At 41.2% G+C, this 116,581-nt stretch overlaps 1 protein-coding gene across 5 annotated transcripts; it reads left to right on the top strand.

Moving 5' to 3' along the window:
- Positions 1-30,637: 30,637 nt before the first annotated feature.
- Positions 30,638-115,832, top strand: FNBP1L (formin binding protein 1 like). Of its 5 annotated transcripts, XM_060232244.1 has the most exons (17): positions 30,638-30,965; positions 56,888-57,003; positions 79,769-79,822; positions 82,341-82,488; positions 82,816-82,878; positions 86,148-86,252; positions 87,005-87,133; positions 90,796-90,942; positions 93,155-93,358; positions 94,988-95,146; positions 100,669-100,683; positions 106,883-106,992; positions 107,299-107,431; positions 110,457-110,551; positions 111,057-111,205; positions 111,600-111,758; positions 113,580-115,832. In XM_060232244.1, exons 1-17 carry the CDS (start codon positions 30,942-30,944, stop codon positions 113,585-113,587), a joined length of 1,818 nt encoding a protein of 605 aa, XP_060088227.1. In that variant the 5' UTR covers positions 30,638-30,941; the 3' UTR covers positions 113,588-115,832. The 5 variants fall into 5 exon arrangements, with proteins under 5 accessions (XP_060088227.1, XP_060088226.1, XP_060088230.1 ...); XM_060232243.1 differs by lacking the exon at positions 113,580-115,832 and having other exon boundaries at positions 111,600-112,234; XM_060232247.1 differs by lacking the exons at positions 94,988-95,146; positions 100,669-100,683.
- The last annotated feature ends 749 nt before the right edge of the window (positions 115,833-116,581 follow it).

Genomic DNA, 116,581 nt, shown 5'->3' with positions numbered 1-116,581 from the left:
GTCTCTGTGTTCTTAAATGTTGCATGCTTGTGTGTGTATAAAGCATGTTTCTCTTAACTGTGCCACCTCACCAAGTTAAAATCCAGCTTTCTATGAAACCAATGCCTTGGGGAATGCTGGTAAAGGATGCCTCTGAACAAGTACAAAGAACAGAGCTTTCCAATTATTTCAGCTCATCTTGTGTGTAAGCATGTGAGCATGTCTAAGTGTAAGTGAAAAGAGCAAGAGTTCAGTAGCACCTTAAATTCTAACAACATTTGTGGCAGGATATGAGCTTTCATGAGTCACTGCTCAGGTGTGATATGCAAAGGGGTAGTAGGAGTGGAGAAAAAAAATGGTAATGAAACAGGAAGCCTAGGTCTCTATTAAGTCCGGCTGGATGCATTGTCTTGAGCTTCATTATCAGTTGCAATTCAGTCTCTTTCTAATCTCCCTTGAAATTCCTTTGTAAGAGAACTGCTGTTCTTAGGTCAGCAACTAAATGTCCTGGAAGTTTAAAATGTCCCCGCCACTGGTTTTTGAATGTTGTGGTTTCTGATGTCAGACTTGCGTCTATTAATTCTTTGTCAAAGGGTCTGTTGGCCCAGTGTAGAGGGTGGAAGGGCATAGCTGACAGGTGGTGGGATAAATCACATTAGAGGATGAGAAAGAGCATGAACCTGAGATAATATGGCTGATGTTGTGGGTCCATTGATAGTGTTGCTAGGATCTATATGAGAACAAAGTTGGCATCTTGATTTGTTGCAGGCCTTGGTACCAGAGTCCATGTAACTGTTAAGTAATTTATCTTTGTGGGTGAGAAGTTGTTTTAGGTTAGGAGGCTATCTGTAAGCAATAAAAGGTTCCCCTCCTCAATGTCCATGTGAGGGAAGTGTCATTATCCAGCATGGGCTGTAAGTCATTAATAATGTGATAGGTCAGGGGTGACCAACAGTAGCTCTCCAGATGTTTTTTTTGCCTACATCTCCCATCAGCCCCAGCCAGCATGGCCAATGGCTGAGGCTGATGGGAGTTGTAGGCAAAAAACATCTGGAGAGCTACCGTTGGCCACCCCTGTGGTAGGTGACCATCTGTGGTTTTCCACTGTCATTTTCTTTGGGCTTGTCTTATAGCAAGCTGTCCTTGTGTATCATTCTGGCCTTTCCAATAATCTTTCTCACCATATCAAGAAGATATTGTAGTTGCAGAAATGCCTGCTGTAGATCTGTGCAACTCTTGTGTCACAACAGATCTGAATCATAGGTGTGTCCATTACAGATTTAGTAGTAGAATGATGTCCCAAGCTATTCCTTCCTAGCTATTTCATATGGAGGATGACAGGGAGTCACTCCACAACTAAAGAAGAGCTTAGTCCAAAACCAGATGCATCTACTAGTGAATTTCTCAAGTAAGTTAAAGTGCCTCTTCCACTCTGTGAATAAGGATGTTTTCATGGGCTTTGCCCTATACAGTATCTGCTTAATCTATCCCTTGAAGCATCTTTGCTGTAAATATAGTAGGATTTTTCATGCAAGGCCCGCAGTAATTTACTACCAAATTACAACTGAAGGAGGTAGCATAATTCTCATCAGTTTTCCACTGTTTATTTATTTATTATTTATTTATTACTTTAAATTTCTATCCCGCCCTCTCTGCAAGCGGACTCAGGGCGGCTAACAACATTTTTACAATTTAACCAATAAAAACTACAATTTAAAATTATTTAAAACACTTAAACATTAAAACATTCCATTGCATTTTTGGTGCTGTATCACTATGATATAATTTAACATAAATATAAATGTAAATGGTGATCATGGAACTCTGTAATGGTGTAGAGTGGCAGCTCTCTCCCAAATTAGGTTAGATCTCAAAGGCCTGTCGAAACAGTTTGGTCTTACAGGCCCTGCAGAAAGTGGAAAGATCCTGCAGGGCCCTTATGGCCTCTGGGAGAGTATTCCACAATTCTGGCGCTGCCACCGAGAAGACCCTAGCTCGTGTCTGCTGCAATCTAGCCTCCCTTGGTCCAGGGATGGACAACAGATTTTTTGTCCCTGAATGCAGTTCTCTCCGGGGAACGTGTGGGGAAAGGTGGTCCCCCAGATAGACAGGCCCCTGACCATAGAGGGCTTTAAAGGTCAATACCAACACCTTGAAACGGACTCGGAACACAATAGGTAGCCAGTGCAGCTCTCTCAGCACTGGCCGAATGTGCTCCCACCGGGGGAGCCCCATTAGCAGCCGCGCTGCAGCGTTCTGCACTAGCTGTAGTTTCCGGGTCAGCACCAAGGGTAGCCCCATGTAGAGAGCGTTACAGTGATCTATTCTTGAGGTGACCGTAGCGTGGATCACCAGTGCTAACTTGTTGCGCTCCAGGATGGGGGCTAACTGCCGCACCCGCCGAAGATGGGATTCGTAAGATAAGTGGTATGAACAATTTATTCCCTTTTCAATTTTATTATTGTCCATACTCTTTTCCAACAAGACAATATGAGATAGCTGTTCTCATCAGGGGGCATGTCAAAGATGGAAGGACTATAGATTAATCTTCACTGGAGTAGCTATCCAAATACTGGGCTGTATTTGCACAACCAGCTAATGTGGGATTCACTGTTAATGGTGTGATAATTCTGCTATAGAAGAAGAAGAAGATGATATTGGATTTCTATCCCGCCCTCCACTCCGAAGAGTCTCAGAGCGGCTCACAATCTCCTTTACCTTCCTCCCCCACAACAGACACCCTGTGAGGTGGGTGGGGCTGGAGAGGGCTCTCACAGCAGCTGCCCTTTCAAGGACAACCTCTGCCAGAGCTATGGCTGACCCAAGGCCATCTCAGCAGGTGCAAGTGGAGGAGTGGGGAATCAAACCCGGTTCTCCCAGATAAGAGTCCGCACACTTAACCACTACACCAAACTGGCTCTATAGCGAGACAATAACTCAAAGCCTAGTATGATGCCAGTAACTAGAGATAAAAATACTAAAGTTTTGCAGGGAGTGGCATGTGCACTAGGTAACATTAATTCACAAGTACATAAGGAAATGAAAACCTCAGGATGCATAAAACATGGATTCTGATGTCTCTACACTAAAGCACAGAGTATGGGAAACAAGCAGGAGGAACTGGGAGTCCTAATACAGGGAGGGAACCTAATAGGCATTACTGAAACTTGGTGGGATGACACAATTGGAATATTGGACTGAGGGGTATGACTTATTTAAAAGGGACAGACAAATATGGAGGGGTGGAGACATAGCATGATATGTGAAGGAAGGAGGTATATACTTGTGAGGAAATTCGTGAATCTGAGCATGGCAGTTCAGTTGAAAGTCTCTGCTGAAAGGAGTAAGTTCAGTTCAGTAAGAAATAACTGAAAGGAGTAAGAAATAACTGATATTATGGTGGAGGACTTAGATGAGATACCCCAACAACAGACTGCAAAGTTCTCAAAGAGAAAGGACACAGTGGTCATGGCAAATTTCAGTTACCCAGACATCTGTTGGAAGTCCAACTCTGCTAAAAATGTAAGGTCAAATAAATTCCTGGCTTGTCTTGCTGACAACTTCCTTTTCCAGAAAGTGAAGAAGGAAACAAAGGGATCTGCTATCTTGGACTTGATTCTCACCAGCAGGGAAGATGAGGTGGAAGTAGTGGGCACCCTGGAGTGACCATGGGATTTTGGAATTTACAGTCTTGGGGAAGGGAAAAGCTGTATATAGTTAGACATATAGGTTGGACTTCAGGAAAGTAAATTTTGACAAACTTAAAGAGTTGTACTGGGTAAATTCCCATGGTCAGAAATATTTTAAGGAAAGGGGAAATCAAAAGGGGTGGGAATTCCTTAAAAGCGAAATATTGAAAGCACAATCACAAACGATTCCTATGAAAAGGAAAAACGAGAGGAACCTAAAGAAGCCAAGGTTGCTCCATAAACAGCTCTCTAAAGACCTGAGAAATAAAGACTCATTTAGGAAATGGAAGGAGAGTCTTATAACCAAGGATGAATATAAACAAAAAAACAGTACTTGTAGAGAAAGAGTTAGGAAGGCTAAAGCTCAGTATGAGCTTAAGCTAGTGACAGATGCTGAAAAAAAGGGTTCTTTTCTTTTGTACAAAGTAAGAAAAAGCAAGGTCATGGTAGGACCATTGTGGGGACAGAAAAGTGAAATTGTAACAGGTGATGAAGAAAGGGTAGAACTGCTCAATTCCTACTTTTCCTCAGTCTTCTCTTGAGAGGGAAATAGTGCTCAACATGGCAAAAACAGAACACATTATGAGGGAAGGGAGCTGCAGTCTAGGATCAGAATAAACACCTAGTTTCTTTAAATGAAACTAAGTAATTGGAGCCAGATGAACTGCATCCAAGGATACTAAAAGAACTTGCGGATGTAATTTCTGAGCCTTTTTTGAAAATTCTTTGAGAACAGGTGAAGTGCCAGAAGACTGGAGGCGGGCAAATGTTGACCCCATCTTCAATAAGGGGGGAAAAGGGGGTCCGGGTAACTACAGATAGGGTTTCCAGGTCCCATTAAAAAAATATCTGGGGACTTTGGGGGTGGAGCCAGGAGACTTTGGGGGTGGAGCCAGGAGACACTGGGGTGGAGCTAGGGGGAGGGGGGCAAACGGCGCCGGGGAGCGTGGCTGCTCCTCTGAGATGGGCTCACATTGGGCCCCTCTCGGAGGAGCAGCTGCAGGGGGGGGGCAGCGGCGCAGCGCGCTCCGCTCCCCCTCTGGGTTGGAATCGGGGGCTGCTGCAGGAGAGAGACGCGCCGGCCTACCGCAGCCTGCTGGCCCAGTGCCTTGTGGGGCTGCCCGCGCCGCCGCCGAGCACGTGTCCTGCTTCCGTCCCTTGCAGGTTTCCAGCCCCCGCGAGGTGGTCGGGAGGGTGGTGGGGCGGATGTGCGCGCAGGGCAAGAAGAACGTGCTGGCCTCCGGCTACGCCCTGCTGGCTGAGAGCCGAAGCCAGAATCACCAACCAGCATCACCTTGAAGGCGACGTCGTAGAACTCGCCGCTGCCACTCAGGGAGGGCCGGCTGGGCAGCGGCGCCACCACCCCGTTGGCCGCCCCGGCTTCTGCCCCTCCGCGCCCGCCGGCCGCGCCCCTCGCCTTGGCGTCGCGCTGCTGCGGGACATGCTGCGGCGCTCGGGAGGGGCGGCTGGAGCTGCGTCACGTGCGAGCAGGGGGGCCGGGCCGGTGAGGGCACCAAGCCCCCCTCAACACTTGCGGGACATGCTGGCTCAGGGCGCCGCCAGTGCCGCCGCCAGTACCGGCCTCGCCCACCTGACGCAGCTCCAGCCGCCCCTCCTGAGCGCCGCCGCCATCCCAACCTGCTGCTCGCCGGCCTTCTCTTCCCTTCCCGCTGCCCGCTACAGCCGCCTCGCCTCGCCGGCCGGCCCCTTAGCACCTCTCTCAGCCACTGGCAACACCGCACCCGCCCTGAGCCGCCCAGCCAGCCCCCAAACCCGGCCAGAGAGAGCGGCGGCTGCACGTGCGAGCAGGGGGGCCGGGCCGGTGAGGGCACCAAGCCCCCCTCAACACTCCGCCCCCGTTGCTTCCCCTTTGGGAAACGGCCGCTGGCTGAGAGCAGAGCCCCCTTGCCCGGCTTGCCTGCCCTCAGCAGCCTTTGGCCCAACAGCGCCACGGAGGAGCAGCTGCGGGGGGAGGGGGCGGCGTCGCCCGCTCCGGGATGGGGTGGCTCGCCATGTTCGTGGCACCATTTCCCCCCTCCCCCCGCTTCTGTTTTTGGGGGGAGCGGGGGAAGAGGGTGGAAATCCTGGCGTCCCCCGCCAGAGTGGGAGGGTTGGGAAGCCTAACTACAGACCTGTCAGCTTGATGTCTATACCTGGAAAAGTTTTAGAACAAATAATCAGTCAGTCAGTCATTGAACATTTAGAAAAGATGGCTGTGATTTCTAAAAGCCAGCAAGGGTTTCTCAAGAACCAGTCATGTCAGACAAATTTGAACTTTTTTGAGAAAGTTACTATCTTGCTGGATCAGGGGAGTGCTGTAGACAAAGTTTATCTTGATCTCAGTAAGGCTTTTGATAAAGTTCCACATACTATTCTTGTTCATAAGTTGGTAAAATGTGGTTTGGATCCTGTTACGTGGATCTGTAACTGCAACTGTTAGGTCACACCTAAAGAGTGCTTGGAAATGGTTCCTCATCCTCTTGGAGAGGTGTGACAATTGGAATGTCTCAAGGATCTGTCCTGGGGCCTGTTTTGTTTAACATCTTTATGAATGATTTGGACGAAGGAATATATGGAATGCTTATTAAATTTGCAGATGATACTAAATTGGGAGGTGTTGCAAATAGAGTAGAAGACAGAAACAGGATACAGGATGATCTTCCCAGGCTGGGAAACTGGGCTAAAACAAATAAAATGAATTTTAACCTGGATAAATGTATAGTTCTGCTGCATTTAGGTAGGAAAAATGAAATGCATCAATATAGGATGGGGGAGATTTGCCTTGGCAGTAGTATGTGTGAAAAGAATCTAAAGGTCTTAGTGGACCATACACTGAACATGAGCAATGTGATGCAGCAGCTAAAAAGGCAGCCTCAGTTTTGGACTGTATCAACAGAAGTATAGTGTCCAGATCATGTGAAGTGATGGTATTGCTTTGCTCTGGTTAGAGTATTGTGTTTAGTTTTGAGCACCACAATTTAAGGAGGATATAGACAAGCTGTAAGGTGTCCAGAGGAAGGCAATGAAGATGGTGAGGGGTCTGGAGACCAAGTCCTGTGAGGAAAGGTTAAGGAGCTAGGTATGTTCAGACTGGAGATGACTGAGAGGTGATATGATCACCATTTCCGTGTATTTGAAAGGTTATCATATGAAGGATGGTGCAGAATTGTTTTTGTGGCCCCAGAAAGTCATGCCAGAACCAAAAGGTTGAAATTTAATCAAAAGAGTTTTCGGCTAAACATTAGGAAGAACTTCCTGACAGTTAGAGCGGTCCCTCAGTGAAACAGGCTTCCTCGAGATGTGGTGGGTTCTCTTTCCTTAGAGGTTTTTAAACAGAGGCTAGATGGCCATCTGACATCAATGCTGATTCTGTCAATTAGACAGATCATGAGAAGGAAGGTAGGAAGGGTTGCATCAGTGCTTAGTTCTTGTGGCCCCTTCTTACACATCCAGGAAAATGCTGATTGATTGGAGTCAGTCAGAAATTTTTCTCCAGGCCAGATTGGCATGGGATCCTGAACCTCATATAATAGAAAAAAAGCTACCCTGCCAGCTTTAAGTGCTTCTTTACTCTTCTTCTAAGAAACCCCTCCATTTTTGCTCTGTGCATTACTGCAGGATGTATCTAAGATGCTACGGGAAGGTCTTGCTTTTAATTTCCATAGTAACTGCCTTGGGAATGTCTTTGGAACAGTTAGAAACAGTGCTACATAAATACAGGAGTACAATAATGATCTACTTTGTGGGTATGTGTAAACATAAAACTGCTATAGCACTGACCTAAATGAATTACTACTGTTGAAAAGGGAGGAGTCAGCTAATCTTTTAAAGATCATACTTTTTATTTATTGACAAAGCTTTTTCCAGCATACAGAAACACGTTATAAAACCCATATGCTGTCTTAAGGGCAAAATTGCTGGTTCAGAAAAGCAGAGAACTTCCCTGCACTTCAGAAAAGAGATAGTGTGTTTGACATATAGGCCTAAGCTTCCCAACTCCGCCCCCCGCCCTGGCAGGGGACCCCAGATTTGCAGCCTCATCCCCTGCTCTCCAAAAATCCGGAAGTGGGGGTGTGTGTGGAGAACATATGTGTAGGCATCATGTTGCTGTAGAGCTCCTGATCCGTTTGTAAAATGTGTGCCCCTTTAAGGCTGGGCAGGAAACAGGAAGGGCTTCATTGGAAAGGGTCAGTAACAGTTTCATGGAGAATGGCCCCTCCCTTTCTTTTGCTTTCGTTTTCACAGCAAGTAGAGTTCTGCAGGAAGAAGATCTAGTAAGTATTTGTGTGTGTGAGAGAGGGAGGGGGCAGGGGATTCCCTGGTTTGGAGGCCCTCCCCCCCTTTAGAAAGCGTGGGGGGGAGGGAAATGTCTACTGGGCACGCTATTATTCCCTATGGAGAACGATTCCCATAGGGAATAATAGGGAATTGATCCATGGGTATTGGGGGCTCTGGGGGGGGATATTTCTTGAGGTAGAGGCACCAAATTTTTAGTATAGCATCTAGTGCCTCTCCCCAAAATACCTCCCCAAGTTTCAAAACGATTGGACCAGAGGGTCCAATTCTATGAGCCCCAAAAGATGGTGCCCCTATCCTTCATAATTTCCTTTAGAAGGAAGGCGTTTTAAAAAGTGTGCTGTCCCTTTAAATGTGATGGCCAGAACTCCCTTGGAGTTCAATTATGCTTGTCACATTCTTGTTCCTGGCTCCACCCCCAAAGTCTCCTGGCTTCGCCCCCAAAGTCCCCAGATTTTTCTTTAATTGGACTTGGCAACCCTATATAGGCCTGTCTCTGGCTACAAGACAAGCTGACTAAAGGGAGCCTCCACATCCAAACGTAGTAAATTTCTGAATACTAGTGCCAGGAGGCAACATCAGTCGAAGGCTGTGGCGTCTATAAATCCTGTTGTTGGCCCTCCAGGATGCTGGACTAGAAGAATCACTGGCCTGATCCATCAGGGCTCTTCTTAAGTTCCTAATAGCTCTCCTCTCCACCTTGAAAAACAAGTCCCATATAAATGGACCATGATTTATTAGTCAACTGTAAGCAGTCAAAGCCATAATCAAGATGAATTGCACACAAACAAACAAGATGTCTACTCTGTTTGAATAATGTGTTTGTTTTTCAACATACAAGATATGTTTAGAAGAATTTCAGTGGCTTCCACTCCCCAGCATTCTTAAATGTTCCTTTAAATGCATGTAGTATACAATGTCCATTTAGTGACCACTATGTGTATCTGTAACATCAGCAAGAAACTGTGTGAAACAAAAACCACACATACAGTGCTTTGGTTCATGTACTTTCTTCCTGGCTGAGATATGACTTTGGAAAATTGCCTGCTATAAAAGACAATGATCCAGGATAAAAGGCCACTGACGAACAATGATCACAGTTCTACCATACAGATTATGAAAACAATGACTATAATTGCACACATGGATACTAAATTAGCTGCAAGTGCTTCATCCACATTTTTTCCAGGAAAATCTTTAAATGCCTGTTGTTGTGTTTGCATGAAACATATTCAGTTTTCCCACTGATCATACCCGTGATTCTCAACATGGTGCCTGTAGGCACTATAGCACCTGCGGATGTTTCCCTGTCTGTTTCTTTCTCAGAGGATCTCATCCCGAAAGCAAAGAGTCAGTCCTGGCTTTTTTTTACTTCCTTAGGGCAGGAGGTGATTCAGAGGAGGGTGGGAAGCATCATCTTTGTGCCTGTAGGGATTCAGGAACCACCCATTTTGAAGCAACTGCTCCCATCCTAGCAGGTTGTTTGGCTTGGAACTGCAGAACATTTTGTGACACCACCTATTTTGCAATTTACTTCACCCTACATGACAACTATTTTGTGTGTGCCCCTGTTCTTAGCAGCCACTTTGCAGTAGTGCCCACCACCCTTTCTCAGAATTCCAGAAGTACCCACAGATTCCACAAAGCTGGGGACATCTGAATCATATAAACTGACAACAACCTGTACAAAAATGCTTTGGAGCATTTTCTGAAAATCCGAATGCACCTGGTTTCTTCTGAACACCAAACATCTACTGTGCTTGCTATGTATAGTCATTTTAAATTCATTCAGAATGGCTTATCAAACAAATGGTCTAGGAGGGTGTCATGATCCTCAGCCTAGTGAGGCCTACAGGCTCCAGGGAAGCCTGTGTTAGAGTAGCTGCAGGAGCTACATTTCCTGTGATCCTTTCTGTCCTTCTGATTTGGTGGGCAGCAGCTTTGGAGGGAAAACTTGCCTAGTGGAGACCAAAGGTGTAGGACCTAGGAGAAAGAAATAAAAGGCCAAGCTAGAGGTGGGGGGAAGTGGAAGGCTGGGCTGGAGGAAGGTTGCAGCCATGAGAGCTCCCTCATCCAAAGAGCGGTGAGTCAGTTGGAATTAGAGGAAGGGGATGTATGGTTAGTTGCGTCGGGGCTTTTTATTTTGCTTTGTAACACCTTTACTGTTTTCATGTTCACTATTGCACTCCACTTGGTTGTTCTTGAGCATTTACAATAAACTTATTGTTGTTACAATCCACTTGGTTGTTCTTGAGCATTTACAATAAACTTATTGTTGTTATACCACCTGAGTCTGCACACCTCTTCAGTCACAGGTAAAAGGTGCTTGCTGAGGAGGACGGGTTGGGTGGGTGTTCTGGGCCCTCCCACACAGAACCAATAGAAGGCCCTCCCTGGCCCCTTGCTTGTGACACAAGGCCTGAGGAACTGTCAGTTCCCTGGACTGCAGACTACACAAAGCAGGATATGTGTAAGAAATAATTTTAAATGGCTGAGACCGCTGCATGCATTGTAAGAAATATTCTAATCCATTAACAGCAGCAATGTGATGAGAGCCAGGCCCTAGTTATATAAGTTTGAACTGTTGAAAATTATTACTGATTTAATTGTGCTATGAGAAGCCCAGTGGGGAGGCTTTGAATGAAGCTTGAGTGCTTCTCTAGCAGAGTAGGCACTTCTCTCCCAACATCTCCATATTCTTTTGCAACATTGGAAGTAAATTTCAAGATGGTAATCGCTCTACAGTTGGGTTCCCTTGGTGGAAGTGAGTAGGCTTGCCAATCCCCAGGTCCCAGCGGGGGTTCGTCTGCTTTCCCAGGCTCCTTCCCGCCCCCAGTCAACTGGCTGGCGGGGGGAAGCCCTGCCCCCAGAGGACCATGTGCCTTTCTACCTCCGGAGGCTTCAGTCTCCGATTAAAGACTTCCTCTTGGGATGGTATATCTGTGTTACTTTGAAGAAGTTGGCAGCAACTCGTGAGTAGAGATGCCAGTACCTCGCTTCAGAGTTGCCAGAAACGGTGCAGGGGGGAGGAAAACGTCTGCTGAGCACTTCATTATTCCCTAAGTGGAGATTGATTCTCATAGGGTATAATGGGGAATTGATCTGGAGGTTTCGGGGGCTCTGGGGGAGCTGTTTTTTGAGGTAGAGGCACCAAATTTTCAACATAGTATCTAGTGCCTCTCCCCAAAGTCCCCCCCCAAATTTCAAAATGATTGGACCAGGCAGTCCAATTCTATGAGCCCCAAAAGAAGGTGCCCCTATCCTTCATTATTTCCTATGGAAGGAAGACATTTAAAAAGGTGTGCTGTCCCTTTAAATGTAGTGGCCAGAACTCCCTTGGAGTTCAATTATGCTTGTCACACCCTTGTTCATGGCTCTGCCCCCAATGTATCCTAGCTCCACCCCAAAGTCTCCTGGCTCCACCCCCAAAGTCCCCAGATATTTCTTGAATTGGACTTGGCAACCCTAGAAGTGAGTCAGCCCTCCTGTTGGATAGGCAGTGAGAGTTCTGCGATGAGGCTGTCATAGCTGAGTAATTACTAATGATATCTCTAAGTAATGAAGTAAAAACAGCTCTAAGAAATATTTTAACCACCTGGAGGGAGGGAGCTGGTATTTCCCCCCACATGACAGGGCTGGAGAGTTCATTCCAGCATTGCTTATGAAGAATGGGTCATCTGACTCCAGTCAGGCGATGGACCTAGTGTCTTCCATGGCGACGCTAGGACTCTCTCAATTTGTTGCAACCCCCACTCACCAGGCGGGGCACATGTTGGACCTGATCTTTGCGGCCGGGGTTATAGTGGGCGATATAACCGCGGAGGCGGTGCCATGGTCGGATCACCTCACCCTTAGGGCCTGTGTAGATATGCCTCCCCAAACCTGTTTAGGCGATGAGCCTATTATGGCTCGCCCGCGGAGCCAAATGGACCCGGAACGGTTCCAAATGGTACTGCGGGATCCCTGGCCCTCTGGCGATTCTCTCAATGGCCTGGTTGAGACCTGGAATAGCCGGCTCTCTAGGGCCATAGAAGAGATTGCACCTCGACACCCTCTACGACCTCGGATTAAGCTGGCTCCGTGGTATACCCCGGAGTTACGCCAGCTGAAACAAGGTCTCAGACAGCTAGAGAGGCAATGGCGGCGTACCCGCAATGAAGCGACTAGAACATCTTATAGGAAGTTTATGAAGTCCTATGAGATGGCAATCAAGACCGCAAAGAAAACATACTTTGCGGCTAAGATTGCATCTGCAAATTCGCGCCTGGCTCAATTATTTAGGATATTTTGGAACTTCATTACATTGCCACAGGGCAATTCAAATGTTAAGGAATTGGAGATAGGCTGTGAGGCTTTTGCGAAATTTTTTGCAGATAAGGTTCAGTCGCTCCGCCGCGACTGCCCTGCCAATTTAGATACAGTAAGTAAACTCGAGGCCCAATGCGTGTCTTCTGATTTGATCCTGGATTGCTTTGACCCGCTCAGCTTGGAGGAAGTCGACAGAATTCTTGGCACTGCACGACCCACAACCTGCGATCTGGACCCATGCCCCTCTTGGCTAATTAAGGCTTGCCAGGAGGAGCTAAGATGTCCTATACGGGACATCATAAATAGATCTCTTTCAGAGGGCTTCTTTCCAACACCCCTGAAAGAGGCAGTGGTCCGCCCTCTCCTGAAAAAGGCTACATCAGACCCGGCCGAATTGGCACATTACCGACCGGTCTCAAACTTGCCCTTTTGGGGCAAAATTATTGAGAGGGCTGTGGTGCTGCAGTTACAGGACTTTCTGGATGACGCTTCCACCTTAGACCCATGCCAGTCCGGCTTCCACCCGGGCCATGGGATGGAGACAGTCTTGGTCGCCCTCATGGATGACCTTAGGCGACAACTGGATCGAGGCGGCTTAGCAGTACTGCTGCTGCTAGACCTATCAGCTGCGTTCAATATGGTCGATCATCGGCTGCTGACCCGCCGTCTCGCCGACGCAGGAATTCGGGGGCTAGCCTTACAGTGGCTCTCCTCCTTCCTTGAAGGTCGGGGACAAAGGGTGGCAATTGGAGGGGAGCTGTCTCAGAGACACCCACTTCATTGTGGGGTGCCTCAGGGGGCAGTTCTCTCCCCGATGTTGTTCAACATCTATATGCGCCCCCTTGCCCAGATTGCCCGGAGGTATGGGCTCGGCTGTCATCAGTACGCTGATGACACCCAGCTCTATCTATTGATGGACGGCCGGACTGGCGATGTCCCTATAAATCTGGACCAGGCGTTACAAGCCGTGGCTGGCTGGCTCAGGCTGAGTGGGCTGAAGCTGAATCCAGCGAAGACTGAGGTCCTTTGCATAGGCCGCGGCGGGCCAGGAGGGGAGATCTCCCTACCGGCCTTTGACGGTGCGCCACTGATTCCAGTGCGCAGGGTCAGGAGCTTGGGAGTCCTACTGGAGTCTTCCTTGTCAATGGAAGCCCAGATAGCTGCCACAGCTAAATCCGCCTTTTTCCACCTTAGGAGGGAGAGGCAGTTGGCTCCCTTCCTGGAGCGTAGCGACCTGGCAACTGTGATCCACGCAACGGTCACCTCGAGGCTAGACTACTGTAACGCCGTCTACATGGGGCTGCCCTTATACCGAACGCGAAAACTGCAGTTAGTGCAGAACGCGGCGGCCAGGCTGTTAGTGGGACTACCTCGGTGGGAACACGTGCAGCCTGGGCTACGGGAGCTGCACTGGCTGCCGGTTGTGTACCGTGTTCGTTATAAGGTGCTGGTTATTACCTTTAAAGCCCTTTATGGCCGAGGACCTGCCTACCTTAGGGACCGCCTCTCCCCATATGTTCCCCAGAGAGCACTGAGATCTAGTTCTTAAAATCTTTTAAAAATCCCTGGTCCAAGAGAGGCTAGATTGAAAACAACGAGATAGCAAGCCTTCTCAGTAATGGCCCCCCGATGGTGGAATAAACTTCCAGAGGTGGTGCGAGCCCTGCGGGACCTGAACCAGTTCCGCAGGGCTTGCAAAACCACCCTCTTTCAGCTCACTTTCAAGATAGAACCCGGCTAAACTGACTTCTAGCCATCTAACCATCTTATATATGACTGTGAATTGTAGCACCTTAATTACTAATTATTAATTATTAACATATAACAGCTGTTTTATCTAATTTTATCCTAACTTATAATGGTAATTTAATTGTATTTTAATTTGTTTTATTGTATTGTATTGATTGTATTTTATTGAAAACATGGTTGTTCCATGTCTGTGAGCCGCCCTGAGCCTGCCTTTGGCGGGGGAGGGCGGGATACAAAAATAAATTTACCTTACCTGACTCATTCAGCAAAGGAGAAGCACCTGCAATTCTGCATGATTTTGCTGAACAACAGCATCCAAAATTATAGGTCGTGTGTGTGTGTATTTAAAATCCCCTTCAACACAAGCAAAATCAACCATCACTCAGTGGCAGAGTTCCATTTAGGAAGTCCAAAACATAATTCAGGGCCCCAAAATTATTTAATTTACAAATTTGTCATGTAGGGTTGCCAAGTCTAACTCAGAAAATATCTGGGGACTTTGGAGGTAGAGTCAGGAGACTTTCACATTTCCTAAAATAAATAAAAATACAGCAGAGCAGTTTCCCTGAATACAGTCATTTTCTCATCCTCCAGCAGCTGCATGCCCCCCCTCACACCCACACACAAAGCAGCCAAAACAAACAGTTTGCAAGCACACCCTTTTGTGATCTTACTGGGGCAATTTACTCATGGAGTTGTTGAATGTAACTATCTGCTGTATATTCAACCAAGTTCTTCAGACAAACACAGGAAAACCGAAGGTTCTAGTGTACTATTTACTCTCTATTTTACTGTGCAAACAACTTCCGAAAGGAATATAAAACAAAGAGGGACTCGGCTAGTTTTCCTTTCTTACCCACAGCGTCACAGCTCACTGATTGCAGCCACCGTTGTTCTGCCAGCTCACCCTGCCTCCATTCAGCCTGGCTGCAAAGGCACTCACACCTTCCCAAAAGCAAGCAGTTTCCAAGCTTCTTCTAGCCTTCCGAGGTGGAGAGGCACATGGTGGCTATTGGGGCAGGGCTTCCCCCCACCAACCAAATGACTGGGGGCAGGAAGGAGCCCGCAAAACCCAGGAATTCCCTGCTGGGACCTGTGGATTGGCAAGCCTACTGTCATAACCCCTGCTTCCCTGAATCCATCCAACAATGCCTATTTTGTTAATAATGGAAGAAAACAATGTATTTTATTTTTGAAAAATCATAAATTGGCCATATGATATCTAGACTGTGTCTTGGTTGTTGTAAATTGCACATGTTGCTTCATCTGCCCTTTTGGTGCAGGAGGTGCTTCAGAAGAGCCCAAGAGGTATTATTGCCTTTTCATCAGCAGGGAATACTCACTCAGAAACAGCTGCCTCCATTGTGAAAGGACTCTAGGGCCAGAACCTTTCTCAACATCTCGTGACTGGCCTGCTTCATGGCATGGCCACCATGTTGTTGTGGCACTCATAGCTCTCAAAATTCCAAGAGTTCCTACAAGTTCAAGAAACTTGGGAATAGTGGGATTTGTAAGCACTGGGCTGAATGGAAAAAGAGTCTGACCTGGCAACAGATACCTCTTTATACTGCTATCAGAACTACAGGAGAGAAAGCAGTATCTATGAAAAGAGCTACAGTTGTTTACAGTGACCAGTGGAGGCAACAAAAGGTGTACTTTTAAAAATCTTCACAAAACTGAAATTACTCATTGAAACTGAGCATGATGTTACTTATATGTTTTCTCTAATATAATTATATAACACACATATGTGCATACCTATATATTATATAATTATATATATATATATATATAGATACCTATAGATTAATGATATAATTCACAAGTACTCAGTTACTCCAGTATACGTGGTTTTGGTGGCTAAGCTACCTGACGGCTAGTTCCAAGCGACCATCTTACCTTCATTTCATAAAGGACACGGGGCAAGTACAGTTCCAAAGATATGACTTCCAAATGTGCCTTAAGCCTGAAATCTCCACTTTATTAATTTATTCAAAATTATCACTGATCACTAAGCTCAGGCTGAGTGTCAAAATTTGTAAAACAGACAATATACTGAATTTAAAATTGGGCTAAAATAACCATTACTTGTCTGCTCACACAATAAAGTCCTGCCCCTTTTGTGAGGTTTTTGGAAAAAGGTGATTTAAGCATGTCTGTTGAGGCAGCCAGGCTGTGCTGTGTGTGAACAAATGGTAAGCTCTGGTGTAAATGATCAGATGCATCAACAAAATAATAAATATACCAGCAAACAATCAACTGGCAAATACATTGCTTCAGATCAAAAGAACTGTCAGTGGAAGGAAAGTAACCGCTTGTGCTGTTCTGCAAATGCTTGCACAAGAGCTTGTGCAAACATTTGCAGAATATTATAATAGGTTCTCTATAAGTACTTACACTTTCACTTGGGGCAAAAGGCTATGCAAGCCTCTTTGCAGTCTTCTGAGCATGTAGAACACTTTCAGATTTGTTTCACTTTTGTCTTGTAGCGTTCTAAGGAACAAAAACTCATTTTTTTTCCAGAAAAAAATGAACAAATGCAGTATTAGTACTTTTTACAGAATGAAACTCACTTCATTACTTTGGAAACATAAAATGCAGTGTGAATACATTGGCTTGGCATAAAAGTATCATGTTTGATATATTAAAAGTACAGCTTATTCAGAAAATAATACCAAACTGAATTTAATTTTAAATGTTTTTTTGTTACAAATGGAACTTCAAGGTCCTGAAGTGTAAAGAACACCTGGACTATAAAGAACCTCTGTTGCTAGTTTATGAGAGCAAGCAAAAAAACCCCAAACCCAATAAAAACCAAAGAAATCATCATAACAAAACTAAGAACATTATTTTATCTCCTCTAATTCTCCTACTCCTCCACAGTACAAACAATTGAGAGGACAGAAAACAGATTTACCAACTGTACTGACAAGATGAAGCCCGCAAGTATTTGAATTGTATTCCAGCATTTGCTTATCTTCAGTGTACAAGAATTGCGATGATTTGATACGTTTCTTAGTCTTATGTTACATGGATTAAATATATCAACACCTTGTCATAAACATGCTATTTATTACTGTAAAAGAAAATATTCTATAATCATTTTTTTTCAATTTTTACAGGAAAAAAAAAAAGCTTTGGAAAAAATGAGGGGAAACTGTTCCCCCACCCCATTTCCCCAGTTTTTTCACTGGCCTTCCCATCTCTTATGAGCAGACAATGCTTCTCATGTGACAAAAGGGCACCTTTTCATCCAACCAATAATACATCTTATGTACAAAATAAACAGGGCAGGTTCAAGACATTTTGCCACCCCAGAGACTTTCCTCTTGTACTCTCTAGGGTTGTCAGTGCCCAGGTGAAGCTTCCAAAGATTGAACTGTTATGATATCACATCCCTGCTGAGCTGGCTTCACTCCCTAAACTCCCCTTCCCCAGGCACTGCCCCCAAGAATTTCTCAAGTTGGAGTTTGCACCCTAAGCCATCCCAGCTGCCAGTATACTATATGTGCCTGGAGAGCTCTAAATGTAACAAAAACCCTTAGGAGAAATCATAGTTTTGGGATTGGGTGTCATCGATATGCTGATGACTGAGGTCTGTATCTCCTTATTCAAACCTCCACTAGATGCAGTAAATGTCTTGAGCCACTGCCTGGCTGCTGTAGTTAGATGGCTATGTGTGAATAAACTGAAACTGAATCTTGACAAGATGGAAGCAATGCTGGTTGAGAAGGTCTTGAAGGTCCTTGTACTCGCCACTTTTGATGGGGTTCAGCTAATCCTTGCTGACTTGATGGGTTATACTGAACTCAGCATTACTGCTAGAGGACCTGCCCTGAGTCTGCTTCAGCAGGGAGGGTGGGATATAAATCTAATAAATAAATAAATAAATAAATAAATAAATAATTAATGCAGCTGCAAAAACACTTTCCTCCAACTTAGTTTAGCCTGGAAAATGTCCACCTATCTTGATTCTGCTGATCTGGCCACCTGGATCCATCCCACAGAACACTGAGACTAGACTGTTGCAGTACACTTAACATGGGTCTGCCCTTGAAATCAGCTCAAAAACTCCAGTTGGTACAGAATGCCACTGTTCAGTTAAGAGACAGGTGGAGCATGTATATAACACTGGTATGATATGACTACATCCATATATCCATACATTATATGGATATATCCATATTACATTGATATTGACTCCATTGGCTGCCCATCAGTTACAGGGTTCCATTCATGGCTGTGGATCTTCATACTAGCAGGATCACCTCTCCTCCTATGTTCCACCATGACAGCTTCACTTACCTGATCAGGGACTTCTGCAGGTATCACCCTGCAGAAGCAAATAGACAAGGTCAAAAACTGCTGGCTCACCTGCATTCTCTATTGTAGCCCCCTGTTGAGAATGAGAAGCAGATGGGCAAGAGATGCTGTGACAGATAAGGTGAAGGAAGGGTACCCTGGTGTCCCTGTGATGGAGACAATGTGGGAAAGGTGCTCTTCTCCAGAGAGAGAGCAGCATTTACAACCAAAAGGGAAGATGTACCACCTGCCATGGCTAGTCAGCATGTTAAAGTTGGCACCACAAGAGAGAGATGGTCTGATCTTGCCCAGGGTGGTGACAGCTATCAGAGAAAGAAGGACAAGAAAAACTTTCTATCCCAGCTTCCTGACTAGACTGTGAGCTGGCTGGGGACGTCTGGGGAGAAAATACCCAGGCACTGGCAGGTTAAGCAGTCCTGCCACAGGGTGGCAACTGCCTCACCACATGGTGACAGTAGCAATTTTTGCCACACCATCTTGTGGAATGGCCTGCCTGAGGTAAGAAGGCTCCAATGTTCAGGAAGGCATTGTTCAGGAATTGTTGAGGAAGTCATTTCTGTAAAGGTAATAGGGGCATATTGTAATGGAATGGTTCAGAATGGCATTTATAAAATGATGGGAGTGTGGACTATACCACTGGATATAGGACAAATTGTCTGTTTGCTTTCACTGCATTGTTTTCTACTGAGGTAATACTATATTTCTAAATTGTATCTAATGATGTAGTACCATTTTTCTGCATTGTGTCTGCATTCTGCTTCATGTCTAATATGCTATGCTTCTTCCATATTTCTGCAATACTAGTCCTAGTACACTGAGCAGATTTCCACCTTGAGTCTCCATGAGAAAGGGAAACAGTACACACAGTTAAATATATAAATGCTGGTGTAGGTACTAAATCCCATTCTTCATACTTAAGAGCTGATGCAGTAAAATCGTAGCACTGAATGAGTTTTGCTGCCTGTAATTTGAAAACACAGCTACTGATTTTCCATATTAATGAAATGGACTATTTAATCATGCAAAGCAGAAGACTGTACCAAGGGCTATTAATCTCTCTATATGAAACCATACATTCTTTGAACTTTTTGAGTTTTGTGACTCGTGGTTTTGACTTAATTGTGATATCCAACCAAAGAGTCAAGTTATTTTTTGGGAGAGGAAGCAGAAAAGACATACAGCTGGTCACTGTGCTGGTTTCTTTGTTTGATGTAGCCATCACAAGCTTTACAGCAGCAGCAATGAATGAGACATTCAACCATATTGACCAAAAGGAACATTTCCATAACCCACCAATTACAATACTGTCCATCGATTGATGTTTCTGTTCATACCAGGACAAAAAAAGATGAGCAATGATTTGGCTGGTCTCAGATCTATTCTTCCTTGACAATTGGATATTCTGTGGAAATTTGCATCTGTGCATAATTGAGGTACACTGTGTAAATGCGGACCCACTGCTGACCACTAGGTGGCTGTCAGGTTTAGGATAATAATTCATTGCCAATGCTTTGGAAAGGGGTTCCCAAACTGAAATTGGGCTTTAGAATCTCCTGACAAGTAAACTTTCCAGCAATATAATATTAAATATATCATGGTTCACTGATTAACTGCAGAACTCAGATATTTTCAGTAATTACTATATAAAACATAATAGTAAAGAGTCCAGTAGCACCTTCAAGAATAACAAATTTTATTGTAGCATAAGCTTTTGAGAAACACAGCTCTCTTCATCAGAGAGCAACAGATTGACATGGTTAACTACTCTGGATCTATATAAAGCATACTTTTGAAGATATCCATTAACCTCAGCAGCACTGATTTTCACAAATTAAACAGAGAAGAAGATGATTATATTGGATTTATACCCTGCCCTCTACTATGAACAGAGTCTCAGAGCAGCTTACAATCTTCTTTACCTTCCTCCCCCACAACAGAAACCCTGTGAGGTAGGTGGGGCTGAGAGAACTCTCACAGAAGCTGCCCTTTCAAGGACAGCTCTGCAAGAGCTATGGCTGACCCAAGGCCATTCCAGCAGCTGCAAGTGGAGGAGTGGGGAATCAAACCCGGTTCTCCCAGATAAGAGTCTTATCCACTTATCCACTGAAACACTACATCAAACTGGCAAGTTATTACAATTAAAACACTTTGTACCTTTCTTACAGTGCAATCCTATGTATGTCTACTCAGAAGAAAGTCCCACTGTGTTCACTGGCATTTACTCCAGGGTAACTGTGCTTAGGATTGCAGACTTATAAATGCAAGGCATCTCACTTACCTTGTGCCTGATCACTGTGCTTGCACCAGAGAAATAGTAACCATATTCTAGAGAAAGAACTGAGCAACATGCTTCATTTATAAACAAAGGGTGAAATCTATTGTTTAGCTATGTTGGCATGTTTTGCTCTGAAAGTAACACTAATTTAAATTGTTTATTAGACTTGTGGCTGTTATAGGCAAGTTTTCAAAAGTAATATTTTTTTTCATTATGAGAGGTCCTGCAACATATTGACATATATGGCTGATATTCAAAAGATCATACACACCACACTGTTCAGTATGCATGCAGGGGAGTTTCATATCCCCTTTCAGCTGCCAAAGTTCAGAAGTCCTTCTAGAATAACATTCAATGAGGAATTAGGGGCTGCCCTGAGTTTGGCATACTATACCTCTGTGGATTCTGATTTCTCCATCTGATATGCATGTTCATGATGATCAAATGATATTTTCATGTTGGTGCACAATTAGATACATATGCTGTTTCTTGGGTGACCCTGCAAAACATGGACATGGTTTACAGTTAAAGCTAGAAGGTTACCCAATCAAAGCTCAAAAATCTGGTTACACGGATGACTAGTTGCATTCCTTTTTATTAATAGGCATTTCCCAGAATTGTGGCTCAGCAACAGCAACTGGTGATTTCCATCCTCACAGTGAGCTTATGCCTTATATCTGCACACTAAGCAAATCCATGCTGCTCTCTGATTTGAAGCTGTAAGCAAATCATAGCAAAAAAGAAGTGCTCTGAATGGGCTAGATCTCTAGGCTAATTCTTCTGTTAATGAAACGGAATTTGTAATTGCTGTGAATTGCCCCTTCCTGCTGCATATTCCCCGCCCCCATCTAACCCTCAAGCCCTGAGGGTCCCCTGTCCCCCTGGAGCAACTTTTTGGACAGGCCTATGGGCTGCAGTAGGGGACAGGGAGGCAGGGAAGTTTTGGTCTGCTGATAGAAGTGCCTTTCCTTAGAGGAAAATTTAGTCTCGATCCAACTCAGTATGTTAATCCAGTGTTGTGACTGACATCCCAGCCCTTGAACTTTTTATCCATCTGCACAGATGAAATACAGCAATTATCAAGCATAACAGCTGATGCCCAACTCCATGTGAAACTGATTTTAAAAGTATAGTTTATAAAAGGATTGATGCATTTCAAAGAGATGCATGTGTCTGTGTCTACCTTTTACTGTTTGAAAATCTAGGAGTACAACCAGGTATAAGAAAAGGATGCAGAATTACATCTTCAGTGTAATTAAACCTTCAGTGTTTGTTATAGTGGTTTAAATACAAAGATGATTTGAACTAGCCAATCCAAGTTAAGAGTTGTAATATACCAACAGAGCTGGCCTGAAGTGGCTGTAGACACCCCCAGCATTCATACTTCTAGTTCAGCAATATTTTTTATTTGTATTTCTTTTAGTTTATAAATTTGCCCTTTCTCACAGGGGCTCAAGGTGGATTACAAGTATGATAGAACTATTCAGTCAATCAGCACCTATATAACAAAGTATGATAACGTTTGAGTCTAAAAGATTTCTAGTAAAACAACACAATGCAGTGGGGCTGGGCCTGAAGAACTGGAAGAAAAATTTACATTATCCCTAACAGAAGTTCACCTACCAAACTGATCCATTGTATCTCAGTTCTACTCCCTCTACAACAATGCCCTCAGTTTCTTTAATCTCAGACAATTACATCTTATCTACAGGAAGCATCCTCAAATTCTGCCATAAGGGATTAAAGATTCTTGTGCCATGAGTCATGCAGATTTCTGTGAAGTGTTTTCTTTCCCAACTGTTCCCCCTCCCCTGCTACCATAAAGTTACACTACAGTGTTGCATGCCCCATTTAACTTGCTGAATTTGTTTTTAGCACTGAGAAAGGAGAATGAGTGTAATTTCCCACTCCCCATTTTCCCAGTTAACAAGAAGTTAGGTGAGTGGTGTTCACACAATTTCCTCTTCTCTGATTGTACGGCAAATAGCTAAAATCATCAGCGTCACATGAACTGTGAGCAATGTTCCATTGTAAACACACAGTTGCCAAATAATGCCAGGTTATAAAAGGAGCAATCAGCGTGTATCCTGGTGATAACCAGCTCCTGAAACCTCGCCAGCATCAAATGTGCCAAAACTTTCCAACTTTGCTTTGTGAGAAGTTAGAACAGCCAATTTGTTCAGCCCTGGAAGAAAACTGGTCAAGTAGAAAAGTGAGGGGAGGATAAAGCAGCACATAGAGGGGACCAACATGGAATGCCACAACCTTTTCCAGCAAGCCAGAACAGCAGAGGTGGAAAACAATACTTCTCTCATCTGTCTAGCAGCAAGAAGCTGTGTAATCAAAGGCCCTCTTGTGTTAAGGATGCTTTGAAGAACAAAAAAAGACTAAATGTGCCATCCTAAGCACAGTTATTTCCTTCTAAATTATTTGAACATAATGTGCTTATAAGGGTATAATGCTGCATAGGGGTGTGCTATAAATATACTTAAATTCGACATAACTAGCATGTTCTTTTTTTTTTTGTTAAGGCCCATCTAAGCAGTTCAAACTCAAGCCACAGTTGTGCTAGATTTAAAAAAAAAATCTGCTGACATATATCATATTTTGGTACTGAAACTGTTTTTGCTTTCTGGAAAATCCTTGTCTCTTTTTGCACTGTATTTTTTTTTTCCTGGGAGCTTGTGACATGTGGTGTACCCACATAATCATCAACGTCCAAGAATTTAGTTTTTCCAGTGTATAGTTCTCTGAAGGTAAGCTGTGTTTGTTTTTTAAAAGGCCTTCCTGCCAAGCTAGTAATGATTTTGCTTCACATTCCTTAGTTTATGAGATCTGCAGCAGTGGTACAGAAATGCCACTTTTGGGGAGGCAAGGAGTATGTGGAATCCCACACACAACTCAGAGTTTTTCACAATTTGTTCTCGACTCTTGACTTTTCAAAACTAACCCTCCGTTGTAAGCATTGTTTATCCAGTTTTAGTAGCCCTTAAACACATTATTGTGTTAATTAAAATTTGATGCACATTTATAAATAACTCTTAGGTTATTTACAGTGGGTAACATCGACCAAGGGAGGGAGCTTGGATGAATTAGCATCACTCAGAATTAAATTCAGATTATGTAAATCATAGAGTTCTTTAGCTCACTATGCTAATGAAGTATCAACATATTTCTGTGGATGATCCCAGTACTCTAATGTGCCTCCAAATTCTTGGTTGTTTCTATAACACTGAATTAACTGCAAGGGAAAATGAAAAATGGGTGTCAGATCACTGGATAGCTGAATTTTTACATTTCTGCTGTTCAGTTAATTAGATATTGTTACTTCGGATTGGATTTGAGACAGTTTGCTAGACACTATTAACCTAAAATCAGATAAAGTATAAAAATTATAGCCACATCGATGTCTTCAACTTTGAAGAGTGTGAAAACACTTCTGAACTTGACCAAGAGAAAGGTATGAAAAGGTCCAAAATAGGAAGGGACCAGTTAGTTGGAATATGATTTTAATGTCTTTTATTCATGTAACAGAGGGGCAGAAGTTCCTGGGTCGTGGGTCCCCTGAAAGGTAATCAAGAAAATTGTTTTTCAAATTCAGAGAGATTTACTTCGCAATCCTATGCAGAATTACTCCAATCTATGTGACTGGATTAACAGTGCAGGCCTAAACTGAGTTATACCTTTCAAAGTCCACTGATGTCAATGGGTTTAGAAGGCTGTAACTCTGTTTAGGATTCTACCGTCAGACTCTTTCCATGCAGAAACGTTGCTCTGGTTTGCCATCCAAACACGAGCAGGGGGTGTTTTGGAACGTATACATGACATTGTCCCCTAATTGTCCACTACCAAGTTTTTTGCTGCTTTGCTCTGATTTTTCCTAAACCTGGTTTGATACAATCTTTTTAGAGATATCACTGTCAAAGCACTTTTGCATGGCTTACAAAATTAAACATAAAATGCAATTTATAAAAGATAAGTGCATCCCAACATTACAAATTTAAATCAGGTAATGAGCCAGAAGGATGTCCCAAACTGGGGATGCTTATGCCAGCCCAGCCCACCCAGGGTCACAGACTGCATGTTACAGGCTAAGAGGCAAGAGCCCTTTGGCTCCTTCCAGACTTTAAATTACGTCCAAAAGTGGAGGTTGGGGGGGATGCTCAGCCCAGGTCTTATTCAGCTAATGTTGGTGGTTCCAGTTTCTAGCCTCAGAGGCTTAACTGAAAGGAATAAATGTTTTGATTGAGGCACAATGAACAACATGACATAAAATTAATCAAAACGCACAATGAAAAGGAATGCCTGAGACTTGCATCCAGACTGGAAGTATTCAAGGCAATAGATGGACAGTGGAGAGATAAACTGGATAGTCTGCACACAGTGACTAAACATGTTTGCAAATAAAGGCAGGTGATGATGGTAATAGCAGCATACTCTGAGTTCCCAGGGTGGGAGAAAAACAGGATAAAATATTCTAGATATTTTGTGTGTTCCTTACTGGTTCAGCATGTTTGGCTAGGCTATGTAGAACCCCAGGAATAAATATATCAAGCTCTGCTCCCCACTCCGCCCCATATACTAATGTTTTATAGTGGCTAAAGTGTTGGATTTGGGAGACTCAGGTTCAAATCCTCACTCTGCCATGGAAGTTTGTCAGGTGACCTTGGGCCAGTCACAAATTGTCATCTAACTTACCTCACAGGACTGTTGTGAGGAAAAAATGAAGGAAAGAACAATGTAAGCTGATGCGGGGCCTCTAATTAGGGAGAAGGTTATGTATAAATAAATAAATAAATACCTATTACACCTATAACATTCATTAGTATGGAATCAGGCTAAGTCTGTCTTTATCTGAACACAAAAGGTTACTTTTCTTGTATTCATGTTTTGCAGACATTAATCACCCATCAACAACAGTTGCTCCTCAGCATAGTATAGCCAACCTACTAACACCATCTTTAAGCCTTCAAAGGAATGAGCAAAATCCAGCAATAAGCAACACTTCGCAAAATTACCTAGAGCTCTTCAGCCAGCTTCAATATACCGTAATTACTATGCAATAAGTGTTTTGTGTGCTGCAACCTTGAAGGCAGAAAGGTAATTCTCAAGTCCAAGAGGTCACTGCTGCTGTTTTAGCTGGCTGACTAATAATCTCTTCTGTTCTAAAGACTCCTGGGTAGTATTGATCTGGATTGGAAGCTGAGTGTTTTCGAGCATGAATCATCCTCCTCTTCCCATGTGTGTGTGTGTGAGAGAGAAAGAGAGAGTAGAGTTGCCAACCTGCAGTTGTGGGCAGGGGATTCTCTGGTTTGGATGCCCTCCCCCCACTTCAGAAAGCGGGGGGAGGGGGGAGGGAAATGTCTACTGGGCACTCCATTATATCCTATGGAGATCGATTCCCATAGGGTATAATGGATAATTGATCTGTGGCTCTTTTTTGAGGTAGAGGCACCAATTTTTCAGCCTAACATTCAGTGGCTCTCCTCAAAACACCCTCCAAGTTTCAAAAAGTTTGGACCAGGGGGTCCAAAAGAAGGTGCCCCTATCCTTCATTATTTCCAAATGGAGGGAAGGCATTTAAAAGGCATGTGGTCCTTTTAAATGTGGCCAGGCTTGATTAGCGTTGCCAACTCCAGGTTTGAAAATTCCCGGATATTTTGTCGTGGAGTCTGAGGAGGGCATAGTTTAGGGTTGCCAATCCCCAGTTGGGGGCACAGGATCCCCCCACTTCAGGTTTGTAAGAAAGCAGTGGCGGGGGGGACAGAAATGTCTGCTGGGCACTCTATTATACCCTATGGAGATTGGTTCCCAGAGGATATAATGGAAAAGGAATCCATGGGTATTTTGGGCTCGGGGTGGAGCTGTTTTTTTTAGGTATCTGCACCAAATCTTCAGCATAACATCTGGTACTTCTCCTCAAACCCCGCCCCCCCCCCCCAAGTTTCAAAAAAGATTGGACCAGGGGTCCAATTGTCTGAACCTCAAAAGAAGGTGTCCCTTTCCTCCAATATTTCCAAATGGAGGAAAGAACTTGAAAGGTGCACAGTCCCTTTACATATGATGGCTAGAACTCTCTTTGGAGTTCAGTTGTGCTTGTCACACCTTTGCTCCTGGCTCCACCCCCAAAGTCCCCAGATATTTCTTGAGTCGGACCTGGCAACCCTAGCAGGGTTTTGGGGATGGGAGGGGCCTCAGCCAAATATAATGCCACAGAGTCCACCCTCCAAAGCAGTCATTTTCTCCAGGGGGACAGATCTCTGTTGTCTTGAGTTCAATTGTAATTCTGGGAGATCTTCAGGTCCAAACTTGGATGTTGGCAACTTTAGGCCTGGAAGCAGCCTCTGAGTGACTTGATACCACCTTGCATGGATCAACTAGATCTGGCTGTTGGCTACTGATCTACAGAAGCCACCCTATGAAAGCCAGTTGGGTGCAACAGGTAGAACTTCAGAACACAGTCTGAGAGACTGGTTTGAAACTCCATCTTGCTGTGGAAGCTCATTGGGTAATATTGGACCAGGCAGCCACATACTTTCAGCCAAACCTACCTTACAGAGTTGTTGTGTGGACAAAATGGAGAGGAGAATACTGTAAATTGCTTTGGTCCCCACTTTGGAGAAAAGTGGGACATAAATGAAATAAATAAATTGTAATCAAATTGAATTTATTTATAATGGTCATAGATTATCAAACAATTAATACAAGTAAATAAATTATAAATATAGTTGAAGATGAGAGGCAGATAAAAGGTAGATTGGTGAATGACTGAGAAGGAGAGAATGAAGCAAGGAGAAGAAGAATTGCAGATTTATATCCTGCCCTTCTCCCTGAATCAGAGAATCAGAGCGACTTACAATCTCCTATATCTTCTCCTCCCACAACAGACACCCTGTGAGGTGGGTGGGGCTGAGAGGGCTCTCACAGCAGCTGCCCTTTCAAGGACAATCTCTGCAAGAGCTATGACTAACCCAAGGCCATTCCAGCAGGTGCAAGTGGAGTGGGGAATCAAACCCGGTTCTCCCAGATAAGAATCCACGCACTTAACCACTACACCAAACTGGCTCTCTATGGGGACTGCCAGGAGGGAAAGAAAAAATAGTGTGGTATGGAAAATGAAGTGCCACCCCACAAATCCTTACCATGGAGGTTGGCAACCCTAGGAGAGATGGAAATATGAAAAAGGGAGAGACTATGGGGGCTTTCAGGAAAGGGAGAGGAAATAGTGGGAGGAGAAAATTAGATTCCTCCTACAAGTTCCTGCAGGCTCCCACTTGTGCTCCCATTGATTTTCCCTTGCTTTTGCTGCAGTGTTTCCCAAAGTTGATAAGATGCAATGTTTTTGGAAAGAGCACTGACAAAGCTCCTTGGCATGCCATGAAGATATGAAGACGAACATTTTTGAAGATCCCAGACAGATTAGCTGCATTTCCTTGTTTTACTCCTCCATGATCACCATTTTCCTCAAGCAACCAGAGGGCTTTAAAAAACCCCTCATAATTGCTAGATCACTATAATTATCTTTTACCATAATCTACTAATGCAGGGCTGGTGCATGGGAGTAGGCAGTCGCCTAGGGCACCACCTGGCCTAGGGGGCTTCACTGGGCACCCCCTCTCCGGCACATGACTCTGGCTCCTGACCACTGTCACCTTGTCCTCTCCCATCACCAAGCTGCTCTCAGCAAAGCAAAGCCACCCCCCTGTCCCCGATGTGCGACTTGGCCTCCCACCTCATCCTATCCCACCACCCTCCCTCCTGGCATGGCTGGCAAGCACTTATTATCACAATTTTTTTTATAACTTATCACATTTTTTGAAAAATTAAAATTAAAAATCAGTAAATTAGAAATGTGAAAAGTTTCAAGTTTGGCACTCTTCATTTTCCCTATATATTTTTAATAATGGGGGGGGGGAACTAGTGGGTGATTTGCCTAGGGCGCCACAAAGCCTGGCACTGGCCCTGTACTAATGATCTATTGCCATAACCGACTCACTCCCCTGAATTCCCAGCTTTCATTAAAACACACACACACACAAATCTCTAGCCTTTGTTGTTGTTGAGATACAATAGGTGCATCTTTCCACTTGTTATCTCCATAATGAAAACGGCTAGAGACTTCCTTTTTGTAAAATGAAGGCTGGGAATTCAGGTTGTGGTGAGACACCATGATAGATTATTACAGCAGTCTAGCAGTGACCACTGACCATTTTAAAACAAACACCTTGCAGTATCATGGGGGAAATGGAAGCCGCAGGGGAAACTGCTCTGGTTCCATTGTTTGCTGCAAATGAGTGGACTGTGGAAACAGCATGGGTGATATAGGTTGCCTGCCTTGCCAAATGCTTATATTCTCTGTTGGCACCTCCAGATTTCTGGAGGTTGGAAAACATGCCCCACTTTTTTTTAGAGGCATAGGAGTTCAAAACCACCTTGAAGTGCCTTCTGGAATAGGCCTCTACATTTTGGAGTCAATGTTGGGGGACTATTTCTGACTATGAAATTGAAACCATTACAGTCTCACTATTTTCTAATCATCACATCAGAGAGTTTCACTGCTTACAGTATGTTTTCATTTCAGCTTTCTTGATGCATTCACCAATTCACTAGTGCAAAATTGGTTATTGTGCTTTTTAATTTGCATTAATAATTTTTGCTGGAAAGAAACTAATGTGAAGAGTTTTCACCAAGTATAACTAAACAAAAACACTCTCTTTAAATCATGATTTGTGCGTACCTGTTTGACTACAACACTACAAGATTTTGCTCTTTATTTTTTAAAAAACTTTTGGACTTGATGGTAAGCTTCTCCAAGCAGGTACCAGATTTCAATAAACTGAGCAACTTGAAATGATGATTTGAAATATTATGTTTGAGGAACATAATATATAATAACTAGATATAATACATAAATCAAAATCATTTATTTATTTATGCCTATATATCCCACCTTTCTCCCAATCAAGCCTCAATCAAAAGCATATGCCATACATAGCAATACTATCAGCCACTAATACCAGGAAGATAAGTACCAAAGTATTTCAAAGGATGTCTTTTCAGGGGACAGGAAATCAAAGCTAGTGAGGTTAAGGTTGTCACCTTGGCTTGGATCCTAAGCAGCCTGAGTGGAGTTGCACTATCTCCCCTTCTTACTGCAGCCTTTTCTGTTCCTGCTAAAATCATGCTCCCTTAGGTCAGTGAACCCAAAGGAACATTTGGGGTGGCAGGAACAGGCAAAAATTATCATTTCCTCCTCTTTCACAAAAAAAAGGCATTTTGTCAGAGGAGCTACTGAATCCTGACACCATCTCATGCTGGAAACACTCTGCAGCTGTGAAATCTCTGGAAGTCTCATGACAAAAAATGACAACTTTTTCTTTGGGAAAAAAGTCCAACATTGTGACATGGCTTTAAGCATGTGCAAAGTGCCTTTCCTGTACAAAGAAAAAAACAGGAATGTTTTCGTCCTGTTTTGGAATTTGGGTAGGAGGATGAACCAGTGGTTGCTGACTGTTGTTTAAGGCATCCTCCCACGACTACAAAAAGAGTAAACATTCCCCCTCAGATGAGACACCCATCCTTTGAGTCCACTCCATTCACAGGAGAAAGAATTTTGCCGAACTGCCCACCCTACACACACCAGAAAACCACCTTAGAAGAACGGGTTGTATCACTCAAGACGGTACGAGAGCGTGAAATCACATTTTTAGATGCTTTCCTACCTTTAAAAAACAAAAAACTACAGAACAGATAGCAGGAAGCGGGCTGGGCGAGACTCTTTGTAAGCGAGATGCTAGGTTTGTTTTGAACCTGGAAGGCTTATGATGATGACTATCCCGACTACTCCACTGGAAGACGAGATTTCTCGCCCGAAGCAGCTCAGCGTACTCCACCACCACGTCTCAGTGCCTGCGCAGGTCACGGCGGCGGGAAGCAGCAGTCTGCCTGCGAGGATTCCCAAAGGAGTGGGCTCGCTTCCCCTCCTCATCCCGCGGCCTCCCCGAGGAGGAGCGGCCAAGCCCGCCTCCCTCCCAGCTTCCACCGCGGCTCTCCTCCCCTCTTTCCTTTCCCAATTCCCAGCTTCGAGTAAGGCGGAGCTGAGGAGGCGACGGTTGTTTGGCGTCGCCGCCGCCTCTCTGTGTCCCTCTCTCAGGCGCTAAGGGCAGGGGGCTCGGGTCTCCGTCTGAGGGGGCAGCAAGGTCGCGCAGTTGGCGGCCGTCGTCTTCGGCGGCAGCCGCAGCAGCAACAGCCTCGGGAGGAGTGCCCACAAGCGCCACAAAGGAGCGGCTGGCGGTGGAGTCTGCGCTGCCTGAGGAGTCGCCATGAGCTGGGGCACGGAGCTGTGGGTGAGTCCCTTGCTCGCTCCTCATTGTGTCTGGGATTCATTTATCCCTCCCGCCTCGCGTCGGCAAAGAGTAGGAGGTTTAGGGCGGCTTCTGGGTGGGTGGGACGGCGCTCCCTAAGGGTGTGCAGGGAGATCTTTCCCTCTGATTCCCCCTACAGCGTGCTACGCCAGGGTGGCTGGGTGGATTGGGGAAGGCATTTCGGCTGCGTTGGGGAGGGGGGCGAATTGGCCGTGGAGCGTGAGACGGCTGAGTCGGTGGTCGTGGCATCTCCTGTGCAAAGGGAAGGCGGGGCTTCGAATTCGGATTGTTCTTCCAGGATTTGGTTTAGCCAGGAGTCCTTTTCTTCTAAAGCAACGACCTTTGCTCCGCTCCATCACAGCCCCGTTGTAGATTGTCGCCCTTTTTCAGGAGCCTCCGGCTTTTTCTCCAGAGTAATAGAACAGCCGAGACCACAGCATCGCATTCCTCATTGACTGACTGGATTTTTAATGTGTAGGGTCTGTCTTCTGTTTCTTTAAACAATGAAACAATGATGGGCCGCACACCAGGAATAATCGCTTTGTTTACCGTAAAATCAATGAAGTTTCTTTCTTTTTTTATTTAAAGGAGGAAATAAAGATCTTCCAGGTTTGGTGTGAGTCAGCTGTGGTGTGACTGGCATCCTTGTTTCAGACAATGATGTGTACTAGGAAAGGGTTTCCAGTGTGTTAGTCAAAAGGGGTTGGGTGATCTGTTTTTATTTGGTAAATATGTGATGAGGACTGCTAGCCTGAAATCACCATTTCTCTCACATTTAATTGAACATGAGGGCTTAAGTGGGAGGAATTATTGACTTCAGTCTTGTGGGTAGAATCTAATTTGAATCAACAGGAAGCCTGAATATTAACATTCTAAGGTACTGTTGCTCAGTAATGAAATATTTTCCTTTTGTGTTCAGTGTTGTAATGCTTTCTGCTAAATATCTGGGTAAAAAGCTAAGAAATTGGCAAGTAGTTTGTCTCTCCATGCACGTTATGCTTACTTTCTAAAAAAACCCTCGATTACTAGGGCTTGCTGATGGTAACAATGGTCTGAAAGCTAATGATATGGCATTGTGCCTATGGCACTAGCTACCATTGATATGCCCTGCTAGTGATGACTTCTTTTGAGTCAATAAATGGAGTGTGTAAAGAAGTAAGAAATTAGAGCATAATATAGTCACAATGCCTTGTCATGCATTATCATGGCTCACGTGTAACCATTTTTGTTTGACAAAGATGGAGAGCTGTATTAAGTAAATGAAATGTGTGTGTGTATATACATATATACCCTGCCAGTAAGCTTGTCATTTAGTGCATCTGCTTGTTATGTGTGGTCCTAGCTTAGCTGGAGTTGTGACATTGGCTCCAGTAGGTTTGGGGGGGTGGGGGTCTGTGGAATAGTGTATCATGATGGTATGGTGTTCACAAATTATTGTGAAACACAAAATGTAGTATTACATGTATTATTAATTGAATCACCTTGGCCAAAGTAGACATTGCTGATTTTGTACAACATAATTTTTACATGAGATGGTAAAGATTTTCCCCCTTTTCCTCCATCCTGACGCTTCTTTTTTAGATTTTGTATTTCAGTCTGTTGATCTGCAAATATAGCTTTATTTCATGTGAATAGAATTTGCCTCAGTAACAATCCTTTTATAGCCATTCTGTAAAGCCATCTTTCTCTGGGATGAGGGAATTCCTTAGGAGTCCTATGTTAACTTTTGCCAGTACTGTAATTTATTAAGAGGCATTGTTTCACTTCTGAATAAAGGGAAATGTGTTTGCGTTAAGTACCAGATGTTTCTAGCATTTCTTACACAAGAATATATTAATAAAACGCATAGTAGTTTGCTTTTCTGGACTTACAATCGGCTTTATTTAAAATTGAATTTCTAAATGTATGCTGCATTAAATTCAACTTTTATTAGAATTCTAAATGTTTGTGTTTAGATTTTTCCCAAATGATGCTTGCTGCTTTTCCTAGTGACTTGGTATTGATCTCAGGCTGTCATCAGTACAGGCTATCAGACTGTACTGATGTGGTGTGATTTGTATGTGCATTATTGTCCTCTCTTTTTGTTTTTGTCCTACACCCTAAGAGTTTCCACACATGCTGTGTACCATTTTTGTGCCTTTTACCTGTCTTGTCACTGGGATTTAAGATGAATTTATCCAGTAACAATTACACATTATTTTTAAAGTACATGGGGAATTGCAGGTTGCTGGCAAAGGAAGACATGCCCTTGGTTTCACTCTGTGTAGTAAAGCAATCCAGTATGTGGCATCAGTATAACTGATAAATAAATCATACACATCGGTGCACGCGTGGTATCTGTGTACTCTTACTTTTTCTCATAATAGCTGCAAATGCACGTGTGTTTTCTTGCAGATTTTTTTTGGCTGTCATAAAGGTCTAGCAAGAATAGAGAAAACCTTCTACCCTGAATACAGGCTAAACATTTCCAGCTGTGTTGCCACATCTATAGGATACTGAGTACCTTTGAGATAGTATATTGTAACAGTTTTTTTCCCCAAAGAGAGAGCATAGATGTTTTTTGTTTTTGTTTTTCCTGGTGATGATTGACTTTTAGAAATGTCTTCTCATTTTTAGGTATAACACAGTTTACCAACTTCGCTTATGTGTAATAAAATTTGATATGTCTGTACCAAAGTACAACTTGGCTTCTTTGATATTTCCTTTAAGATTTCCTTTAAGATCCAGAGACTTTCTTTGGTAGGACAGATTCTATAATAGGACAAATATTAAAAAGGAACAGAAAACTCCTAGAAGTTATTGAAGAGTTCAGTTTTTAAAAAACAAATTGGGTAATTGTACTAGGATTCATGTTTACAGAATAGAGGTTGTTCTTTGAACAGTTATTCTCCCATTAAGCTTTTGGTCACAAGATTGATGTTAGAATGCCATGTTTCCTACAATGTAAAATAGCATGTTGGGCCAATTAAGATATTGAAAGCTCTGATACGGAATAATAACAGTGTAATTTCACCCATTAGTAGCATTTTTCCTTTCTTGGTCCTCATTCATATGAGCAATTTAACCTGCAAGTCTAAGTGAGTCTACTCAGAAGTCCAGTTTTATTCAGTGGGGCTAACTTCTAGGAAAGTGTTAATAGAGTCGTAGCCTCTGCCGTAGACACCTGTATTTCATAAATATTAGTTTTGTCTCCTCTGAGGAAACTAGAAGGGAGAGGGAATAAAATGATTAGCTAATCAACTACGTTGTTTGTTTGTTTTAAATTAAAAAGATCAGTAGTCTAGCATAGGATATACATCACCTTTTGGTAAAATTCCTTTTTGTGTTTTGGCAGCCTTATTGCACACAGGGTCTCCTTGTCAGTGTCAGCTGGCAGGTTATAGTTGCTTAACCATGTGGTGAGCTGCATATACTGGTTAAAGGAGACTCCATATGGAGTCACTGCCACATAAAGGCTTGAACTCTTTGCATGGCTTTAAAATGGATGAAGTGGCCCTTAGCATGGTTTTTAGAAAACTAGATGCTGTTTATAATCTTGTTAGGTGACATCTGTAAACTGGTTAGTGTAGCTTATTGCTACAGAAAATGTTATCTCTGGGGCCCATTAGTGTGTCTGCACCTTAGATTATAAACCGTATCATTAAACTATATTATTATAAACTATAAACTATACCATTGCATTCCTCTTTGCATTTCTCTGGTCTGGTAACAGACATAATATTGCACTACAAATCACCACACCTCAAAGAAAAGAATGCTATTAGTTTCCTCTGTGCTTGAAAGGAGACAGATGGAGTGTAACAGCAGGATCTCAGTTAATTACTCTTAGCACGCCACAGTTAAGAAGGATACATTTACACATCTGTCTCCAATTTTAATGTATTTATTTGCTTTACTACCCCCCCCCCCCTGTGGAATTAAATCCAAACCAATGGTGACCATATAGAATTAGCTTGTTATTCCTGCGTGCATCTATTAAAAGATCGTCATTATTTTGTATGCTAATTTGCTGTTCAGTCTCTACCTATAGGTATGGACTGGTAACTTCCATTTCAATGTATCTGAGGAAGTGTGCATACTTTGAATAAAACTTTCTTGATCTTAAAGATTCCACTGGATTCAAACTTTGTTCTACTGCTTCAGACCAACATGACTGGCCACCTGGATCTTACTTAATGATGAAATAGAAATGAAAAGCCCACAAAAAAGTTACCACTCTTCCCACCTGTGTGTATCAAATGGCACCTGGAGTGACAGGTTTGGCAAGTTACTTGTCTGGAAGGAATTATTCCCTCCAGATGAGCTGGCAAATGGCTAACTGTATATCTGTGTTACTCTGGAATCAAAATGTTTGTCCAGGCATGAAAATACAATATAAAAACATTCAAAGGTCTTATTAGGCTAATTATTGCTCCAGCTGTATTTTGGTTTACCTAATAGCATTAGTCAGTATCTTTCCAACAGTTGTCCAAATTTATGGGAGCATGACACTTTCAATCCTGTTTTCAGAAAAAGTGTATCGTTGGTATTGAGATCTTTTTCTCCATTAGTTAAATCTTCCAGGTTGGCAGAAATAATTTAAATAATATTTAACTAAGATTTTCAGTTTTCTGCTGAAAGTAAATACTCTTCCAATATCTTTGAGAATCTGCAAGTTTTTATACTATTTTGCCAGGTGGTAATGCTGTAGAGCTTTAATAGTAAAAGGATTAATTAAATAAAGCAAATATGATTTCATTTGTGGTTTGATCTCTTAAGATAGTGGTCTTTTTAATGTCTATCCCAATGATCAAAGTCAAAAAAGACCTCAAAGTACAAGTATGTCAAAATGATATCTAGAACATCTAAAATGAGTGATAGGGTGAAGGGAACAGCAGCAGAATTCTGTTTCTATTCCTTAATTTAAAAAATAAAAATCCCAAAAAGCTGTTTTCAGGCACATTGAAGACTGAATCCAGAGCCTCTTTCATCACATGTGTGAAATGGTTAGAAATGGTGTGAACAGCTTAAAAAGTCTGGGGATATAATGAGTGAGAGATAATGGAGGAAAAGCTAAATTAGATAATAGAGATGAGTACATAGATAACTGGGATCCAGAGAACACTAGGGTTGCCACCTAGCCTGGCTTAACATATTCTTTCCCTTAAATAGAGACTCACTGGGATGTTATTTACTTCCATGCCACAAAAAGGTTCAGCTTTACTTTTCCACACATTGAGCCTGTATTAAAAGAGCATTTTTCTATACCTATTAGCAACTGTAAGAGGGCCACACATAGATGTGACTCTCTCTTACCATTGTATTCAGCACCGTAGTCAGCTTATGATGAAGATGGGAGTGGCATGCTGCTAATAAAGTATTAATTTTTATTTTGTTGCTCTATAGTCACATAGAAGAGCATTCAGTGGCATCTTGGCAGAAAATGTATTCATTCTTGTGAGTAATTATGACTTTTTGCCTAGCTGATGGCAGGAAAAGAAGGGGAAATAGTATTTTGTAACACCAGAAACAGGATTAATTAAATGCTCACCCTTGATAGCGACTTACATTGCTGAATAAAATCAATTTCCCTAAAACACAAATTCTTGGCTGATCTTTGTGACTTGAGTTCAGATCAGAATTGGTGTGCCTTAAGTCAGTTTCCACTGTACCCATTCCTACACAAAACAAATTGGTTTATAACATTTCCAACCATCAAAAGTGGCATTAACTTTTTATAATGAGTCCAATAAAGTAAATTAGTATTACAAATGCACCAACATTTCATGATTCTGTAATGTAGTTTTCTTGTAGGGGTGTACCACAGAAATCAAGATGCATTTTTGCTTTACTATTTAAATAACCTTTTGTAGGCTAAATTCCTTATACAGTGGACATTAAACAGTGTATTGGAAATTGTTTTTTCCCTGCCATTTAGTATGTGGTATTTGTTCTTTTAATATTGCTTCTTATCATATATTTGCAGATGAGGGAGGGACTGTTGAAATTCATGTGGCATATACTGCTACCTAACAAACATGGTTAGTGAATATTTTTCCACTCAAAGATTTATTTATTTAGGAAATGTTCACGCTACCTTTCTGAAAAGCTGCCTGGAATGGCTTACAAAATAAACAATAATGCATACACATTAAAATGGTTAAAATCCAGCATTAAAACCCACACAGAGCATAAACACGTAGATCATTTTGTTGGTTAAGATGAACAACAGTTTTCAGAGTAAACACACACAATAAAGGTAGGGCTGAAAGATCACCCTCTTAATTAAAAGCCTGGTATACAGAAATGTTTTGGCCTGGGGCCTAGAAGAGAGTAATGTAGCTGGAAGACAAGGGTGGGAGTGGGGTGCATTCTATAGGTGGGATGTCACTTTGGAAAAAGACCTTTCTCTAGTTGCTGCTCACCTCAGCTCTGAAGGCAGGGGCATGGAGAGCAGAGCTTGTGAAGCACATCTCAAATAGAAATTAATTCCTGGAAAGACAGAAGTAATGCTGATTGGTAAGTCAGAGGTGTTGAAGGACATTATGTTCCCCACTTTCAGTGGGGTTCAGCTGACTCAGTTAAGAGCCTCTGGGTTATACTAAATCCAGCATTGTTGCTGGTGACGCAAGTTAATGCGGCTGCAAAATAAGGCTTTCTTCCAACTCAGCCTTGCTCAAAAAATGGCCCCTTAGCTTGATACATCTGTTCTGGTCACCTGAATTCATGCCACAGTGACATCATGGCTAGACCACTGTAATACACTTTAGATTGGTCTTCCTACAAAATCAGTTCAGAAACTCCAGCTGGTGCAGAATGGTGTGGCTTGGCTGTTATTGGGAGCTAGGTGGCACATGCACATTACTCCCATTCTGTGGTCACTCCATGGGCTGCCCATCTGTTACTGGGTTCAATTTAAACTATTGGCTATCACATACAAACCCCTTCATGGCCTTGGACCCTCATATCTCTTCCTCCGTGCTCTACCACATCAGCTTCTCATCTGAGCAGGACCTTCTGCAGGTGCCAACCTGCAAATGAGCAAAATCTACAGTTGCCCATACACACACTTTTGTTGTTGCCCTCGCATTGTGGAGAAGAGGTCCAGAAGGCTCCCACTCTTCTAATTATCTGCAAACTATGTAAAACTGAATTATTCAAGAGGACTTTTCTATGCTGAGAAAATGGTAAGTGTACAAATGATTCACCAAGTTGCTTGGATAAATTATTAGGAACTGTGGTCTGTGCCACTGTGTATAGTTTGCTGTAAGTTGGAACCTACTGTGTAATTCTGCGTCATTTAATCTATGGTGCTAACAGTTTGATTTGCTTCAATTCTGTTTTTATATTTATGACTAGTTCTACAATTTAAATCCTGTTTGATTGTTTATTGAATGATGCATCCCATAGATTATATTGGGGCACTCTGTGTAATATGATCGGAGTCCCAGTGAGCAAGGCAGACTATAAATGATGGGTGAGCTAGACAACATGACAGGAGATAGGCCTTAAGAGACTCTGACCCTAAGCCACTTAGGGCAGGGGTGTCAAACATGCAGCCTGGGGCTGAATTAGGCCCCCAGAGGGCTCCTATGAGGCCTCCGAGAAACTGGTTGTCATCTGCTCCCTTCTCTCTATCTCTTGCTTCCTTCTGCATAACAGCTTGCTTTGCAAGGCTTGCTGAATTGCACAGGAATACAGAGCAAAACCTCTATTTTCTCCATTAGCTGAGGCTCCTCCCTTGGGGAGGAAAGAGGGGAGGCAAAGTTTGCTTTGCCAGGCTCTCAATAGCCCAGCAGAGCTACTGAGCAAAGCCTCTCTTCCTTCTCTTGGTTGAGGTTCCTCCCCCTCCTGGTTCCCTTGGGAAGGAAGGAAAGAGTTGGAGCTTTCTTTGCCCGTTCCTTGGATCCCATGGCAGAAATACAAAGAAAGCACCTTTAAGACCAACAAGTGCTAATATTTTAAACAGGTTTTATTTTACTTTTTTTGTAAAAAAAAAAATCTTTAATTGTGATATGTTCTTTATAAAGTTTATATCCCTGCTACCTAATTTAAAATAGGAACACACATGACCCGGCCTGACATGGCCTAGCCCAACAAGATCTCATTTATGTTAGATCCAGCCCTCATAACAAATGAGTTTGGCACCCCTGATTTAGGGCTTTAGAGGTTAAGAACCAGCATCTTGAATTGTGCTTGGAAAGAAATGGGTAGTCAGTGCAGCTCTTTCAGCACTCCTTTTTTTAAAAAAAATAATGTTTTCCAGTGTTCCCTGAAGTTCTCAGCATTTCTGTTGGAGGAATTGGGGTAGTGGGAGAGTCTTTAGGAAAAAATGCCCCCTAGATTTTTTTGGGGGGGGGGGTTGGGGCTTCACATCTATAATGGAGAATCCAGAGACATTCCAAGACTAGATTGCTGTGGGAATGGTATCCACAGACAGATACTATACTGTGCTGAATGTGCTTGTGTTGCCAAGTTGACAAGAAACATGAGTATTTTGCAGGGAAAGTGTGTAGATAGAACCCACAAGTGCAAGGGATAGTTGAAACCAAGCTACAGGCAGCCTGGTAGCTCAGTTGCTTGGTTTTGTTAATACATGTGATTTGAACATCCTCGGTCCTTCCTGGGGTGAAGTGGGAACTTGCATATTATCTCCTCAGAGTGACTATATACCCCTAATATGGGTTCAGATAATATGGAAGCATGCTGGTAAATGTTCAGTGGGTTGGTCATGCTGATAAGAATTGCTCCCAAATGACATTTAACATAGCTACACAATTGATTAAAAAATAAACGTAGCTTGCCAATACAAGAACACAAATAGTGTTCCAGTCAAGAGTTTATTGAACAACATAATAAAAAGCTCCACTGTGGCTCTGAGACACAGAGTTGCACTTAGACACTCAGAGGTGCTTCATGTTCTCCATTGAACAGAGATTCTACCGTTGCATAAATTTCTGTGTATGTGCACTGTACAGAGCATTCCACAAATATTGAAGACTGTGAAGGACCTGTTATGTGTGTGTGTCTGGCTGTAAGTCTCTGAGCTCCTATAGCGTTTTCTATTGTTCTCTTCAGTACTGGAACACTATTTATGTCCTCGTACTGGCAAGCTAAGTTTATTTCTAATCAATTGAACTGATGTGTTAAATGTAAACAATTCATGCTTTAGTGGATGCTGAGTGCGATTGGCTATACTCTAGTTAATATCACAGCAGTTCTTTAAATGTTAAATAGAAATTTGATTTCAGCATTAGATATGCTGACTTAACACCATAGTAAGAATCAAACCAGCTGTTCAAAATACATGACAGTGATGAGGGTTTTCTGGGAACATTTGAATGGGAAATCTAGAAAATGTTCGTATTAAAATTTAAATAAATAACGTAAGTAATATTAGAAAAAGAAGGCAAATATACCATTTAGAAGCACTGAGGTTGCCCATGCTTCATGTGCCACATTTAGCACATCAAACATGATTTGCTGCACAACAGCCCTGATAACCACAGATAAACAGACGATACTTACATATATAGAGCAGAAAATATTCCACAGAATTCTGTTCATGACTGCTACATGATCAGTACAATTCTGTGCAACATGGATCAAGCACCGTCTTTTTGAATAGTAGATTGTTTGTAGAAGATTGTTAAGATTGTCTTCCTGAGAACTGTTGTTATGGTCTTGGAAATAATTTTTACTCTCATACAACATGGAGCGAGAAATTTGACTGGAGAATCCTGTGCATGAATGCTAGCAGTTATGTTCTTGGTAGGAGTGGATTCTTGCTCATCCAACCACTATGGTTGGAGATGCAGAATCTAAGAGCTCTATTGAAATGTGGGACATAGATTTTAAAATAAGGAAAATAACTTCATCTTGTTTCTAATTCAAAACATAATCTTTATGGCTCTTTGAAGATTTATTTAGTCTCTGTTGTGGAGATTAATATCCACAGCAGCGTTCTCTCCCCTGCCAAGCTCTTCCTAATAGCACGGTTGCAGGAACCTTTGGGACTGCTTCCCATATACCGTACTTTTAAAGAAAAGGTATGTGTAGTGGTTGATGCCTGTAGCTGGAAAAGCACCTTAGAAGGGCCTGCAGGGTTTGTGACCTGCCATGCAGAATGCAATCTACTATTTATGTATATTGTGTTCCATCTGGTATTTGACAGCTCTATGTTTTCACAGTTGGGTCACAACATATTACTCATGATGTAAGATATAGTATATAATGGTCATATGTCTGCCCAGTTTCTGATGTAGGAAACTCCTGGGATGGGATCAGAATAGTAATGGCTGGAGTTAGACCAGCTGCATACATTTTTAGCTATACAACAAGATTTAAAAATAATTGAGACTGTTAAAATGAAGGTGGGGAGCCAATTTATTGATAGTTTATCTCCTTGCTAAATCTTTTAAAAATCAAGAAGAGTTATAGGAAGAAGCTGTTTCAAACCAAATTTTGTAAGACTGTTAGAACCCAGCTAAAGAGAGTGGTGAAATTCTTTGTTCTGAGGCTGGTTTAATCAGCACCCTGGAACTGGAATATGTTGGAATGGTCAGAGTTTCAATTTGCGTGAAATGCAGGTGGTTGAAAATGTCATCTAGCATCTCTGCTGAAACATCTGCATTTGGTCATCTGCCTCAAGTAATTCTGAAATTTATTTATCGTATGGCAGACTTACATACAGGAAACATAATAATATAAAATATGTAACCAATATAATGGGTATACAGACTGACTGGGCAGTCTCCTTAAATACTAATATCTAAATTTTCAATCCACTCCATCGCAGCTGGGGAGAGTTCACAGAGCTCCATCACATCTCCCTGGAAAGCACAACATTCACGTTCCTGTGACAGATGGAAAATAGTTTAGTGGGCTGGGTTGCACTGCAGTTGCATACGGATCCTGGTATTTTGCCCCATTTAAACAACAGGTCTGTACAACTGCCAAAGCCTGTTCATATCCTATTAGCCGTGTTTCATACTTTATGTGACAAGTCAAATCCTGTGGGCCTCTCATTGGTGTTTATCAGGTTATGGATATTGGGTGGAACTAATTTCATCCATATTCACAACCATTCATTCCCTAGATTGAAATTTTGTGATTGCAGGATTTGTGCAGATCCTATTGCTGGGTGTCAGAATCTTAGTCTTAATAGGTCTGCATCAGCCATATCTTTGAGGATAGACAACTCTCTGTTTTCAGTTATCTGTCTGTATTCACAAAGAAGAGCATCTTGTCTTCAGGGATACAGGAGAGCAATGTGACGCAATGTGAATAACCTTAGGTCAGAACGGGTTTAGTACATCTACTGGCAGTTCTCATTGTTGCATTGAGTTTGTGGACATAGAAGCTATTGAGCCACACTGAAGTGCCATATTCTGCAGTACTATACACCAGCCCTGAAGCTGAGCATCTTAAGTGTTGTAGCAGATGCACTCCCAAATTGTATGACATGATTTTTGGAGTATGTTGTTTCACATGCATATTTTTGCCACTACATTGTAAGATGGTGTTTATAGCTCAAGGTTCTGTCCAGGGTAATACCAAGGTACTTAGGTTTATGGTTGTGTGTAAACTGGGTACCATTAAGATAAACATTCAGTTCACAGTTGGCATGATTGTTATTGAGATGGATACAGGAGTGTTCTATTTTCCCTGGACTTGGGATAAGCTGCCATTTACAGTAGTTAATCAGCCAGAATTTTGAGGTCCCTCATCAGTATTTCCTCAGTCCTTTCCGTTGATTTGTGCCTTTGTGTGATTGTGTGTCATCGGCATAAGCAGACTTCTTAGGTATTGTCTTGTGAACATCAGAGTTGTATAGAATGAAAAGAACTGGAGTGAGGACCAAGCTCTGGGGTAGACTGTTATTCAATTTCTTCTGCTTCCTGATGTCTGACCCATAATTATTTGGAAAGTTCTATAGCTCAGCATGTTATTTATGAGTTGCAATAATATTCTGCAGAGGAAAATTTGTAAAAACTTGTACAGTAGACCATCCCTCCACATTGTCATAAGCAGCAGCCAGATCAACGAAAACTGCTGATGTCTTAAGACATTTCTGATACCCTGCCTCAATGAAAGTTGTTACAATGAGAACCTGAACCTCACAACTATGATGGAATCTAAATATTGCTTGCTCTGCAGAGGCATGTTTCTTAATTGTGTCACTGATTCTATTCAGGATTAGCCTCTTGAGGAGTTTATAATAGGAGCTTAGAAGGGAAAGAGGTCTGTAACTTTCTGCAAGAAGTTTTGGTTTTCCAGGTTTCAGAATAGCAACTATGTTCACTTTCTTGAATTCCCCTGGGAGTCTTCCTGTTCACATGATGTCATTGAGAAACTTTGTGAGCCACTTATTGAATGTGCTGCTGTTGATCAGGAACTCATTATGGATGCAGTCAAAGCCTGGTGACTTCCCATTCTTGATGTCATTAATGCCTTTGAAATCTCAGCACTGAAATCCCCTGACAGCTCATAGTCTTCAGGGCAGGTGCATTTCAAAATCTGGAGTTCTCATTTTATCTTGACTATAAAATGTCAGTCCTTCAGAACTCTGGATAGGGATACCAGTTGGGCAGCTACCTGGTTTGATGTTACCTCCATATTTCCTCAGAGCACAGGCAGACTTGCACCAAGTTTTTTCAACAGGCTCCAGGATTTTCTACTGCAATGCCTGAAATCCCAATTTGCAGTTGCTCTGATCCATTTTTGTGTATGTGCAGCGTAGAGCTCATGGAGTAGTTCATCTACTTCTGTGCCTTTGCTGTGGAGGAAGTTTTGATACAGTCTTTCGCTTTGATGGCTCCGGCCTGGAATATATTCCTTATGATATCCTTAAGGAATGTGCTTTTTGGTTCTGAAATAGTATTATTTCAGACGGTCTGACACAGTAGTACACTGTATCCCAAGCTTGCAGATGTTCTTGTCCTGGTTACTGCTTTACATTAATGTTGCGCAAGCCATCTAAAAGAACATAATTTTTGTAAGAGTAATGTGGCCCCGTTATAATCACCTCAACCCCTTAAAGTTCATGCAAATGGTTTTTCCTTTGTGGAATAGTTCAGTGTTCTGGCAGCTATTGTACTGTACATGTTACAGGTGGATTGGGCCTTATTACCAGGCAATTAAGAGTCTTTCCCTCTAGTAGTTGTTCTAGTTTTTCAGTTCTAATTGACAAACAGTAGATTATCATGCATAAATAAGTTTTGAATTCCACGTGCTTTCTAGGTTTCAGCTCTTCCATCTACTCACCATTTCCATATTCATGCTTAATTTCCTGTTGAGGGGTGCTTATTGGAACTTAAAATAAACAATGGACTGAGCTGTCTGAATCAGCTTGCCTTTAGAGGTTTGTAATATAATATGTAAATGTACAATGCAGACCAGTATAGAGCAGTAAAATGATTAATTTGTAGCATCAGATGGGGAATTTGTTACAGTCCTATGGTTGTATAAAATACCTTCAACCTTAAGCTTTTGTTAATTCATTGCAATATTGCAGTGGTTCTAAATGTTACTGAAGTGGGAGGACCCATTTCTAAACTGTTTGGGATCCCCTTGCAAAGTTAACTCTTTAGCACTCATTTTCTCCTCAGTGTAAAATGCAAGAATCTTATCTCAATTAAACTGGTGTGCACATGTATGTGTGTATATATAATTTTTAGTTTTGATAAACATATAGCATTATTATTGAACAACATTATTAGAGAATCTTATTTGATTTAATAAATATCCAGAAAATAATAAGGTGTTTTGGGGGGTATTTATTCAGTTTGGCTTATGCCAAATGCTCACTCCTACTCATGGCCCATCTGGAAGGAGTCATAACCCATTTTGGATCCAGAGCCACAGTTTAAGAACCAACCTTATATATAATATATATTTGGTTCTGGGTGTTAAGAAAAACAAAATCTTCATATACATGTATATCCCAGACCACAAAGAACCAGCACCTTGAATTGTGCTTTGAAACACACAGAAAGAAAGCCTATGAAGATGTTTCACTTTGGCATAGTGTGTTCATGGCAACCTACCCCAGTCAAAAAGTGGCCATTTTAAAATTTCTGTGATACTTTTGAGGGCAGTCTGTATACAGCAGTGGTCTGTCACAGTAGTTCAGCCAAGGTACATGGATTAGTGTGGCAAGATTATCAGAGTTTTGAGAGAATAGCCAGCTAACACACCAGATGAATATGGAAGAATGTAGTCCTAGCAACCACGGTAGCCTCCCTCACAGCAAGGCTGGATCCTGAATTCCTTACCAGATGCAGCAGGGATAAGTATACCCTACCCAGCATGAACAAATCGATCCCTCAACCAGCCTGACTTCTGAGTTCCAGCATTCTTCTTTTCATACACTGGGTTATAGAGTCCAAACCCAGCATTTTGGTGGCATCTAGAGTGCATACAACATAAGTATTTAAACTAACCACAGTTCCTTTTGTGAAGCACATTGCTTGATCCCTGAGTTACAAATGACCAACAATAAATTACCATATATATCGATATCTGGTACCTACAGGTATTATTCTTCTCAGACAAGGCAAAATATCAATGAATAAACAAAATGAGTATCTGTCCAAAAATACGGTTGTAGCAAGATTTGGTAGTGTGGGTTTTCTGGGAAATTTTAAATCAGAAAGTTTTCAGAAAAATTTCAGGTTCAAAATTTGAATAAATACCAGTAAATTAAAAACTGTTAGCAAAATTTAGATAATGTTAGTAAAAGAAGGCAAATATACTCTATGCGAGCCTGGACTGTGTTCAACGCTGGTGCTTTTTGTTGTTTCACCTCCTACATTTAACATGTCTAAAATTATTTGCAACACAACAGCCCCAATAACTGTACACAGACTGAATTTACATATGTGGGGTGGGAAATTTTCTGCAGGACAGTACAGAATTGGATTTTTTATATATATATACATTTTTTAAAAAAAATTCCACTCCACATCTCTGATTTGGTTAGAATCTAGTTTCAAATCTGTGCAGATGGCAGCATTATGGAAACCTTGTATAAGTAGAGTGTGTAGCCTTGTTACAATTAGGAAATGCTGCGTTAAATATTTTGAAGTAGGGAGTAAAAGCACAGACCTTTAAAAAACGGTTATGGCAGTCTATAAAATATTATGAAAGTGTAATCAAAAAGGTGTAAATGCTAGAAGTATTTTTAATTTACAAACTAACAGGGCCTGTTGAAAATAAAGCAAGTGGAGAGGAAATTTAAATAAAGTAATTTGTCTTTGAGATGAAGTGGTGCTTGTATGATGGGGTGTGGAGCTTTCAACCCTGTCTGTGATTCACTTCCACAGTTTTTCTGTTTTAAGCAATATAGGGCAGGATTATATCTAGGGACGTTTCTGGTGTGGCAGACCTCCAATTTGCAAAAATGAAGACTTCAGGCAGCTGGAAATGATAGTGTTCAGGGCAGTGACATATGCAGTATATTTCTCTTTTCACATCTCCCCTCTCAGCCTTCTTGGACAAAGAGTGTGTGGGAGAAAGTTTTGGAAATGCATGGTCCCCAAAGCTGCAACCCTGGAGCTGGTTTGGGGAAGGAGAAAAAAGAGGCATTGCCTCCCTTTTATTTGTGAAATCTGGGTTCAGTGTTGGGCATGGGGAACACTTGCATGTCTTTAGTGCCTGCATTGACAAACCAGTTCCTGGTGTTCTGTGTTTTTTGATGTGCTCAGAAGCTAAGTATGACAGCTTGCTGTGACAAAGAAAATGTTGGCTGTTAGAGATACGTGGTCAGTGCTCTAGTCTAAACAGAGGCAAGTGCAATCTGAAATAGGTTTTAACTTCTGAGCCTCCACTAGGGTCAGCCTGAAAAGATGCTGGAGAAAAGAGAGAAAACAACAACCCAGGTATTAAAATTCTGGAGGGGAGGTAGAATAAGTGGAATTGTTGCAAAGGTAACAGCTGCATTTCCAGTTCCTTAGATTTAAGAGACTTGGTTTGCCTAATTGTTTGAATGGTTTCTGTAAGTTAACTATTAGTGATGCATTTCTTCTGTTGAGGATGCTGTCTTAGTGCTCTTGATATTGACTGAAGATATTTTACATATTTTTTTTCAGCTCTTGCTTGCCATTTAGAAACACTTGCATCATCATTTTTGCAGTAGGCTGAAACTTTACTTTAATGCCACTTTGTTCTTAAAATAACATTGGACTATTTATATACCTCAGAAATTAGTATTCTTCCCTTTATATCTGTCAGTTGCCGCTTCTTTACAATTTTACTTAGAAAAATTAATATGAGATCAAAACTCTGCTTATATAGTCTGTCATCCTTTGATTTTTAAAACTGTGGGTCAAGAATGTATTTCATATAAGGGATATGATTTATTCCATAATACATATTAAAATCACAATTTCTAAATTTTACTCTTTGTTTGGAATAACTTTCAGTTTAGGTTTTCTTCTCAGAGATTGGTAGTGGGCCTTGGACATACACCTTCCTGCTCTTCTCCCACTGTGGGAAGAAAGGATAATTCAGTGTTTGAATGGAGGGATCTTTTGTGTTTTATCATGGAAAGGAATAATACCTGTTTCTCGTCTTGGATTGCTTTGAAATATCTGAACTGACCCAGGAATAAATATTTTTACAATATAACTCCAAATGTCTGCTTAACCGTGGCTAAAAAATTCTATTTGATCTTGGCTAAAAAAATAACTCTAGGACCTAACTTCAGCATGTTTGACCTGGTTTCCAGTGTCATGGTGGTTGCCTAGTAACAGTGGCAAATGCTGGCAAAGCTGTGGTTTAGCTGTTCCCTGAACAGTACTAATGTTATGGGTTCTGTCTGAAGAATCAAGACGAAAGCCAATTGTCAACTGACTTTCTATAAGGGAAACTTTTACATGAGTTCTTGACATAGCATACTTTTGGGTGCTTAAAAGGTACAAGTTTATGCAGGCAAACCCTGGCAGGAGTCCACCTGAACAGATGATCTTATGTAACTATCTGAACTTTAAGATGATTCATATCATGGTTGTTTATACTACTGGATCACCTGCAAAAGTACATAAGGTATCCGTTTTTGTGTTTTCATTGTAGAAAAGCAGGTTTGAGTAATGACAGCTGTTGTGATGCACACTTTACTAGTTGTGTTGGCAGGTATTGGATACATTGTTAGGTATGAATTTTAGGAAATAGTGAGAATTGTGTTCAGGCCATAATTTTCTGTATGTCATTGAGGCTTTTGCCTATTAGAAGCACCTTTGTAAATCCATATTTTATTAGGGTAAGGTGTAAAATATTTAAAGAAGTTTAATGCACAGGATGAATGCCAAGTCCAAATAATGTGTTATTGTTTACAAATGTAAGTTAGCCAGCCATGGGACTGTGCCCTCAGCAATGAGGTTACTTTCTTATTTTGGTGATCATCATCTGAAATTGCAATAAAATACATTCTCAAAATGCCAAAAGCCTATATTGCTCAGATGTTCCAGATTTGAGTTTCTAGAAAAATATGAAGACTTGGTTGAGATATAACAATAATTGTGATTTGCCATTATGGGAACAAGCATTGGCAGTTCTTAGGCTCCCTTTCTTCAACTAGAACTTCTGAAGCCAATTTCTATAATGACAAAATATAGTCTGCCCTTAAAGTTGAATGCAGTTGAAGCTAAAATTCGTTTACAACACAACCACAGGTGCAAAGCTGATACCTATTGGCTTTTTGAATTTGAACAATAGGCTTCTGTACAATAAATATCAGTCATCAATATGCGGTAATCATATCAATACACAAACACACACGTCTGTTGATATGACTACTGCATACTGATGGTTGATGTTTGTGTGTGTTTCCTTTGCTTGGTCAAGTTTTTTTCAGTATAGTAGAGAGTAGGTAGTCAACACATTTTTCAGTAGCTCACTTCTTTAAAATCATACTTCAAAGCTGTCAACTTTACCTTTTGATCATATCCCCACCTTTAGTACAGTATTGAATGTCCTTGCATCATTTCCCCCACCTTTGTTTGTGGCAGTCAGTGATGTTAACATGTGCAAAAGGAACATGGTATATAATCTCAGGATTACTAACTTTAAGGAATCATATGTGTTGGTTCCATGCATAAATTGATAAGCACTCTGAATTTTGTAACAAAAAACAAAAGCCTGTAATTCCCAGTAATCATTATGTTACTGCAGAAATGTATACGATTAATGTGCTGTGTTTTGAACACTTAGTGATTCATTATAGATATTTGCAGAGTAAGAAGCTCTCTTCCAGTGCTGAAGCTTTGAACTGCATTTTGCTTGGAAACTAGATAAGGGATGTCAAACATGCAATTCAGGGGCTGAATCAGGCCCCTGAAGGGCTTCTGTCAGGCCCCCAAGGAACTGGCTGTCACCTGCTTCCTTCTCCCTCTCTCTTGCTTTCTCTCCCTCTCTCTTGCTTTCTCTCCCTCTCTCTGCATAACAGTTTGCTTTGCCAGGCTTGCTTAATTGCACAGGAGCTACAGAGCAAAACCTCTATTTTCTCCATTGGCTGAGGCTCCTCCCTTGGGGAGGAAAGGGGAAGGAATAACTTGCTTGGCCAGCCTCTCTCAATTGCACAGTGGAGCTACTGAGCCACACCTCTCTTCCTTCTATTGGCTGAGGCTCCCCCCAGTCCCCTGGGGAAGGGAAGAGCCAGAGTTTCCTTTGCCCAGTTCCCAGGATCCCATAGGAGAAATATAAAGAAAGCATCTTTTGTGTTTCTCTGTGTTCTTTATAAAATTTGTATCTCTGCTACCTAATCTTAAATAGGTACACACATGGACCGGCCCAACATGGTTCGGCCCAGCCCGACATGGCCCGGCCCCTCAAGGTCTCATTTATGTCAGATCTGGCCCTCATAACAAATGAGTTCGACATCCCTGAACTAGATGGTTTAATAGCTAATAGAACTATTCATTGAGTGACCTATGTTATTTTTAGGGCACTTTCTGTTAGCTGGAGAGGTGCTGCTTTGTAACACATTCAGTAGTAGACAAGCAAAGCTAATTATAGCAGTGTTTCTTGCAGTCTTGTTTGGAAAGTCAGCAAAGAACATCAGTCTTCAACCAGTACTAATGAAGTGCTGTCAAGTCACAGTTGACTTGTGGTAACCCTGTAGGGTTAACAGAGGTGGTTTGCTACTGCCTTCCTCAGCACAGTGACCCTTGGATTCCTTGGTGGTCTCCCATGCAAAACCAACCAGGACACCTGCACTTAGCATTTTAGATCTGGCAAGATCTCACAGGTGAAAAAAACACTGCTTCTGTTTGCATTTAGCTTAGTTTCCAATATGGTCATGTTGTGATTACATATAGCTCCCTTGAAAATTTTGGTGGAAGAGCAGCAAATAAAATTATACATTTAGAATATTTAATTGCTTGAGGAGGGAGGAAAGAGCCACAGCTTGGGTTCTAGCTAGCTAGATAATTCTCTACCTGCGGAGAATATCCCTCTCTCAATATAATGAAGGCTGTCTTCTCTGTAGTTTTCTTTATTCATCTATTTTCCTAGGGACAGTTACTTTTTCTCATGACTGCTTGGGTACTTTAAAGGATTTCAGACCTATTAAGCATGGGATAAATGAATAATCCACAGTTCTTAAATTTCCAGTCCAGTTGTTTGCTTGACATGAATAAGGAAAAATCTCTAATATAGTGACAGAACAAAACATTTTGCTTACACTTTCCCAACTGGCATTTCTGATTAAAGAATCTATGTTAGAAGTATTTGGAATACTTCCTCCCATTAGCAGCACCTGAGATTAAATCTTGATTTAACCCTTATCCATCCCAAAATTGCTTCCAAGCACTGGTTCATGATTTTCAGAGCCTCTGAGATCCAATAGAAGTGTGAGATAGAGCTCAGTATCATCTGCATATTGATGACAGCCCAGCCAAAATCTCTAGACAGTCCCTCAGATATTTCATGGTAGATGTAAAAAAACATGGAGGATAAGCTAGAACCCTGTGGGACCCAGAGGCCAAGGAGCTGAGGATTCTGCTAGCACCACCTTCTAAAACCTATCTTCCATGTACAACCAAAACCACTACAGAACCATGCCCCCTGGTCCAAGCCTGAAAACCATGATCAATGGTATTGAAAGCCACTGAAAGGCCCAGGAGAATCAACAGGGCTGACTATCCCCATCCATCTCCTGGCTACAATAACCAGGCTTGACACCAGATTGGAAAGACTCAGACAATCCATTTCATTCGAGAATATTTGGAGTTGTCTCGCTAGTATTTGTTCATTCACCTTGCTCAAAAATGGTACATTTGAAATTGGACAATAGTTCTCTGTGGGCCCAGAGTAGATTTCTTTAGGAGTGGATGCACCCCACCTCTCACACTTCTAGTGGATCTCAGAGGCTCTAGAAATCATGAACCAGTGCTTGGAGACAATTTTGGGATGAATGAGTTAACAAATCAAGATTTAATCACAGCTGCTGCTAGTGGGAGGAGAGATTCCAAATTCTTCTAACACAGATGCTTTAATCAGAGAAGGCAAGGGCAGATACCCTATCTCTCCAGACACAGTCTGCTAGTGCCCCCCAGCAGAATAAAGCAACCAGGAGGGGCAGAAGTCATACTAATAGGTAGGTGGTATGCTTCAGAGTTTCAAGAATCCTGTCTGCTTCCTGACTCTAGCTGAAAAGTATCCCATACAACTTGATAAGCCAGAACCTTTGCATCATCCGATCCCTTTACTGCTAATGTAGAGACCCAAACTGGGAAGGATCCGCATAGTGTCAAACTGGTCACAGCAGGCTGCGACCAGTTTCTACAGGCCAGATTTCAACAGGCCCTCGACTACCTGGAAGAGTTATACTGGCTTGCAATGGGCAGAGAAGGGTTGTTTCTTCACCACCACCACCATGGAGTAGGCTTTAAGCTCTAGCTAGCCTTCCCAACCCTCCTGCTCTGGCGGGAGACTCCAGGTTTTCCAGTCTCTTCCCCCGCTCCCCCCAAAAATGGCAGCGGGGGGAGGGGAGGGGAGGGAAACGGCACCTTCTGCAGATTCAGAAACGAATCTGACTCTGCAGAAGGAAGTTCTGAGGAAGAGGTGTGCGTGCGTGTGTGAAGCGGCACGCACAGGTTTCTGTCGCATGCACAGTGGCTGAGGCTCCGTTCAAGAGCGCGCGCCATGCCGTTGAGGCGCAGGCTGAGAGAAGGCGGGTCGGCCGGCTCGCGGCTGCCTGGCCTCAGTCTGTGGCGGCGCCGGCGCCTGCAGGACGTTCCAGAGCCCCCAGGGCTATGACCTGCCTCCCTGGCTTCCTCAGCGGTGGCTCTCCCTGCGCCGCCCTCCGCTCCCTAAGTTTCCCCTCCTCCACCGGGCTCCCCGCGCCTTCCTCGGCGCAGTCGTCGCCCTCGCCACGGCACCTCAGCGCGGAATCAGTCGTCACAGGCTGGACTTGTGAGTCAGTGAACTGAAGGAAGAGGCAGAGTTCCAGAGCCTTCATTCTGTCCAGAGAGGATTTTTTTGGCGGGTACACTGAGCTGATAACAGCTGCAGTTCTGGGGGAAGCAAGCTCTTCTTCCAAGTGACTACTTATGTGCCCAGGAAATGAGTCCTTAAAAAAAAACCCCTTCATTGCTTGCACCTCAGCAACTGGTGTACAAGGGGTTGCTCCTGTATCAGAACATAGAAGATTTTTTTGACATTGCAGCAAATGCTGGTGCCATTTATCTTGTAGGATTTGCCTACTACCTTTTTCAAGAGGGCTTAGCTTCAGTGCAGTGCCTTCCAGAAATAGGGTTGCCAGCTCCAGGTTGCAAAATACTTGGAGATTTTGGGGGTGGAACTTCCCAAAGTGGCCATTTGCTCCAGGTGAACTGATCTGTGTTGCCTGGAGATCAATTGTAAACTCAGAAGATCCCCAGTTGGAGGTGAGAGAGAGAAAAAAACCCTAGGTTTCCGTGACCAACCAGTCTCAAAAATCTCACAAAGTACATTGTGGGGGTGATTTTCTGATTGTCCTTCCCTACCCAGATTTTTTTGTTGATACTTAATTTGATTGTGTGACTATTTTTATAGGTTTTAGAGTTAAAATTTACCTCATATCCCAGAATTTTTTTTAAAAAATGCTTTTGTATAGAGTGATATGTATATGAATTTGCTCTGGCCCCTTCCTCTCCCTCCCTTAGTTTGTAAACCTGGAGCTATTTCCCCTTTGTTGGTAGATTCCATGGATCTGGGAACAAGGGGGTAGTAGATGTTCTTCCTTCTGTGGTCTGGGATAGATTCCAAAACATTCTGTAGGGGGAATTTTTTGGATCAAACTTGAGATGTATTTTTTTTTTTAACAAATGTTGACCTTACCTACAGTATTTTTTGCACCATAAGACTCACTTTCCCCCCCCAAAAAAGTGGAGGGAAAAGTGTGTGCGTCTTAAGGAGCGAATACTGCAAAAAATTCACACAAATGCCTCTAAATTCACACAAACGGCTCTAAAAACTAGGTGCGTCTTATGTTCAGGTGCGTCTTATGGAGCGAAAAATACCTTGATTCTTTGTTGATATTGCCCTCGACTGTACAAGCTTCTGTTTTTATGATTTTTAAAATTAATTTTACTATTAAAAATTTACTCCACATCCCAGAATAATTTGACCTTTCCCTCTCCCCACCCTTCGTTGTGGAGTGATATGTATGTGGTATGTTCTAAATAAATGTTATACATTAAAAAACTTACAAATAATGTAAATACATGAAGATATATTCAGTCTTCAAAATATAATCACTTGTGAATGGAATTCCATAGAAAAGGTATCCTAACTCATATACAAAGGTACCCCTCAATATAAAAAAAATGGAGCCCAAAATGGTATTCAAACAATCCAGAAGGGAGTCCATGGTTCATATCAACTTGAATAAACAGTTTTCAATCTTCAATGGGTGCCTCTGTATTAGGGTTGCCAATCCCCAGGGGCAGGGGATCCCCCGGTTTGGAGACCCTCCCCCCCGCTTCAGGGTCATCAGAAAGCGGGGGGGAGGGGAGGGAAATATCTGCTGGGAACTCTATTATTCCCTATGGAGATTTATTCCCATAGAAAATCATGGAGAATTGATCTGCGGGTATCTGGGGCTCCGGGGGGCTGTTTTTTTGGGGTAAAGGCACCAAATTTTCAGTATAGCATCTAATGCCTCTCTCCAAAATACCCTCCAAGTTTCAAAAAGATTGGACCAGGGGGTCCAATTCTATGAGCTCGAAAGGAAGGTGCCCCTATCCTTCATGATTTCCTATGGAAGGAAGGAATTGAAAAGGTGTGCCGTCCCTTTAAATGTGATGGCCAGAACTCCCTTTGGAGTTCAATGATGCTTGTCACAGCCTTGATCTTGGCTCCACCCCCAAAGTCTCCTGGCTCCACCCCCAAAGTCCCCAGATATTTCTTGAATTGGACTTGGCAACCCTAGCTCTAGCCCATGTCTTGTTGGATTTTTAATGCCATGAAATCTTGCCTCTATGTGACAAAATGAAGAGAGACTTAACTGCTGAAAGGTTCTTCTGTTTTCTTAGTGATATATGGGGAAAACATTTTTATTTGGCAGTACTATAGTTAGGCTTCCCAATCCCCAGGGGATTTAAAAGATGTGTGGTCCCTTTAAATGTGATGGCCGGAACTCCCTTGAAGTTCAATTATGTTTGTCACATCCTTGCTCCTGTCTCCGCCTCCAATGTCTCCTGGCTCCACCCCCAAAGTCCCCAGATATTTCTTGAATTGGACTTGGCAACCCTAACTATAGTGTGCCAGAATTCTTGGACAGCATTGATTTGGTGCCAGGTCAGAGGAATAAGAAATTTGACCTGGGCTAGCAGAGGCATTTTTCTGCTACTCACTGCAGGAAGGTGTTTTGTCACTGGTTTACTTCTAGAGTACTTTTTGGGAATTTGATTGGCTGCAAGTGTAATATTGCCAAAATAATTAGAAAAAAGGACAAAATGAAGGCAAAGTTTCTGATAACATTTTAACACAGGCTTGCAAGAACTTGTTTGGGGCATCTCATCTTCCCCTCTGCTACTATTTCCCCTTTCCTGGCCTGAAAACCTCCTTAGTTCTCCCTTTTCCCTGCTTCTTTCTCTCCGCCCAATCCACTTATCTATCCCCCCCTTCAGCGATATTATTTTCTTCATTTATATCCCACCTTTCTCCACAATGGGGACCAAAAGCGACTATCATTCCCCTCCATTTTAACTTCATTCTCCTCCATTTTAACTTCATGATGACCCTGTGAGGTAGGTTAGGCTGAGAGAGTGTGGCTTGTCCAAGGTGACCCAGTGATCCTCCACAGCACAATGGGGACTTGAATCTGGATCACCCAGACTATAGCCAGAAACTGAGACCACTACCATGCTGACTTATGTGTCATGACTGCTGTTGAACAGTGACAAGCAGCTAGGCCTAGGTGAGACATGCAGATCCTGTGGTAGCAAGTTGCCAGTGAGTCCTGTTGGACCTAGATCCAATGAATCCTCCATCAAAGAAACAGTCCTGGAAAGGGCTCTGACATCTCTCCCTGCCTTTTACTGCAGAAACTAAGGCTAAATGCTGAGAGTAATGTTGTAGTTGCTTAGTAACATCTACTGAGATTCCAGAGTGCATTTGCTTCTTAAAGCTGTAGGTGCTGCTTTTACATTGGATTTTTTAACCCTCCAAGGTGTTTTTTAAAAAAAAAAAAAATTCAGATTTTCCTGCAAACCTGGGGGCTTTCCTCAGATTTATAGAAAGATTTGACTGGTCTTTTCATGGCCCCAGTTGCCAGATGTAACTATCTGCAGAGAGGGCAACATTGAGAATAACACAGCATAGCATGTGCAGTGCTTGGATCCAACAGTGGATGGTACTTCACCAAAAAAAATGTGGCTATAATTTCCAAATTAAACTTTCACATATGTTGGGAGTGTATATGTAGACAAATATATACATTTGTCTCTCTCTTTGTCTCCACCCCATGCTAGAGGTTTTTTTTAACATTATTGCAGAGTAGTAGAGTATTACTGTGCCTGAGCAGGTTTTTGTGCATCAATATGTCAACTCTGTCAGTACTGGACATTCATGTTTCTTCTGGATAATTGAACTTGATATTGAAGAGCTGAGCAATTCATGTTATTAAGGCTTCTTCCATGATAATGCTGGTTCTGTGTTGCCATGTATGTTGTATATGGAGGAGACAATATAAAGTTGGGTTGTAAGGATAAAACTAGGTTTACCTTTGCTACCTCATGTTATTTACTCTTTTGCTGTTTCTTGCATTAGTAGCTTTTAACCATGGTTAAATGCAAATTAATTTGAGGGGGAAAATGTAGAATGAATGGCAGCTTGAGACCTTTTTAAAAACAATATCATACAGTTAAATACTAGGTTCTTGAATGTTACAGCTGCAGCCAGATAACTCTCTTAAAATGTGATAAATGCAAATTTCTTTCTGCCAGAAGTGCAGGTTTTCAGTTATAAGTGTTAAATTTCCATCTGGGGAACAAGATTCTGGTTGCAAGCATATGTAGCCTCTAGGCATTCAATCTTCCTCCTTGTCTTTCCTTTTTCCTGAGCCTTGATTTGCTTCTTAAAACACCAAGAGTTTTGTAATATAGAAATGAAGGTGGTGGTGGGGATCATAAAACACCTATGAATGGGTGTGGAGGAAATGGATAAATTAATGAAACTGGTAGGCAAAAGTAAGTGCTGCTTCAGTCAATGTAAAACGAATTTACAGAAATCACTGACCCAAGACCTAATGCCAGTTAAGCTTATTTTTAAAGAAGGTTAAATATATTTTTGGAGGGTGGAACCTCCATGTTGAAACTGGGATTGTCTTTTTGTGCATTTTATATTGTGCCCAATTGGTTATGTGCTTTATAAATAACAACTATTGCCACTATTGTTTGTCTTGATATAATGCAGGTTTTTTCTTTTTTCTTTTTTTAAAGGATCAATTTGATAATTTAGATAAGCACACACAGTGGGGCATCGACTTCTTGGAAAAATATGCAAAATTTGTCAAAGAAAGGATAGAAATTGAACAGAATTATGCAAAGCAACTGAGGTAAGTTTTTGTTGCTAATTTATCTTTGTTCATTATCTCGTACCTCAGCCAATCTAGTTAAATGTAATTTCCATAGAGCTTAGTGGGTCTTTTCCAAGAAAGTTTGCTGAGGGTTGTTGTAAACACGTTTGATTGGTTTAGCTAAAACCAGTTCTTCTTTATGGTAATCGTTTACTTTTGCTATAAAGATGCTTCTGACTGACCTGGTAATATCCCCCATGTTAGCTGGTGCAGTACAGGCAGAGACATGTTCTTCATTGACAATACACAAAAAAGGGCTTGTGCAACAGCAAGTATCATGACATACTGTGCAAGCCAAACAAGGCAGATTTGGACACCCTTGAGCCACTTTGCTTCTTCATCTTCAGGACCTGTTGTGGCTTGCTCAGTCTTTTGCCACACTGAGGGATGCTTGAAAACCTTCAGAATTAAAATTTAGCTGCAGCGTTTTTCCCATATGGCTGTAAAGCTGTGTGTACAAAAATGGAATTAGGTTATCTTTGAAGTGTCCACTGTAATCATTAGCCCAGATGAAGAGGCAAGTGTTTTTTCATGGGATAGTGGTGGCAACTTCAAATAAATCTTCATATATCAGAATTTTGTTTTCCTGTTCTTGTTTATTTAGTTATGTATTCAGAAAATGAGGTCTTCAGATACCTTGCAAAATAAAACATGATAAAATGATTTTAAAAAACACATAGTCATTAACATTAACAAAAACCCACTGCAAATCCTCCTTGGAACACTGTTAAAGAAAGGGAAATATGTTTCATATAGTATCTAAGCATATTGAGGTCTACAGGGGTGTTGAACTCATTTGTTACAAGGACCAGATTTGACATAAATGGGACTTTGTGAGGCTGGGCCATGCACGTCATTAAATGTAATGCTATGTAAGGTAAATTTAAGGTAAATTTATTTTTATATCCCGCCCTCCCCCGCCGAAGGGGGATATAAACTTTATAAAGAATATATACAAACCACAATTAAAGATTTTTTTAAAAAAATTACAAACATGCTTTAAAACCTTGCAGTGTTTTGTTTAAAATGCACAAGTGGGGAATAGTGGGATTTGGCGCAATTTTTAAAATAAAACATCAAGAAAAAACACAAGGATCACAGCAGAAAGTAAAAATATAAACCAAAAATATAAAATGCTCTGAGCCTAGGAAAACATGAATTGACTGGGCATCGCAAGCTTCTCCCCCTGCCCCCGGGTCTACTCAGATTGGCAGTGGCTCTCCCGTTTAATTTCCCCTTTGGCTGTAAATTCCTAGGTTAGAGTACTCACCAGGCACCAGTTCTCAGGTCCATTCAGCAGAGACAAACTGGCTTAAAGCGTCAGCCCCATTATTTGCAAAGAGATAACTCCAGGAAACAACAGCTTCAGTTGGCCATATGAACCCTGGAAAGTGAAACTACTTGTGCTCCATTCCATTGAAATACATTACAGCACAGACAAAGTTGCAAAGAAAATGTGGAATGGATTTTCCATTAAGGTCTCTGCACTCAGATAGACTACTGGACCCAGAGACCTTAATGGAAAATCCATTCCACATTTTCTTTGCAGCTTTGCAAGCCTAGAACAGCTTCCTGCTGAAGCGGACAAAGACAAACGCAGGAGCAGGGAACTTCAGCAGCCTCCGAGCTTCAAAGGATTGAATAAGAATATGCTTCCTGGGCTTTAAATGAGCTGTAAAGAAAGGTCTGCTGCAACTCTGAGAAGACCCCATCATGCATATTTATCTTCCCTGTCCCCAAACCAGATATAGATTCCAATTTCTGCTATTCTTGTGATTCTTAATGTGTTGTGCTTTCATTTTGTCTGAGTTGTGTTCATTTATTCTTTGGCATAGAAGTTGACCTGTTTGCCCTATGTAGGGAACTGAAGGGCATTGCTAGCATTTAATGGCATATATAATATTAGAAGATGAGTATGTGAATAAGCCTGATATGATGTAGTTGATGTTGTTGGGTCCAGTGATTGTGTTGTCTGGGTGTATGTGGCAGCAAAGTTGGCAGCTGGATTTACTGCAAGCTCTGGTACCTGCATCCATGTTCATATTAGGCTTATTCTCTACATAGGGCAAACAGGTCAAATTCTATGCCAAAGGATAAATTGACACAAATTTGACATCATGAATCACAGGACTGAGAAGCCTGTAGGAGAACCCTTCAACCATCCAGCACATTCAATCAGTGATCTTAGAGTAGCTGTTTTATTGCAAAGGACCTGCAAGAATTGACCAGAAAGCAAAATTGCTGAGTGGCAAGTTATTACAACATTCGGAACAATCGAATCCCCAGAATTTAACAATTATATTGGTTTCTTATCTCACTACATACACTAAGCTCATTCATTCCTTAGATATGTATTCTCACCAATCCCTCAGAAGTTTTATTTTATCTGTTATTTGCAATAATAGATTGGAATAGTAGATTGTTATGTAACATAATGAATAGTAGAAATTAGAATATATTTATCTGATCTGGAAACAGGGGTGATAAATCTGCACAGCCAATTACCCCACTTCGATGAAGAAGATGCTGTAAAGTTGCCTCAATGCTTGAGAGAAGACAGATGGCAGGTCTCAGTTGATTACTCTTAGCATTCTACAATTAAGGGTGCATCAGTCTCTAATTTTGACATATTCGTTTCCTTCAGTTTTTGCCCCAGAATTGAACTCAAACAAATGGTTATATAAACTAGGCTTATTCCTGCTTTATCCTTGACTCTGTTAAACATTGTCATTATACTGCATGATAATTTACTGATCCTCTACCTACTTGGCTCTGATGGTGCGCTGGTGGCTCCGGTCATTTTCAGGAGACCTTGGGTCACCACGCTGAGCCCAGCTTGCCGGGGGGGGGAATGAAAAATATAATTAAATAAAGTAAATATGTATTGATTAGTAATTTCTAACTTTGTTTCTGTTTCTGTTTTGACTCTAATTGGCCCTTCCTGGCAACTACCCCCCCCCCTTTCCTATATGTAATCATTCAGAAAATTCTGTTTCTGCTTCACTGTATCTGAAGAAGTGTGTTTGCACTTGAAATCTTATACCTTGAATAAACGTTCGTTGGTCTTAAAGGGGCCACTGGATTCAAAACTTTTTTTTACTTTTTTTCCATTAGAGATGAGCATTTTCTTCAACATTAGCACTTCTGTGTTAGATGCAGGGATTTTTTTGAGCAGGAATGTACAGGAACACAGTTCTGACTGGCTTGGCATCAGATGATGTGGCCTAATATGCAAATAAAATCCTTCTGGGCTTTTTTTGTAGAAAAATATAATTAAATATATTTATATTTTATATTAAATATATGGTTAGATCTAAACTTATGTTAAGCTACCTAGCACATGTTTGATGTTTGCAGGATAACGACAATACAAAGAAAGATTTTTTTAATTTGCTTAACTTCTTGCAAAGGAAGTGAAGAGTTAAATTTCCATCATACAGATTTCCAGTAAAGCTCAGATGTCCCATAACATGATATACCAGGACCTCTAAAGGGAGCTACTTGGATTGAAGTCTGATATGTTATTTGTTTGATGATATAATTTTTAGTTCTCACACAGTCAAGTGGGGATGTTGTTACCTAAAAGACTATATTTAGAAACTTGACAAACTATCTGGATGCTTTCTACTAGTCTGAATTCTAAATAGGATCCAAATGGTTGACACATGGTCTTTTATTTTTCCTCATCTGTTTGCCTTCAATTGAAATTGAAAACATAAGATGTTGATTACTCCAGTGTAGATGTGGCGGTTTCTCCTTCTAGCAACTGTGCAGATGAATGCTTAGTATTCTGCAAAGATTTCATGCTGAAAATTCTGCCACTCCATTGTTACCTGCAAAAGCTTTTAATGGAAATGGAATGTTCTTGGTTTTTGGTTAACAGCTTAGTTAATTTAAGCATGTTGGTGGCCCACTGGTTTCAATTGAAGAATTAAACATGCTTAAATCTATTTAACTTAAGTAAATAGGACTTCAAAGTGCTTGATGTTGGCTGGATTGTGTGTGGGGGTTTTTAAAAAAAATACGCCACTATCTATTACAGTTGCTTCACTTGCATCAGATTCTCAAGAACAAGACATGTCAGACTAACTTTCTCTCTCTTTCACTCCCCACCCCCCTCTCTCTTTAGAGAAAATTACTACCTTGCTGGATAAGGGGAATGCTATAGACATTGTTTATCTTGATTTCAATAAGGCTTTGATAAGGTTCCACATACTTTTCTTTTTGACTAGTTGGTAAAATGTGGTTTGGATCCTATTTCTGTTAGGTGGATCTGTAACTGGTTGAAAAATCACATCCAAAGAGTGCTAGTGAATGGTTCCTCATCCTCTTGCAGAGGAGTGACAAGTGAAGTGCCTCAAGGATCAGTCCTGGGACCTGCTTTGTTTAATATCTTTATAAATTATTTGGATAAAGGGATAGAGGGAATGCTTATAAAAATTGGGAGGGGTAGCGAATAGAAGACAGAGTCAGGATATAGGATGATCTTGACAGGCTGGAAAATTGGGCTAAAATAAAATTAAATTTAAAGTAGATAAATGTAAAGTTCTGCATTTAAGTAGGAAAAGTCAAATGCATAATTATAGGATGGGGGACACTTGTCTTAGCAGCAGTATATGCAGAAAGGTTCTAGAAGTCTTAGTGGACCATATTGTGAACATGAGTCAGCAGTGTGATGCAGTAGCTTAAAAGGTAAATGCAATTTTGCACTGTACCAACAGAAGCATAGTGTCCAGATCACCCAAAGTGATGGTATCATTTTACTCTGCTCTGGTTAGATCTCACCTAGAGTATTGTATTCAGTTTTGGGCACTACAATTTAAGAAGGCTGTAGACAAGCTGAAAGGTGTCCAGAGGAAGGCAACGAAGATGGTAAGGGGACTAGAGACCAAGTCCTATGAGGAAAGGTTGAAGGAGCTGGGTATGTTTTGCCTGGAGACGAGACAACTGAGAGGTGATATGATAACCATCCTCAAGTGCTTGAAGGGCTGTCATGTAGAGGATGGTGTAGAGCTGTGTTGTTGCCCCAGAAGGTCGAACCAGAACCAATGAGCTGAAATTAAATCAAAAGAGTTTTCGGCTAAACCTTAGGAAGAACTTCCTGACAGAACAGTTCCTCATTGGAACAGGCTTCCTCGGGAGGTGGTGGGCTCTCCTTCCTTTGAGGTTTTTAAATAGAGGCTAGATGGCCATATGACAGCAATGCTGATGCTGTGGACTTGAGCAGGAAGAGTTGCATCAGTGCTTAGTTCTTGTGGCCCCTTCTTACATGCCCAGGGAAAAGCTGTTTGCCACGTTAGGGTCAGGAGCAATTTTTTTCCAGGTCAGTTTTGCCAGGGACCCTGGAGGTGGGTTGGGGTTTTTTTGGCCATCTTCTGGGCATGGAGCAGGTGTCACTGGGTGTGTGTGGGGAGATATTTGTGAATTTCCGCATTGTGCAGCGGGTTGGACTAGATGACTCTGGAGGTCCCTTCCAACTCTATGATTCTGTAATCTCTGGGGTGTTTTTGTTTGTTTTTTTGCAATTATCAATCAGTGATATGGGGTGAGGAAATGCAGAATGCTGAGTCATCACAGGGTTTGGTCTAATAGACATTAAAGAGGGGTGAGATAAATGTTCTGTTTCCATTTTCGTTGGCTGCTGCATCTTGCCCTCAGGTGATCATTATCTCACTTAACAATACACTTTTCATTTAAATACTGGTCAAGTCAGGTTTGGAAGAGTAAATATTTGCTTCTGAATTTTTTCTCCTCTTCCAAGGTGTTACTTGTTGGTGCTCATGCTTGACCTTAAAATTACAACTGAGCCTTGCTGTATACTGTAAACAAAGAACCCCCCCCCCCTCTTTTTTTTAAAGGAGACTCATTTTGTGTATGTTTTGGGTGGCAGTAGATAATTGTGTTGGAGAAAACTATTATTATAACTCTTTAAGTCAAATTTTTGATCTTCATAAACTAAAAACCTTTGGGTGAGAGACATGATTCTCCTTCTGAGGCAGAAGACATCTCCATGGGTTATTCCATCATTCCATCAGGAAGGCAGGAAAAACTTTTCCGCTTCCTGTTGGCGCCTTCAGAATGACTCACTCCAGTCTATTCTATTTTATTCTTGGTTCTGAAGAGGAACGGGGACTGGAGGTCCATTCTGGATCTCAAGTTCCTCAACAGATTCATCAAACTTTGGCATTTTCACATGGAGACGCTGAGATCCATCTCAGAAACAATCCAGCCAGTCAACTATATGACATCAATAGATCTGAGGGACACCTATCTGCATATTCCAATTCATCCAAATCACCGGAGATTCCTTTGTTTTGCAGTGGGCAACAGACACTACAGAGCCCTCCCATTTGGTCTCTCCACAGCCCCCAGGGTTTTTCCCAAGATCAGCCAATCATTCCATTTGGGACACGGAAACTATCGTACGTTGCCTTCAGGACCATGGTTTCATGTTAAACCTTTCCAAGAGTTCCCTTATCCCAAAGCAGAGGATTAAACACCTGGGAGTAATCATAGACTCGACCAGCAGCTCACTGTTTCTCCCTTTGTTCAAAGCTAAGAGGGTGCAAGAGGCTGCAGCATCAGTGATACAGAGATGTCATTCCTCTCTGTCATCCCTAGCCAAACTGATGAGACTCCTAATTTCTTGTCTGGATACGGTTTAGTGGGCCCGGCTTCATTCCAGAGACCTACAGAAATTTCTTCGTCCATACCAAACAGCCATCATGGAACTCAGGGAAATGTTTCTGTTGGTTCCTGCAAAGGTCAAGCACAGTCTTCACTGGTGGACATCTTTGGGCAATCTGCAACAGGACAAGGTGTTTTATGCTCCTTTATTCAGGGAAATTTTCACTTATACCAGTCTACAGGGTTGGGGGGTGATCCTCAATGAAGTTCCAGCTCAAGGTCTCTGGTCTCCACAAGAACAGAAACTTCCAATCAGTGTTTTAGAACTCAGAGCTATCAGGCATCCTCTGAATGCCTTCCATCCCAACATCACTTCTCACCATGTCCTGATATGGACAGACATTTTTGCAAAGGCATACTTAAACAAGCAGGGGGGTGGTCAAAGTCCCACCGTCTTCATCAGGAAGCCATGAAGATCCTGTTATGGTCTCAGAAGAATCTCCTTTTGATGCATGCAGAGCACATCAAGGGGGAGATCAACACCCAGGCAGACTGGCTCAGTAGGGAAGGTATCAGCGAGGGGGAATGGTCCCTCCATCAAGACCTGTTTCAGCTCATTTGCAAACATCTCGGTCATCCCCTAGTGGATCTCTTCACAACGTATCAGAACCACCAGCTGCCTCAGTTCTTCACAAGATTTACTACCATCCAGTGGCAGAAGCAACCGATGCTCTGACATTTCCATGGCCCAGGGTCTCCTGTTCACATTTCCACCCATTCCTCTGATTTCAAAGACCATATGCCAGGTACGGGAACTGAAAGTTAAGATAATCCTGGTGGTTCCCCAGTGTCGTTTTTTGACGCTGATGGAGCTGGCGGTCCTACCTCCTTTTCGCCTTCCGGTGAAGCCAGACATGCTTCAGCAGGGCCCAGTTTGGCATCCGCATCCAGATTCGCTGTGTTTGACTGCTTGGAAATTGAGCGGCAGAACCTTTCCCAACTAGGGTACACTCCTGAGATCTTAGACACCATACTGGCTTCCAGATGTCAATCCACCATTCACATTTACAATACCACCTGGAAAGTGTTCGTATGCTGGTGTAGATGCAACAAGATCTCTCCACTGAATCCATTGGTGGCCTCGATTCTCTCCTTTTTACAGGATGGACTCTATCCGGGTTTAAAACCAGCCACCCTTCGCAGACAATTAGCAGCACTTTCCACAGTCATTCCAGCCATCGGTGGGTACAGATTGTCCAAACAACCACATGTCCAGTTATTTCTTCAAGGTGCTACTTTCAAGGCTTCCCTTCAGGTCCACCATTTTTCTACATGGAGGCTTAACACAGTGCTATCTGCCCTCACCAGATCTCCATTCAAGCCACTTCATGCGAAGCCACTTTTCCTAGTGGCTGTAACATCTGCCTGCAGAGTGTCAGAACTCAACGCTTTATCGGTCAACTCCTTGTGCATCTTCCACAAGGACAAGGTGGTTCTGAGGACCGATCCAACTTTTTTGCCTAAGGTGTCTTCCCTTTTTCATCGTACTCAGGAAATCTATCTTCCTACATTCTGCCCTCATCTAAAACATCCCCAAGAGGTGATATGGCATACTCTTGAAGTGCGGTGAGCGTTGAAGATTTACATTCTGTGCACAGAGTTGATCCACAAGGCTGACTGCATGTTTATTAATATCTCTCCACCCAAGGTGAGTGTTAAAATGTCCACAGCTTCCATCAGTTCAGCTATCAAGATGTGTATCGTGGAGGTCTATAGGTCTTCAGGGCTTGAGGTTCCACAGGGCATCATAGCACATCCCCTTCGCAGTGCCTCTACCAACATCGCATTTTTCAACCAGGCTTCAGCGGGAGAAGTATGTAAAGCAGCTACATAGTCATCAGTTTCCACCGTGATTCGTCACTACAAGCTGAACACATTAGCTTCATCTGATGCAGCTTTTGGAAGAAAAGTTTTACAGCACATTGTGACCCTCTAATGATGATGATATCCCACTCATTCATTTAAAGGACACTGCTCCGGGAGGTCCCAAGGAGATGTCTTCTGCCTCAGAGGGAGAACAACCATTGGTACTTACCGTGAGGGGTCCATCTCCTCTGAGGTCAGGAAGACATCTCATGCCTCCCATCATCATCAAACTAGTCACTTATTTAATTCGGTTGCTGTCTCTTCTTCCTTTCTGTTCTTCTCTGGTGCTTGTGAAAGTTAGAAGTTTTTTCCTGTTATGATGTTCTCTGTTAGTGTTCTTTCAGTTAGACAGTTCATAATGGCATCTCACCGCTTTCGGAGTCCCAGATCTGGAGTGGGTCATTCCGAAGGCACCAACAGGAAGTGGAAAAAAGTTTTTCCTGCCTCCCTGATGTAACGATGGAATAACCCAAGGAGATGGCTTCTTGACTTCAGAGGAGAAGGACCCCTCACGGTAAGTACCAATGGTCATTCTCAACTGTTTGAAATGCTTACATATTCCAGGTACTGTCTGGGAAAGAGTCTGTAGTGTTTAAATCAGTAGTGCTTTTGTGAGTTCTGTACACTCTTAGAGCTTAGCTACAGGCCTTGAATTTATGTTTCTGTTTAAATGACTCTCTAAATCAGGGGTGTTGAACTCATTTGTTATGAGGGCAGGATTTGACATAAATGAGACCTTGTCAGGGCAGACATGCGTGTCATAAAATGTAATGCCGGGGAGCAGAGATATAAACTTTATAAAGAACACAGACAAACACAAAGTTTTTTTAAAAAAAAAACCCTTGAAATGTTTTGTTTATTTAACAGTCTCTGATAACTGACACCTCTTGCTCTGAATTATTGCATCAAAATCTGGAAAGTGTCTGTGCTGTAGTAATCTTGAGTATGCTGTGCCAGGGCGCCATTTGGGCCCTCCCACCCACCCTGGCTTTGGGCAATCTAAATATCCTGGGAGTGGAAGCAGCACAGCACACAAGTTTCAGTTCAGTTTATTTCAATTTATAGTTTCAGTTCAGTTTTTTCAAGTGCAGGGACACTGGCCAGCTTCTGTACTTGTATGCAGAGGAATTGCACGCGCTGGTCCTGTTCTCGCTGCCATGCTTTCACGCACAGCCTCGGAGTTGCTGCAGCAGTGGCGCAGCAAGTAGCAGGCAGCCAAGGTGAGAGGCGGGGGTCATGGTCTATGCTTTGAGCCTAAGACCCAGGGAAAAGCATGAAATGGCTGGGCATTGCAAGCTTTTGTACATAAGCTGTTTCATGTGTTGGTCAGCCAGTGGAGAAAATAGAGGCTTTGGTTCTGTAGCTCCTTTGTGATTGAGCAAGCCTGGCAAAGCAAGCTGTGATGCAGAAAGAAAGAAAGAGAGAGAGAGGGAGAGGGAGAGAGAAAGAATGAAGCAGATGACAGTGTGTTGCTCTCAGACCTGATAACAGCCCTCCGGGGACCTGATTTGGCCCTTTGGCTAAATATTTGACACCCCTGTTCTAATTTGCACATCTTAATATAATCTCAACTTGGTTAATGTGAAAAAATAGACAGTATGAAATCAAATGTCCTGTTTGATTGCTATGACTGTTCATTGCAGATGTGGAAAATGTAGACATGTTCTTGGTTGCTTCTGAAGAAGCTCTCTGAGATGCCCAGTTTCGTTTCTATTTGATATCCACGTAGAGTAAGATCAGTAGAATCAGATCAGCAGTAAACATTTGTTTCTTGATGCAACAGAATATGTTGCTAGATAAATCCTGGCCTTGAAAGCTATATCGTACAGGTTTGAGAATTAGACATTTATTTTTCCCTCTCTTTGAAAAGGACTGCCCCCTTATTCCTCTATCACACTGTTTCCCATTTGCAGGATTGGGAAGCCTCACTACTGGGTCACAAGAAAAGCCAAAGCTAGCCCCGCCCTCAGCAAAGCATGACCTCTGCTGCTTCCTTCCTTCCAACATCTCTCTGTTGTGCAGAGAAAAGCTAGTCTTGAAGACTGACACAGGCTGCAAAGCCTGAGCTCCATTTGGCTTCCTTCCCCCATCTCTGTGTTGTACAGAGAAAAGCTAGCCTTGAAGATTGACACAGGCTGCAAAGCCTGAGCTCTGTTTGGCTTCCTTCCTTCCCCTGTCTCTGTGTTGTGCAGAGAGGAACTGGGCTGCCTCTCCTTCCTTCTCCCCATCTCCCAGTGTTTGAGATAAAAGCTGCGTCCACTGGCACTTTAGATCCATGAAGTGTTCTTCAAGGTATGAGCTTTCATGTGCCTTGCAGTATGTTCTTTTGGGGAGATTTCCCTGGGAGGCGTGGGTGGCAAAGAAGGGGTGTGTGTTTTTTTCAGCCAGGAGGGGTGGGGAGTAGGCATTCCAGTGGCTATTTTTTTTTTTTAACGAAACGACCCTTGGGCAGAACTGTTGTTGGCTGGGGTCATCTGATGGTGAGTAAGGCTTTCCCCCCCTTTGTCCCCCTTCTTTCTTTTTCCCTCTGCAAGGGATGCTCTGTCTGTATTCTTGGTGCTAAGGATGGGGGGAAGCAGCAGTGGGAGGGCTTCTAGTGCCCTGGCCCCACTGGTGGACATTTTGGACTGGATGGTCCACTGGCCTGTTCCAACATGGCTTCTCTTTCTTTCTTTCTTTCTTTCTTTCTTTCTTTCTTTCTTTCTTTCTTTCTTTCTTTCTTTCTTTCTTTCTTTCTTTCTTTCTTTCTTTCTTTCTTTCTTTCTTTCTTTCTTTCTTTCTTTCTTTCTCTCTCTCTCTCTCTCTCTCGCTCTCTCTCTAACTGGGCCATGGGAAAGAAAAGTTTGGGAAACCCTGCTCTATCATCTTCATAAATGTCCATTTACAATGAGATACACCTTTTAGACTACTGATATTCAGCTTCTTCAGCTGGGAGAAGGTTGCCTGCTTTACTAAGCTGATGGAATCCATTCCCTCTGATAAATAATTTGAGGTGTCTGCAGTATGGCAGTAGCAGTCTAGAAATCTTGTGCTGCTGCTTAGTTTTCAGGTACACCTCCCATCAGGAAATCAGAGGTTACTCCAGAGTCATCTACCGTAACCTCTCATTTCTTGAAGAGGTGCACCTGTTGTGTTGAAAGTAGTGTGCACTTTTTTTTTAGCCAAAGTTGTTGTCTCTGAGCAAAGGCTCAAGGACTAGTGCTGGCTTGCCAAAGGCAGCGCATTAATTGCATATACGTGTTGTTCATCCAGTCATGTTGGAGTTTGAAAATTAATGTGGTTGTTTATTCTGTAAGAACGAATTTTGTAACATTCTAGGAGACTCAGAATCTGAAGTGACTTATCTTATTGATTTGAAATCAAAGGGTTTTTAAAGCCAATTAATATTATTCTCTGCTTCTTTGTAGCCTGAGTTGCTAGCAGGATGAAAGTGATGCAGATTACTGTTTCCTGCAGTTTTCATTTTGCAGATGTACTGTGCTCATACAGCACTGTGAGAAACTAGAATGCTAAGTCTTGTAACAAAATGTCTTACAACACCCCCCCCCCCCCCGAATTGCTGATGTGTGGGGAACTGAGGACATGATAAAATTTACCTCACTGTTTCTTGTTGTCTATACACATGTATGTTAGGCATGTGTTTGCATGAGTAGGCTGACTTCCAACCCTGCTGTTTATTTCACACTAAAATAGCAAGCATAGAAAAGCTCAACCAAGCTAATCTTATCTGCTATCTTTTGCTTTTGACCTAAAAGGAACTGCTAATTCTATTTTTAAATAACCAGCAAGTTTTAACACCTGTGTTGAAATTTGGACTCAAATCAACGATTTGTGAGTAAGAGACATTGCTGTTAAGCAAATTTTGGAAGGCAAACTTTAAGCTGGGTATGTTGGAAAAAGGGGGGGTTATTCAACAGAATATGAGATACACTCAAGCAGTCAGAATATTATTGAACTTGCAAGTAGCACTGGACTAGAACATTAACAATGATCTGTAAATATCCCAAATGCCTACTACACTCTAGTGCAACATGGAAACTCAAGAGAGAGAATTGAGGAGGGTGTTTGCAGAAGCAGAGTAGAAAGCAGCAGCCTATAGTTTCCTATATCACCAGGATTCGAGACCAGAGATTTGATCTCTCGGTGAAAGGACATCCCAAACTTTTAGTCCATTGATCCCCAATATGGTGTATTTTCTGGTGCCTACTCCCATCTACTCAAAGCAAATAGCTACCGTATTTTTCGCTCCATAAGACGCACCTGAGCATAAGACGCACCTAGTTTTTAGAGCTGTTTGTGTGAATTTAGAGGCATTTGTGTGAATTTTTTGCAGTATTCGCTCCTTAAGACGCACATACTTTCCCCTCCACTTTTTTGGGGGGGAAAAGTGAGTCTTATGGTGCAAAAAATACGGTAATTTTTTGGAGCAGTAGGTGCTTTGGAAGAGAGCAGGATGACTTTTCTTTCTGCAGGGAGCACTCGTAAACAGCTGTTTTCACCATGGCAGGACACCTGGCTGGGAGCCTCCCAGTGCTTAATGATTGAACCCAGTCACCATGGTAGACATTTGGTGGTGGTGCCCACTCAATGTCCTCAAAATTCCAAGAGTGCCCACAGACTCAACAAATCAGTCAACAGTCCAAAGGGAATGTCAGAGCTACCCCAGGGTTTGGGGCCACTGAGAGAGGTGATCATTCTGGATCTTTTTTCTTTGGCTCCATCAAACAAGTCCAACTAAGGATCCAGTGAAGTGGGGAGGGAATGAAGGCAGGCAGGTAGCATCTGTCAGGAATGAGAAGGTTCTGTAGTAGCACACGGGAGTGATAACCAGCAAAAACCCACCTATGGGGTAGCTACTAATTCCAATTATAGAACTTGAAGAAGAATGGCATGCAAAAGATTTGATTTTCCCAGGCTTGGAGTGGGGAGGAGAGTACAAATGAGTTTAGATGGAAGCTACCTAATTTCATGGAGGCAAGGTGAAGAGAGTTCACATGACATTGGGAAACTTGCAACTAAAGATAGGAGGGCAAATCTTGGGGTAGGGAGAAGGCATGCTAAATATGGTTCTAGTAACATAACCCAGAGTTTGAGCAGTGGAAGTAATCTGAAGAAAATGTCCGTAGTTAGAGGCTGCAGTCACTGAATTTTTGTTGTGTTATGGAGGAATGTTCCAAGGACAAGGAATCATGGCTTCAAGATCACCTTGGTTGAGCTGAAATCTTTTTAATAATACTCTAAACACATTTGGCACTTGAATGAATCGATATCTCTTTGAGTTACATTGTGCCTCTTAGTATCTGTCTGAACTTTTTTATTTTGGCTAGGCACATCTGCTTCTGCTTCTCTTGCCTCTGTTATTCTTTAAATGGTCAAAATGGGCCCTGTGTTGTAATTGGCAGGTACTAACTGGTCACAAAAGCTAAAAGGAGAAAAAGACCAACAAAATGGAGAGATAGGGGACCACAAATATAATCTCAGAATTGTAAATCCATTTACACCCAAATGCTGATTGTGTCAATTTATTTGCACTTTTTTCTCTTCTTCATTTTGTTGTTTCTAGAATTGTGTGTGAAGACTTTCCATCTGACATTTCACTCTTTCTAGGAACTTAGCCAGATATTGCCATGTTACAAAGATGAGGGAGCTAGGTAAACCATTCACATACTAATCTGCAGTTATGACCCTCTGTTATTGCCCATCCCAGTTGTAAGAATGTATATGCTTCTTAGCTTTCCTGTTAAATAGGTTTCCTTTCTTATCTGTACCACAGCAGAAAATCTCTTCAAAAGACTCTTGCACAGTTGCTTGGTTACAGCATTGTTGCTATATCTGAATAATGATGAGATAGATTTTAAAACATTTTGACTTGTTTAAAGAGAGTGAATGGACGTGTAGATTAAAGATAGCAAATGTACTATAGGAAGGTGTGGTTATGATGCTGAAGCAGGATATTTTTGCTTTTTTATTTTTAATGATTGGTATTTGTACTATAATGTATTTGGCATTCTTGCTTTCTGATACATTTTAGAAATGGGACTTTATCTAGATCTGTCTCACCTGTAGGAGAGGTGTGATAAGAAACATTAATTATTTTCCCTCATACATCTAATTCTGCCTGTGCCTATCCCCCGGTATGCAAATAATGATGCCTATGAATGGGGAGCACTAGTTCACAAATCATACAAAATATAAATAGGCTGGAACTAGGGACATTAATGGATCATAGTATCTGATTCAGCATGGATACTTGGATCTAGAGACTGTGAGCCAGTATCATGCTCTCGGTCTTGTTTATCTCACAGGGCTGCTGTGAGGATAAAATGGAGGAGAGGAGAATAATGTAATCTGCTTTGGAATCCCATTGTAAAGAAAGCTAGGGTATAAATTAAGTAAATAATTATATCTAAAGATTGAAGGACAGGTAAAAGATTGGTGGGTTGAACAGAGAGAAAGAAACGATAAGGTGAAGATAAGGGGGTTGCCAGGTGGAAGGCAAAAGGAAATAATATGGGGATATAGGAGAATGTGAGGTGCCCTCTGCAAGTTCTTTTGGGTTTCCTACCATACAACTGGGCCACAGGTTTTCTGAACAGAGGTTGCTGGGGGAGGGAATAGTGAAGATGAGGGCGCAGATAAAGGTGGGCTGACTGATGGATGGGAAGGAGAGAAGGAAGCAGGAAAGAGGGGAGGCTGTGAGGGCTTTCAAGGGGAGGAACGAGGAAATAGTGGAGAAGAGTTAAATGAGATGTCCTTGTAGGTCCCATGTTTGTAAAATAATATTTACTTGTTTAATTATTTGTCTTTTAACTGATTAATGGGTAGAGATCACTCCTGTCAGAAGTGAAATTGGGCCCTGCCCTCAGCCAAGGTGTACATTTCTGAATACTCAGGAGGCTCCCTAGTTATGTAGAAAAAGATTAGCTTGTAAAAAAGATTCCTACACACACACACCCAAATCAGTGAACAGACAGTTTATTCACAGCCTAAGCCAGCTTTTAAAGCAGTAAAATCATACAAAATTAAAACTGAATGACCATAAAATCTTACACAAAAGGCATAAAATACTGATGTAAAACTACAAATAGAACAGAACATGGCAGTTACAGCAAACAGATTGGCAAAGGTGTTTAGCCATTTCCTGACTGAATTATTAGTTTTCCTTATTCTTGTGGCAAGTTAGCCAAATTTTGCTAATTTGTATGTAACCTCAGGGTTCTTACCGTCAAGAAGATTCTTAAGGAGTTGCAGTTTTTGACTACTGGTAAAAGGTATGTCCGTGGAAAATGGAAGTACTTTGCGATGATCATTATAAGCCTCACAGTCAAATATGACATCGACCATCATTGCAGCAGGAACATAATCGTTCCTGGAATGGCACTTCTTTGTATCTCCACTCCACCACCACTGAAGGGAGAACGTCCCACCTCATAAGAGTAAACATTCTCCTATATTCATTATTTGTTAAGCGGTATAGGTAGGGCATCGGGGTCACCCTGTTGATTGATTCTGTAAGAGCTCACCATGTGGTTGTGCTATTAAGGTCATTTTGTCTGACAACGTCCAATATTCTGTTTCACTATCTCCCTAACGTTATCATAAGTAAGAGCTATTGTTTTGAAAGGCCATAATAATGAATTCTGTTCTCTATGACCCTAATCCATCTTGGGACCAAGGTATCTTGCAGAATTAAACTGACCAAGCCCTTAGGGTAAACGTAAGTTTAAACCCTAACTGGATGGCCAAAAACCCAAATCAGTAAAAGCTGAGCATACTCATTGTCATCTAGGAGCTACAGAAGGTTGTGGGCAGCTGAGGGAGAGGAGGAAAATGGTTGAGCTCTTGAGACCTTATCACATCTTTAGAGGAGGATTGGAATCAGGGAGCTCTAATTTTCCTTGACAACAAGACCAGGATGTTATGTTTTTAAGAGCATGGTCACTTACAAGCTCAGAGAATTCCTTCCCACTTTGTACTACTTGAACTCAGGACTGAGTGGGCAGCTTACTACATAGCAGTTAGCGATGAGGTTCAGAGTTAGGGGAGCAAGTGACTACTTGCCTAACCTAGGAGTTTAGCACAGCTGCACTTGAAGAGGGAATTATTTCCCTACCTAATACTTCACAGGCTCTCCACTTGTAAACTGCATATTGCCAAAAGCTCAAAAATCTGCCTCTCTAATATACTGAAGAAAGCAAGGCGTGACAAGTGAGCAATGTTCCCTCTAAGCTGAAGAGTCTTGTGAGCAAAAATTCTTTGTGAGCTACTGGTATTAAAGTAGTGAGCTACTGCATAAATTGTGCTCTGGGGTCAATTTTCCTGAGCTAAGACAAAAATGTGTGAGCTGGAGGCTAAAAAACTGTGAGCTAGCTCATGCTAACTCAGCTTAGAGGGAACAGCAAGTGAGGTGTTCTACTTGAGCTCTCATAACATGTCAGATAATAAAATCAGTCAGGTCATAAATACCCAACTGTTTATACAAATATGGATCATATAAGTGTGGACCTGCAAAAACCTTGTGGGGAGAGTATATCCCCCTCCCCTTTTGCTTCCTTCCCTCTCCGCCTTCTCTAACAAACTTCTCCCTCTTAACCCCCTTATCTGTCAACCTACCCTGTCTCTCTTTTGCCTCTAACTCTTCTCCTTTTGTCTGTTCCTCCCCTTTTTTATCAACCTATTCCCCCCCCCCTTTTCTACCCCTCTCCCCCATCTCTCTCTCTCTCTCTCTCTCTCTCTCCCCTCCATACCAGCTGTGGCAGCTGTGGTGTGAGGAAGCTGATCTGGACCTGGAATGGCTTTCCTGTCACTGGGTAAGTTCACACTATACTAAATAATGCATTTTGCAACTGGATTTGCAACTATTATTGCACAGTAAAAATCCAGTTCCAACACATTACTTAGTGTAGTGTAAATGCACCCATTGAGGCCTCTGGACGTATCCATACTGGCATTGGCATCTGGAAGCCGCTGCAGGCTTGGTGAACCTCCTGGCATCTGCTGCCACCATGGCTGAGCCTAGAAAGTTTCCTGCCATCTGCTGCCACCAGCTTTACAGTTAAGTGTGATATCTGTGCACGCACAGACAATGCATTTTTAATGTGGGAGAGCTTTAAGCTCCCCCCCCCACACACTATATTTTTTAACATTTCAGGGAGCCCCCAAGTTTGCAGGAAAATCTGTTCAGCATTGGTGTGGCCCCAGTCCATGAATTTAGATATCCACAGATGGGACCAGACTTTGCTGGTAGATATATCAGGGATGTCAAACATGCGGCCCATGGCCAGCATCAGCCCCCTGAGCGCTCCTATCAGCCCCACTAGCAACTCACCGTTGCCTGCTTTCTTCTCCCTCTCTTGCTTCCTTCTGCATCGCAGCTTGCTTTGCCAGGCTTGCTTAATCAAGCTATAGAACCGAAATCTCTACTTTCTCCATTGGCTGACCAGCACATGAAGCAGTTTATGTATAAAGCTCTCAATGCCCAGCCATTTCATATTTTCCTTTGAGTCTTAGGCTCAAAGCATTGATCATGAGATTTCTGTAATCTACAGGGTGCCATTGGGCACATCCCCTGCTGCTCTCAGCTTCCTGGGTCTGTGACCCGGGAAGCTGAGAACAGCAGGATGGTGTGCCAGTGTGTGCTTTCCTCTGAGTCCAGCTTCAGTCTTGCAGGGGAGGCAACTGGGAGCGAAGCCATGCCTCCATTTTTGTTCACCTGGAAGCCAGGCGGGCGAAAGAGGTGGCACAAACTCGCTTCTGGCTGCCTCCCCTTGTAGGGGAGATAGCCTCAGAGTGAAGCAAAACAGCCCCCCCCTTTCACCACCCAGGAGCCAGGGGACTAAAGAAGCAGCACAGCCTCACTCCCAGTTGCCTTCCTTTGCAGGGAAGACAGCCTCAGAATGAGGCAGAACATCCCACCCCCCTTGCCCCTTTCACCGCCCGGGAGCCGGCGGACGAAAGATGTGGAGCGACCTCAATCCAACCCCCATGGGGGAGGTGCAGGCCTGGGGGCAGCCTGGGTTGGCAAAACCCCCAGCACCGCTCCTGTCTGTAATGAATGTTAGTAAATCAAAAGTAGGTTTGCCGCTTACATGCCTGAACAACCCTTGGAACAGTATACTCAAGATTGCTATAGCTATATTGCTATGTTGAGTATAGCATAGGGGAGGGATGGTGGCTCAGTGGTAGAGCATCTGCTGGTAAGCAGAAGGTTCCAGGTTCAGTCCCTGGCATCTCCAAAAAAGGTCCAGGCAAGTAGGCGTGAAAATCTTCAGCTTGAGACCCTGGAGAGCCGCTGCCAGTCTGAGAAGACAATACTGACTTTTATAGACCAAGGGTCTGATTCAGTATAAGGCAGCTTCATATGTTCATAGACGTCTCCAGATTTTGATGCAGTAATTCAGAGCAAGAGGTGTCTATTATCAGACTGTTAAATAAACAATACATTGCAAGAGTGCTAATGTTTTAAGCATGCTTTATTTTAAGTTTTTTTTAAAAAAAAATCTTTATTTGTGTTTGTTTTTGTCCTTTATAAAGTTTATCTCTCTGCTGCCTGGCATTACATATTATGACACATGTGGCCTGGCTTGAGAAGGTCTCATTTATGTCAGATCTGGCCCTCATAATAAATGAGTTTGACACCCCTGAATAGATAGTATACAGCTAGAGATCATGGAATCCTGCCCAGTACCACCCTAAGTGAAGATGAAGCCACTACAAGAACTTATCGTTTAACAAGAATTCTTACTTATTGGTAGGAAAGGCCATTTAATTTTTTTCATGTTGAGATTATATTGTGTGGTGTTCCTGGAAAGTAACACACTAGAACTAAAATAGCCTCAAAAATAAAGATGCCCTTACTGTTCAGATGTACTGATTACTATTCTCTCATAGAAACCTTAGATGATTTGTCAACTGATTAAGCTGATTAACTTGCAATCCTAATTAGAACTGTTACGTTTAAGGAAGCTAGACTCTAGCTTGCTGCTTCTAAAAATAACAAATTTGTTTTTGCAAGTCAAATCATACCTGCCGTTTGCACAGACCTTCCTATTAAGTAATGTAACTTCCCTTTTCTGTATTGCTGGAACTTCTGAGTCTGGCATTCCATTTAATACAATCACTTGTATAACTTTAATCATGTCTTGTTATGTGCTTTTAGTGGCAATCCAAGCCTTTGGGGCATGGAAAGGACAGCAATGAGAATATTTTGGTTTTTGTCCAGTAAGAGACCATTCTGTAGACCTATTTCCACATTTGTCTTTATCCTTATTAATATTTTGTTAGGCATGTTAGCTTAGCATGACCCTGTTTAATTTTACTTCTTACAGGTCAATAGTATGTTTTCCTCACTTATAGAAGGTAGAAAATTTCATTTGCTCAACCTTTTCTTCAAAATAAATAAAAAAGAAAGCCCAAACCAGTGGAAAATATCTGCCTCTCCTCGCTTATTGAATGTTTGGACTAACCTCTTATATAGTTTTGTTTTTCCACAATCCCTGAATTTGTTTCTGCTTACCAAATAGACCAAAGTTCTAATTTTAAATGAATCCCTTGCCCAAATGCAAACATTCAAAAGCATATCCACTTGTTTTCCAAGTGCAATATGTTTGGAGATCCTGATTCCCCCGTCCCCCTTATGTTTGCAAGTTAAATTGAGATACATCCTGGGGTGCATTTATGTTAGAATGCCTTAATATTGGGTAGCAAGGGGACCAGCTAGGTAACAGTGTTCTTTTTTTAAAAAAAAAAAACTTTTTAAAATATACAGAATGTATAAAAACAAGAAACTTGAAGAACATAAAATAGCTCAAAAATCAGATAAACAAAAATAATACAATAGAAGCTAAAAACCTAATGCAGTGTATATTCAGAATCATTAGATCACAAAATCTTTGTAATCTTGCCATTCTTCCAATGCCTATAAACATAGTTTACATCATTTAAACTACAGGCATATATCTATATCAGGATTTAGAAGGTAGAATATCTTTTTCAGGCAGAAATTGTAGCATAGGATACCAGACACTAAAAAATTATACTTTCTTTCTGAAAAGGGGATTGCCAAATTCACTAGGCAATACAAAATATTACCATATTCACATATACTACGATTTGATATTTAGAGGTACCGTAACTCTTTTTTCCAGTTTGCAGCTACTGTGGTTCTCACTTTGAACATCAATATTTAGATTAGTTCAGCCTGTTGTTTATTTGCTATACTATCAAGCCCAAATTCTAATGAAAACATATCCAGGGTAAATGCCAAGGAAAGATTTGTTATTTGGAATATGGGATCCTCGATTTGATGCCAGAACCTTTACAAAGGTTCTAGCATCAGATCAAGGATCACATGTTGCATATTTTACAAAGGTAACTGTGTTTTTGGATGGGAGCAGTTTCACAAAGCAAGTTGAAAAGAATAGAAATCCCTGGGAAAGTGGTGATGTTACATTTTGATCCACTTCTGTTATCGTTGTTGTTCTAGATATTTTGTATTTATTCAGCAGAATGCAATTTATGAATTGTAGGTTTTAATACAACATCCTGGCAAAAATAAATTTTCTTATATTCTTAACTGAATTTCCTGTGAGAAACTTATTTGCATATTATATATTCCGTTTAGGCAAATGGGAAGTACCGTACATCTTCCACATCACTGTTCATGTCACACACTTAATTTTTTTTTAATTGGGACCTAAATAAAGCTGTTATAGCTGAGTTTTAACATACTATTTGCTCAGAGGACATTTACGTGGGTTTTTGTCCCCAAGTCAATGGATTGAAGACCAAGACAGACTAAAAATGATCAGCTTTTCCCCATGGTCTCTTGGATGTACTAAATATATTTAAGCTGTTTTGTCTAAATCAAGCCTCTTTTCTTTGGTCAATTGAAGGTAGAAAAGATCCACCTACTTTCCAGCGAATAGTTCGGTTATGCTACTGAGTGAGTGGATCTCAGAGTCAGGATTGAAGCCAAATTCTGCTTTATTTGTGAGGAAAGCTTCATATTGTCACCATCACCCCTTTTTAGGTCTGAGAAACTGATAAAATATTTTTGGACTGCACAGTTTTAAGTTGATGTTTAGCGGAAATGCATTACAACTTTTATAGTACCCAAGAAGTGTAACAGGAGTGTGCATTTGACTTCAATCAACATTATACCGTAATTAGCAGCCCACAGAGAAGATAGTACTGAAGTTTTAAGTTCCATTTCCTTAATTTATCACTTGGAAAACAACACAAGTTTCCTGTTGAAGAACATGAAATGTGTACATTATTTCTTTGTGGGAATATTTGTGGTCAGTGAAGGAACTTGAGACCACTGGAATCCTTGGAATTCTTGCTGAACTCTTTGAAAAGTATTAAGCCAGTCACTCCATTGCTGCTGTTCTTCAGCATCTTTTGGAGAATACTCTGTTCTTTCTGCCTGAAACAAAGTATCTTTTTACTCCTTCCAAAACAGACATCTAAAGAGGTTGCTTTAATTGTTAATTATAGTGCAATTTCTTCATGTTGTGGATAGGAAAAAACACTTTCTTTTTTTGTTTCTGCCCTTGTTGTTCACAATTGTTATATGGAGGAGCAAGAGATTAGCACAATGGATTGGCTTTGTTCCAACTGACTCAGAAGTGCAACACATTTCCCCTCCTTCTGCCCATTGCATTTGAAAGTCTGAGGATTCAGGCACAATGTTTACATTGGGCATTGTTCAGCTAATTTGGCAGGGAACTCTTTGGCAGATATTAAGGCACTTAATGAAGAGATGCTTCATTTTCTGTATGACTACTCCTTAAATTGTATACAGAACAAAGAACTGCAGCCCCCCCCCCCCCCGCATCAGTGAATAAAAGGATTGTTGCTTTTTTGGTGTTGGAAAGTTTTGGCATGGGGTTCTAGTCACATTTGTTTCTGATAAATTTACTGCTGTTGAGAAAACCAACATTGCAGTGTTGTGATGAATCAAGGAGAATTCCTATTGACATACACAATCAACATGGTCATTCTTTGAGTAATTGTTAAGGTATGTCAGTCTGTTGCACGAAGAAATGAGAATTCTGGGCAAATGCCAGCTTCCCTGTTCTTCAGGGATGAATTATGACAACATAATTCTCCAGGGATGAATTCAACAAATATTTTTAAACCTAGTTAGAAGGTGGTTGTATAGGTGATGTAATTTTTTCTTCCTTAACAGAAATCTGGTGAAGAAGTACTGTCCTAAGCGTTCATCCAAAGATGAAGAGCCCAGGTAAAATGAATATTACTTATTTTTGTAAAAAGCACTGGACAAAATCAGACAGCTTTTCTAGTCAATTACTTCTAGTGCAGGTACTTTGAAAAGGCTCCAACACTAAACACTGGTTTACATACGTATACCTCATTGATTTGAAATGCTTTAAGTGTGTGTGGAATTCTATTAGTATTAGGGCTTCAAGTTTAACAAAAACAAATAAAGAACACTTCTATAAAATGCTAAGCATTAGAGAGTCTTTAGGCACTTTAAGGATTGTTAGAAATAGTTTAATGAGCAGGTCAAAGCTTGCAAAATGGGACCTCTTTCTTCCTCCCCTTTTTTTGCAACCATTGATCCCAGTAAGATTCTGTTCCTGGGGATTTGCAGTGGGAGGGAGGAATCTGCCAGCAGAATTGCTGTTTCACTGGTGGTGAAAGAGCTCTTGTGGATCCATCCCTAACAGATTTGTTCTGTCATAATTTTTAGAGTTAACAGAGCATTCTATGAAGTGGGCTCTGGCCAATACAGGCATATGCCACCATAAAGCTATTAGGGCTGTAGTGTTCTGCCTTCTGCTAATAGCCGGATCTTTCCTGCCTTCTCCTTCCCCCCAGGAGTCCCCCAAGGCTTTCAAAAAGTTGATGCTGAAAGTCACAGGAGGTTCATGAACAAATTGCCATGAGGGGCTATAGTAAAAAGGGGAAATTTACTTCAGCTGGGCCTCTTGAAAATTCCAGCAATATAAGAACAAAGTGCTGACCACTTTCCCCCTTTTGCTTGTAGCCCTCCATACATAACAGAGGTCCTCAAACTCTCAGTCTCAGCTTTTCAGAGGAGTTGGGAGAGGCAGAAAATGTTGGCTCTGTTCAGTTCGTAGCATGCACAGCCCTTAGTTTTGAAGGTACCTTAAATCTCTTACAGTGTAGTCCTAAGCAGAGTTATATCCTTCTAAGTACACTGAAGTCAGTGAATTTAAGATTGGTTTAGCACAGCCACTCTGTTGTAGCCAAAAGCAGCAAATATGGCTCGCATATGGAATACCGCGGTTTAGGTTTAAAGTTTAGGTTTATTTGATTTATATCCCGCCCTCCCTACCAAAGCAGGTTCAGGACAGCTCACAATTCATAATAAAACAACAATAAAAACATTTAAGTTGAAACAATAAATTAAACAGTTTGGAGGTTTGAAGATGCTTTCTGCATGAGATTGAAAAGAGATCTAAATTTTTAAAAATGTGCTGTTTTCTCCTGAAAGTCTGGACCATTGTGCTCATATAATTTGATTTGTTATTCCTTTGTCCTCAAGTGGGATAACACTTTGCATTGGAAACACTACATGGTAAAGAAGAGTTTGAGTACCAGTTCTTCTCTGAAGCTGTAAAGTGCTTTAGAGGAACTATAGGTTGCCATAGATTGTGGGCTTGCTGTGTGGTATGGCTCTCCCTTCTTAAGTGTTTAGGGACTAACTTTCTATCTGTCCTGTACTTTATTTGATCAGCAGCATTTCTGTACACTATAGGGAAAAAAACATAGACCCTTTTAGCTTTGAAAGCATAATTATATCAGTACACTGACTTACATTGATGATTGCTTTAAGTTAGACACAGAGAAACTAAAGTTATTCCATTGTTTACAATGTGAACTCAGTTTCAGTAGTTTATGTTTTTTCACTTGATGTCCAGGCTAGAGATGATTCTTTTACTGTTCTTTTTTTAAAAAGGAAGCCCATCATTAAAAAGAAGATAACAATAATAGGATTAGGGACACAGTGGATCTAGCTCAAAACAACACTGACTGAACTTCAGTTTTTTTTTAAAAAAAAATTCACATTCATTTCTTATGGAAGATACAATTGGGGTTCCTCCATTTTACTCTAACATCTTCTAAGAATTATGGATAATAGGACTTACCAGATCTGATAATGGAGTTCAAAACCACAGCTTTCAAGAGGGCACACATTTCCACACAGGTTTATGAGAGAAATCTATTTTTAATACAGTGATTCTTGTTTCTTTCTCCCCTTTCACACATACTCCCTACCCTTATTTTTTTCCTTCCCCCCCCTCCTACTCCCCCCTTTTTAGTGCCAGCAATAAATAGTGTGGCACCTTTCCCTCCATCCCAAGAGATGAGCAGGCAAACAGGCAGCTGTCTCCAGAGCTGGTAGCAAACTTGTTCAGTAGATCATCCATCGGGATGCATGTGAGTGGTATGATTGGCATGTTCAACCCTCAAGACCAAGCAAATCATCTGTGCAACAAGTTCAGCTTCCTAAGCCTAGGAGTTTAAGTCCATTTCTAAGCTCAGTCCTTCCATTTTACATCTTAGGATGTACCACTATACTGCAGGGCCTTCCAGGTAGTATTCTTTATTCTTTTCTACCTCTTGAAATCTGTTTCTGTAAAAACTATGTGTGAAGAGAAGTGTGCTTTGGGCATCTTCACTGTGTATCTATTCCAGCATTTGCTTAAGACATCTATACATCTATACTGTGCTGATCTGTGACTTTTTTTCTTTTCTCTGTGTTTTATCAGGTTTACCTCATGTATAGCCTTTTATAATATCCTTAATGAGTTAAATGACTACGCAGGACAGCGAGAAGTTGTAGCAGAAGAACTGGGATATAGGGTATATGGGGAACTGCTGAGATACTCCCAGGAACTCAAGACTGAAAGGAAAATGGTAAAGAATTCTTTTTTTAGTTAGTTCTGTTATATTGCTGTGCTGTTTGTGCCAGTAGAATGTATGTAATAATTTGTTTCTTTGTTATAGTAGGCAAGAAATTTAGGCTGGTCTCTTCTGCTGAATGAACTAGTCTCAGTGTAATAAACATTTTTTTCTGATGAAGTATTAATAAGGTTGGATTTTAAAATAATTTTTCTACACCCTGTTATTACTTTGTTTATTTTCACCATTCTGTGTTAGAATGATGCTGCAGTTTGAGAAAGTATATGCATGTATTGATGCCTTCTCAAAATAATTTAACAATTTTTGTTCAAAATTTTGCAGCACCTTCAAGAAGGTCGAAAAGCTCAACAGTATCTTGACATGTGTTGGAAGCAGATGGATAATGTGAGTGTTTCCTTTCTTTCCTATTCACTTTAGGATTTCCTGCTTTCCTTTCTTTCCTATTCACTTTAGGATTTATACATCTTGGTAGGCAATTGTTGGCAAAGAAAGGAATTATGTGTTAACCTAGCTATCACTGGCCATCACACTGGTTTCATTGTTAAATAGACAAGATAAATTACTGTGTTTACATAGGTCATTATGGTGCTAATTTCTAAATAAGCAGGCCATTATCTAAAGGAATACTGACCTGAAAGATTTACTAACTAGAATTCAGCTTTATTAGAATTTATTGGACATACCTCCAAGCCCCATGGCTCTGTCGTGGTTGCCCAGAGCAACATCTTAATAAAATGAAAGGGCTGAGTATATGGTGCAATCTTGATCTTTTAAAACTTGTGAGAGTTCTGCCAGTGACTTCTGTGGGTTCTGAATTGCTCAAAGAAATGAAAATTGAAGTAATCTGTTTCAATGAGATAAAGTCTACCTAATTTTATTTTAAATTCAAGGCATGAGTTTTTGTGTGTACATATCTGAAGAAGTTGGTCTTAAAGGTGCCACTGGATTCTAACTTTGTTCTGTAGTTGATGTAATATCTCTAAATGTATTTGGAGATTATGATGCCAAAGCTGTTGAAAAGCATAAAGGCAGGGAGGATTTATGGGCCCTATGTCTTCTGGAGCCAGGCAATGTTCTGAAGGCTGCTCTTTCTCTTCCTTTCTGAATATTTGAGCTGGGGGGATCTGTGTCTACCTGAAGACATATGTATTGATTAATAGTAATAATTATGCAGTTCTATTCCTTGGTCCTTAATATGGAAACTTTCTTTCAGTAAACCTTATGGCTAGGGATTTACACAAAAAAAATCAGTATTTTTTTGGATTTGGGTGTATTGAACTGAAAAAAAAAGTGTTTCCCAGTATTCCTGATTTTCTATCTCAGTACGGTATTGGGATTCTGGATGTATTTAAGATTGCTGAATTTTTTGGCTTCATTATATTCTAGTCAATGGTCCCTATTGGCTATAATGGAGAATCTATCCGGGGTTATCTGGGGCTCTGCGGAGGCTGATTTTTGAAGGAGAGACACCAGATTTGCAGCAGAGTTTCAAAAAGATTGGACCAAGGTGTCCGCATCTTTCATTGTTTCCAGTGGAGGGGGGGGAGGCATTTAAAAGGGGTGGGGGGTCAGTTGTTTCCAACAGGAGAGAGAAAGGCACTTTTTAAAAAGGCGACTGTATGCCACTGTGAGTGAACTCCAAAAGCAGTCCATTTAAATGACTTGCACTCCAAAGTATACTCCAAAATCCTCACTGGTATTTATTGGAGGGGAGAGTTGGTTTATACTGAGTGCACATTCCTACTTATGACAAAAGCAGTCTATTTAAATATCTGAGAGTTCACTCCAACATCCTTATTGGTATTTATTGGATATTTTTTTGGTTTGGTTTATACTGAGTGCACATCCCTACTTATGACAGTTCTATGTAGTAGGCTGTATCATTGTACCCATATTTCAGATGTGGGCATGCTGCTGCTGAGTGAGCATGGCTTGCTAAGGCTATCCTGCCTGGAAAAGACTGTGGTTTTGTTGAAAAATATTGAGATATTTTGAAAGAGAATTCTGTGCCTGTAGTCTGAATACTTACTCCACTTTCTCCTTTGGCTAAAATGTTGTGCTGGCTTTTGTAATAGTACAAAATAATAATGGCCAACTTTACCAAATCTGTTTGGCTAGGTACAGTGGTGGGACAGAAAGAATGCACATTCATAAGGAAAAGCAAAGCCTTTTTCAAAACCTCTTAACTCTTAAAGAAACTGTTGTCTTTCTCAGTCACTAGCAGAGTTGAACTTAGAAACTTGCATCTGGGTGCATATTGTTGTAAGCATATATAATGCAGTGGTAAGTGGGATTGCAAACTGCATTCTGACCTGTGTACATTCATTGGAACATACACCATATATACAGCTCTTTCCATTCCTAACTCATAGAGAGAGTCATACATGTGCACATCTGTAAGTTTGGTGGCTCTGTATATGTTCTATTGAATTTGGAGACAGAGATTATGCTTTAGTCATCCTGCACATTAATTGCAGACATCTAGAACTTCTGAAAAAGACTTAAGTCATGGTCTTAAGTACTGCATTATATCAGCTTCCAAGAATACGGTAGTTTGTGGTGCTTGTTAGATGAATTGGTATCTTTCTGGACTATTAGCTTAGAATTTTCTTGATCCCATGTGCATATAAACTCTGCCATGTTTTAGTAGCGTGAGTCCTGGAAACGGGTATATCTCCAGCCTTCAGCTCCTAGCTCTCAGTCAAATCTGTGTCCCTTCCAGCTGTAGGAAAAAGTGGACCTCCCAGCTCACTGGACAGAAGAGTTCAGTATTATATGTTGGAAACACACATTCAATTTGGAAATCAAAACAATGTTTACTAAAGAGATTTAAAAAAAAAAAAACAGCTCACAGAATTACATTGGCAAGGGAGGGAGTTGTGTTAGCTGTTACTAGATCATGGGCATTATGTTTCATGGCATTTTCACAGCCATGAACTCTTGTCTTACACTTTACCCCACTAGCACTCCAGTTCACATGGCAGAGCGGTATATTATTTCCTCCAAGTGAGGCCAGGCAGTGTATCAAGAGACCCATATGTACGTCCTGGATCTGTCCAGTCCTTTGTCATCCATCACATACACATCCTCTGCATGGAACATTTGATTTACACATAACGTTATATGTATGTTGGAAGGGGTGAGCCCCCATCAAGCAGACTGGAGCCTTGGCCTGGTTATTTAGACCAACTATTTTTTAAAATCTTTTTTTTTTCTCTACAGGGACTTTGAGGTAAGGTGTATGAATACTGTGCCATGAATAACAACTGTGGATGCTGGAAAGGCCTTGGTTCATTCTTTTTCTGTTATCCAGAGAACTGTGTACAACCAATGTTTCCTTTCCCTCCTATTGCCTGTCAGTATTTCCTTGTTGCACCATGGGCTGCTACTTAATCTCTGGGAAGCTTCATGGGCAACTTGAAAATAGTGTCCTAAGGGCTTGGTGGAATGGTGAAGAAAGACAAGTCAAAGCCACACAAGCAAGTGTCAAGGGCTTAGGGATTTGCAGCTTTCTGGCCTACTGTCCAGCAGTAGGTACCCCAGGCACTCTGAGGTAGCATGAAATGCTACACTCTTAACTGTAAATATGTATTTTAAAAGTAAAATGGTACTGTATTGATCTGTAACTCTAATATGGCTTCATTATTTTGTAGAGCAAAAAGAAATTTGAGAGAGAGTGCAGAGAAGCAGAGAAGGCTCAGCAGTGCTACGAGAGACTGGACAATGATACCAATGCAACTAAAGCGGATGTTGAGAAAGTAAGCAGTGTTATCAGTTTTGAACACCATCATTTTGGCTTAATACCTTTGGTCAAATGAGCTAATAAAAGGATTGATTGATTGAACACCATCATTCTGGTGGAATAATGTTATATTTTTAAAAGGCACATCGAATCAGTATTTTGGCCAACCTGAATTTACTGTTTACTAAATATCATCACGAGTAGCCATGAGCAAAAGGAAATTTTAGTAAAATCTTTTTTATGACACATAACAGTATTAATTCATATATTCTTTTCAGGAGTACATGCCATAGTTGTTCATTTTGTTGATCCCTGAGTATGACCCTGATAAGCCAGTGGAACTGTGCTCCCTTAATCAGGCAGTCTCTCTTACTGGCTCATCTGCTTTTATCCTAGATAACTGAATAGAAGTTTCAAATGATGCATTTTAAAGGCCTAGATTAAGAAAGGCAAAAAAGCCTCAAATAGTTACGAGACCTGTTTCCTTAGATTGTGTTAGAATGCCTAGCTAAAAAGCGAGATGCTTTACTTTTTCCTCTAAGTAGTTACAAACTAACATTGTGGAGGATATAAAAAATGGTTATGAATGTTCATAAACAGTAAAATATTCTATGACCCTGCAAAATCTAAGGAAAGAATACCCTAAAAATACTAAAACATTGCCAATGCTAACAAAAGAAATATTTTTGTGTGTAGTGAGCATGTTCCTAAGTAATATTGCATCTAAAATACCAATAAAACTTTTATTGTCTGTGTGTCTCTTGTCAGGCCAAGCAGCAGTTAAACCTGCGTACGCACATGGCTGATGAAAACAAAAATGAGTATGCTGCCCAGTTGCAAAATTTCAATGGTGAACAGCACAAGCATTTCTATATTGTCATTCCTCAGATTTACAAGGTAAGTGTTGTATTTTCTTTCTAAATAAAAGAAGTTTGGAGATAGCTTCAAGTATACCTCAGGTTTTTAAACCAGAAAATGGTCTGTCTTCAGTTGGACAAATAAGTATGCCATGACAACTGTTCCCTTTGGTTCAGCAGATTTATTTTGTTAACAGCAATTCTGAAAGCTGCATACCTGAACCCTTGCTTGGATCTCATTAAAAATCTCTGACCAAAGGGATTTTTGTCCATGGACTGGGGCTTTGTCACCTCCTGCTGAAGCCCAAAGTACCCCCCTCCCCCAATGCTGTTCCTGTGGGACAGAAGCTTTGGTACTAGATTGCTAGCAACCTGGATGCTTTTCTGACAAAAAATCTTGTCTCATACTATAATAGCAGAGTACTAAAGAAAGACCTGAATTTCTTGCTGAGGTTCAGTGCCAAGAATGTCACCATGATTGTTGATCAACATCTTTGTTGAGAGAGCTGTGTAAACAAAACACTTCCTTGTCATGTTCTCTAATACTCACAGGGAAATATTTTCAAAAATGAAAAATCCATTATTTGGATTTCTTGATACTCAAGGAATATGAATAAATTTTTCAAGAAAATATTTTTACAGGATAACTTCAGAAGCAGCAGCTGTTTGCTTTCCATACTACTAGAAAAATGAATTACCATTGATAATGGGTATTCAGAACAATATAAAACATTTACAACCACAATTTTTCTCATAGTGAAAAGAGAAATTAATACATGAAATAGTCAAGTTTTGTGGTACATTTGTACTGAATATCCGAACAGCAAGTGTGCCCTACATGATAAATTGTTAAAAATCATACAGTTTCCATTTCCGCCATTTCTTTGAAATGTATAAGGAAACAAATGGTATTACCATTTTGTTCCTATTAAAGAAGTAATTATTATCCTTTCCTAATTACAACTATTAGAGTAGTCCTCGAAACAGAAATAGGCTTTCAAATAATATTTATCTTTGTGTTGTTCGGGGAGAGAGGGTGTTCTCTTGATTAAAAGACTACAGGTTACGGTCCAGTTCCTTTAAAAGTATGAAGACTGTGTATTTATCAAATGGAACTTTCATATTCTTCCTTTCTTCTTTGAGCAGAACTAGTTCAGTTGTTTAAAAATGACTTGGAGTGCAGCACTATGATTAATATAAAACAGGAAACTACTGGATGTTAAGACAGGAGTTTCCTTCATTCTGTCTCTGTTTGGAAAAAGTGAGATTCTCATTCTTTTTGAGACGGAGGCTGATGCAGGCATCAAATGTAACCTGGATGAAGGGACTGGGATTGAACAGTAGAACTACACATGTCCCCTATGGCTGAGTCTGGAGTTGTAGTTGCTAACAGCCTTGCTGAACATGTCGAGGTTTAGTTAGTGGAATCTTAGTTTTCAAATGCAAGTTCCTGTCTCCTCTGTTTCCCCAACTTGATTAAATCTCATTGTCTGTTTTGGTGTTAAGTAATTTTATAAAAAGTAGGACTGGAGTCTACCTTGATAGGGTCAGATGACAGGGTTGGTTACTTTTGTTTGGGTTGTTTTAATGCAATGGTGAAGCTGTGGTTTGGAAAAGCCATCCATTAGCAATAATTGTCTTAGATGTTTCCAAGTAAGTAGCCTTGTTGGTCTGAAGTAGTAGAACAAAATAGGAGTTGATTGCACCTTTGAGACCAACTTTGTTTTATTAAGAACGTAAGCTTTCGCGTGCATGCACACTTCTTCAGATGAGGAATGAGGTCCAGTAAGCAGAGCCACATATAGCTGGTGGGGTTTGGAATAGTGCTACAAAGTTAAAACCCAATAGCAGAATAGTAAAATTCAGAAAATCTTTGATCTGGGTTGCATCAGCGTGGGAAACCATAAAACGGTAACATGTCAGACTGTGAGAATGCCTGTTAATTATTCTATTTCTAATAAACCTGGGTCAAAAAGAAGGCATTTCTTTCCCAGAAGTTTTTCCTGTCCAACTAATTTACCTTTTAACATGTAACATAAATATATACATCATTCTAGTTTGCCATTAGGAAAAAATAAAATTAAAATATAGTGGAAGATGGGTTTAGTATATGTAATGAGATAAACAGCCAATACCCCTTGTTTGAGTATGTAAGTACAAAAGCATTATTCTGATACACTATTCTAAAAGAGAAATACATAGGAATACTGTGGATATATCGCCATACTTGGTGAAAGTGGGTTTAGCATATGTAGTGAGATAAAAAAACAAAACAACATCTCTGTTCAGTCCTGGGGAGGTGTTTGTTCCAAGTTTCATAATAGTTTGTAATTCAGCAGTTCCCCTCTCCATTCTGTTCTGAGAGTGGGTTTAACATCTGTAATGAGATAAAAAACCAATATCCCTGTTCAGTCCTGAAGAGGTGCTTGTTCCAAGTTTCATAATAATTTGTAATTCAGCAGTGTCTCTCTCCATTCTGTTCTTGAAGTTCCTTTGCAGTAAAACAGCTACTTTGAGGTCACCCATTGAATACTTTGGAAGGTTAAAGTGTTCCCCCACAGGTTTCTCAGTTCTGTAATTCCTGATGTCAGATTTGTGTTCATTTATCCCTTGGTGGAGGGTTTGTCCTGTTTGCCCTATGTAGAGAACTGAAGGGCATTGTTGTCATTTAATGGCATATATAATGTTGGAAGATGAGCAAGTGAATGAGCCTGAGACGGTGTAAGTTAATGCTGTTAGGTCCAGTGATTGTGTTGTCTGGGTGTATGTGGCAGCAAAGTTGGCACTTGGGTTTATTGCAAGCTCTGGTACCAGTGTCCATGCTCAGATGAAATGTTGTATTGTTGTGGGTGAGGAGTTGTTTGAAATTAGGGGGCTGTCTGTGTGCAAGAAAAGGTTTACCCCCCAGTACTTTTGAAAGAGAGCTGTCACTATTCAATAGCGGTTGTAAGTTGTTGCTGATACGTTGAACTGTTTTCAGTTGAGAGTTGTGTGTGACCACTAGTGGTGTTCTGTTATTGTCTTTTTTGGGTTTGTCTTGTAACAGGTTTTCTCTGGGTATCATTCTGGCTTTGTTAATCTGTTTCCTGATTTCATCAGGTGGGTACTTTAGTTCCAAAAAAGTTTGTTGTAGATCCCTCTTAAACTTCAGTTAATTTTATGTCTATACCAAGCTTGTCTTGTCTTGGTGAAAATGTTTTAACATCAGTTAACTTGTCTAGCTTTATATACACTGGTTATGACTCTTTAGCTGTTAAGTTGTCATACCACTTTATTTATTTACTTCATTTCTAAACCATTTTCTTACTGAGATTCCAGGTGGATTACAACAAAGAACAGTATAATACACGCATCCCATAAAATTAGGGAACATTGTACTTAAACATACAGTATAAAACAGACAGTAAAACAGGAATTACGGGATTGTAGAACCATGCAGTGAAACACTATCTGGCATGTATTCAACAGTGTAATAAAGTTGGATTTTTTAAAAATTAGGACTAATGAAATAGACACAGTGCATATGCAATTTATCCATTGCAATTTTCTAGATTTTATTTGTTAATAGTACTGCACAAAGTCAATAAACAAAACTGAAGTTGAAAGTAGGGACAGAGGTGTGGCCCAATGTATATGGACTGTCTACCTCCAAAGAGTAACAAACTGTAAAGGGTGCTCAGGTGTTCTTCCTTGACATTGTAGCATCTTCAAGAAATGGATGAACGAAGAACCATCAAACTCAGTGAATGTTATAAAGGATTTGCTGATTCTGAACGCAAAGTTATTCCTATCATCTCAAAGTGTTTAGATGGAATGATTTCTGCAGCAAAATCTGTTGATGAACGCAGGGTAAGTAGCACTGGAACTGTATGGTTGTCACATCAATGTTAAGCATGTTTAGCTCATGTTAACTAATAACGATCACATATGGCCACATTAGGAACTAACACAATCATCACATTTTCATAATTTGTAACCCATCAAGCTGAAAGGGACACACCAGCCTTGTATTGTGACCCCCTTCTCTTTTTGTTCTGGGCTGGGCCTAGCCAGGCTGTACAAACAGGAGGTTGATTTAGTCCTTCTTGGGTTGGGGGAGTTCAGCTTGGGAAGTCATAAATTTTGCACTGGATGTAGGCAGATTAAATATTTTGGTGGTGGTTGCAGAGATCACTGTTTTACCGTTTTCTCTCTTTAGGCTAATTCATAGTGTACATAATACCTGCATAATAGATTCCGATTACAATGTTTGCCCAGAAGAAATGTCTTGTATAGGTGCTAGTTCTTTAGATGGTGCTGTTGTTATAGTGCATCCTCTTAAACTAGTTAGCATTTTATTGAGGGATTTGTGTTACTGATTGGAACTATGAACCATTTCAGAGTTTTATATTTAATTACCGTATTTTTCGGACCATAAGACGCACCCCCCCCCCAAAAAAAAGTGGGGGGAAAGTGTGTGCGTCTTATGGAGCAAAGGTACCTTCCTCGGAGGGGGGTGGCGATCCGTTGCCTTCGCCTCTGATCCCAGCGCTTCCCCCACGCCTGCCTGCCTGGCTCCAGCTTCTTTCAGCAAGCGCTGGGATCGCTCCACGCTGCCCCCTCCGCAAACCCAGCGCTTCGCGAGCACCGGCTGCGGAGGGGGCAGCGTGCTTCCTCCGTGCCTGCCTGCCTGGCTCCAGCTCTGATGCTTAAAGCAAGCGCTGGGATCGCTCCCTCTGCCCTCCGATCCCAGCGCTTGCTTTAAGCATCAGAGCTGAAGCCAGGCAGACAGGCACGGAGGAAGCATGCTGCCCTCTTTGCAGCCGGCGCTCGCAAAGTACTGGGTTTGTGGTGGGGGCAGCGTGGAGCGATCCCAGCGCTTGCTGAAAGAAGCTGGAGCCAGGCAGGCGCGGGGGAAGCGCCAGGATCGGAGGCGGAGGCAGCAGATCGCCTCCCAGGAGGAAGGTGCGTCCTATGGACCGGAGCGCCTTATAGTCCGAAAAATACGGCACTTTACTCATTTTTATGTTGAATTGAATCTAAAGCATTGCCAGTGAAGCAACACTGGCAGAGCAGAATGTTGCTCCCTCCTTCCTCTTGCTGCAGTCCACTGACCCTCCCTTGAATTCTGCTTCCACTGTGAAGGCATCCTGAGGAGCAGTGTGGGAGCTAAGTGGAGATCAGCAATGGGGAGGGGAAATTAGTGAAAACTGTCCTCCCTCCTCTGTCAATAGGAGCACCATTCTGCTGGCATAACTGCACCTTAGGATCCAACCTGTTGTTTTCCTTTATCCATTAAACGTATGTAAACAAAATACAAATGGTTACAAAATATGCATTACGGTGTGTGTGTTTGAAAGCTGAAACCACGCAAAGTAATTCATTAAATAAGTGTACACATTCCTACCTGTCTCTGTTTAGTGTTGATAGGATTGTCAGAGTTTCTTCAAGGCAGAGTAGGCTGTTGAAGAGAAGGGTGATAAACACACTGACAGAGAAGGTTGTTGTTCAAGAGGATATGTTAACGGTGCTGTCCTAAGCAGAATTACACTAGTTAACCAGTGAATTTTGCACAGTGTTATTGTGTTGCACTGTTAGAATTCTGGATTCCTTGTTTTGAACTTCTCAATAGTGTAGGGGTGACTTCAGTTGTGATGGTATTGTACAGGGAACATTTAGCACTAATGCCTCATGCTTTCTGTTCATCTCCACATCTGTCTCTTCTAAACCAGAACATTTGCATTTTCAGAGTCTGATAAATGCGAAGTTGTATGCAGTTTGGGAGTTCACACATTTGTTGGGTGGAGATGGGGATGTGGTAGAACAGGACCCACAGGCTATTTCTAGTTTCTTTCTTTTTGCAGCCTCGTCATATCTGAATTGCTTTAGATGCTGGTGCAAAACAAAGACCCAGAAAACTGTTTCTGTAAACTGGATTCAGTGTATTCTGGAATAGTAATGATTTCTGGAAGTCTCTTTTTAGCTATGCATGTTACATCTGTTGTATTGTTAAATAGTCCTTCAATTAAGCCATTAGCGTTTAGTATAATCATTTTATAAACTTTGTATCTCTTCCATCAAGGACTCTCAAATCGTAATAGACTCCTTCAAGTCTGGTTTTGAACCTCCTGGAGATTTTCCCTTTGAAGATTACAGTCAGCACATTTACAGGACTGTTTCTGATGGAACAATCAGTACACCAAAGCAGGAAGGGATGAAAATCGATGCAAAAACCACTGTTGGCAAAGCAAAGGGCAAACTGTGGCTTTTTGGAAAGAAACCAAAGGTAAAAAAAAAAATTGCATACACATTTGTACACTAGGTTTATAATAATGTGGCTAGAGGATCAAATGACTTCTGTTTGAATCAAAATAACATTTCATCCTACATCTTTATATCTAATTATCAAGTGTTGCCCCATCTGTGTATTTCTAAATTAGTGGATCAGGGCCACACTTACTCAAAACAGGTCTTTCTTCAAACTTGGGGGAATCTGCTATATTTGCATAAAACTCTCACATCCTAAAAAATACATTGGGGTTTTAAATCTCCCCCCCCCCCTTAAAAAAAAAAAAAGCTGGCCATGACATAGCCGGGTGGCATCAGCAGTGATGGTGGGGGCGGGGGTGGAATTCTAGCAGGAGCTTCTTTGCATATTAGGCCACACACCCCTGATTTAGCCAGTCATCCAAGAGCTTATAGAAAAGAGCCTTTTAAGCTCTTGGAGGATTGGCTACATCAGGGGTGTGTGGCCTAATATGCAAAGGAGCTCCTGCTAGAATTCCACCCCTGGGTGGGGGGGATGGTATCTGGGAGCCATGCCAGTCTGGCAGCAGCGATGGTGGAGGAAAGGGATTCCCCTCTCCATGAATATCGAGGATCCCCAACTTGTATTTCTAGAATGCTCATCATATATCATTCATACTGGCAGAAGTGTCAGTTTAGAACCAGAAATGGTTTATGACCCACAGCCCCTATTACTCTTGGTAGTGCAGCAGCCAAGCCCTCAAGTATATTTGGGCAAAAGAGTACTCCCTAGCTCTTGTAGGATGCACCATATACTAGCCTATCATCCATTAATGCCTGGGTTTTCTGAATCTTGGTTACCAAGGCTTAGAGCTGAAGGGCTCAGGTCAGCGGGAGCAATGTTGCTTTGTGAATTGCATTCTTGGTTTTATGTGGTTGGCGCTGTACTGTGGATGTGGTTGCTTCAGCCCTTTTACATGTTGGTGGAATTCTAGTTCCATTAGGGAGATGCTCTGTCTATATCGATTGTTAATAATTCTGTTGAAAAATGCTTTCTGAAGTTGTATAAAGAGATCTGAATAGTTAAAGGGAAACTAATGCTAAATGTCTTGGGAAGTTTGAAAGCACCATGGTATGAAGGCTAAGTTGCAGTAGGGGCTACAAATTCTTTAATCATTATAAATTCATGTATAAATTTATATCAGAATGTCTGAATGCCTTAGATACAGGAACAAACAACCTATGCATAATATTCCTTTAATTTTCCTGGCGATCTAGCACTGGAGAGGGAGAATGTGGAAGGATTTCTAGCATTAAAACAGTTTTTTAAAAATTATGGTTAGTTTTCTTTTTTTTCTTTTTTTTTTTGAAATGTGGATATATAGATAAATCATAGCTCTACAGAAAACCAAAGCCTGCTGTATTCTCTTTTATGTTGATTATTATTCAACATTGAATGCTAGTTATTCCATTGCATTGCTTTTTCTGTTACATTTGTTATAACTTTTGAGTATTTCTAATTCTTAGCATTATAACCAGAGTCTTTCTCTGGTAAAAATTATATTGAAATTTAAGTTTAATTATGTTTCTGTGTTGAAAGGAAAAGACAGAATTTTCAGATCACTTTGAATGTTTGCCTTATCTGTTCCTTTCTTTATTTCTGTATCAGCCACAATCCCCACCCCTTACCCCTACTAGTTTATACACGTGCAGTACTTCTAATGGTTCCCAGTATCCCATATTCTCCATTGAACAAGTGCATTATTGCATGAGTGAAATAAAAACAGGGAAGCCCAGAATTTCTTCTTTCAGGAGCCTCAAAAGAGGGGTAAGTTTTGTCATGGGTCATAGGTGCATGATGGCTCTATGAACAGTGTGCTTGTGGTGTGGCTTTTTGAAAATATTCTCCACTCATTATAAGGCTTCTGGCTAGCTGTGATCTGATTAGAGGTCATTGTGTTTAGTTGTCTGCTGTGTAATAGTTGTCCTCAGCCTAACAGGTTCATTGAAAACATCTGCCTCTAAGAAGGAAGTGTTATAAAGAAGGTTCTGGGTATATGTTTTCAAAGTTTCCTGATTCACAACCATATGTGTGCTTAACCAGTCATTTTTCTTAGGCAAAGTTTCTTAGGTAAGGTGTATAGCAGAGAGAAGGTTACTGTAAGAAACAAGTACTTTGCTTATTTCTAGCTAAGGAGTGTAGATTTTCCTCATGCTTCAGGCTTTTAAAAATTTCACTCTGACAGCCTCCAACATATTTTTTTCTGATATGAATACTAAATTATTGTGGGAAAGGCATCTTATTTATTTTTTGTTTATCATGCCATTGTCCTGCCCTTCCCCATGATCTCATGGTTGTCATCTATCTTCCTGTCCACCACTGTCTTTAATCTTCCTAACAATCTTGTGAGATAGGTTAGGCTGAGAGATACTGACTCATTCAAAGATCACCCAACAAGCTTTGCGACTGATTAGTAGCTTAAACCCTTCCTGATCTCAAGTCCAACACTAATCACTGCACCGCACTGGTGGGTTAGAGAGCTAGATTATGCTTTGGGAAACTCTGGTTCAAATCTCCATGGAAGTTTGCAGGGTGACCTTGGACTAGTCACATGTTCTTAGTTTAATGCAGTAAATACAGAATCATACTTCTGACTCTGACCTTTTCAGCATTGTTCCCCTCTATTTTCAATCCTGTGAGGTAGGTTAGGTTGAGTGTGAAAGACTGGCCTGAGGTCACCCAGCAGACTTCCATCATAAAGTGGGAATTTGCACCTTGGTCCCCCAGAGCCTCATCCAGCTCTTTGTGCAGTACACCACACTGACTATTGGATATATGTACCTAAGTGAAAGACATTTTGCTCTTTCACTTGCTTAAACGTCTGTTCTTCTCTGGCCATAGTATTGTTATTCATTCCATTGTGTGCAGTGGGATTTGGACAAAAGCCAAAGTCAAAAGGTTATTTTGATCTCCCTTTAACTGCCCTCTGGTGGCCACTAGGTTTCAGCTTTCACCCAGCAATAGATTGCACATGCTGTGACACTGCCCTATTATCAGAGGATGTGTGTGTTTTTAAGGTAATGTTGTAAATTGTTTGCATCCCTATTGTTATTTAGATGTACACATTAAGCCACTTTCTGTGAGTTTTAATAAGCTCACGGACAAGGTATTGTACTAGCCCATACTTAAATAGCCATTTTCTGGGAAGCAGTTTTAGAATAACTCTTGCCTTCCTCCAGACTAACAAATAGTATATGAGTCTCTAAAACAACATTTCTTTCTTGTAATATATTATGATTTTTAATGCAGTGTACTCTGTAATGGTTAATTTATTTTAGCTTCCTGAAGGTTTTTTGTTTTTTAAAGCTATTTGGTAAACTGCATTTCATAAATTATGGATTAGTACTAAATGCCACTTTCTGAGATAAATCAAGGAAGTGCACTTACTAATTCTTAATGGCATATTCTGCAAATGGGATTTGTTCTGGGGACAACATTTTTGAGTGCCTAGCGCCACTCATGTCACTGATGCTGAGTGCTTTTACGCCCTTTAGCCTGTGAAGTATATTCTTATTTGTGAGGATAAAATACTGATGGTACTAATAACCAAGTTTAACTTTATCTTCCAGATTGCTTTCTTTCTTTTTTTTTAGAAACCAAACCTAAACCCAACCTAATACTGTGTATTGACTGTAGTTGTGCTCTGTTGATTTAAAAAAAGCAGATCAGAGTCCACAAAGATATAATAAGCAATTCCAGTTAATGATTACCGGAGTTCCCAGGTTTCATTGCTGTTTCTTTTTTACTTTACGTTCCTTTTAACTTGTCTTTTTTCAGTTAGGTAATTTTTCAGTAATTTCTGTATACTGAATCTGAACTATAAGGAGCCCTAATTCTGCAATTAAGATACATTATAAAAATTAAACCTTATTGTCTATGTTTACTTAATTGTTAAAGCTTTGTTCTTCTACAGTTTAAGTTTTTAAATAACGTGGATTTTATTGTAAGCGTTAGCAAAGCCACTCTTCTTCAGAAAGGGAGGAAGGTGATAATAAGGAAGATGTTTCCATTATTTCTTTTACATCCATGAAGACTATAACTGGGACAAAAAAAATCCCCAGTAACAAAATCTGTTCTTTTTTATTTCCATAAGTAATTTACCAATCATTCTTCCTCTCTTCCAGCTGTTTTTCATGGAGAATTTAGTCTATAGCTATAGAAAATGTAGAGTAGTTCTGATTTGAAAGGAATACTTTTGTTGATCATTCTTGAAAACAAGGTTCAGTTAATTTGATAAATTATGATTAGAATTCTCCTGCTCCAACACTAGCCTTTCATATAACCTTTGAAAGAGGCTGCAAAATGTTGATTTGGTTTAACAAGAAATTTGAATCCAGAGATTGTTTTGTGAGGCACACTATGTATCTATCACAATTTTATCCTGTTCTTCTTCTAGGTAGCTCTAAAGTGTGTATCTTCCTCCCTTGTAGACTCACAACAGCCCTACAAAGGAGGCTAGTTTGAGAGAAACACTGATCCAGGGTCATCCAGTAAGTTTTATGGCTGAGTGGGATTTGAACCTGGGTCTCCCCAGTCCTGATCAGACACTCTAATTTCTACACTGGACTAGCTCTCCAAACATCACTGGTAGTATTTTTCAGTAGTTCCCTAAGCAGAATCCCCAGTTCAAAATTTGATGTGAGTGCAATTGAAAGGAAAGCTTTGATTTGAAAAAACAATGGTATTTAATGTCACTGTGATTGTTAGTGACATGTATGCCCACTCTTCAGAAGTTTGAAAAATTGTCGCTATATAACTCTGGATCATCTTTGGTAACATGCACATTTTATAAGCAACCCTTCCTGTTTAGTACATATGATAAGTAGATTGAATTGTTTGTGTCACATGGCTCCAGTTCACACAAGGAACTCATATACATGGGGCCATCCTGTTAATTTTTTTATAGTAGAGAACAGCGTAATGGTCTGTTCTTATCACAAGATGTGGAGTATTGCAGACAGTATATTTCCTCTTCACAAAGTATCACTAAAGACAGTGTTACTCAAGAGCATAACCCTTGAACTATTCTTCATCTATCAGGAGCACATCCAGCAGCAGCTGTGTATGACTAAAAACAAATGAAATCTTCAGGGGCATCTAGCCTGTTGTTGACACCACCCATCCATATGTAATAATAAGTACAGCTATGTGTTTGCTTTTGAAAATGCCGAAGAATAGGGAGAGACAAACCCTAGCAGATGTCGTTTGGTAGAAATCAAGAGGCAGTGTGACCTAGTAATCCAGCCACATAAGATGAATAAACATTACTCTTGCCTTTTCATTGCTGTTATTTTCATGTTTAAATGCTTTAACTGTTACAACATTCAGGCTGTATTCGGACATCACATTTGTGAGGAGAATCAGCAGGAAATCTTTGGGTTGTGGATTCCCCTAGCTCCACTTTCATGCTGAGACTGAAGGCTTCCTGATTTAGAACTAATCACATTTTGTCATGAGGTTTGAATCTGATACTTTTACAAATTACTGCTTCTTGTCTTAGATCCATTACTTAATACTTGTCTAGAATCCTTATGCAGGCAAGAAATAAACCACAATTTGTTAAAGGCATTTCAAAGTCATGGCACATTGTCTTTTTTGTCATTAGCTCTAAATGTGGAAGTCTTCCATTTTGGCACAGCTCAGACAGAGGAGAGAGCATACAAACCTGTGGACTATATTTTGTTCTCATTGTGAACAAAATGTGGCTGGTTTGTCTGAATGTATGCTTAGCATGTTTAGTATGGCAGTGAGACAAAAGAGCTGGTTAAACACTTGTCCCTACAGTAACCTTCTACATTTGGTGGGGCTTAGAAATGTGCTTACCTGCTTGATGTATGACAGGTATGGTGCAAAGGCTTGTTATGTCCAAATGAGTGAAATCTGCCCAATTTCCATGGTCCTTCTCTTTTTTTGTGGGGGAGAAAGGCTTTCAAAATCACATATACATCTGCACACATGAACAGTCTGAATAACTAATGGTGGGCAGGTGCTTTTCTGGGACCTGTTTACTGCCAGATCCACTGTGTGAACCTTCCCTTAAGCCAGAGATTCCACTGTAGGTCTATAAATCATAATGTTGGCAGTTTGCAGAAACACTTTGGGCATGTGTACAGTGGTTTGTGTGTGTACAGCAGTGTTTTTGAGAATTGATGGAACAGCAATCCCACAAACTGCACAGCAAACTGTTTTTGAAACTGTTGCCAAAAGCCCTGATTGTGCCCATGGAATGATTCATGCACCTGAACATGTGAAGCCACCTTATACTGAATCAGACTTTTTGGTCCATGTTTGCTCAGACTGGCATCAGGTCTCAGGTTGTCTAAGTCTTTCATATCATCTACTATCTGATCCTTTTTAAATCGGAGATGCCAGAGATTGAACCTGGATCTTCTGCATGCCAAACAGATGCTCTACCACTAAGCCACAGCCTCCCTTAACTGATGCGGCAATTTTGCCAGATAAATCATTTCAGGAATGATTGTTAGGATATAAAGTAACCTTCGTCAGGCTTTTCTTTATGTCCTTGGGTACCAGTTCTCAAGAGCTGCATTTGCATCTTCCTACACTGTTGTTACAACTGACCTTCAACAATGTCATAAGGTCCTATTTTGTGGTGCAGGATATGCCTGCATAAATATGTAATTGACAGGATTGAGTTTTTAGTCTTAATTTTCCAAACAGCTATTTCAGGTTATGCTCAAAGGCACTTGTACCTTGACATTCTGTCATAAATCACACACTACTTCTGAAACATCCCTCTGTTGTACAAGTCTTGCAACACAAAGGGATACTGATTGAAAATTAAAGGGCAAACGCTTGTATTTTGATGTGCTCAGCTTGGCATGCTGACTTCTGGTCATTTACAGAGATTGCTTAGGATTTTGTTGATAGTGGACTAAATCATTGCCATCATCTAATGCTGCTGCTTTGTGTGGTGTTCATGTTTTTCCACCTGATGCCAGTGTGGAAATAAGTGGTGTACTTTTTGAAAAATAGCAAGGTTAAATTGAAGCTTACATTTTACAGGCCTTTGTGCATTGACTACAGTTGCCTGTAGTCTTCATCAGTACATGCCAAAGGCTGAATATTTAGTTGATAGTTGAAAATGCTTGGAATGTATAAACCTTTGCCATTAAGGCTGCAATATTACATACATTTAAGAGTAAATCCCTTTTTAATTCAGTGGGAATGAGTGGGCTGTTTTGCATTTAGAATTCTTCCTAAAGAGTAATCAGTGATAGCATGTGAATAACTTCCTGTTTCTTTCTGTTTTCAACTGACATGGTCAGTGGTCGATGAAGACGGTAAGGCCCATGTGCTGAATCTGATCTGTCTGCTGTACATTGTAATAACAGCATGAAAATAGCTTACTGAAGTCGTCTCCATTTCATAGTTGCTTTGAGTCAGTTGTTGAGATGCATATTCTGGTCACTGTACTTTGTCACTCTCTGTCTCATGATCATTTGTGCTTCATGTGAATAAGACAGACTCATGATTTGGGTACTGGTTACATATCTAAAATCACTTGTAGATAAGGTAGTTCAACCAGCAGATGAGGCATGTTTTTGCAATGTCCCTACTGAATGAAAAATAAGGGTTTGTGTGTGTGGGTTTCTTTACAAAAGAAATGATGCCTTTTAGTTATCTCTGGATAGTAGAATCTCACCAGACCTTTAATATTAGATTTGATTTTGCCAGGTTTTTTATGTGACAAAAATTAATGCAGTTTTTCATAACATCTTCTTTCATACAAATATAAAGTAGTAGATGGATTTCATAAATAAATGAACATGCTGTTCTTAGAAGTTGGTGAGAAAAGCTACTATTTGAAAGATTCTCTGTTTTGAAATGTGAATCGCTTTTCAATTTACAGTGTTCAAAGCAGTTTGCAATCAATTGAAATTGATTAAAACCATGTTAACCAGTTAATGCTATTGTGCAACTTATATTTAATATGGGATGGAATTTATCTTTAGTACTTAGTTTGTAGAAGCCACAGGAGAGATATTCATGTGATCCAAGGTGTATTGAGGCATTCTTTATCCTTTAAAAATTAAGCTCCCAGACATCATATTGTTGCAGAACTTTTAGATACTTTTGTGAATGACTTAAAAGGACTTGGCCTAGTTTTTACAACTTTATGAAGTTTACAGGCGCAACTAGAGGTGCTTGGAAGAGTGAGGAGAGGGGAAAAAGGGCAATGAGATATGGAGTATACTTCCTCTACCCTTTTAGGGTGGTTAAAGAATGTGTGAAATGTTTCTAAAGAAGATGATAGTATGAATTCTGAGATTAAATTCTCTCACATGTACATTTCAAAGAAGGCTCTCAAGATATTTACAGGATACATTCCCATAAAAGTTAAACAGAAGCATGCAAACCAACTCTTAGCTTATTAATGCTGTGGGGCTTCTAAGAAACATACATGGGATAGTGCTGCTTGTCCTATTGATTCCAGTGGAACTTCTACCTAAGTTTTGCTGGATGATGCCCACTGTTTATTAAAGGGGCAGCCTGTCCTACTGTGAAGAATAACTAATGTAATTTATGTTAGAGCAAGAAGTTATTTTTTTTTAGATGGTCTCTCTTGAATGATGCAGATTTAAACTTTGTGGGCCTCAGTAATTTAGTCACCATAACATCATAGTAACTGCGTAGTCCTACATAAACCATCATTTTAAATGTACATATTTCCAACATCCTGAGCAATCATTTTAAAGGAATGTTTATGGTGTTCCTATTGATCTGAAAAAAAATATCCGCTCTTGTTTTGGAGGAAGATTAAATTAATAGGCTCAGCTGTTTTTACAACTCTTTGAAATAGCTTCTTTAAGCAGATGGTGAACTACAAAGACACACAGGCTTCTGAATCCCTGTTTAGCTTGTAATTACTGATTGGTTGCTACAGTTAGATTATTAAATTGTTAATCACATGTGCTTATATAGGTGGCCCTTTACATCCTTTCTTTGTAACAGCTTGTTTATAGCTCTGAACTTGCTAATTGTGGGCCTGCCAACCTAACCAACCAAGCAAAGCTAAAGTAGAAGCTGCTTATATTGACTTCACTTGAGGTGTTTGTATAAGTAAAATAAAATCTAAACATTGCCCTTTAGACCAGAGGTGTTGAACTAATTTGTTACGAGGGACGGATTCGACATAAATGAGACCTTGTTGGGCTGGGCCATATGTGTCATAAAATGTAATGCCAGCTAGCAGGAATGTAAACTTTATAAAGGACACAGACAAACACAATTTTTGTTTAAAAAAAACTTAAAACATACTTAAAATATTAGCACTCATTGGTCTTAAAGGTGCTTTCTTTGTATCTCTCCCATTTGATCCAGGGAAGTGGGCAAAGGAAGCTCTGGCTCTTTCCTTCCTTCCCCAGGGGACCAGTCAATAGAAGGGAGAGAGGCTTGGCTCAGTAGCTCTGCAGTACAATTGAGAGACTCTGGCAAAGCAAGCTCTCCCTCCCCGCTTCCTTCCCAAGGGAGGAGCCTCAGCCAATGGAAAAAAATAGAGGTTTTGCCCTGTAGCTTCTGTGCAGTTGAGCAAGCCTCACAAAGCAAGCTGTGATGCAGAAGGAAGCAAGAGAGAGGGAGAAGGAAGCAGACAAGAGCCAGTTGCTTGGGGGCCTGATAGGAGCCCTCTGGGGGCCTAATTCAGCCCCCTGGCTACATGTTTGACACCCCTGCTTTAGACATTCATACTTATTCCAACTATAATTGTGGTATGTTTTAAAAGTAGGGAAAAACAAAATAATTTAGTTAGCTGGGTTCCACTGATTATGATCAGTAATTATTTATTACTTTGTGGTCTTTGTATATCACGTTGAGGGGTATTTTGCATTTAACAGTTAACTGTAAGAAGGCACTAAGCCCATCAGTGTGAATCTACAGATGGCTGCTCGAAAAATTAGAGTTATAGGTTAGCTGGCTGTTCCTCTACGTTGAAGCGTCTCATGCGAGGATGTCAAATATCTGACTCCTAGATTGGATGTGTAGTTCATGCTTGATGTGTCTTGAATTAAGGGGGGGGCAAAGTGAATTTATTGGAATTTAGATTTCAGAATAGATTCTATTGTGGTTTGTAGGGACTGCTGTGATAGTTTCATGACTGCTGCTGCAATTGAAAGTTAGACTAATTGTTTAGGCCAGATAAAGCAAACATGGGCTTTTTTTGTGGGGGAATGCAGTAGAATGAAATTCCAGAACCTCTTTGTGGGAAAAGGTGTTTAAAAGTTCATGAGGGATGCCTGTGTGTTTCTCCTTCATCTCCTTCTTGAGAGCTCTGGCACCTCTTTTTCCAGACAGAAAGCCCTGGATCAAACTAATATTCCCTTCCCTTTCTTAAAACAAATAGAGTCTGTTTTAACCACAGAGTGAGTTTCATTTAAAGTTACCTCATACAACACAGTCTTTTAAAAAAGGGCTTAATGTATAGCATTCCCTCATGAAAAAAGCAATGACTTCCTATTTCTACCCTAACCCTTTTCTACCATTTCAACTACGGGCACAAGAATGGAACAAGAACTAGAGATTAACCAATCTCGCATTGAGATCTATACATTTTTGTTTAGTTTATTGGCCTGCCGTAATATGAAGCTGCCACTGAACCATCTGCCCCTTCCAGTGCCTACTCCAAAGCTTGGCATGACGAGAATACCACAGTTTCTGGGGGGAAATATTTATTTTTATTTACTTTATTGATAGTTCGTTTTTCTCACTTAGAATCAAGGCAGACTACACAGCGTGAGTCAATGCAATCAACAAGATAGGACATTCAATAAATTATAAAATAGGATTTGGGTTATAGAACCACCTAGAAGACGAAAAAAGAAGTGAAGCAAAACTTAAGTGTTAACATAGCATATTAAATGATGCAAAATTACACAATAGAATATGACCCACAGTAAAATATACACAGTGGTACAGGCCACAGTCTCCAGTAACTTTGTGAATAATTTTGCACAGTGCAACCCTATTGCCTGCATAGAAAAGCCCTTTTGAATAACTTAGTTTTGTATAGTTTGCAGAAAGTCAAGAGAGTAGGAGCCTTCCTGACCTCCTCAAGCAGGCCTTTCCACAAGGTAGCGGCTGCAGGAGAGAAGGCGTGTGCACAGGTAGTTGTTGATTCCCCCCCCCCCCCCAATCTACTGGTTGGCACCTGCAGAAGGCCTGCTCAGAGGAGCAAAGCTGTCATGCATAGGGAGAGAGACAGTCTTGCAGATATGAGGATCCAAAGCCAGAAAGTATGTAATAGCCAGTACTTTAAACTGAGCCCAGTAACTGATGGGCAGCCAGTGGGGTGGCTATAGAATGGGAGTAATATGCATGCTTCATCTAGCTCCTGCTAATAGCTGAGCCACAGCAGTCTGCATCACTGGAGTTTCTGAACTAATTTTTAAGGGAGACCAATGCACAGTAAATTACAGTAGTCTAGTCTCAGTGTCACTGTGGCATTGGTCCAGGTGGCCAGATCAGCTTTCTCAAGGTAAGGGGCCATTTTTCAAGCTAGGCTAAGTTGGAAGAAAGCCGTTTTTTCAACTATATTAACTTGCAGTTAATGTAAATTAATGTTAATTACTCATATTGAACTGATCCGCAAACCATGACCAGTTCTTGTCTGCATCAAAGCTCACTGGTTTGTTTTTTTTAAAGGCTGCCTACTCCAAAGGACAACATAATAAGGGAAATCCATCTTCACCTCTCTTGATTGGAGGGTGGGTGGACTGGGGGTTGTTAAGATGCATCCAGAAACATGTTATTGGCTAATAGATTGTGGAGGCCTGATAAGAGAACCAGAGTAAAGAATAAATGAACCTATAAAGTGCACTTTTGTTACCTATGTTCGTGTACTGCTTTAACTGTAAGGAGAAGGAGACATTTGCTCCAGGAGGGGACTGTGAGGAGGCTGCGCCAAATCCTGATAATGCCAAATTTATTGTTTGCTTTTAGCCTGGAGCCAAGTAGTTATCCGGGATCCTTTGGATGAGTGCTGAATCATATGTTTATGAATAAATTCTGTCCCCCAAATGTTCATCATTATAACAGTTTGAACTCACATGATTCAGGGAAACATTAAGGATGTCTGAAGTAAGATTTTGCTCATATCTCCTCTTTAGTATATTTATTCATTTTAATCATTATGCTGTTGCTCAATAATATAGCATCAATTCAACATTAGCACTTGAAATCTCTTTTTGTCTTCATTGGTTTCCATGTTTTACTTAAATTAGTCTTTAGAATTCTGTATTTGGTCTCCTACATTAATCTAGAATTCTCACAGTTGTTCCTCGTCTATATGCTGCCTCATTCTGAGCACACACATTGACATAAATTAGGATGAATGGGATTTAGCATGGCATTTGAGGCCTAACAGCATGTTATGTTAAGTCTTTAATACCACCAGTTTGTCAAAAGATCCTAACACTATGGAAACCCTTGTGGCACCTTGAAAACTACCATATTTCATATGAGGTGAGGCTTGATGAAGTGGTAGGCTCTTCATACCACAACAAATTTGTCAGTTTGTGCAGTGTTGCAAGCCTTTTTTGTTGTTGTGAACACAGCTGGTTGTCTAGAATTAATCTTATTACTGCCTCTTTTGTAATTGTACTACATTTCTAGTCCATGCAAATTAGGTTGTCCAGCGTAATATCTGAAAAGCCTTTGGACATGCCATTGATAAGCTCAGTATCTTCTCATTGAACTTCTGATGTTTTCCCTGCAGCTAAATGGTCCACAGTTCTGCTTGCTGTTTCCATTCTGGTCCTCCCATATAGTACATTTCCCTTGCATCTGATATCCTCCTAACCTTTGCTTTCTTCTCAAGATTATGGGTTGGACTGTAATGCCCACAAACAGAAGGTGATTGCAGAAGTGGATTCCCCCCTTCCCCAGCATTCCTGTTCTTGTTTCATATAGTCTGCTGAGGGTTATGTGACTCTTCTAAATACAGCACTTACGGGAAAGGGGGCTTACAGCAGGAAGTTAGAATTGCATCCAGTTGTACCTGCTTGAGCTTGTGCAAGCTTCTCTACATTCATGGACCTTGCTGTACATTTAGAAGGGCAATTTCATTTGATTCTCCTTTCTTGCTTCATGGAGTCCTGTTCAGGAGGGTCTCACAATCCTCAGGAGCAACCACAAGGAAAGATGTGGGAGAGGGTGAGGAAGATCCTTTTCTCAAAATCTTCCTTTTGTGAGAGTTTGGATTCAACCTGCTATAGTACATAACACTGATGATGATAATCTATTATGTGAAAAATGAAATTCTCATGTTGCAAAAAGTTGAATGACAACTATTAGGGCATCAAGTGGTGATCTCAGTCTGAGATCTTTGTTTCTCTATAACCCTAATTTGGGGGGGTGGGCGGATTTCTCTTCTGCTGCTTCACTCACTGAAGTGCTGTTGGCTGTATGTGAGCTACCAGTGGAAATTACCAGTCAGTGATTGCATATTTTTTAAAAAAATAAGGGTTGCATTTCCCTTTTATTTAGGGTCCTGCACAGGAAGATTTTAGCCACCTGCCCCCAGAACAGAGGCGAAAGAAATTGCAGCAGCGGATTGATGAACTTAACAAAGAACTACAGAAAGAGACAGATCAAAAGTAAGTTCGTTAGTTTTTTGTCTTTATTCTTAGTCTTGTGATTGCCTAGCCTTTGTTTAAGACAATTCTACTCCAGGTCAGTCAAGTTTAATATTTTTGTTCAGTTTCATCAATATTGCTCCGAAGCTTGAATTTTTCCTGTATTGTAGGAGAGCAGCTTCTCTTCTTGGTCCATACACCTCCCCAGAAAGATGTATAAGGACCATATGAATGAAAGGCAGGATGTCGAGGCTTAGTGTTATTCCTTGGAGCTATTAAATATACATCTAATGTGTTTTTAAAATCTATTTTGCATCCTTTGTATAGAGACGCACTCATTAAAATGAAAGATGTGTATGAGAAAAATCCACAAATGGGAGATCCAAGCAGTCTTCAGCCAAAATTGGCAGAGACTATGAGCAACATGGACCGTCTCCGGATGGAAATACACAAGAATGAGGTAAAAAAAAAATACATTAAAATGTTCTTTCGGTGTGTGAAAATGTTGGAGGCTTTATACAAGCATCCTCTCAAATCCCAGAGGGGTATTTACATGGGGAAAAGGAGAGAATCCAGGGTCTTCATCCAAGTCACAACATCTAACTGTTTTTAATCTACGGGATGGGATGTTGCCAAGCACTTGCAGAAAATAGCAGCCATTGAAAATCATATGGGAAGACTTTGCCTGCAAGATGCGTCTTTTAAAATATTGAAAGTTGGTCTTGAAGTTAGCACTGTGAGACTGCTGTCAAAAAGCAAGGAAGCTAGAATATTTAACAGTATTTTGGTGGATTCAGTTTTGTCTATGATGAGGGAGGTTTGCAGAGCCTGGTACAAGCTGGGATAAGGTGATTAATAAATTGAAGAAATCTACAGCAATCCTATATGTGTGTGTGTGTGTGTGTGTGTGCGTGTGTGTGTATATATATATATATATATATATATATATATATATATATATATATATAAAGCAAACCATCTTGCTAATGACCCCTACTCTCCCATTGGCTGAGTCACATCTCACAGAGAACAACCCTTCCCTCCAGCCCCAGGATAGACAAGGATTGGACCACTGAGGAAGCTGCCTTTGTATCCTATTGGCCCAACCTGACCAGTTCTCCATTTTTGCTCAGTGGCTGTTTCTAGGCAACCATAGTAGTTCAAGCTTGGTTCTGTTAATAAAAGGCAAGGGCAGGAGGCCCTTTTCAGGCCTATTTGGCCATTGGCGCCAGTCCTGACTAGAGTTGCCAGCTCCAGATTGGAAAATTTCTTGGAGATTTTGTGGTGGAGTCTACGGAAGCCAGACTTTGGGAAGGGGAGAGACCTCAGCTGAATATAATGCCATAGAGTCCACCCTCCAAAGCAGTTATTTTCTCCAAGGGGGAGATATCTGTTGTTTGGAGTTCAATTGTGATACCAGGAGATTTTCAGGCTCCACCTGGAGGTTGGCTACCCTAGGCCTGGCAGCACCCTTTAAGTGACTTGATGCCACATGACTGTCATGGCTTAACTGGGCCTGGCTGCTAGTGTTCAGCAGCAGCCTCCCATGACAGCCAGTGTAGTGTAGCAATTACTGCTTCAGAGCAGGGTCTGCCAGAGCTAGGTTCTCATTGTGGAAGCTGACTGCATGATTTTGGACCAGTCACAGACTTTTAGCCTAACCTACCTCATAGGGTTGTTGTACAGATCAAAAGGGGTCCCCGCTATGGAGAAAGATTGTACTTTTCCTAGGTAGAGGCTGCAGGGAGATGAAGGAGATGGAAAACTGAAGTCAGAGAGGCAAATAAAGGTAGGTTGATGGTTGACTGGGAAGGAATTGGGATTGTCAGCTCGAGGCTGGGAAATTCTTGGAGATTTGAGGGGTGGAGCCTAGAAAGAGGGGGTTTGAGAAGGGGTGGGACCTCAGACAGGTACAGTGCCATAGACTCCACTCTCCAAATCAGCCAGGGTGAGGACTGGCGATCACACAGAATTACAGCTGCTCTCCAGATGACAGAGATCACATTCCGTTGAGAAAATGGTGGACTCTGTCATTCTATTGTGCTGAGGTTGCTTCCCTCCTGCTTTGATCCCCACTGTGGAAAAAGACTGTATTTTTCCCAGGTAGAGGCTGGAGGGGGGAGGAGATGGAATGCTGAAGTCAGATCAGTTCCCCTACAGAAAATGGTGTCCTTGAAGCGCATACTCTATGGTATACCATAGCACAACCATGCCAGACCAAAAAAACCAGATCACACCACAAGCACACACTGATGCTAAATGCTGCAAGGCTGAATAAGACAGGAAAAGGCAGCAATGATGCAGATGAAAGGGATGCTGAGCGTCAGCATCTGCATGATCATCATCATGCTGTGATGCCATAGCAAATTGATGTTGAGTACCCAAGGCCAGAGCACTTGCCCAAAGCCTCTTTCTAGAGTCCATTGTATTTATTGCCATAATGGGCCTTATTCCTAGTAATAATATCAATAGACATAATAATATTAATAGCCATATTCCTAGTAATAATATTAATAGACTATGGGGAAGGGAAATTCCATCCTCCCACTGCTTCTGTTTTGTGGATCAATTTCTCTCTCCCCCATGCTGAATCAGCCTGTCTCTCTTTGCTTACTTGCCTAGCTTGTCCAGTTGCAGTTTTCTGCATCTCATGTTCCTGGTGTTTCCTTTTCCCTACCCGATTGTCTGATGCTTTTCCCTACCCAATTGACTTTGCTGATGTTGGGGTGGTGATCTTTGTGTACCATCTTGGGTTGCTAAGCAGCCCAAAATGTTGCACAGCCTTTTTCCCACCTGCAGCAGTGCAATTTACTTGGGGTTTTAAAAAAACCCCTTTCTTTTGCAGTCAATTTTCTACAAATTTTAGAATTACTCCAGCCTTGCAAAAATATGTATTTTAGTTATGGGTAATCCCAGATTTTTGATATGACACTGGAAGGCTATCAATCACAATTAGATATATAATATATGATAGCTGTATTGAGAAAATGGTGCACTTAATGTAAATATATCATGACTTTATTTACTTCATCTAACCACCACCCCCTTTCTTTGCTTTTGGGACCCCATGCAGCTTACATTATTCTTCTCTCTTTCATTTTTCCCTCACAGCAATCCTGTTAGGTAGATTAAGCTGAGTATGTGACTGGCCCAAGGTCATTGAGCGAGCTTACATGGCAGAGTGGGGATTTGAACTTGAGTCTCTCGGACCCTTATTGTACAGTTTTATGAAAAAGAGAAACTGAACAGTGCTTTAGTAGCGGCGGCAGGAAAGTCTTGCATTGAACTTCGATAGGTAGCAATTTTGAACAATAAATCAGATGCACTTGCTCCCAAAAATTACTGGCATTTCTTTTGTTTGGACATTTTGAGGGTTCAGTTATTATGAACTGCTGTGACTATCTCACAACAGCTAAATCCAGTATTGGTTTGGATTGAAAACCTCAGGTGCTACTGGTACCAAGTCACCCTTTCTCTCTCTTAAGGCTTGGCTTTCTGAAGTTGAAGGCAAAGTAGCAGCAAGAGGAGACCGAAGACATAGCAGCGACATCAATCATCTTGTAACTCAAGGAAGAGAGAGGTCACTATTTTAAACTTTTACCATGTGTTTGTAGGTTTCTCTCTTTCTCTTTTTTTGTCTAGACAAAATAGATCTTGGGGGGGGGGGTCCTTCTCACTTCAGGAATTTTAGCTAGGATGCATACAGTCATACATGGTAAAAGGTAGCAGCCATTTGTGGTGATAGGTAGTAGAGATGCTGTTATAGCTACAGCATAGTCCTGTTCCAGAAGGCAAGGTATATTTTAACACCTTGATTATCTTCTGATGTATTATGGTTGGGCAGATGAATTTATAGAATTTATCCTGCCTCAAGGACAAGCATGTCTCTAATTCTCCTATATCTTCTTTCAGCCTGCCTGTATTCATCAATAACAGTATTATCAAGTTGTATATGTAGGGTTTACTGTACATGCTTTGCTTCACAAACAAGGTCTGGAAGTGTTGTGAAATCTGCACGGGGAAAATAATAGGGTTCTTTGGTTTGAGAAGCATGAATGTTCCTTGTTTTAACTGCTTTGTTATAGCCCTGAGGGGAGCTATACCGATGATGCAAACCAAGAAGTTCGAAGCCCACCACAGCAACACAGCCACCATAATGAATTTGATGATGAGTTTGAAGACGATGATCCCTTACCAGCTATTGGACACTGCAAAGCTATCTATCCATTTGATGGTAAGGTTAACTGGGGGGCACTAAAAGAACAACTTGATATTTATTTGGTAAATGCTTTCTACTCTGAATAGAACATTTCTGCACATAAACTATTCCAGCAGCTGGTTTAGGTTCTGGGAAACTGTGCCATAAATTGGATTTTGTTTAATGGCAGAATAATACTTCTGCATTGTAACAAAACAAATATGTTAGATTAGAAAAACAGCCATTGGCATCCATTCAGCTTTATAGCAAGGGACCAGATTTTGTCTGTTGGCCTACGCTAGGAACATATGCTCCATCACACACATCAGATGATTCCTCCTGTGAATAGAGAAATGAGTGCTGAGAAAGAGAAGTTGTTAAGTCCTGCTGGAGCGGTGACAGTGCTTCTTTGTGTGTGTTTTTTCTCTAGGTCACAATGAAGGTACCCTGGCCATGAAAGAAGGGGAGGTTCTATACATTATAGAGGAGGACAAAGGAGATGGCTGGACAAGAGCTCGGAGGCAGAATGGAGAAGAAGGATATGTGCCAACATCCTACATAGATGTAACTTTAGAGAAAAACAGTAAAGGTGCAGTAACCTATATTTAATCTACAGAGTCTGTCACCTTACCAATGAATGCTGAAGCATACAGTTGGATGGAAAGTATTAGAGCATTTAGGAGACCTCATTGATTTTTTGTTCACCATGTGAGCTCAACCTGTTCCCAGTTCTGAAATTGGGAGAGTTCCCTGTTTTGATTAGCAGCTTCTCCTGTTCTGGCCAGTGGCATCTTGTTTCTCTTTCTGCCTCTATTTGCATGAGGGCTTTTAAGTGTTCTCTTACTGTAACACAGTGGTCAGGTCAATGTATTTTATTGGGTTTTTATAATATTTGTTAAGATTTCTACTTGCTTGAAGACAAGTTTAAGTAGATCAATGATTTTTTAAATGCAGTGTTCTGTTGCATTAGTCTTCACTGTCCCCTAGCCACAGAACAAACTCCCAAAATGAGAACCTGTTCAAAAGAAGTACTAAGCTCATTTAATAAAATCATCCCAGCCCAGAGAACAGTTTCTTTTACTTTCCAAGCAGAAACCCTCTTTTAATTCCCTTGGTCCTTCTTGTATAATGAATGTTTTTAAAACATGCACACACATTTTGCACCCGGTGTGGGTGGAGAAAATAAAGGAAAGCTCCCTACTGCAGGTGTGCAAGCCATTGGCTCTGTGTAATGGTGCTTGGTGATTGCAGCATTGGCTTGGATCCTATGTAGCAGAGCTGTGCAGCTGAAATGGTACCTTTCATTCTCATGTTCCCCTTTCTGCTGTTCCCGTGTGGGTTAGTGGACCCCCAGAAACAGCAACAAGATCAAAATCGGGTAGGGGAAGCAGTGAAAATTGCCTTTCTCTTCCATGAGCAGAACTGCCTACTGAGGATCTAAGCCAGTATTTAGAAGTATTCTTGTTCTAGAAATATTTTTGTTGCTTTTACTTTGGGAACCAAGCCCATACTTTCTTATGCACAATGACAAAAAGTGCAGCAGGTAAGCAAGAACGTGACACAGCTCGCTAATTGCAGGGGACTCAGCAGCACAGCATGGAAGTCTGCCCCAGGTTCTCCTTTTTCTTTGTGATGGGAACCTTGGACATTATGTATACTTGAAATTATTTCCTCTCTGCTTGGAAGTGTTGTCAAGGTTATTCTGTTGTTAAATCACAGCTGTGGCCCCATTCTTTTGTGCCAGTGCTCTTGAACACTCCTGGAAAAGTGTATTCCAGAAGTGCAGAAACTGTTACACGTCAGTTCATCGGTCATTGTGCAGGCAGGCATGCAGTGTCCCCGTTTGTTCCAATAGACAGAGCAGATCTGTATGCACAAAGGTAGGGGCATGCAAATCTGCTCTGTTAAATAAGCAGCCAAGCTGTTGTGAATAAGGAAGTTTTTGTGAATACGCTTGAACTCCTGTGTCTAGAGCTGATCACTGGATCAGGCATTATTCTGTTGGATAAGGTGTCTATAAGTAGTGTTTTCTAAGTGCTGTTACCTTTTCTGGAATCTGTACACTTTGTATATATAAATCAGGGGTAGCCAGGGGTAGCTCTCCAGATGTTTTTTGCCTACAACTTGTAGACAAAAAACATTTGGAGAGCTACCGTTGGCCACCTCTGCTATAAATAAATGCCCTCACTTGGGGGAGGGAAGGAGTGGAAGCTAAGTTGTACTGCTTGGCAACTTGGCAAACCCCTGCTGGGCAGTACGATGTGAAGAAGTCTGAAAAGAGTTTGCATAATCACTTACACACATAGCGTTCATTCTTTAGTCATTTTTTTTTTAAAGAGCACACTTCTCTCTTTGCAAAAGCCTCTGGTAATTCTGTTCTGTTCTTCTTTTTTCCCCTCTTGGACTGCAGGTTCCTGAAGCGGGTTTCTGAAAAAATGGGCGAGATGTTGAAGGAGGTTACATGCAGCTGCTTTGGGGGGAGGGTGTTAGGCCCATCGAGATGGGGGCAGGGGGGGAGCCAGTTGCATGAAGGCATGCAGGCATACATTTCCATTAACAATGTTAGCATTGCTGTGTATGTTCAGCGTTTCTGTGACAAACTAAAGCTCCATTCCAGCAGAACCAAAACCATCCAGATCTGAAAATGCATCCTCTTCATAGTCCTAAGTTCTGAGCAGTTTTACTTGCAGTTCGCCAGTTGCATTGTATATTGGCTGTTTCAACACTCTCATTGTCCATACCCATATTAACTGGTATTTTGGTAGACTCATGTCATTTACCAGTCAGTCTCTGCCTGTGCCACCTCCATGCTCGCCCTAACCTTCTCCTGCATGTCTAGGTATGTCTCAGGCATGCCTGCCTAATGTTTTGTATTTCCATAGCTCTTCCTCCTCTTCTGCATTTGTAGCGAGACCACTTTTCATGTTATCTTTGGCACTAATATTTTTTTTTATTCCAGTAGCCATTTATGCTGCTATAACATTTTTGCCCCTTCATTGTGACCGTCGTTACATTCCAGTTATTTTTGCATTTTAACTGATGTGAACTTAACATTCATTTTGATTTGGGGAAAGGAACACATCTCAATGCTAGGCCACTGCAGCCCAGCTTCAGCACCTCACCTTTTCCTGAGCACTGAAAACCTGGGATATAACAGCACAGATTTTCCACTACAAGACAAAAACGACTGTTTTCCGAAGTCAAGTGCTTGCCATTCAGATGCTGCCTTAAACTCTCGAGTGCCTAAATCTGTTAATTTGCCAACGCTTACCACTTCAGTATCCCGCAAAGGGCTTTGGGTCTCAGCTCCGTATGACCTCTTCTATCTTTCTACAGTGCTGCAGCTGCTGAGGTAGCCACGGTAGATGTTCTCTACAGCTCTACCGTAACATGATACATGGTGCATTGTAAACTTTATGCATTGAAAACTAAATACATGTATCGGTTTCATTTTCCGTCTAATGAATGTTTTTTTTAAATAGGATTTTTTTAATGGATCATTCCCCCCCCCCTTGATTGTCTTACTTTTTAGGATGGGGGCGGGAGAGGGAGGGAAGACTCCAGTTTTTAAATAACTGCAGTGCTAGTCTGTTTCCAAGTGATGCTTCATTGTTAAGGACCAGTTGAAAATTGGAGTGATACTTTGTAATGATCTATGTGCACTTTTACTTGTAAACATTGAGATTTGGAAATGTTTATACATGTAAATATAGTTGTCTGCAGCACCCCTATTGCTCACATTGTTTTGTCTGCCATCTGTGAATTCTGTTAATGAGATCACCCTACATTTAACTAAATAAGGTAATCTTAGGATATGGGAAGTTGGGGGAGGGGAAGGGAGAAGCCAGTGAAACCCTCATAAAACCAGCTTTTTTGCTGTTTGTGGTAATGTTTTAAAAAAGTTAGCTTTTCTATGCGGGGGGTGGGGGGGGAGGGTTGAAGCAATATTTGGACACAGTGCTGGATTCCTTTAGGACTTTTTCAGTGTTATTAGCAATTGTACTACCAGTAAACTAAATCTGTGTGGATATTGTGTGGAAGTTTTTCTTCCTTTTTATTATTGTGTGCCATTATTACACAGATGACACAGTGTATTGACATTGGGGCAGTTAAACTCTAAAGTTTAGGTTTTTGGATACTGTAAACAGGGTTATTTATATAAATGTGACCTTACTCAGTACTGACAAAACTACATGGTATAGATTTTTGTTTTTATAAAGGACCACCTAGGTGCTTTTCTGTTTCAGAGGTGATGAGAAAATGTTCTCAATGTGATTTTCGGCCAGGAGCTCTGTGGCTTTTACCTAAGAAACCTCACAGGCTTCTATTACACTTCTAGTAATGGACTAACTGTTCTTTCATGCTACTGGTTTTTTCCCCCTAGGACCAGGATTTTTTTTTCCTCAGGAGAGTTTCTTTCTGTGGTATATATAACCTTATATGGGTTAGTAATATAAGGGGAGGGGAAAACTCTTTGTACTTGCACAATTAGCTAAAATTATTCTGCGATTCTGAACATGATGAATTGTCTGAGTCTTAAAACTTTCCAGTAATTTTTAATCTTCTGTGCACGTGTTGATTTTTAAATGTTTAAATGCTTTGTTAAAAACAGTGGTTCTTTTGAGAATATTTTCATGGAATTAAAAACAATCTTTTCATGGTCCTGGTAATTTCCCTTGTTGTCTTCTGTTACAGGCACAGGAACAAATGGGGCTCTGGTACCCTTTGTAAATGCACTCAGACTAGGTGGTGGTGGTGAGCAATCAATATGCCAGTGTGGCAGGCTATCCAGAAATCAACTGCCTGGCAGGGCAGGACAAACCCTTAGACCCAGCAGCAGCATGCAACAGTGTGGGACCAGGGGCAGAATAGCTTCAGTAATAGGGCAGCCTTTGCAGTCTGGAGCAGGGAACCGTCAGGTGCCTGGATTGGTAAATAAAGCAACCTGCGTAAGGAAACAGTGACCAGGCTCATGGTTTCAAGATCCCATAGACTCCAAGTGCAATGTACCCCTGCCCCCAGAGGCACTGCTGCCAGAAAGATTAAGGTAGCTTTTCCCCATTGCTAGTGGGCCTAGTTCAAATCAAGATTCCTGCTGCCATGAGGGTGGGGCTTCTGAAACAGCTTTGTTTACATGATTGATGGTGAGCAATAACCTTAACTTTCTTTGCATGTTCTTGGTCAAAGACTGAATTGAGAGGCAAAGAACCTCTAGTAACATCAGAACTTTTTCGGCTGGGGTAAGTGAACATAGGAAGAATAAACAGGATTGTTTAACATGGTATGCAGATGTAGGTGGAATACAGAATTCCTAGCACACATGCGTGGGGAATCAGCATCCTCCCAGTAGATTATCTTCCTTGACTAAGACTTTTCAACAAACAATTTGCTTTTTCTTGCAATAGTTCCACC

Source organism: Heteronotia binoei, chromosome 2, assembly GCF_032191835.1.
Source record: "Heteronotia binoei isolate CCM8104 ecotype False Entrance Well chromosome 2, APGP_CSIRO_Hbin_v1, whole genome shotgun sequence".
Taxonomy (NCBI): Eukaryota; Metazoa; Chordata; class Lepidosauria; order Squamata; family Gekkonidae; genus Heteronotia; species Heteronotia binoei.
The sequence above is the reverse complement of the archived record's forward strand: the minus strand, read 5'-3'. Positions and strand labels throughout refer to the sequence as shown.

Coding starts and splice junctions, on each gene's coding strand:
- FNBP1L (XM_060232243.1), top strand. CDS start 30,942: ATGAGCTGGGGCACGGAGCTGTGG. Junction 86,253..87,004: donor CTAAAGCGGATGTTGAGAAA/GTAAGCAGTGTT, acceptor GTCTCTTGTCAG/GCCAAGCAGCAGTTAAACCT. Junction 107,432..110,456: donor TGGAAATACACAAGAATGAG/GTAAAAAAAAAA, acceptor CTCTCTCTTAAG/GCTTGGCTTTCTGAAGTTGA.